At 42.6% G+C, this 118,156-nt stretch overlaps 3 protein-coding genes across 4 annotated transcripts; 2 read left to right on the top strand and 1 right to left on the bottom strand.

Annotated features, from left to right (window-relative positions):
- Positions 1-9,261: 9,261 nt before the first annotated feature.
- Positions 9,262-27,492, bottom strand: HACD1 (3-hydroxyacyl-CoA dehydratase 1). Of its 2 annotated transcripts, none has more exons than XM_077303013.1 (7): positions 26,857-27,492; positions 24,671-24,788; positions 21,673-21,691; positions 21,504-21,586; positions 15,796-15,917; positions 12,984-13,162; positions 9,262-11,808 (listed from the first exon to the last, which is right to left on the bottom strand). In XM_077303013.1, the coding sequence occupies exons 1-7, from the start codon at positions 27,093-27,095 to the stop codon at positions 11,726-11,728; spliced, it is 843 nt and encodes a 280-aa protein (XP_077159128.1). In that variant the 5' UTR covers positions 27,096-27,492; the 3' UTR covers positions 9,262-11,725. The 2 variants fall into 2 exon arrangements, with proteins under 2 accessions (XP_077159128.1, XP_077159126.1); XM_077303011.1 differs by having other exon boundaries at positions 21,504-21,592; positions 26,857-27,484.
- A 4,190-nt stretch (positions 27,493-31,682) lies between these two features.
- STAM (signal transducing adaptor molecule) lies at positions 31,683-57,209 on the top strand. Its single transcript, XM_077303500.1, has 14 exons — positions 31,683-31,876; positions 38,624-38,708; positions 43,445-43,520; positions 43,603-43,698; positions 44,309-44,455; positions 46,905-46,995; positions 47,604-47,796; positions 49,082-49,176; positions 49,536-49,624; positions 51,617-51,704; positions 52,003-52,057; positions 52,596-52,749; positions 54,117-54,292; positions 55,979-57,209. The coding sequence occupies exons 1-14, from the start codon at positions 31,837-31,839 to the stop codon at positions 56,217-56,219; spliced, it is 1,626 nt and encodes a 541-aa protein (XP_077159615.1). The 5' UTR covers positions 31,683-31,836; the 3' UTR covers positions 56,220-57,209.
- Positions 57,210-64,409: 7,200 nt separating this feature from the next.
- Positions 64,410-115,253, top strand: LOC143820537 (macrophage mannose receptor 1-like). The gene is made up of 30 exons (XM_077303497.1): positions 64,410-64,623; positions 70,366-70,767; positions 72,128-72,301; positions 74,046-74,210; positions 75,083-75,196; positions 76,991-77,137; positions 80,355-80,537; positions 83,350-83,507; positions 84,629-84,742; positions 86,282-86,397; positions 88,136-88,284; positions 90,131-90,330; positions 91,088-91,209; positions 92,796-92,883; positions 93,890-94,034; positions 95,413-95,454; positions 97,267-97,430; positions 99,078-99,145; positions 100,004-100,104; positions 100,265-100,407; positions 102,289-102,403; positions 103,097-103,251; positions 103,994-104,096; positions 104,995-105,224; positions 106,994-107,159; positions 109,044-109,193; positions 110,887-111,003; positions 113,542-113,709; positions 114,677-114,724; positions 114,954-115,253. The coding sequence occupies exons 1-30, from the start codon at positions 64,563-64,565 to the stop codon at positions 115,202-115,204; spliced, it is 4,359 nt and encodes a 1,452-aa protein (XP_077159612.1). The 5' UTR covers positions 64,410-64,562; the 3' UTR covers positions 115,205-115,253.
- Positions 115,254-118,156: the final 2,903 nt, after the last annotated feature.

The raw sequence follows: 118,156 nt of genomic DNA, 5'->3' as shown, positions 1-118,156 counted from the left end.
GATGAACAGGAAGCTTTAACAGGCCACCAGATGCTGGCTACTATCAGACAGTGCAACATCTGGAGGCATCATTGCTTATTAATCATAGATTTAACGGATCTGTAACGAGAACCTGTACGATTTCATTCAGTTCTTCATTTTTTTAAATTGGTGATATTTAAAAAAATTAAATCAATGATTAGCTAGTTGTTTGTCATATCCCACTTTCTCCCTTTTCAGAAAACAAAATGGCTCCCATCTCGGGCTATACAACTTAAACATTCCTTTCTTAGTAGTCAATATTTTCAATGATATATTTCTTCTGGAAAGTTTGTTACTGTTGAAGAGTAAGTCAAACCACAGCAGATACCACAAAGTCCCCTATCAGTTCATCTCATTCTAGGCTCAAATAAATCTTAATGGGACTATTTGATGAAGATGTGGAGGGAAAGATATTCACCTCAGGAAAGGTTTGAGGGAGAAAAACCGGGAAAAAATATATAAATAGTTTCATAACTGGGTGATCCTGTCTTATTTGGGCACAGAAACAGCAAAACCAGATAAATTTTTCTTCAGTCTTAACTCGCTATATATTTACCAAATTATTACTCATTGTAGTGGCAATAGTATATATTTATCTAGCCATGGGATCGATTCTAATGATTCAAACGCTTTCAGAACGCTTTCAGAATTTCTTTCCTAGTCATTTGTGTCAGCAAACCTAAAACTGATTAGACCTGCCTTTCACTATTTTGATGCCTGACCATTTCCTTCCATTAAAAACTGTTTGTGTTTTGTGTGACTTTTATTTATGCAGGCCAAAAAATTTAAAATGTACATAATTGTAGATCTGCAGATAGTGACACATTAAAAGCTAGGGATGACATGACTTTCCAAACCAGCAGTAAGAAGTGCCAGGCAAGTCCTCAACCCCCTACATTCCTTTACTTAGTGCGCACTATGAATGAATGCCATTAAATAAAATAATCAAAAATGTCAAAGGAGCCTGAATTATGACCCAAAGTTATGATGAGAGATATGGTGGATTTTTGTTGTTGTTTCTGAGTAGCTACTTAGCTGAGGCAGCTTCTGCTCAGTGAGGCGTTGCTGTGTTTTTATCGCCACCAAGAAGGAGAAGGCATCCACATTGGTGACAGAGATGCCCCACATGTGAGCTGTCAAAGCATTTTTCACCATCTTTGTTTCCTGACTTTCCCCTCAGATGTATGCATTGCAACAACTCGATGTTGACTTTCAGGGGCATGGTTTTTGCAGTTGCTATGGCAAACCCTTCCCTTTTTCCCCTTTAATGGAGCTATAACGGTTCGATTACATTTTGAAACAGATAAATATTAGAAGGAGAGTTGGTTCTTATATGCTGCTTTTCTCTACCCAAAGGAGTCTCAGAGCGGCTTACAGTCACCTTCCCTGTCCTCTCCCCACAACAGGCATCCTGTGAGGGAGGTGAAGCTGTGAGAGCCCTGATATTACTGCTCGGCCAGAACAACTTTATCAGTCCTGTGGCGAGCCCAAGGTCACCCAGCTGGCTGCATGTGGGGGGGCTCATGCGATTGTAGTCCATGGACTTCTGGAGAGCCACAGTATGGCCACCCCAGATCTAATCCAAAACCCTGCTTAGTGCAGGAAACCCAAAGCCTGAGCATTCCCCACAGACTAATGTCCAGAATATACTTGAAGAATTCCAGTATGAGGAATTCTCCCCCCACCCTCAACCCAGGGTAGTTGGTTCAATTGTCTGGCTGCTCTTATCAGCACTTTCTCCTGAAATCTACCCTCCTCTAATACGGTCCCATTAGATTTGGTCCTGTTCTTTGACTTTGTCTCTTCTCAATCTTTCACTCATGAGACACATGGGAGGGGGAGTAACGTGTAACTAATGTACGTTTTAGATGTGTGCTGCAGATTGATTTAAGTCACGTGTCTTTTCAGCTTGTGCCATTGATCAGTCTGCTAAATAAAACCTCTTGAGTATTTTGCAGGACAAAATTTAAAAGCCTGGTGGTGTCTCATCAGTCTATTTTAATTAGGTGCACAAATCTGTTCACATTTTCTTTTCAGTGTACAATGGCAATGCTTAAAGAATATTAAGAGCAAATGTTTGTTCCCAATATACTTTTCTCCCAAGAACTGCCACAGAGGGAACTTTGATTCTCTGCAGCATATCACATGCAATGCAGCTGTAGCAAAAAAACAAAAAACAAAACAGTAGGGGGTTGGCCTAACCAAGGAAAAGAAGACTTCCAGATGCTCTCACAACTGTTTCCCAGCCACATCCTAAAATACTATTACCCTGACATCTTGCTGTGAATGTTCAGAGTTTAGTTCCACAGTAGAGAGCTGTCGTGACATCCCAGTTCTTTAGAAATCTGCAGAGAGCTTTGGGGACTTCCCTTCTTTCTTTGCACGATAGGGGAAGGGCAGTACCGGTGCACAAAGGAGACACGGACACATATAGAGTTTTATTTTGGCATTATATAGGCCACAGCTCTTATCATTATACAAATGAGGATAGGAAAACCACAAGTGAGTGGGTGGCTCCGTATGATACTTCCTCCCATCCTGCAGCCAGCAGACCAGTCTTTTGGAGAGAAGAACCCACTGGCAGGCCTGCCTGCAGGGTCCGAGTAACACCTGTCAAGCTCCCCCTACCCATCAGGCCTGCTGGACTACCAGGAAGATGAAGCTAAGGAGAAGCCCACGGGTGTCACCCTCTATTGGGGTCCTCTTCAGCCACCCCGACATGCATGGCAGTTGTCTCCCCGACAGGGAAGACATTGCTGCATATGCACATGCGCAGCCTCATGGCTCCTGGACTAGGCCAAGCCTGGCCAAAGGCACAGGCTCTGCCTTAAAGGATTTGGCCCCACACAAAAAATACAGCTGTAACAAAGAAAGACAAATAGACAGCAACTGCGAATATAGGGAGGAAGGGTTGGAGCAGCCATCTCCGGAGGCACCGCAGCAAAGGAGCCCAGGAACTTGCTTGGCTGTCCTTTTAAGCCCGCAGCACTGCTTGACAATGGCCACACCTGGCCACGCCTGTGCCCAGCCAGCCCACCTAGCCTCCCACCCAGGCATGCCACATGGGAAGAAACTTGGGCACCCTCTTTGTTCTGCTGGCACCCTTCCCATCCCACAGTGAAAACCATGTGCCCAGGTGAGTGGCGCCACGGTCGGATTTCTCAAAAAGAGAAATAGTTAAGCAATCCAAATGCATTATTATAAAATCCATTTCTGATTGACCATCTGCTCAACTGTAATTCGGAGTATTGCCTTCAGAAGAGGCACAATGACATTGAAGTGGCTTAGGCAAAGATCAGCAAGAGAAAATCAGGGTTTGCTTTTTTTTTATTACTAACTACAGCATTCCAAGCTGGGAATTTTAAAACAAAAAATATATGATATGAGTTGCCTGCTTTTAATAGGACGTGTCACTGAACTTGTATTCGCTTTAAGGATTTCTTTTTGAGATTTTTTTCCACATAAGGGTTGTCGGGACCCTCCTGGCAACTGATAGGAGATGAGGCAACTTACCAAAAGTGGAAGGGTGGCCCAGCCAATGTTTGAGTGATATGTCAATGTTGCTTTCAATATGACCTGGAAGTGATGACATCACACTGCGATGTTGGGGAGATGTTCTTGCATTTGTTTAAAAACTCTATGGTAAATTTGGCTTCTAATGTGGAGCTTTTGCTCAAATACTAGAGCATCACCCCAATGTCACTGATGTAATGACATCATTTCTGGGTCATATAGAAAGTGATGTAGATATGTCACTGTAATGTCAACTGGGCCTCGCTTTTTCTAGGTATGTTCCCCCCTCCCGCCAGCCCTCTGATCAGTGGTGGGGCCTGGCAGCAGGGGATACCCCTCCACAAGTTGGGGGTGGTCTGGCAACCCTATTTCCACAGGGCTGTGTCATGTATTGACTTAGGGGACAGCGTTTTTTGCCATCTGTATTGTACTGTATATTGATATTGTAGTTTTAATGGGATTTTATGGGATTTTTATTGTATTGTATGGATTTGTGTGTCTCTAACCCGCCGCAAGCCGGTCTCTGAGAGGGGTGGGCTAGAAATCCAACAAATGAATGAATGAATGAAAGAATGCCAGTTTAAGAATTATTTTCCTCAAATTACTTTTTACTGAAATTGCTAGAACCCATTCATATATATCACTTGCTACTTGAATCACAGTTTGCCTTCATTTGGAAAGCTGTTGACAGGAACAGGATCCCTATCCCCATTGGGTAAGTCACTATTCAACCAATGAATTTAAAGCCATGGTTGTGTTTAAGCTGCTCTTCCATACTGGGAGTTCTGTGAACTGGAGCCCATATGAAATGAACACAAGGCTCTCTAGGCTTCACCCTCTAAGATTTCATTGTGGATAACAGCCACCCAAATTTCCTCATGGTAGGTTTCTGGGAATGTCATCTTGATTGCCACAGGAGACCTACCACCATCACCCCCCACCAGTAAGCTGGGTATCATGAGAAAATGTTGGGAGAAATGGGAAACAAGTATGATGCCACTGATTCCACACTAATGCCATAAGGTCACTTCCAGGGTGATCCAAATGTGGCATCATTGCATTGGATGACACTCTGGCATTTGCCCAGAATTCTGTAGAACCATGGAGTTTGGGCTGCATGCTACAATGTTGTTACTATGAGTGAAAAGCACACACAAAAAAAATACTTGAGAAGAACAAGTTAAATATTCATGGTCCATTAAATGCTGGCTATATCAAACATTTAAAGGTTACTACGGGAGGAAAGAATAATGCCTCAGAGACACCACAATCCATAAAAATAGAACACGCTTGTATCTAACTGGAATGGCAGTCCATTGCGGGATGAGACCTTAATGCAACCCAATGGAGAGTTGGTTAGTAATTGACTAGCAATGATATTGAGTAGCTATCTTATGTTGTTGTTGTTGTTTTAATATATCTATACCTCCAAGAAGTATTTGATTTTAAAGTATGAAAAATACCAATTCACATTAAAGCATGAAGATCCTTTTTTTTTTAAAGATCCAAGTTGCATACAATTTATTGTACTTAGGAATATCTCAAGGTGAACTTGTGCAGTCATCCTGGTTATGGAAATATATTTTCATCTAAGCAATGACGTCCTATAACATTCTGAAAACTTTAACAGCCTGAACTGACTAGGGTCACTCACCAATTCTTTGCCAAATCAGACCTGTTCACACTAGGATGGAACACAACTTTTAATTACATCCCCAAGTGAATTTGATTCAGTGATGGAAATAAAAGCATACAACTTCCAGGCATCTTTCAAAAATAACTGGATCTAGGCATCACAAGGCTGCACTATTCAAAAAAGGGTCAGTGTTTCTGGCACAGTGTCAAAAATCAGCCATACCTTTTAGAACATATATAGAAATGCAGCTTGTTGAACGTCAAGTATTTGAATGCTATTTGCGGTATAAAAGAACTTTAAAATGAAAGGGATAGGCAATACAGACTGCAAATGTTATGTGTATCAAGTAGACAAGCAGAAGGCTACAAAAATGGTTTAAAAAAAGAATTCCAGATACTAGGGTCACATACACGTTGTTTGCCTCAGCTTTGATGTTATTAGGAATGGGGGGGGGGGAGGGGACTACGTCTCCATGACCTGGCTCGGATAAGCCCAGCTTAGTCTGTTCTTGTCAGATCTCAGAAGCTATGGCTAGTATTTAGATGAGAGACCATCAAGGAATACCAGGGTCATGATGTGGTGGCAGGCAATGGCCAACTGTTTCTGAACATTGTTTGCCTTGAAAAACCTTTGTGGTCACTATAAACTGAGACTTGACAGCACTTTCCATGACCACTAATTCTCTATAATATCATGGTGTTTTCATGCTTCCCCTAGGTTTTTCCTTTAGTTCCAGTGATCTGACTCAAACCTGCTTTCCTGAGATGTTCTGGGAAGGATCAAAGCAAAGCTGAACTGGTTGTCATGTGGGCTGGAGCATTTGGATTTTGGTATCAGCGTTGCTTTCCCTGCTGAAGTCTCTATGGCAGGGGTCCATTAGCACCCATGGTGATCACTGACAACTTTCCTGATGCTGGCCAAGGGTTCTTAGAAAGTATGTGTGTATATGTCTGGGGTTTGGCCCAGCAGGGCTTTTGATTGGCCATAGAAGGGTAGATTGGATGGACAAATTAAAATGTTGTTTTGGTAACAGCTGCCAACTGTATTGCTATTCTTCTCTCTCAACACTTTTTGCCAGGATTTTTTTTTAATATTCCTTCTCCTCCACAATTAAGCTTCCTGTATGTGTGTACCTTCACCTCCTGTGATAGCCATTTTATGGCTGAGTCCACCTCCCAGAGTAATCACGGTAGCAATTTTGTGGTTGCACCCACCACCGTATGTCAGAATGCCAATGGTGTTCACAGGCTGAGAAACGTTAAGGATCCCTGCCCTACGATAAGCCTTTTCTCTACAGAGGGTGCTCTTAAAAGGTTGTTCCCCAATGGTAATTGACATGTCAGTATGATGGTACATGGATGTGTCAATTACCAATTGTAAAACTCTTGAAAAAGTCTCTTGGTAGCAGGATGGAGAGGAAGGTTGCTACTAGGGCTGGGGAAATGTGGGGAAACCTGCCATGTGTAAGCAACTGGTGTGTGGAAATATTTAGGCTGCAGAAGATATTTAACACAATCACAACCCTGTTGAAAATCTTACCAGCCACAGAATTAGGACTCCTGAATTAGAAAGACAAAAAGCAACCCAAGTGAACTTTGAGTGGTTCATTCTGAACACAAAGTTAAACATAGCGCCTCATACACAATACTTCCCAGAGCCGGATCCTAAGATGTCAATGGCGCATCCTTTAAGTTAACATTGTTCTACATGCCCCCCAGCTCTTATCAACTTTTGTCACCCTCAACTCACATTAAAATCAATTCAAGATGAGACGGCTAAACCTTCCTTACACAAGTGATTGACATCCTTCATAACAAAGCCTCATAAGTTGCCCACAAGCTAGACTAACGATACACAATATCTTACACAGAAACATAGGTGGTGTCCAACCCAAGAACAGATTGCATGGAGCCACTGTGAGGCAATGGTTGGTCTAGGGAGGCCCAGGTTCAAACACCTACTCACTTGGATGACCTTGGACCATTCACTCTTAACCTAATTTATAATAAGGTTAGAGGTTAAAATGAAGGACAACTAAAGTGTGCTCGGCTCAGTTTCTTGGAGAAAGGAAGGATAAAATGTAATTGATAGCTTGCTTGATGTACCTTAAAATCTTAAATATATAGGATAAGGCTATTAAACACATATCAGTATTCTCTAGATGTTTTCTTCCTTTCTTTTTTTAACCTAAAGCAGCTGCTCAGGCAGCATTCTCCAGATTGGCATGAGGGTGGGAGAGAACAACTCCCCCCACTAGTTTTCCAGAGAGGCCCTGCCAGTCTTCCACTGAAGGCAGTCCTCAGTGACTGCTTTGGATAAAAAGATAAAGCATTAAAGGAATGATATTTTTAGATAAAAATAGCAATCCTTAAAGCACAAGTCTTAATTTTGCACTATGATGAGCAAGCTCACATGATCCATGGAAGTACTTCAGCATATCCTTGGTTCTGTTGACAGAATGAAAGATGTGCTGTTGGTTTATCCAATCCGCAGATCCCAAAAACTACAATAACTTTATAGGGATCAGTTGATGGCAGAGTTTAAATTTTCTAAGAGGAGCATCAGTCAGTCTGTCTTTACTGCATCAGCAAATAAACCGTAGCGACATGTCCATCGAAATTAAATTAAGCAATTTCCACACATTTTTCATAGGAAAAATGGGAAAAAATGTAATGGTTATATTTAAAGTATCTCAAAATAAAACCAGCTTACAACTGAAATGGCTAATGACCCAGAGTGGAGCACTTGGTATGCAAGTCAGCTGCGCTTACATCAGTGTGCTTAATCTTTATGATGGCGGCAAGAAACCTTACAATTCGGAAAGTGATGAATTGATTCCTATCTGCCAGTAGTAGTACTAATTTATTCTGATTTGACATTCCTGGGAAATGAGATATAATTAGGGGTGCGCAAAAAATGATATTTTTCACATTCATGTACATTGAATCTAAAAATAATTCATATTCCCTGATATTCCCAAATCCCAACACTAGTATATTTGGGTTTGAGATTTTTGAACCCCTCCCCCATTTTTGCTCCATTATACCCTATGGCAGGGGTAGTCAAATTGCGGCCCTCCAGATGTCCATGGACTACAATTCCTATGAGCCCCCGCCAGCGTTCATGGGAATTGTAGTCCATGGACATCTGGAGGGCCGCAGTTTGACTACCCCTGCCCTATGGGGACCATCATAGAAAGGCAGGGTTCAAATGAAGTAAATAAATCCGTAAAGTAAGCAGATTCAAAATGGGGGACAGTCAAATAGAATCAGTCATTCAGACAGGATTTAAGATTCACAGGGACATTGGAAATGTCTGTCTTGCAAGAACAGCCAAACTGATCTAATTCCTATGGATTTTTAAATGATATAAGCACTACGTGATGAAAATTATGTACTGGCTTTTACTACATACATACAAAATGTCCAGTTACGGAAAGTACTGCTGTTTTCCCCCAGCAGTATGTTAAAAGATTTGGGAGTGCTCTCTGGTAAATATCACCAGACTGGAAGCATTAAGAGTACCATAGGATATAAATCTGTGCCATTATATGGAACACAAATTTTTAATTGTGGCTCTCTATGTTATAACAAAAAAGCAGACCCCATCAACAGAAGGCGACCGCTTACGCTATGCATTTGTACAATATTTCTGCCCTGGGATGATTACCATAAATATCTCATTACAAGCAATGCAGGTTTGGGGATCACTAATTAAATCCAAATCTCACTCTTACATGAATGAGTAGATTATGCAAGGGCTATATTTCTGTACTATTCTAGCAAAGGGAAAATAACCCCCAATGAAGAAATGAATATGAACAAAATTTAAGACAGCGGAACTTCTATATATCTCTAGTGGAAATTTATCCAAATATGACAATAACACCTTGATCCTGCATTGAAAAGGCTTTATGTTCTGTGCCTCTGTAAATTGCAGAATTTTTAAAAGGATACCCTGTTGGCTAGGAGTAAATCATTTATTTAAAGTGTATTATTGGCCCAGTATTTGTATAAATAATCTTAAACATTTCATTCTTAATATAAACTCAGGAATATCAGCATCCTGTGCAAAATCAGAAATCCTGAGCGCAAGATGTGGTATTGTTTAATATTGGATGTACAAAAATGGTAAAAAAGAATACCTACAACATTTCCTTGTTTACTGTACGACAACATCCCCAAGTTAAACATCAGCATACAAGAGAACCATCAAATATTTGTATTCAGAGCACAGTTGCAGCATGTCCAAATTAGATCAGCAAGATGGTGAGGTACATAACAAACATATGCATTCATAAATTAAAATTTTAGAAAAGCGACAAATCTATTCATCATGCACAAATAGTTTATCTTTCCATGTAGCTCTCTGTAATTCTAAAACATGTACCAAAAGCTGCCTGGATATTTTGTAAGAAACAGTTTAATTTTCTAAAAAGAAAATTGGGATTAAACAAGGATTGTAAAAACATAATTGATGCAGTTTCAGAATTTTTTAATCTAAACATAAGTGTAAAACTGAGCAACTTTATAGGTTCCTGTATCAAAGTTCCTTCAAATGTATATAGCATGAAAAAGTAGCTAGAGCACCTTTGATCACTTTATTGTAGGGAACCCTTCCCCACAAAATAAAGTTGTTATATTGCCAGAAAAACTGTTACAGTAAAAAGTGTACCTTTGATGAATTATTCAGCAAAACTCCTATAAATATACAAACTGAAGGATTTGACACAAAATGAAACACATGTGAAGAAAGAAATACATTTGAGGAAAGGTTCAGAAAGTTCCAATGTCCACATCTTGGTTTGGCTCCAAGGATCCTATTGTAAAAGGCATTTCTACTCTTGCCCATATGAGAGCCACCAATTCTCCTCTCCATCTACAAACTCCCTACTTCAAAAGGTGGTCTGAAAGGCCCCCCGAACCTCTGGAGCACGAGAGATAATGGCAGGTAGGGGGGGGGGGAAGAAACCTGGTGATCTCATTTACGCCCTCAACTTTCCCTACATCTGCTTTATTTAGCATTGTCTGTGGTATAGTGGCTGGGATTCAGTCTTGTACTATGCATCCCCAGTGACTTGAGCATGCGGGGTGCAATTTTTGACCATGGTTTGCGATGTGGCCGTACAAAACTGCCTTGAGCACATGGAACTAGTTGAGAAATGTGGGGAATACCTATTAAATATTGTACTGTCAGGATTTAAGAACAGGTTGTTAAATAATCCTTATATGAGTAAGTAAACTAATTTATACTGGACTGTTATTACAGATGAACACAGTAATCAAGCTTGGGCACACTTGTCAATGTATTTATAAAAATACATCTATTCATTTAAAACAGTGAGCAAAACTGGACAGTACTGGACAGTATAGCGTATATTAGTGAATTATTTAACTAGACAATTATTTGCAGACAGCTTTTTAAATTACGGCTGCACTCAAGTAGCCAGGTTTGCCTCTTTAATTGACAAATTCTGTGTAATCACATAATCTGACACTAGATTTAGAATGTATAAAACCGACAAATGGATTCAATAGTTGATGAATTCTCTGAAGGTTATCTTGAGGTGATACCGTTCTGTGGCCCCAGACAGACATTGAAAATAAAATGCAGGTTGAAGGAACAAAGTGCTGTTTGTGGTGTTCCTAGGTGCATATTGGGCTTTTCAGATCTACTTTTCATCACTGCTAGAGTCACTAGGAAGTGCATGACAACTGGTGGGAAGGCTAGGAAGGGCAGTGTCCCAAGAGAAAATTAAAAAGGAGGCCTTGGCTACTTAATGGAAGTTCTGACCACAGAGTTTTGAGTGATTCCTAGAGCTATACAGGAGTGACAAGGGTACCTTTAGCAGTCTTACCATAGCGACTTTGGTGACTGCTAGAGCTACAGTACCCTTGTCACTTCCAGGTGGCACTACAAATCACCAGGAAAACAGCAGAGACTTTATTTGTCTTTTAAATGTTTCTCCACAGGATGACTGCGCCCCCCTGCTTTAGCACTAGTTTCTTCTCACTGATCAGCTGAATTTCGGCAGGCGAGGGCTGCAATTACCTGGAGATCTCCCACCATAAATGGCCAAATGGGAATCATAATCTTTCCCCAGGGTCTCCTAACTCCTGCCGCAATGTACAAGGGGCTACATCTGGAAGGGGATTGATAAGGTTCTTTTTTTTCTCAAATACAAATATATGCATAGACCTCTTCGGTTCCACAGAGGCATACCTAAATTTACAATACTTTTCAGTGACTGTCCCAATGTCCTCTGGAAAATATAAAAGAAGGCTTCTTAAGCAGACTGTGCAACCGTAATATTTTGCAGTGTCCTATACTGGGAGCCACATAACTTGCCTGAAAGCAAATGTAGGGTGGGGGTGGGGACACAAAGTTGAAAATTGAAGTCTGAAAATATTACTGTTAAGAAATAGCATGATCTAGACTTGTTTTGTGCACTTGTTAGTTTTGTTCCATGATTTAAAACTCGGACTTGTGCAACACAATATAGTTTTGGTTTGTTACTCTGAAGAAAAAAAAACCCACTAGGATTACAGAGTTGTTTTAATCATCCTTTTCTACAATCACTTCTCCATGAAGCACCTTTCTTCTCTGACGTAGCATGTGGAAGTACAATTGTGGAAACACTGTCAAAGGAGAAAAGGAAAGGGCCATGTCAAAATGTACGAAGCATAATTAGCACATAAAGTTTGGAAAAAAGTCTAGTGAGAAAGAGGACAGAGGTTTGAGGGCCTGATCAATCTTGGAAATGTAGGGAGGCAAGCAAATCACTGTTAGTATATAGATATACATTCAGAAGCAATTTGCCAATGCTTTCATCCCTCCCCCCAATTTTCTCTATCTTCCTCTTACTGCTTCATGAATTTTCATACTGAAAGAAGAGTAATCGAACTGAGTTTTCCTTGGCCTGAACTTTCTTTAAATGAGCCTGTAGTGAGGACTGCAAATTAAGATAATGACCAAGCCTACACAACACAAAGTCACGTGATTTGGGGTTTGGTATGGGTGATAGAGTTGCCAGGTCCAGCCTGGCAGCTGGTGGGAGCCCAAAAAACATGTACATGAGAGGGTGGCTGCTGGCACTGTGACATTACTTATGGAGAAAACCTGGAAGGAGAGTTGATTTGTATTCTCTGCTTTTCTCTACCCTAAGGAATTTCAAAGCAGCTTACAATCTCCTTCCTTCCTCTCTCCACAAAAGGCACCTTGTGTGATCGGTGGGGCTGAGAGATCTCTGAGAGACCTGTGACTGGCCTAATAGTTCCCAGAAGGCTTCCTGTGGAGGAGTGGGGAAACAAATCCTTTTTTCCAGATTAGAGTCTGCCAGTCATAACCACTACACCACACTGCCTCTCATCATCACTTCTCTCTAGGAATCACTGGAAACTCTGTGGCAAAACTATGGAGTTTCTTGTGATTCCTAGAGAAGTGATATCATGCCTTGTTAAAATTTGCTGCTGCCACTCTGAATTGTGTGGGAAACAAGAGCGAAGAATCAGGGAATTACCTACCCCCCTGGAGGACTGGCAACTCTACTAAGTGGTTTGAAACAACCCCCAATGGAATCTATGTAAAGAAGACACCAGATGGCTAGAGGGAATTTAAATTAAATTAATACATGGCAAAATTATGCTTCATGTTATAAAGAAGCTGGAGTGGGATCACTACTGTTTAATGATTAACTGTTAAATGATTAAGTATGCCATTCTCTGCTCTTTGAAAGTAGGACACTCCACTGTTATTAAGACATATACTGTACCAACCCCTTAAAAAGTTTATATTTGTATCCACTGATACCTACATGGGACATAGGAGGCCATGACGACAAGCAGGAAGTAGTAATAGTCAAAAGAGACGTTATACTTGTTGGGAAGCCTCACTGAAAACATCCCGGATCTCTTCACGTAAGGTAAGGCAGCATAAATGGTTAGAAGCTCACCGACAACTCCCACAGGATATAAAATGATGAAAAGGTTGTACCTGAAATAAAGAAATCAATAGTTACACAGCTGCAGAGATTTTCTCTGAACAGCACACTTTTCTGCTTTGGTTATTAAACAGCACACCAACAACACTTAGCTTTTGCATTGTGCTTTCAAAGTCCACTGACTTTACTAGAAGTTGAAGGGTTAGTCCAATCTTGTCAGATCTCAGAAGCTAAGCAGGGCTGGCCCTGGTCTGTATTTGGAAGAGAGCCCAACAAAGAATGCCAGGACTGTGATGCAGGGGCCGATAATGGAAAAACCCCTCCAAACATCTCTTGCCTTGAAAACCCCACAGGGTTATCATGTGCCTGGCCTCCTGCTTGCAAACGCGGGATGGTTAACCTCGCATTTGCAGCCTTCAATACGGGAGACTCCTTCCACATTTTCGCTGTGCTCCATCACAGCTCTTTGCCTCCTGATGAGGCTGCAAGGGAAAACAAGCTGAACTTCTCCCCCCACTCCTTGGCTGGTCAATCACAACAAGCCACCAACCACAGCACAGTAGTTCTCTCATGGACTGAAACCAAGCCCCAATTTTTTAAGCCACTTCTGCATTGCTATGCAGTAATACCACAACACAGAAACGTTTTCAATAAAAATCAACACTGCCATGTTGCTATGGAGAAATGCCAGAATGATAGAGCAACCCCCGCTTTTTGGGATTTGTGCTCTTTTGGACTTTATGTCTGGGTGGATTTCTGAGATGCTGAATGTTGTAACCGGAATCCACAAAATGCTCAGACCCCTATATGATTGGGAGAAGGATGCTCGATCACCTGCCCCCCCCCCTTTCCCAGCTCATTTCCCACCTTTAGAAAATACAAACGGGACTGTTTTTGCCTGCCTAAGTTGTGTGAAGGCTGGACATGGTAACTGAAGCCCAACAAGACAGTTTTGGTAAATGGCTGGCTTAAAAACAAAGCGCTCGGACCCCTGTATAATTGGGAGAAGGATGCTCGCTCACCCATCCCCCCCCCTTTCCCAGCGCCTCACTGGTTGCTCACCGATGGGTTTGTGAGCTAAAAAGTGGCAAATCCACTTTTTGCAATTTCCCTCATCCTGAGGCAAATCTGGCAAAATGCGAGCCAGCCCCTGGACAGCCTTGGGATGGAGATGATGTCATATGGAGGGGGCTCTAAAATCCACTACAACCAGAGGCTGTCCAGAGGAAAATTACTTGTGCAGAAACGGTCATATTCACATGGAACAAAGATAAGCAAAGCTTCCCAGGCAGCAAAACCAGGAGATGATATCCAAATCTATTATACACAGTCTGACATACTTTAATGCATCTAACAAAATGGGCAAAAGCTTATACAAGGTTAAAACTTTATGGTGCTTTAAAACTGCTGTTAGTTTTGCTGCAACACACTGAAGTGGTAACTCCGCTGGATACATTTATATGATATGATCACAAAGGGTTTTAAAAGCACTTAAGCGGAAAACATCAAATTCATTCCCAGCAATCCTGAAATCTCAGTTTAGAGAAATGCAGGACAAAGTCCAGGATATAACAGGCTCATTTATTTGAACATGTTTCCACAACCCTTAAGTTTTATATAGGATTTGGGCTGGCTTTTTCCAACAATGATTTATGCATTATTTGCTGTATCTGTATCCCATCCTGTCTTCTAAAAAAGATCAGAAAGATATTGCAGCAAGTCATTAATTTAGATTACGCTCACAAAGTGATCTTCATAGCATAGTGGAGAATTGAACCAGCAGTTACAACAGCCTAGCCACTGGATCATGCCAACTCCCTTGAGTGACAGGCAGTACATTTGTTTTAAGTTCCATTCAACTCAAGCATGAGAGGGAAGAACGAGTCAACTTTTCTGGGCTTTGAAAACAGAAGTGCCTGGCGTAGGTTCAAGTATCATGATATAGTCCATTTATGTCATTTCAGAAGTAGAAGATTGTAATACTTAATCTACAATTATATAGCACAGCCTTTCTCAACTTTTTTTACTGTTGAGGAATCATTCTTCAGGCTTCGAGAAACCCCAGGAGCGATCGTGCAGAATATGGCTGGGAAGCACAGCCGTGTACATGCCCACCTGAGGCCCCTCCCCTTCCCACCCCCTCCAGAGCCATCATTGCTGTTTTTTGGGGGGGGGGCAGATCAACATGACTATATATCGTCATATCACTGATAAATGTTCAACAAATTTTAAAAATACATTCAAAATTATCTAACTCCCACCCATTCAGGAAACACTTCCAGGGCCATCATGAAACCCTAAAATAATCTAATCTTCTAACAGATAATTAAAACACAACAACCACTCATAAATGCACATTTGTTAGTATATTCTGTGTGCACTTCATAAAAGATATAGGAGAATTTCTGAAAATACGAATTTTATAGGCACCAGGCGAGTTAACTAAAGCAGTCAACAAACTCCGTTGCAATCCCATCCAGAATTCCTCCAGTTTAAGCCCACGGATTTCACTGGACTTCAACTCTGCAAAGGACTGCATTGGAATGAAACAAAATATTCCTTGTTCGAAGAGCAAACCGAGTTAGAAACCAAACACTCAGCTCTCATAGCTCTTGCAGCTAATTCTGCATGCATGAAATTAGCATGCACGGAACAACGAGAAACTAAACTGCAAAACATTCTCCACCTGGCCCATTTTATGAAGTACGGCAAGTGGTTGAGCATATTGAATGTGTAGAAGGAATATCGAGTGATCTCGGTCACAGTCCACACGACCAGAAAAAGAATAACGCTCTCCTCATTCTGGATCTGTAGGAGCATATAGAAGCAACATTTTCTACATCTTGATTTGTAATAAACACGTGAAATAGATTCTCTCAAGACAATGAACCAGCATTTCGGTCATGCTGTTCTGCATCCAACATTCATACTGAAAAACTACCTACTGAATGGAAAAAGGAAGCACAGAATTCACACATACACAAAGAGCTATTTAGTGTATTTCTTGTATTCCCAGCAACCATTTCAATTAGCATCTCAAATAATTCATATGTTGCCTAATTGCAAGGCATCATTTACATAATTGATACAACTTTCAACAGACCCCTATATTTGTTTGCATATCCTTTCTCTGCTTTCTCTCATAAAACTTCAAACTGGCCCCATTTCCATTTTGTCATCTTCTTTATTTCCCCTTTAATATGATTTGGCTGGCTTCTCCTTCTTCTGTATCAGTTTAGTTTCTAGTAAATTAAGGCTGCAGTCTCACCTCACTTCCCCTGTTGGGGTGGGAAGGGTAATTAGTTATACCACCATGTATTGTGTTTGATGTTTTAATGGGGTTTTATTGGGGTTTTATTGTTTATGGACTGATTTTGTAACCCACTACGAGCCGGCCTCCTGGGAATGGTGGGAGATAAATGGAAAAATAAATAAATCCTAAACGCATTTCCCTGAGAGTAATCCCCATAGACTAAAATGGGCCTTAGTACTGAACAGGCCTGCTCAGAATTTCTCTCTAAGGCTGCAGTCCTAAGCACGCTTACCAAGAGGTAAGTTCTACTGAACTATAGTCTCATGGACCTCTGAAGAACTTACTTTCAAGTAAACATGGGTAGACCTGGGCTGCATAAGACTTTGTTTTGTGTAATCTAAAGGAGCAGACCGAAAAAGGACAGCTGATATGAGGCTCCCAGCCAGAACAGCTGCAGGAAGATCTTGCCTTAGTCCCATTATGTTCAATGGTACCTAAGACTCGTACCAATGTTTATGCATGGTGCCAGTGGTGTCTATGTTTGTATTCTAAGAACTAAGTGTTCATTGGTACTTGTTCCCTGGTAAATGTGCATAAAATTGGACCTTTAGATAGGAACCAGGTGAGAACTCTCCATGAAGTATACTAAGAGGAAATACAATGCATGCATCCACAGTCGGTTTAATGTCTGAGTCATTGAACTGCCTCAGCAGGTAGCATATATTTACCCACTACATCAAGACATCAGGTTGTACCAAATAACAGATGTAATAAGCAACAGCAAATTAATTTCCAACTTTGGGAAGAAGGTGAGTGGGTATCTATTTATTACCTTCTGAGAAGAGGAATTACAGACAAGTAATTTTCTTTTCGTTAAAATGGAAAGAATTTTGTAATAGACTTCCATGCCTGAAGACTAATAAAAGCTCCAGGGATTCTGTGAAATAAAATAGAGCGATACAGATTGTTGTTACAAGTACAGAAGACCATAACCGCTTCTTAACAAACTAAACCAGTGACAAAACTAAAAAAAAAAAAAAAATCACAGTTTCAGACATGCCGAGCATCCTCAAAGCCAGGGAAAAGTGTTTATCCCTGCTGTAAATCAGACTGCAGGAAGGTTCGTTACCTAGATTACATTTGTTTTATTAATAGGCCATCGATTTTACATGTGGTTGTTGATTTTTTGTGGTTTGTTAGCACCAGAATACTCCGAACTTCTTGGAGCTCAGAAGCTAAGCGAGTTTGGCTGTAGTTACTACTTGGGTGGAAGACTGCCAAGAAAGGCCAGTATTGCTATGCAAAGACAGGCTATAGCAAACCACCTCTAAATGTCTCCTGCTCACGAAGGGTCATCAGAAGTTGGCTGCAACTTTACCACATTACTATTATTATCACTCATCTACCATTCTCCAGAAAGGTTAATGTATACCTTTGTGAAGGAGATACTTTTGAAATGGGCAACTGTTATATACTGCATGCTTATACAAAATTTCCATCGCCAACCTGAGCAGAGGGATAAACACATGAGATTGTTGTTATAAAATGGGAACTATGTAAGCTGCTTTGGGTCTCCATTGGGCAAGAAAAGTGGGAATGAATGAATGAATGAATGAATGAATGAATGAATGAATGAATGAATGAATGAACACACACACACACAAACAAACAAACAAACATAAGCTACTCTGGATCTCCATTAGGGAGAAAAGCAGTGTATCAATACCTATATAATTAAGTGCTTAACAGTTTAATACTCCAGTCACAATTCAAAACAGGAATGACAACAGCCAGACCAAATACTCTTCTTGTTAGCATAAGTATCCAGTGTCATCTGTCCTAAACTGGACAAAAAGGACATCTGTATATCTCAGTAATTATGATTGAGGCTATGTGTTCAGACTGCTTCTAAATTTTTCATCCTTAAGTGTGGCAACATTAAAAATATTGGATTATATTTATGATGACTAACTAATCATTTGTCCTCCCTGATTAAGGTTACAGTCAATCAAGAAGCATGCGATTTTCAGTTTTATGTGTGCAATGCGCATGATGACTTCAGAACATATAGCGCATTAACACTCTGACATAAGACAAATCCCATGCGTACATACCAGAACGCAACAACAGCCAACTATACAGCCAAATAAACAAAACAAGAAAAGAGTTAAATGCTTCTTATTTTCAACTGGAACTAAAAGGGTCTGCTTCCAAGTTACAATGATGGTTGACATTGTCTGTGGTTAGTATCTCGATGACCCACATTTGAATTCCCATCCTGCCATGGAAGCTTGCTGGGTGAACTGAGGCCAGGCATATTTTCTTTTAACCTACTTCACAGGGTTATTGTAAAGATAAAATGGAGATGAGAACCATTGAGGTCCCCATTGGAGAGAATGGCTCAGACCATACATTGCACAGCTCCAGAAGGATAGGGTGTTCTTTCCCCATACTTTTGTATAACATATGAAGCAAATGATGTGCGTCTCATCGAAGGATGCATGATCAAAGTTTCCACTTTGTGGGAAGGACAAGTCCCTTCAGTGAACAAGTCACTAAAAACTGTACCTTAAAAGAAAATTGTAAGGCAGATCCTGCATCTCATCTCCTTTGTCCCTCAGGCTCAGGAGGGACAAATGAGGCTTCCTTATCCTCTCAGTGTTCCCGGTTCCTCCGTGCAGAGCAGGGGCACCACTGCAGAATGACTGCCAGGAGAGCTGGAGCCAAACACAATTGTTGTAAGGTGGAAACAGCTGCTTCTGAATGGGTGCCCCCTGAAGACATAAAGGTTATGCTTCCTGGGTTCCTCTGAAGCACCTCCCACTCCTATGACGTGGAGGGAAAACCAGGTCTGATCATTTGCTTTGGGGCAGAGATGCCTTAGGGAAAAAGAAAACGGGCACCTGGCATAGACCCTGTTCCCAATTTAACTGGTCCTGCTTGTTGTTTGCCAGTGAACTCATTCTCTCTTTCCCTACTAACTGCTATGTTGCGCAATCTGAATGGAAATCCTAAACTAAATCCTAAACTAAACAAGCTATACAAAGATAATGCAAGTTGCAATTATCAGTTCAGCTTAGCCTTATTATGCTGCTCTGCTATGGAAAGGACTGTCCTTGAATTCAGGCATGCTACGAAGACAGGACATGGAAGACAAAACGAGATAGCCCAGCAAGCAAGCAAGAAGGAATAAGGCAGTTTCCTTGTATTTGACATAAGCAAGTAAGTTTGCACCACCTGCTGGAGAGACAGTTTAATGGCTCAGCACTTTAAAAAAACCCACAGGTGGGAAGTTAGCATTCACTCTGGCTTTAAACATCAAAAACTTTCAAACAGTGACACCGATGACTCCCCCAGGAGACAAATTATGTGGAATATTATAAGGCATTTGCTGAAAAGTGCAGTGTGCCATCCAGCTAAAGTTAAGAACTTTGTGGTTTCCAAAAAGAGACAATTCAGCATGTTTCATTTTCCGAATACATTCAATAGGACTTTAAAAAAAACCCTAAACTTTAGCCGCATAGCAGTTACTGCAGCAAGCAAGGTTTTGAACAGACATTAGTGCCTCAAGTCAAACCAGCCATTGATGAAACCTCTTTCTGAAGAAACATACAGAGAATGCACAGCTCTATTTATTTCCAGAACCCAGCAGCCAGAAGCCCAGAGATATCCTGACACACACTAAGGCTCAACACTGCATCCTAGCAAATGGTCATCCAAAAGCCACTGACCATTCTATGGACCGTTTCCCCTGTTTAGGAACATGGTAATAATAATAATAAACTGCCCTGAGTTTCCAGGGAGGGCCGTATATAAATATAATAATAAATAACTGCTTATGTTTCTGATCTGTTATCTAGCTGCTGTCTCATGAAACAGTTTCTCACTTAGTTCATACACAGATTTTGGGGTGGAATTTATTTTTAAATCCTTAATTTATGCACTCTGCTGGACTCCCTGTAGTCCCCTGAATATATAGAAATAATTCTAAACATCCCAATGAGATCTCAGAAGACTTTTTATTTAAAAAGCAAAACAAAAATCTGTTGATCTAGTTATTACCCCAATTCTGCTTGGCTTTCCTTGCAAGTGAATAATTACATACCACAATTAGCACTTTGAAGTGGCATAGCCTAATGTAACATAACCAAATGCAAAATTTTATTTTAGTAACCTCAAGGAGTTCTGTTTCTACGTTTTTCTCTGCTGGAAGATCAACCCTTAAATTACTTGAATTCTTATTTAGGGCAATGAACTTTCTAGCACAAACAGCTCTCAGATTGGTTTCCATATGGCTTGATAGGATGCTGCTGTCCAAGACAAATCAACTTAATCAAATCATTTTTATAATATGCAGTCCAGTGGCTTTTGCTACCAAAGTGGGCTCTAGTCCATAAGAACCCATGTTAGAATAGAAATATATTGTTCTTTACAGCGCTGTAAGATTTCTGTTTAGTTCTAGATTTGAGTCCAGTGGCAACAGAGTATGAGCTTTTGGGAGTCAATGTTCCCCTTTCCTTTTTTTACTTAAAAAACAATGCAAGAATGCCATCAATGCAACTAGGAAAACACCTGTGTACAATATAATTCACTTAAGGCTTTTCTACTTAGCCCATTCAACATGTGCTAATTTTAAGCTCTCTGTGGAACAGGAACAGCTGACAGCTGGGTGAATAGGTTGAAGAGACGTGTCAGTCTTTGATCTTGCTTAACAGACAGAGCAAACCAGGCAATGGGCCAAGGCAGCTCCAATATCCATCTCCAGGGGCTTTTAAGTCCTCATCTCCCAAGCACGAAGCAGACACAACTGAGAAACTTTGAAGTTGCACCTGCAGCTCTGTTCACAGTCCTTCTCATTCCTTCTGGATTTCTACTGACCTGTAGAACAGGGGTAGTCAACCTGTGGTCCTCCAGATGTCCATGGACTACAATTCCCATGAGCCCCTGCCAGCTGGCAAGGGCTCGTGGGAATTGTAGTCCATGGACATCTGGAGGACCACAGGTTGACTACCCCTGCTGTAGAAGATGTGCCTGTGATGATTTTTAAAAGACTATGACTTGCCACCAAACTAATACTGTCTAGGTCGGTCTTTGTTTAGTGGAGACAATTTTTGTTGGCGTTGTTTTGCTCTGACACTTACCTGCTTTATACTATGCGTAATGAACCACACCATGAAGATTCTGGAACTCACTTGGACCCCAGTCACAAGCACAGAGGTGTGCACTAATCCTTAAAAAGAGAAATAGGTCATCTTTGTCTCATAGGGCAGGACCGGGCTAGTTAATTGAGAAACTGAAACAAAGACTCACCAACTGCACAGTGGACTATCTGTAAATTTAAAGAGAGAGAGAGAGACAGAATTACAAGGTGATTTATTCAAAAATGTTTTGTGGCTGTATAAAGTAAGGCATTGCTGATCTTAAATTCTCATCCTGGTCTTTTCTACTTTACAAATTTTTTTTCATGGGCAGCCTAAACCAAAGCATTCATTACCTATCTTTCTCTTAAGTCGTAGGTAGATAGGTAGGTAGATAGACCCTTCATTTTTAAACAAGACGTGTACTAATAATAATCATAATGAACCAAGGAAGAACCACCAGATCCAGGGGATTGAGCCTTGTGAGTACAGGGAGTCCACCTTCCAAAGCATCCATTTTCTCCAAGGGAACTGATTGTTGTAGACTGAAGCTGTAAGACAGGGGGATCTCCAGGCCCCACCTGGAGGCTGGCATCCCTATTTGACTCTTGAAAGCTTACACCCTGGAAATCTTGTTGGTCTCTCAGGTGCTATTAATCTACCTACAGCAAACCAATACAGCTACCTACCCTCTGAAACAATGACAGAACTGGTGAAGAATAATGGCTTGAGGCCAGGGTATCTTAAGGACCATCTCCTCCCATATAATCCAATCTGACAGTTCAGATCTGCCTCTCAAGCCCTGCATTGCTCACCCAGTTTCAGAGTCAGGTTTTGGAGAGGAGAAGGGTCTCATCAGGATATAATGCCACAGTGATTACCCTACAAAGTGGTCATTCTATGCAGAGATCTCCAGAGCTCAGTTGTAAGGGCACTCCGCTTTGTGGGTATGAATTTACTGGTTGTCCTGGGCCCACGGGATGTTCGCCTGGCCACGACCCGGGCCAGAGCTTTTTCAGTCCTGGCCCCAACCTGGTGGAATGAGCTCCCAGAAGAACTAAGGGCCCTGCGGGATCTACCAGCTTTCCGCAGGGCCTGTAAGACGGAGCTCTTCCGCCAGGCATATGGTTGAGGCCAGGGCAGCTCTCCCACAAATCCATCAGAGGATCCCCTCCAATATTGAGATCTCTAACATCGAGATCATTGTTAGATCTATTGTATTGGTGCCACCCTCTTCTGAATATTATTCTCCCCATCAGGCTGAACTTGGGGGGAACTCAGGTAACTAAGATCAGAATTGTGACCACCACCGCTTATATGTTATATGTAACTTTTGTTGATGTTAATTGGGGTTTTTATGGGGATTTTATTGTGTTTTAACTATTTATGTTGTAAACCACCCTGAGACCTATTTGAAGGGTGGTCTAAAAATTAAATAATAATAATAATAATAATAATAATAATAATAATAATAATAATAATAATAATAATAATAATAATAATAATAATAATAATAATAATAATAATAATAATAATAATAATAATTCTGGGGAGTATCCAGCCATCACCTGGAGGCTGGTAGTCCTATTCAGAAGTAAAGTGGGCAGAGAGTAGATATGGCATTTTCTGTGGTGGCTCCTTGCCTTTGGCCTGCCCTCCCCAGTGAGGCTTGCATGGTGCCATCTTTACTTTCTTTTAGATGCCAGGCCAAAACATTTCTTTTGACCCAGTCTTTTAATGAGGTGTTTTCTTATAGCTTTTTGATGGTCAGCTACTGTTTTGTCGATAGCTTCACGCTGGTTATGTCTAAATGCTTTTTAATGCAGTAGATTGTTTAAAAATTGCAAGGCGCCATAGAAACATTCTGAATACATAAATAAAATCTAGCTCAGCCACAGTACTGGAACCCAGCAGCCGCTCAACATACCACACTGGCAAGTGGAAGGGGCCTCAACTATGGAAAGCTAGACTCACCAAGATAAAGGTAAAGGTATCCCCTGTATAAGCAGCGAGTCATGTCTGACCCTTGGGGTGACGCCCTCTAGCGTTTTCATGGCAGACTGAATACGGGGTGGTTTGCCAGTGCCTTCCCCAGTCATTACCGTTTACCTCCCAGCAAGCTGGATACTCATTTTACCAACCTCAGAAGGATGGAAGGCTAAGTCGACCTTGAGCGGGCTGCTGGGATCGTACTCCCAGCCTCATGGGCAGAGTTTCAGACTGCACGTCTGCTGCCTTACCATTCTGCGCCACAAGAGGCTCACCAACAGGGACCCAAATTCCAGAAGCTGACCACTGTTAAGTTTGTCACCACTCCAAAAAGTATTGCAACTTATTTCCTCATCCTAACATACCAGAGCCCTTGCATATCATCCCCTCAGTATACTGGAGACATTTAAAAATGCTGGTGGGGGAGAGGGAGCTTGAGGGAAATCATGTCTATAGTAAAAATATATATTTATGCATAGTCATGAATTCTTCTGTAGACCTCAGCAATTTGAAATTATACAAAAAGCATTTGAAGCAAAGTGGATGTTTTAAAATGTTAATATACAGATCTTAAAAGACCCAATAGTGCATCTTAAAAACAGGAATAAAGATGTTAAAATAGGCATGGACCAATAAGTAGTTTGGCACTGCAAAATCAGGCCACTGTCAAGGGTTTCCCCTCCACTCCTTCAAGGGAACCCCTTCAGGTTTTCCACACATAGTAAGAATCATTCCTGTAAAAACCAAGCGCATTCTTCTCAGCTGAAACATCCCCATAAGACAAGGGTGGCCACCCTGTGGTTCTCCAGATGTCTATGGACTACAATTACCAAAGCCAGCATGATGCTGGCAGGGGCTCATGGTAATTGCAGTCCAGAGATAACCAGAGAGCTGTTCAGCCAACTCTGCCTTAAGAGGAAAAAAATACAGGGAATGTGTATCCTCTAAACCAGAGGTAGTCAACCTGTGGTCCTCCAGATGTTCATGGACTACAATTCCCATGAGCCCCTGCCAGCAAATGCTGGCTGGGGCTCGTGGGAATTGTAGTCCATGGACATCTGGCGGACCACATGTTGACTACCCCTGCTCTAAACAACAAATTAAAAATGTTTTTATGTTTATTAGCCCTTGGTTAAACTATTCACTTAGGCAAAAAATGGTCGGTCAACTTAAAATCTTACCTCAAGCAAAGCAAAAGTCTGGAAAAATTTAAGTATCTTTTGAATGCTTTTGTACAAGCCTTTGTGTGTTCCATTCTCCAAGTAAAAACGTGCCATGGTAATGGCCAGCACCAGCCACCTGGGAGCAGGGAAGAAAATGAACATCCTCAAAGGGCACAGGGAAACGATTCATCCAGTCCATCATTCGAAACACATGCTTCACACTAGTTGTGATCCCAGCCTTGCAATTCTCAGAAGGGAGAAAGCTGACTAGCAAACTAGCAAACGCAGCAGGACTTACATTAAACCCAAATATTACTGTATCCATTTATATTATGTGGCTCACCCACAGAGGGCTTTGTGGCAGGACTATATCCCAAATCTACCCAAAATTAAAGAGTTGCTTCAAAAGATAACCAGCACTGCCACTTCTTCAATAAATCATCAAAGATGCATCTTTTCGGCAGCCCTGCAGGTGGCTCACATGCCATATGCCTTGCGGGGTTTTCCCTGACAGGTTGAGGCTCTCTGTACCAGACTGGGAAGGGCTTCATTTGAAGCTGTTGGATGGAGCATACACACAAACATCCAGCAGCAGCATCAATGTTCTCATGATGCTTTTTCGTGGGGAAGAGAGTTCCTAAGAAGTAACTCCTTTCCTTGCAGTCACGCACGTAACTGGACCCTAACCCATTCCTCTACCCAGGATGTCAGAAGGACTACTTGTGCAAACTCAAGAGTCAATGCAGCTGTCAGAAAGGACAGCTGCACATGTATTGTACATTGTGTGCAACTGTACAGTCTGATCGCTGCAGCCATTCAGTCATGCTAGCACAGGAAGCAGGTTTGGTTCTTCCTTTTCTCCTGCCGCCCTCTGAAACAGAGCCAGCAGTGGGAACTGAGCAGTCCTTCTCCATTGGAGGTCCACTCAGCCTTCAGATACCTGTAAATACTCTGAAAAGGACTGGTTCCTTTTCAGTTTCTAAAATGCATGTCTGATGAGATCCTAATATGCCAAGGGGAAGTAGAAAATCTATCCTCCTAGGAGGGGGTGGGGGATACCTGCTCAATTTTCTTCTTTATGAGATTCCTCCTGCAAATTAGAACTGTCAGTGATGGCCTTGGTCTTGTAGGGTGATTGTCACAAGTGGTGCTTTTGCACACACTGAAGGATGCCCATTTTCAGGGCGCTTTGGAAAGTTTGCAAATGAACGTTGCTGCTTCACACAGTCAAGCCCGGGTGCCAGGCGCATTGTAAACAAACTGCAAGTGCATTTATACAGCATGTGTGCGAATGCTTCGGTGTCTGTCGCTTCCCAGCCATCCCCATTTCCTAGTACATTTCCCATTCCCATGCATTCCCCTGTGGAAGGGCAAAGCGCCGTTTTAGGATCCAGGAAAAGGTCTAAATCTTCCTGCCTTCTTCACTACCCGCTGGATACCGTCCTTTGAGGGGGGGGGGGAGATCTGCCTGTGTGGATAACCAGGTGCCTTTTGCCCTGGGTGCAGCACGAGCTTTCCCCTAAAGCAGGGGTAGTCAAACTGCGGCCCTCCAGATGTTTGCTGGCAGGGACTCATGGGACTTGTAGTCCATGGACATCTGGAGGGATGCAGTTTGACTACCCCTGCAATAGGCAACAGAGCACAGCCCTCACCTGAGAGCAATACAGCCCCCCAGGTCCTGCTTCAGTCTTCTCTGGCCACCTTCCGAGGCAGTCCCCCCCCTCCTCCTCCTCACTCGGGTCCGGTGACCTGGGCCGGCCTCCCGTCCGCGGGAGAAGCAGGTGCGCCCGTGGGCCCAGCCGCCTGCCCCGAAGGCGGCTCGGGCAAGGCAGGCGAGGGAGGGAGGGGAGCCCGGGGTCGAGCGCAGGGAGCGGGCGAGAGCCTCGGGCAGCCGCCGCAGTAAATTCTGCCTAGGGAAGCAGTCTGCCCCGGTCCCCCCGGCCGGCATTCCTGCCTCGGGCTATACTTAACCTCGCTGGCGGGCGGGCGGGATGACGTCCGTGCTTCGCGGGAAGGCCTGCACCGTATTAGGCAATGCAGGCAAGCGACGGCCCGCCAGCCATCCACCCGCCCCCTTCCCCGCGGCTCGCCTCGGCCCGGCCCGGCCCGGCCCTCCCCCCGGACCCCAAGAGACGGGCAGCTCCAGCTCCAGGTCCGGGGGGCTGGGAGAAGCGGCGCCGTGCCTCGCCCCGGGACTCACTCACCCGGCGGTCATGGCTATGTTGTAGAAGATGAGCCAGGCCGTGGTCACGGCGCCGCGCCACCGCGGCGCTTTCCTGCCGGCCTCCTTCTCGTCCAGCGCGCCGCTGCCTGCGCCGTCCTCCTCGCTGGACGCCATGCGGGCCCTCGCCGAGAGCGGGCGCTGAGAGACGCCGGAGGAGGAGCAGGAGGAGGAAGGAGGCGTCGCGCTGACAGCTGGCGCTGACTCTGGCGCTCGCCCCATCTGTCTTCGCGGAGCCGGAGGGCGGCTGCCCCCGAGCAGCTGCTCATATGCTGCGCTGGCCTGGCCCGCCCCCCGCCCAGGGACGCCTCACGGCGGTTCGCCACCCCGAGCGCCCTCCTGCGAGGCGGGCCCTGCGCTGGCCGGCGCGGAGGCCGGGCGAGGGTCAGCGGCACAAGCGGCACAGCCCCCCAGGCCAGCCCCGCAAAGTGGCACGGTGGGCTGCGGACGCCGCGCCTCCTCAGCAGAAGCCCCGCTATCAGTGGACGGCTAACGCGCTGCGAAGCGCTCCCGGCAGCAGCCCGCTTTGGAGAAGCCCGGCTCGACGGCAGGAGCCGGCGGGCCTCCTCCGCGGCGCGTCTGGCGCCCCAAGTGGCCGCGGGGATCACTGGGGCGGCCGGAGGAGCCCGTGCCTCCAGGAGCCCCCATATTCTCCGCCGTCGGCCGCCACCTCTTGTCTTTCCACTTCAGACGTCGTGCTAGGGACGGGCCCTAATGCAGGGGAGGGGGGGCTCACTGCGGCCCATAAAAGGCGACGTTAAGTCACAATTAGGGAGAAGGCCGTTCGACCCCAGCCATTCCCTGTGAGTAGCAACCAAGAGCGTGTGTCCTGTGTAGGCCATCTCACCAAACATGCAAACCACACTTTAAGGTAGGGGTAGTCAAACTGCGGCCCTCCAGATGTTCATGGACTACAATTCCCATGAGGAAGTGGGAATTGTAGTCCATGGACATCTGGAGGGCCGCAGTTTGACTACATATTACATGCAATTATAACATTTTATATACTGGACTACCTCTGGGCGTGTCAGTTTGCCTGTCATCCCCACGGCTGGAAAGGAGCCCTGTATCCGGAGTGGGGGAAAGGGCTTCCTTGGGTGCCTTCAGCAAAAGGGACAGCGGATTGGGTGAGAGGCTTGCCAAGGTGCCCGGAGGAGAACCAGGCAGCTGCATCGGAAGGGGAACAACACCCTCACCATCCCATCCCTTGAGAACAGGCGTGCTCTTTTTCCTGGGTGCCTGATGTGGTTTTCACCTCTTCCCTTGAGGGATGCCAGCCTCCAACTGGGGACTGGGGATCCCCCGGAATTGCAGCTTATCTCCAGACAAGAGAGATCCATTCCCCTGGATAAAATGGCAGTTTGGGAAGGTGAACTCTATGGCATTAGACCCCATGCAAGTCCTTGCTCTTCCTAGGCTTTATCCCCATATCTCCAGGAGTTTCCCTACCTTGATCTGGCTATCCTATCCTGGCTGGTGGGCAGGAGAGTCATGGCAACCTGACTTCCCTCTGGAGTCAGCTCGCTATCCTCCCAATGCCAGACTGGGACATTCCAGGAGTTTGGAGGGGGGAGGGCTTGGTGAGGGGCAGGGACTTCAACAGGGTAAAATCCTATACCTTCCAAAGCAGATGTTTTCTCCACTTTTCAAAGCAGATGTTTTCTCCAGGTGAACTGATCTCTGTCACCTGGAGATAAGTTGCAATAGCAGATTTCCAGTCACCCGCTGGGAGTTGGCACTCCTAGTGCAGGGATGAGCATAAAAGTAGAAGACAAGGTGTATGTGTGGGGGAGTTGTTGGACAGGACAGACCCTTTGCTTCTATTCCTGAAAATGAGACCCACTGCTAACCTGTTGGCCTGTGCCTCAAACAGGTAAGACCCTCCTGACAATCATATGCTTATCTTGTCCAGCGTCCTGGAACATGGAAAAAGTGCCAAACTGGGGAAGAGCCACAGGTAACATGTCAAAGATGGAGAAAATGGCTGAAAGACTAGGGTGATCACACACTCCCCCTCCCAAAATGGGTCACAGTCAGACACACCATTTCATAACTATGTATTGTCTTCTCTTGAGAAACCCATCAAGCTATTTCTTGGGCTTCCAGCACTTAGCTTATAACCTCTGGTTACATTTTTTTTTTGTAAAAATAGCCTTTTCGTTGTGGTCAGTAATCAATACACTTGCACTGCTTGCTGACTCCTGACGTCATCCTTCCATGCTGATGGTCATGTGTCAGTCTTCTCCACATCTCTTTTGGAGTAGGTAAATATCACCCAACCCTACTCTGAATACCTTTTTTATATTTTATATTTTAGGAATTTGTATGTTTACCCTTGTGGGCTTTGAGTATGTACACCAATATTTTCCCCAAATATATCTCATTGAGTGCAAGTTAAGTTTCCTCTTTATTTAAAACGGATTTGATTCAGGAAGATTCATGGCTTCGTGACTTCATGCTAAGTCATGCCCTCATGTAAATCATAATTTTTTTACTAGAAGGAGCCTTCTAGGCCATCTAGTTAAATGATAACAATACAAACTTGAGCATGCTTGGCAGATGACTATCCAGCCTCTGCTTGCAAGGGAGAACCATGCCCTGGGAATTATAATTTCATTGTCAACCACTCTTACCATTAGGCAATTTTCCACAGCTGCTATGTAGCCTCTTGTAACACATTCCCTTAGATCTAGTCTTACCCTCCAGAGCAGCAAAGAAACCCTTTCCTAACAATTTGGGACAGACCTTCTGGAAGTAGGAGGGTGTACCTCTCCCTTTAGCATTCCTTTATCTAGTCTAAACATACCCAGTTCACTCAGTGTTTCTGGGTGGGGCTTATATTCTAGACACCCCCACCACACACACACTTTATTGCTGTTCTCTGAAACTATTCCAGTTAATTGACATCTTTCTTGTACAGGGCCAGAATTGGCCTCACTAGCTTTGGCTACTGCAGAACCCAGTGAAATATCACTTCTAAAGATTTTGAGACTGTGCTTCTATTAGCCTTTTTTGCTACTGCATCATACTGCTGATTCATGCTCAGCTTGTGACTGATGGTAATCACATAAGACAAAGCCAAGAGTCACTATGCCTTTGCTGGCCTGGGTGAGAAGGAATGTAGGCACAAAGGACTTCGTCCTTTGCCTGCATCACTGTACCCTCCTCCCCAGCCACACTGTGCAGCTTGCTGGGGTATTTCCTGTTAAACAGCCAGACTACCTGAGAGATGTAAAGCATATATAGTTGTTCTATTCTGTATGAAGTGGTCCTAGATGCAACACAGGCTTCTGATTTTTTTCTTGTCTCAAGGCCTTAGGTCAATGACCCACAACATGGTACCAATAGGCACCATGGTATCTACCCATGTGCTTGGTGTACTGGTTAAGAGCAGCTGACTCTAATCTGGAGAGCCAGGTTTGATTCCCCCTATGCAGCCAGCTGGGTGATCTTGTGCCAGTCACAGTTCTTTCAGAGCTCACTCAGCTACTCCTACAGCACAGGTCTCTGATGTAGGAAGATGAAGGGTAGGTGATTATAAGCCAGTTTGAGACTCCTTCAGGTAGTAAAAAACTGGGTACAAAAACACCAGCTCTTCTTCCTGGTACTAACTTGCTTCTGAAGAAGAGTTGGTTTTTATACCTTGCTTTTCACTAGCTGAAAGTCTCAAAGTAGCTTGCAGTAGCCTTCCTTTCCTCCACACCATGTGAGGAAGATGAGAATGCTGGGAACTCTTGAGAGAAACTGCTCTGAGAACAGCTCTAACAGGACTGTGAGTAGTCCAAGGTCACCCAGCTGTTTGCATGTGGAAGAGTGGAGAATCAAACCTGGCTCTACAGATTAGAAGCAGACGAAAACGTGAGAGCCAGAAGGTAAGGAATGGCCGGAGGCACAATGATTTTTAGCATTATGCCATTTTGCTGGCGTAACACTATTTTTTTCAATGCGCGGAAATGCCCTCACTTTCCTGTCCTATACAATTGGGAAATACATATACATGGAGATTTTAAGGCTGGGGTTTGGTGAAGGAAAGACTTCGATGGGGGTATAATGCCATAACTAATCTATTTAGATTTTTATCCCACCCTTCCATACAGCTCTGGGCGGTTTACATAGAACGTCATGGGGTATGATCCCTGTTCCATTGCCTGAGAAAGTGTGCATGCCTCGAATAAATCACCAAGTGGAGACAGCCTCTCCCTCAAACTGTGGCTCTCCAGAAACCAACGGACTACTTTTGGCAGGGGCTCATGGTCATTGTAGTCCATAGCTATCCGGAGAACCAGTTTAGCCACCCCTGACTCTACCAGAGCCACCGGGAAGCAGGTCGTGAGGGCAGCAGCGCCACCATGTTGAGCTCCCCGACACCCACTAAGACATCCGGCCGCGGAACTTCTTGCGGGAAGGGAAGAAAAACCACCCTTTTTAGAGGGACCGGTTTGTCGCGATCCTTCCAGACAAACACGCTTCGCTTGGCAGCCCGACGTCCACCGCGGGCTCTGCCAGCACCGGGCCTTCTTCCTCTTTGGGCGGCCTCTGACCAGGTGACTTCTCCGGAGAGGGCGCCCACAGCACGCCTGAGATAATTTTGGTTTTCCTTTCCTGTTAAATCGCAGCGCGCCATCACCGGGCAACGCGGGAAAGCACTGCATCTGTGGAGACTGAGATAAGACGGAGGGCTGCCTATTAAAATGCCGTTTCGCACGACACCCGTCCTCAGGCATTGCGCAGGACGCCCTCTTCCTTCCCCGGCATGCCCCGCGAGGCCGGCTCCGGCAAGGAGGCGGGGCCGGCGGAGAGCGAAGCGGAGGGGGACGGGGCGGGGCTTGAGCCGCCGAGGGGCCTCGCGCAGTTCCTGGGCTGAGCCGTTTGTTGCTGTTTGTTCCCCCAGCCCAGAGGGTCCCGGCGGGGCGGGCCAGGCCTCCCTCCCTCCCTCCCTCCGTCCGGCCGGCCGCCGGGGAAGATGCCGCTCTTCACCACCAACCCCTTCGACCAGGATGTGGGTGAGCAGTCCGCGGGGCTGGGCCGGGCCGGGCCCCACCCGGAGCCCCCCCTCCTCCCGACCGCCCCGGGTCGCCATGGCCGCCCTCCCCGGACACACACCCCGGGCAGGAATGCGCCTTTGTCCCGCCGCCCCCTCCCCTCCCCTGTGCCCGCCGGCTGGACGGAACCCGGGGAGGGGCTTTGGCTGCGAATACCGTCCTTATTGCTTGTTTTCTTTCCTCTAGAGCAGGGGTAGTCGACCTGTGGTCCTCCAGATGTTCATGGACTACAATTCCCATGGGCCCCTGCCAGCATTTGCTGGCAGGGACTCATGGGAAATGTAGTCCATGGACATCTGGAGGACCACAGGTTGACTACCCCTGCTCTAGTGTGTTTTCTGATTGTTAGTTTTCTTACTGGGTTTTCTTATTGTTCGTTTTCTTGTTGTTTGTTTCCTTGCTGGGTTTCTCTTGTTTGTTTCCTTTGACTGGGGTAAACAAATGGCAACCTTGAAGAAGTGTATAAATTGTTCTCGGTGACACTCACATTTCTCACCTTAATAGGATGCATTCATGCGCAGGCACCAAAAACAAGGTTATCTGTGAGAGTTAGTCTAAGCCAGCGTAAATTGATGAGCGGTAAACATTTTATATACCTGATGCCAAATAAAAATGTGAGCTCTGTTCATTTACTTGACTTGATCTCTCATTCCCTTCCCCTTCCGTGTCTGTTGCTCCTTGTTTATGCAGCCTTGCAAAATTCTTGTATGGAAGGCAGTACTATGAATGGAGCATACAGTTTTAATGCATATATCAGGAACTATACTTTTAAAAGTGTAGAAGTGCTGTGCAAACAGGTAAAGGACTGCCAAAGGTTAATTCTTAGCAGAGCAAGAGAGCTTTGAGTTACTGGGTGTTCCAGGGCACCAGATGTGCACTGAGCAGAGAAATCTTTCTGAACTGCTGAAGAAAATTCAGCCTGATTTCAGGTCTACCCGAGAAGAGTCAAGGACTGGCAGTTTCAGAGTTCAGCAGTGACTGAGAGCAGTTTAACAGAGAGAACTGGGAGAAAGTTGGCAAGGATATTAGGGAAGTAGGTAAAGAGCGAGAGACTAAAGAAAGTGTGCTGAAATGTTTGGAAAACAAAAGCCTCTTGACATAAAGATTTAAGTAACTGAATAACTTAGGAAGCTCTTATTTACCTGAAACCTAAGAACAAAAGTCTGGGTATATACTGGCTTTACCTCAGAAATTTCAGCCCCTGATTTCACCAGAACTCTCCTCTTTATATTGAATTAAACATTTTGTTAATTTGGAATAAAAAAACGTCTTGAGTGCCATTAAAGTTAAAAAGGTCTCCCAATCCTTCCTTCAGGTACCTGGGGTGAACAAACACCCCAAGACTCTGCAGGGTGGGACAGCCAGAGTTCTTCAGCAAAGAAGAAAATACATTACAGCCTGTGAAGGGAAAGAAAAACAGAAGGAAAATCTAACCTCTGAGGGTTGTAGTGAATTGCTACACTCAAACTATAATAATTGTATATATAATTTATAATCTCTTTCATGTGTGTAATTGTCATGTACATAGAGGTTCATTTATTCTAGTGCAGTTGGAGTTCCCAGCCTTTCATTGACTTTCAAATGTGATTATTTTTTTAAACAGCATATTAGTATATAGCAGAAAATACATTGTCATACATGTACTGTCATATGATTTGTGTAGTAGTTAGTTGCTCAGTGTGTAGTCCCTCTCAAGATGGCCCTGTTTATGTCTGGTGCTTTGTTAAGAATCCTCTTTTATTTCAATGAGAGCTAATGTCAAGGATTAGAGTCCTTACTTAATACTGTGGGTAGGACCAGTGACATTTCTATGCTGGAAGGGACTACATGTGATATGAAGGAAACTTGGTCATCGTGGCCAGCTGAAAACAGGTTTTAACAAGAAAGATCTTTATGTTATTAACAGTTATAGTTTGTTCTACCCATGACTGTATGTCTTCAGTCTTTATGTACTGTACAGTCATCTGTGATTCATACACACCATGTGGATGTTTGTCACAGGACCACACCTGTAACATGAGCTAGTTGGACAGAAATCACAACAATGTAGTAATGCAAAATGCAGCTGTTATGTATAATAATTAAGTATGAAGATCCAGGGAAAATAGCTACTTTTTTAGAACAATAGTGAAGTAATTAGAAAGAATTTCCTTGTTCAGCCAGACCAAAGGTCTTTGTAGTTCATTGGTCTGTCCCTGAGGGCCTGCTCTGATTTTCTTATTAAACTGGATTAGAAGTTAGAAGCAAAGCTCAGGCATACAAACTCTCCCCTATCCTTTATCTCTTTTCCTCAAGAAAAGAGTAATATGTTAGGGAACACTTTAAAGTACCTGGAATTTCTAGGATCAAGGGTTCCCTCCCCCCCCTTCTGCTGCAGGTTTCAGAATCTGGTTGGGTAGGTTTGGTGGGGGGGGGGGGAAAGAACAGGTTCTAGACCAGGGGTAGTCAAACTGTGGCGATCCAAATGTCCATGGACTACAATTCCCATGAGCCCCTGCCAGCATTTGCTGGCAGGGGCTCATGGGAATTGTAGTCCATAGACATCTAGAGGGCCGCAGTTTGACTTACCCCTGTTCTAGACTGATACTGGACAACACGGAAGCTGTTCATGAAAGGCACAAACCTGACTTGATGACGTCCTTATGTACCTTTTCTTGTGTTCCCACTCATCACCTGCAGAGTGTGGTTGGAAGCCTTGAGTGACATTCTGGCCCTGCCCGGTCAAATTGGAATTTATTTTACCCCTTCAAGCCAGGTGCTCACAAGTAGGCAAGATTGATTCAAGTTGCTGAAATGAAGTCTTTTGGTTGTGCTGTTTATAAGAGGAAAAGAGTAACACAGAGGCAGTGAAATAAGCTCTGTGAAGACATTAAATAAAGAATTGTGTGTGCAATGTGAAATAAATTGGATTTGGCTGTTGTGTCTGATATAATGCCAATAATTTATCTCACGCTTAACTTTACACTGAAAGTATGACAAATCTGTAACTGGTTAAAATGCTCCATTTCCAGAAAACAGGCATTTTAAACTTGTTTACTTTCAGGTGGTCCCCCCTCCCCTCCTGAATTCTTACCACCTTTTCAAAATGTATTCAGAATATATCCAGTTAGATAATGATGCCACTGTCAACATTTAGGCTCCAGTCCTATAAAAGCTTGGATTAAAATTAATTATTTCACATTAGATGAGTTCACTACTGGGTCAATACATAGGATCAGGATGCGTAATGCCTTAAATTTAGTTATAGGATTAAAAAAAACACACTACCTTTGAGAAAATTTCAGTATGTGTCAATTTAATATAACTGCACTGCTGTTTCATTAATTAAAATAACAATGTGAGGGTTGCAAAATGTTATCAAGGGCAGGGACCATCCCCTGTTGGCTTCACAGGAGCAACTGTTGCTACGAGCTTGTCTTAGATAAAATGAATGGTGCCATCTGTTCAACAATAGAATGTTAATCAGTATATCTAATTTTCAACATGAGCCCAACTGTGGATACTTAAACACAGAGTGTCACCATAAGCAGATGGTTCTTTCTACTCTGCAAAGCTGGAAAAAACCCAGTTAGCTAAATAAATAAATAAATATAAAAAGGAAGAAAAAATACATTGAGGGATTACCCTCCCCAATAGAAGCAGTATTATGTGGGGCTCGCTAAGAAACCACAACAGTATTGTCAGTCTTCAAGCCTTGGCTTCTGTCAGTATAAAAGTGTGGGTGGCACGGCCCCTTCCAGCCCTGTTTTGGCCTCTGAGGGAGGACTAATTGGTGCCAGTCCTGGTACCAGCTACTAGGCACTGGGATAAGACTTGGATGACTCACCCAGGCCCAGGTACTTGCTACTGTTAAACAGAGAATTTCACAACTGTATTCCCTTCTGGCAGTTCCCTTCGTCCTTCATCTTGTTAGACGTGAATTGCAGCCTGTTATCTTTAGTCTTCCTATTGCCAAATCATTAGATTTTTGTTGGATCTTCCCTTCAGTGAGAGCAGGGCAACAAACATGGCTCCCTACCATTTTCCTCAGGTAGCTCAGGTTCACCCGTAGTGAGTGGCTTAAGAGCAGCCCTACACAAGTTTTCTGAAATTCCCAGTCAGGTCTGTTGATTGGGACTTACTCCCAGGAGGGCTCCTTAGGATTGCACTCCCTGTGTATATTTACTCCTGAGTAGTACAATCACAAACTATTTGAATAAATTGTCATCTGTGCAGTTGACAGCTTTAGGTGCATTTGTGTAGCTGCTTGCAGAATATCAAAACACATAATGTGTGGTTGTCATAATAAGATGGCTACAACTGAGTGCAATGTTTTGTATATTGCTATAAATGGTAATGACTGGGGAAGGCACTGGCAAACCACCCCATATTGAGTCTGCCATGAAAACGCTCGAGAGCGTCACCCCAAGGGTCAGACATGACCCAGTGCTTGCACAGGGGATACCTTTACCTTTATACCTGTAGATGTGTGTTCTGCTCTGCAGCAATGTGACTTAGTACACTCTACAGATTGATGCACGTACTTCTGATTAACAGTCTCAATCAGGTAGTAAGACCACTTTCTGTCCTGTCCCCTCCTTTCTGTGCTGCTTTCTTATCCTTTAATTCTTTGCCAGCACTGAAATTATCCTGAATATTTAGTTTTTTGTCAGTGAATTATCCGAAATATTTAGTTTTTGTCAATGAATGTTCAGGTCCATTCAGCAAAGCAATTTTTTAGTCTTGTTTTCCTTACTTAGAAATCTGTTGTTGTTTTAGTACATATCTAGGAGTATGTATCTAGGTCAACAAGTAGTCCTGTCTTAATTAGCAAGCAACTATAATTTGTCGCCAAGTTACACGGCTATCCATTTGAGGCTCTTTTTCCTGATGAGATGCCCTTTCCTTCTCCCTTTGATGGCACCTTTTTGTTACCTTCCAATTTAATTAATAGTCTCTGAGATTCATTGGTGGCAAGAAACCATATGCTAATACTATTATATATTAGTTTCTTACTTGACACACTTCTCCTTTATTCCTGAGATTTGTTGTACTATAATAATTTGGAATTTTGATCTCTTACAAGTTGGCAACCAGAGCTAATATGTTGGGTCATCCCCATTTATTTATTTCCTAAACCCTAATTTTGGATGATAACCAAAACTGTACAGCAGTCATAATGTTTTTGGTAGCTGCTACTTCTTGGCATTGAAGGTTAAAATCAAAATTCTTACACGATTTAAGGTTGTCAAAAGCCTTGTGCCCATGAGCAAAAAAGGAGGAAAGAAAGAAGGTTAAGTGGGTATTGAGTCTAATATGGCTCTGAAACGGAGGATTGGCAAGGTAAACCTAAGGATTTCTCATTCTGAATGGCCCCAGTTACTTCTGTCCCTGAATTTCAGGTCTGATTTGGGAGGTATTTGGTTCAATGTTAACAACTTTTACCTTCGAAGCCCGGGTTTCCTTTCAAGCCTCAAACCCAAGTGTGGTTTCCCCTTGAAAGATAGTCTTGGGGAAAGGTGCAGAAGAGGATTGTAGCACTGAACTACTCAGGTAAGTGGGTGAGGTGATAGGGCCCAATTTTAATTGAGCCTGAGCTCAAACCAATTAATTTTGGCCAAATCAAGAGCAGGTGGAAGCTTTCGACAGAACAGCCTTCCTTTGCCCAAAATTACCATTGTGACCCATTATGCACGGGGGTTTTAGCGCACATTCGGGGTGGAATGGCGGCGACTAAAATCACCGATAACGCACGGAGCCGGCTGCAACCGGCTGCAGCTTCGGTGCATGCCGCCGAAAAAGCCGCGTCAGTGAAACGCGGAAGAAAGCGCAGCTTCCGGGTGACCGGGGCGCAACCAGAAGTGGCGCCCGGATCGCCGCGTGCATAATCGGTTACTCTGGGTTTTGCCGCCGCCGCGCCCCGCCCCGTGCATAACCGGTGTGCGTCGCGTCTTCCCCCTCCGCCTTTTCCATGTGACCCGAAATCGCCGTTTCGGCGGCCGTGCATAATGGGCCACTGTGACACAATGCCAATTCAGTGAAGTGGGGGAAATTGTGAGAATCTCAGCATGACCTGACCTAAACTGAAGAAGTGAGCAGTGATTTATGAAAGCTCATACCCTACTACAAATTTTGTTAGACTTTAAGGTGCTACTAGACTCTTACTCTTTTCTCCTGCTGCAGACAGACTCGCATAGTCACTCATCTTGATCTGTAGGCCTTAAGTTACCAGATTTTTTGTTTTTATATAATTAAGCATATTTATAGAAGGATGGTGTTTTGTTTTCAAAAGTGGGAGATTTGATGAAGCAGCGTTACAATTCTTCAAACAGTGAGGACGATTCTATAGCCGAAAGTTTGGTATGATATTCCCCAAGCCTTGAGCAATATTTCGGAGCATGTGTATGAGAGAGTGGATTGTTGATCTTGGCTTGCAGAAGTGGCTGCAGTAGAATGTGTTGACTCCATGAGCTAATGTGCAAATATCTTGAGTAATGCGACCCTATGGGAATGTATTCACAGCCTTATGTACCCCCTTTGTTTCATCCTGTTTTTTCTTTATAAAACTTATTCTTAAGGCTGCACAAGTGACGTCTAAATGCCTTTGTGTACCTAATAAGAAGTAGACTAGCTATATCTGTTTAAACCTTGGGACATTTACACTGTGCAGTATAATTAGTGAGTTTTTCCTCTCTGTTAATCTTTTGTTTTGTCTTGTTTTCATTTAAGAGAAAGCAACCAGTGAGATGAATACTGCAGAAGACTGGGGACTCATCTTAGATATTTGTGATAAAGTTGGACAGTCACGAACCGGGTAAGTATAAATGTTTGGATTTTATTTTGAAGAGGGTGAAAATAGAACTCTCCTTGCAAGCTTGGTTCATAAAATCTGTTTTGTAGGGCAGACTTGAAATTTTGAAATGCATTTATCAGAGCTACTTTTATATGATAATGCAAAGTATTCTGCTATTATATGCTGACGTAGGAATTTCATATTGTATTCTATTACAACTGCAGACTTCATGCACTATATTTTTAAAATGTTGCTTGGTGCTGTAAATGAGTCACTTGACTCTCCACTTGGATTAGAAGTGTAACTTGAAACTACTTAAATATTATTTCCTGACATTTGATTATGGTCAAGTAGTCTAGCACATCTCCCCAGTAGCTTCATATAATCACCTGAAGTGTGAGCCATTTCAGTGTGATCAGTCCTCTAATGAGTTGATTGCTCTTCTTCTTCAAAGGCCTAGGAGTTTTTAAAACATTCATTCTTCATTTGGCTATTTAATACATTCCTGTCATCAAGAAATATTGCTTAAAACACTAAAGATTCTATTATTTTTAGGTGTATGTGAATAAAACATCATGGACTGGGTGAAAAGTATTTGTGCTCAAAGAAGGTGATTCATATAATTTAATTGGGCTGTGTTAATTTCTGTATTTCTAGTCTGTGACCAGGAGCTAAAGAGCTGTGCACTGCTGATTGCTCTGGATTTGAATTTGAAGCAATTCAGCATAGTTTAGGGGTCTGCTGTCCAGTGAAGATACTTTAATTGCCATTGGCTATGCAGAAGGCCCTAGGTTTGCCTAAAGGATCTCGCTGGGCTTGCACTTATCTTTCGGGAAGTAGGAGCTACATTTGTGGCTTTGTTCTGTTTTATTTAATGGAACATATGCAGAAAACTAATTTAAACAACAGATCAGGGTAACAACTTTAATTTTCTGAATCACTGCGGTAGATTCAGGTGGCATTTTAATAGTTTTAGGTCATCACATTTCATTGTGACTTGGTTTTTTAAGTGGATTAAAAAGTAAGCGATTCTGTGGAGATGTCCTCTTTAAAATTATTCAGTTTAAGTATTCTGGAATTAGTTCAGCATGCTCTGTTAACTTTTTTTCCTGGCCTGCGCTGAAGATTCAACTATTTTTGTATCAGCCCAGTGTCTAAGTGTAATACTCAAATGGATCAAGGGAATTGTAAATCACAGAACACTGTTTTGTGTAGGATGCTACACATTACTTTTGGCTTGAATAATTTCCCTTTAGCAAGTCTTTCTAAGCATCTCTTATCCTCAGATAACTTGTGGTCTTTTCACTTTTCTTTGGGGCATACTGTAATTTCTATTTTCTGAACCACTACAGGAATGGGGGATTGCACTGAGAAACATTCTGCCTTAATTTGAGGTTGGAAAAAGTGACCTTCAGATTTTGCCCAGTCTCATGACTCTCTGGGTTTGTTTTACTTCTTAGTGTAGTGCATGTAAAATGTCAGTTGATAATTAAAACAAACAAAACCGAGCAACAATAAAGGAGACCAAAGATTGTAACATTTAATTGATCAATTTCCTGCATAAACAATGTATATTAGAGTGATACTGACTTATAAAACATTTGTTTGAAATACTCTTGTATTGCTGTAAATTCTAGCCTTTTTAATGCTGTCTTAATAAATAATAATAGTAATACTTTAAAATATTTAATTTTACTGGAAGTGCTTCCTTCTAATAATTGATATTTATTAATTCATACATAATGTATGGAAAACCTGCTTCAAACAGCATTCCTCCCAGTTACCTTTACTGAAAACTTAGTAGCAGTTTCTCTGTCAAATGAAACAACTCCAGTTTTGTACAGCGCGAGATGACTATGCGGTGTGGCAGCATTTTCTATAATTAGTGGTGCTAAGTATGACGTGGAGGTTTGTAAAACATAGACATGACCAAATATAGATTACCTAAGCTGCAGTGTAACTTAAACTAGCGCTTCCTCTCAGTTGCTGGACATCAGTGCTTTGGGTAGAATTGAAATCATGGATACACTCGGGTTTTTAAAGCACAGTTTCTTAAAAACAGCAAAGTAAATGCCAATAGCTGGGTTTTGTCACATTTAGTTACAAGTACGTGAAAACAGTCCAATACCCCACTGAAAATGAAAACATGTTCCACATACTACCTCTTTACATACTTCCATGTAACAGTTATGCTTAGCTGCATTTCTGAACCTAAAGGAATGCAGTAGCTATTTGTTACATGTGTAAAATGTCCCTTGGTGGTAATGAATCACAACCTGCGCTATGGGAATACCATCAACAATATCTGTGCCATTAAAGCCATCTGTCTTTTCTTGCACTTCTCAAATGCTGAAACTTTATAAATGGAACACTGTCTGAGATTGGCATCCAACCTTGCTCTCTGAAACTGAGACTGTTTCCCGTTCTTGATAGTCCAAAAGATTGTAAACTTCTATTTCTAAAGAAGGTGATTGAACAAATAATACTTTGGGCCATTATATAATGTAGAAGTGAGAACTGGTGAGAAACGCACAGGGAAGGTCTCCTCTGGGTTCAGTTTCTCTTTCTGCCTTGCCACCACCTCCCTTTCTTTCCACTGGTGGCCGTTTCTCACTCTTTCTCCTTCCATGCCTTCCTTGCTCCTTTATACTCAGAACTATTCTTCACCTCCTTCCCTTCCAGTGCACCATAACCCCCCTCTTTGGTGGTCTGCCTGCCCCTCCCTCACCAGTCTGCCTTCTCACCTGTCCTTTACCCAGTGTGGATAGCACAGGCAAGCCTGATACCATTAGATCTTGGAAGCCAAGCAGGGTTGACCCTGGCTAGCACTTGGAAAGGCGACCTCCAAGGAATACCAGGGTCATGACATGGAGGCAGGCAATGGCAATTCATTTCCAAATGTTTCTTGCCCAGTAGCCAGATCTTAGGATCTTCTGGCTATATTAGATGCATGCCGTACAATAAATAATAACCTGTCCCCTGCTCTGCGGCTTTCCATGTTGCTCTGGCTGTCTTCCTCTGATAGTACAGAGAGATCTGCCCACCTGCAGCTTCCGCTTCTGCACCTGCACCCATCCTCACAATTGCCAAGTCCAGACACAGTTGCATGTACTTCTCGTAAGTTGGCAGAAAAACATATTGTTTGCATATAGACCTGGTTGGCAGATGGGGCCATGCTTGCTATTAGGTGCTGAAGATGCAAGCTTATCGCACCTCCTCAGAAACGCCTCTCTAGATTCTAAACAATAAATATTTAACTTGGTTGTTCTGAGGAGCTAGCACCATTCCTCAGGGCCAGCAAAACGAAGCTCTTCTGCCAAGCATAAGGTTGAAGTCAACAAATTGACATCTGTTGGGCCCCCAGAGCCCCCTCCCATTCAGATATGCCCATTAAGCACATCATGGGACTCTACTGACTAATCTGCAGGGTTACAGTCAAAATCTGAACGGTTAAACAGTAAGCAATCAGATGTTCAATTGTAAGTGATGTTGTTATTGTTATTGATGCAGTTATTGAACTTATGTCATATGGTTTTCTGTTGCCTGCCCTAAGATGCAAGGGAGGATGGTATATAAATGTAATAAAAATAATAAAATATTGTCTATGAAGGTGACAAGAAGTCTGGACTGAGAGATACTAGATTTATACTCTTTAACCTAGTGACCCACTTGTGACCTCCCACCCTTTCTAAGGAGGTACTGGCAGTGTCATTCTCCTACACCTAAGCTTTTTCAGCCAGAGTTTCATGAAACCCTGGGGTTTCTTGACAGCTCTAGAAGGGTTTCCTGAATGGCTGAGAGTTAGTTAAATATCTAACACATTTTTTAAAAATATGTTAAAAATTGAGTGATTTAATAATAATTATTTTTATAGTCCACCCTTTCTGGTTGGCTCAGAGTCGGTAACATCATATATGGTCATGTTGACCCATCTCCCCTTCCCAAAATGGCCAGTGTTGGGCCTGGAGGGGTGATGAGAAGGGTAGGGGCCCCAGGTGGGTGTGTACACAGCTATGCTTCTCAACCATACTTGGCATCATTGTGCGACTCCTGGGGTTTCTTGACATCTGAAGAATGATTCAGGGACTTCTCAATGGTAAAAAAAACTTGAGAAAGGCTGTTCTAGACAGTTTCTGATGGACGGGAACAATTCCCTACCTCCCCTTCACATCTCCATGAAGGAAAGGAACAGTGGTTCTCCCTCCACCCTGCCACTTTCACTGGGCAAGCAAGCAAGTAGATTTATGGAGTCATTATTGTGAAATGAATAACTCTTTGGGTGCAATAGTCAATTTTAAATTATAATCTTACCTAGTACATATACTTCATGAGCCTCTTGTGGCGCAGAGTGGTAAGGCAGCCGTCTGAAAGCTTTGCCCATGAGGCTGGGAGTTCGATCCCAGCAGCCGGCTCAAGGTTGACTCAGCCTTCCATCCTTCCGAGGTCGGTAAATGAGTACCCAGCTTGCTGGGGGGTAAACGGTAATGACTGGGGAAGGCACTGGCAAACCACCCCGTATTGAGTCTGCCATGAAAACGCTGGAGGGCGTCACCCCAAGGGTCAGACATGACTCGGTGCTTGCACAGGGGATACCTTTACCTTTACATATACTTCAGAAGAGACTTTTGTTACCTCTCCTGAAACTGATACAGAGGGTTATTCTTAATTTCTTTTTATATGGGTAAAGTTTTTTTCCTTTTACTAAGCATTGTGTTTTGGAATAAAATATTTTAAATACTGCTAATCTTGTTTGTTAGGCCTAAGGACTGCCTTCGGTCTGTTATGAAGAGAGTGAACCACAAGGATCCTCATGTTGCCATGCAAGCCTTGACGGTAGGCAGCTTTCTCGGAAGGCCCAAACTTAACGTTCCGAGTCGCATTTTCAAATATTTCATTACTTTCCTCTTGTTTTTAGCTTCTAGGAGCCTGCGTTTCAAACTGTGGTAAAATATTTCATTTAGAAGTCTGTTCAAGAGATTTTGCTAGTGAAGTGAGCAACGTATTAAATAAGGTAATGTCTTTAAAATGCTTTTAGAGTTAATTAACATTTGTTTAAATGAAACATGAAGCAAAAGCCAGAAAGCAGTTGGGCTGTAAATATACATATGGATCCTATAAGTGATTACGAAGGTTGGCTTGAGAGAGAAGAATGCCAGCTAGGTTTGGGGAGAGAAGAAATGATATAGTCAGCATATCATCTGTTAATAAATGCCAGACAAGCCTGGTATTTTCATATCCTTCGGAAAGCACATGGGCTTTAGTGAATTTCTAGAGAAAAGGAGTGAACAGTTGTAAGGGCATCTGGCTTCTCTCACCTTTTGAAATTTTATGGCTCTTAATTTTCATGAAGTCATAAATGGTAGATGAAAGTATCTCTGATACACAAAGTCTAACCTGGTATGCAACTTTTAAACAGTACATAGGAAGCCGTTTCTAGAAATGGATTTGAATGTGGCCCTCCAAAACTGTCTTTCCAAAACCACACTTTAGTTGGTTCTGTAAATATTTTCTGATCATCTGAAAATGGGAGAATCTGGTTCAGGGAATTCAGTATAAAGTAACACAAGGAAGCTATTTATATATTCTTACTTGAAAATAATGTATTTCTATCTTTGTTGTAGGGTCACCCAAAGGTTTGTGAAAAACTAAAAGCCCTCATGGTAGAATGGACGGATGAATTCAAAAATGACCCTCAACTTAGTTTGATATCCGCTATGATAAAGAATCTTAAAGAGCAAGGCGTTACATTTCCAGTTATTGGTTCACAGGTAACTTGCTAATATGCAAAAACTACATAAGTTGGGAGCAGTGTAATATTTCTGAAGTTCTTTGACTGTGCTGCTTAAATATAGTCATTGTGCATTCATTCCTGTAGCACAACGCAGAGCCAGTGTTCCCAGTAAGTGTTTTATTCTCTCCGCCACTGTTCAACAGCAGTCCTTTCAGTCTGAGTCTTCTCTGTGGTGCTCCAAAATCAATGAATGGGTTACAAGTATTCTGTGTGCCAAAACAGGGGGTGCTGGATTACAGATTTAATTTATTTTCATAGGACAGCTGTGTCGGTCTGCAGTAGAACAGCTAAATTTTAGTCCAGTAGCACCTTGGGAGACCCACAAGATTTCGCGGATATAAGCTTTAGAGTGTCAGAGCTCAGATACTGATTAAGAGGGCTTTGGCTCTCAAAAGCTTAAATCCCAAAAATCCTGCTGGTCTCTAAGAGGTACTGGACTTGAGTCTAGATGTGATTTATGGAGATGATCTGAATGTTTCATGACTTGCATTAAAATAAATTGTATATCAGTAATGCAGTGTAAAGATGGTGTGTGTAGCTTCTTTCAGGCAGTGAGAATGTCAGCCCACCAATGTCTTCCATTACTCATGAGAATTGGAACTAAAATAAGATTACCATCCATCAGTTGAGTTTCCAGCCTCATGTGATAATGTCACGAGCCTGAGTTGCAATGTAAATCCAGTTCAGATGTCTGTAAATGTTTGAGTCCTGGTCCCAAAACCTTTTGGGCTATTTGGTCATTTAATGACACAAACAGCTATCTGCATTAGGATCGATTCCTCTTGCGATGGCATACTCATTACTTTGACCTGTATGTGGAAGGAACCTTTGTATCAAGCGATGCTGGGATTTTATGGGCTTTTGGCCATTCCCTGTTTGAAGACTTATCACACTCACAAGATTTTTTTCTTGCAAGTGCTATGGCACTTATTAGTCTGGAGTAACTTTACTTGTTGCAGTGGTCCCCAACCTTTTTATCACCGGGGACCAGTCAACGCTTGACAATTTTACTGAAGCCCGGGGGGGGGGGTAGTCTGTTGCCAAGGGACGTCATTGCTGCCGCCTGAACCCCTGCTCCACTTGCTTTCCCGCCGCCCGCTGGGGGTCGCTGCCATCAGCAGCTGCGCAGTGCCATGCAGAGGGGGAGCCCCAGCCATGGCAGCCAACGGAGAGCACCGAAGGTGAGCCGGTGTCAGAGTGGCAGGGCAGCCCCCGAGGCAGCAGCCAGGGAGGGGGACGAGGAGGAACTGCGGCCCGGTACCAACTGATCTACGGACCGGTACCGGTCCCCAGACTGGGGGTTGGGGACCACTGCCCTATTGTATTGTACTGCTTTGTTATGTTTTGGGGATGTTGGACCTCATAGGTGGAGTTTATTGTAAAATCCACTCCCAGTAGTCATGTTTGGAATTCCATTAAATCTTTGGGACCTATTTAGGTGATTAACTAAGTGGATATGGCAGCAAACAAAATCATGTCAGTATTGATACCTTTGTTCCAACTAGTATTAAGAAACTGTTCATCTACAGAATGTTCAAACTGCCAAGCAAATTCAGTATTATTACTTGCTGCAAACATTCTTGCTGATTACAGTTTGTTGGAAGCTTGCTTTTTCCTGTACGGACACAACAGGTCACTTCAGATATTCATTGTGCACTTACAGTGCAACTGAATTAGCCCTTAAAGCCATTGTGGTATTATTATAATAGTAGTGAATTAAAAAAAACCACCAAAGTCTGCCAGCATAAAAACTAGCAACTCTTAAAATCAAAACTAGGGTTAAAACAGTGATTCTGCTTAACAATTTTCTGGAATAAGAGAGGTGCTGGTGCTGGAAGACTTGTAGTGAGAGGTGTAAAGAGACTGGGAGAGAGTTCCATAGCAGGTTTGGCTGCGAAGAAAGCATCCATGTTTATTTACATTGTAAGCTGCCTTGTGGATCCTGCTGTGAGCCAATATGTCAGGGTCTAAAAATGTGTATGACTTTCACTCCTTGTTTGTAACAGAATGCATTAGAGTAATACTAATTACTCTAATTACAGAGCCTCTTGTGGTGCAGAGTGGTAAGGCAGCCGTCTGAAAGCTTTGCCCATGAGGCTGGGAGTTTGATCCCAGCAGCCGGCTCAAGGTTGACTCAGCCTTCCATCCTTCCGAGGTCGGTAAAATGAGTACCCAGCTTGCTGGGGGGTAAACGGTAATGACTGGGGAAGGCACTGGCAAACCACCCCGTATTGAGTCTGCCATGAAAACGCTAGAGGGCGTCACCCCAAGGGTCAGACATGACTCGATGCTTGCACAGGGGGATACCTTTACCTTTAATGCTTCTAAAGATAAATCAGAATAAGTAGCTTTCCAGCAGGCTTGTTTCCGATATGTCTCTGATTTTGTTTTGAATTTCGTAGTAACTTTCTGTGTCCCATGACTAGGCTGCAGAACAAGCAAAGGCAAGCCCAGCTCTAGTAGCCAAAGATCCTGGAGTAGTGGCAAACAAGAAAGAGGAAGAAGATCTAGCTAAAGGTAGGCTGCTTGACCAAAATGCTGAATGATTGAGGCTCACTGCTTGGGGGCTTGTAGAATTCTACGTTAAAAAACGTAATCTGATTTTGTAATTGCATTAGATCGCATAGATTTGGATACCTTATTTAAATAGGTATGTTTTATGCTTTGAGTTTGTTTTGGTGAGTCCTGATATTTTTAAAAAGATTTTATGAGAAAAGGTGGCCGGGGGGGGGGGGGAATACGATTGCAATTGAAATGTTGGTGCTGTTAGCTTCACATGTCCAGCAGGTCTTTGCAGTTCCCCTCTAGCAATCCCCATCCCATACCGTGAGAGAAAAAAATTCTGAAACATACATTCTGAGAGGAATGATTTTTGCAGGTATAGTGGCTGAATCCTCATTGACAGCTCTTACTTTCCATCTCTCTGCTTTCTGTGACTGCAGCAAAAAGTGACAGCATGTCTTCATGGTTCTCTCTGCCGTTGCATTTACTGGAATTGCAAAATTAGAATCTTTTCTGCTGTTCTTAGAGTAGCTGAAATTCAGAAAGAGGTCTTATTTACATTTTTGGGGTGTTATTTATTTTATTTTTTTTGTAAACTGAATTGGATTAATTCTCTTTTGCAGCTATTGAATTGTCACTGAAAGAACAAAGACAACAGCAAACGCCCCTTGCCGGCCTTTATCCAAGCACCTCGAGCCTCTTAACAAACCATAAACACGAGGGCCGGAAAGTTCGTGCTATTTATGACTTCGAAGCTGCTGAAGACAACGAACTAACATTTAAAGCAGGGGAACTGATCACTGTGCTGGACGACAGGTAACTGTGGCAAAGCCGGACTTTGCGAAGGCACATAATCACCTGAGGCTGCAATTCTGTGGACTGGTTATCGAATTGTTAATTGGATTTGCGCCATTGGGACTTCCATACTGTGTGAGGTTGCAGCTTACATAGTGTTGCTTGTGTTTGTCGCTTTCATTTCAGCTGGGATTGGTTTAGAAGTAAATGGATCCAGTTACGATTCCATATTAATTTTCACTTTAGCAGTCAAATTATACACTTCTCTTCTGCTTTGGAGACCTTGATACTTCCGTTGGAGGGAAGACCTAGGACTTGAATGTTCTTCCACAGTTCTCAGTACGCTTTTGTTGTAGTTGTGGGAAGAGGGGTGGGGTAGTACTGAAAAACAGTTATAAATGAACTATCGTTAAATTGTCGATTATTTACACTTGGATTCCTAGCTTATTTCTTTAGGTGGCTTGTGAAATTTTTTTTGGCAAAATATATTACACATTCTCCCAGAACAAAGTTTATCACAGTCAGTAAATCTTGCCTGGTATTTTTTATTATACCCTAGATTATTATAGGATATCTTTAGGGGAAACGCAAGTCTGTTTTTATTAAATATTCAGTGGTCTCTCAGATATGCAGGACCCGGACTGTGGATGCCATTATGGACTAATGCCAGTACCTTAAACGTGACGCAGAATTCAGCTGGCAACAAATGCAGCTTTTGGAGCACGGGACAAATATGTGCTCTCCAGGGTGTCCCTGTAAGCAGGGGTAGTCAACCTGTGGTCCTCCAGATGTTCATGGACTACAGTTCCCATGAGCTCATGAGAATTGTAGTCCATGAACATCTGGAGGGACCACAGGTTGACTACCCCTGCCTGTAAGGACCCTGACTACTTCATTCTGGACCAGTTTTAGTTTCTGGAGCAAGGATAAGGACAGGCTCATGTACAGCGAGTTACAGAAGTCCAATCTAGTGGTGACTGTCTCATGGATGACTGTGGCTAGGTGTTATGGAGCACTAGTTTGGCTAGGCACACATGGAATAACACCAGCTGTGCTATTGAAAATTGTGCCTCTATGGATAAGGAGTCAAGAATCACAGTCGGATTTCTGGCTGAGGAGGCAGAATGAGGCTGTAGAAAAATGAGAGGATATACTTGTTTAAAATACCTGCTAGAATAATTATAAATCCTATTCGCTTCAAGGCATTAGAAGCTGAATTCTGTTAAGTATTTTAGCAATATAGTCTTTACATTGTAACAAGATCCATGCACTTCTGTAATCTTTTTACTGTTTTCTTATCCTATAGTGATCCAAATTGGTGGAAAGGTGAAACTCATCAAGGGATTGGATTATTTCCTTCTAATTTTGTAACTGCTGATCTTACTGCTGAACCAGAAATGAGTGAGTAATATAATCATCCTGTAGAAAAATACAGTGGCTGGTATTTCAACAAAGCAAAATATGTCTAGTCCAGGACAACTGACTTCGGTCTTACTATTTTACTATTCCTTGGCCTTTTTTTGTGTGTTTCTGTTAGAAAATATATATCGAACTGGTTATGGTAATGAACTGCTGAAATAGAAGTTTTATAGAGATAAATATATACGGCTAGATATTTCAAATTTTGGAAAAGAAAATGTTCCTGTTCAGTATTTTGATAATTCTTTGGCGACCAAATACATGTTCTCAACATGTCTGATGGTATTTTTATTATAAAATGTTATCTCGCTGTTTAGTGTTTCTCAAATATATTTTTACAGTGAAAGCTGAGAAGAAAACGGTGCAATTTAATGATGAAGTTCAAGTTGAAACTATTGAACCGGAGCCAGAACCAGTTTATATTGATGAAGTATGTAAAAACCTCAGCCATTTACTAACTACCGTATTTGCCAGCGTATAAGGTGACCCCCCAACATTTCCACTCAAAATATAGAGCTTGTTACATTACATTACAGTACTATGGGCCACTATGGGCAGCTATGTTTATCCCAACTGAAGTGCACCCGGCGTATAGGACAACCCCCCCCTCCCCCACTTGAAGGCATGTTTTTCAGGGGGGGGAAGTAGTCTGATACGCCAGCAAATACTGTACTTAAAATCTCTTCGTTTGCTCATTGGTGACATTCTTTCAGCTGTCGCCAGTAGTGAGAAAATATAGCCTAAAATTTTGTTTTTTCTTGGTTATTACTACTAGATTTGTGTAACATGCTTTGAGTATCCATTCTTTCAACATATTTATTTTATATTTATATACCACGATCAAAGGACTAGATTCTAATGGCTTCCTTCCCAGTTTTAGTTTATGAATTTAACCTTTTCCTTCAGTAACAGCCTCCTGCATTTGTATATTTTGTTTCAGAGGTGCTTTTTTTGCTTACTATATGTCTTAAAACAGTTTTGCTTGAACAAGAAAACTTCTTTTTACTGTTTTTCACCTTTAGCTTTCTCTCGAAGCACTTCTTCCTCACATTAATTCAGACTGGTGTTGAGTTTTTCTGCACTGTTTACTTTCAAGTTTGCTCTTCTTAATACCTGATTCTTATACTGTCCTAATAGGCAGGATTTTAGTAAATTTTAAAAGAAATACTCACTACACTACGTTAATGAATTCTGTATTTAAGAGTGCATTCGACCCATGTGGGTTTGTAATATTTTTTATATAATTGTTTTAGCGCAAGCTTTCTTAGGATTTCTGTTCTTCTTTAATCCTAAACTTTTCTAGAAGATAATGTAGCTCGTACACACATCAGATTAGTCTGCAGCTCTTTTCAAATTCCTAAATTTCTATATTGATTCTATAATTCTTCTAGATATTGTCCATTGAACCACTAGATGGTAGTGGTGCTAACATAAAACAGTGTTGCAGAATAGCATACTGCTTCACTTACAAATAGTCTACACCGTTATTGGGAACATTTGCATTTATTTCGATGTGACTTATAATTGGAAACTTTGTCAGATAACCTACATTTCTCAGAACAGATGGTATTTCTGTTGCGTGTTGATAGGAACAGCAATATTTAATTAATTTTAAATGTCTCCAATTAGGATAGCTTAAAAAAAATGTTTTTAACAGAACTTACATGAAACACCATTTTACAGGCTTCACTCCATTCCTTCATAAAGGTCGTATACCAAGCTTGTTGTGGTAATATTTACCTCATATAAATTCAGGAATGCTTTCATTTTTAAAATTATTGTACTCGTAAGCAGGCTTATGCCATTTGGATTGATATTTTAGTCAACCGATTGGTGGAAATGTTAGGTTACTTTAAGAGACTTTAGATATAAAACGTACATTGATGTGCCTCTGGTAGTAAATTTTATGCTGGTATTATCACATCTGTTTATTGAGGTTACATTAAATCTGACAGTGTTCCAACCGTACAATTATACATTTTATGCGCACGGGAGTAAGATTTTGATTGGGATTTGTTGCATTATGATAATTATATGGCTAGGATCCAAAGAGCAATATGATTAATTCTGCCCACCTATCCAAATGGAGCTGTGGTTTCATTTCTCTTCCTGTATGACTTGACAAGCCATATTTGAAACAAAGGAAATGTTTAAAAATCAGTTTCTGATAGGATATTGCTGTGTTCTGTGTAAAATGAAAATGTCATGGCTTTCAGCACATCCAAACATGTATTACATCAGGGGTAGTCAACCTGTGGTCCTCCAGATGTCCATGGACTACAATTCCCATGAGCCCCTGCCAGCGTTTGCTGGCAGGGGCTCATGGGAATTGTAGTCCATGAATATATGGAGGACCACAGGTTGACTTACGCCTGTACTACATCACTTGGGACCCAAATACAGAGAGCCTCTCTCATTGTAGGATAAAATGGATCAGCTGTTGCAGATGCTTCAGAGTGCCGATCCTTCTGATGAGCAACCAGATCTCCCAGAGCTGATCCATCTTGAAGGTAACTTTTCAGATGTCTTCTTCTTCCAGTGCCACCCCCTCTCCCACCTGGTAGCCACAAAAGTTCTCTGACCTGAGACCAGACGAAACCACAGGCTTCAACAGGCCTGGCAGTGAACTATGTAATGTTTTTTACTCCCAAATCCCCAGTCCACTGGGCTGGGAAAAAAAATCTGTCAACATTTACTTTTTATTGAATTGCTTTCCATAAATTTAAAAACAAATCATCACTACTAATGCTAGTTTTATTGTAGAACTGGATGAGACTTACAGTGATCAATCTAAACTTTCATTTCTAGCAATGTGTCACCAAATGGGACCCCTTATTGATGAAAAGCTTGAAGACATTGACAGGTAAGGATGGACATTCATAGGGAAAGGCTGTCTTAAACATGACTTGTTAGTGGTAACCATTCTCAGACACTTTAGAACAAAAAGAATTAGTTCTTATATGCTGCTTTTCTCTATCTGAAGGAATCTCAAAGCAGCTCATGTTTGCCTTCCCTTTCCTCTCCCCACAACCTGTGAGGTAGGTGAGGCTGAAAGAGCCCTGATATCACTGCTCGGTCAGAACAGCTTTCTCAGTGCTGTGGCAAGCCCAAGGTCATCCAGCTTGCTGCATATAGGGGAGTGGGGAATCAAACTTGGCTATCCAGATTAGAAGTCCGTGCTCCTAACCACCCCAACAACCGAGAGGTGTTGGGGTCATTTTAATAGGAGTTTTACAGATTTTACAGTAGCCTGTGTTAGTCTTTCTAACCGATGAGACATTTGACAATTTTTGCCCTGGTGGTTGTCTGGGTATCTAGTCATAGTTCCCCAAAAGGACTATGTTTCTGAAAGCCACTAGATAATGCATAGCAGCTGAATAATAATTGTATATTTTATTCAGGAAACATTCAGAACTCTCAGAGCTCAATGTCAAAGTGATGGAGGCACTCTCACTGTATACCAAGTTGATGAACGAGGATCCAATGTATTCTATGTACTCAAAACTACAGAACCAACAGTATTATATGGCACAGTCAGGTGTTTCTGGCTCTCAGGTATGTATTTTATTTATTTTTGCATTTCTGTTCTGCTCTTCCCCAGAGGCTCAGGGCAGATTACAACATTTTAGCAACATATAAATTTAAAACTAATTTTCCCAGCGCTGCGTCTTAACAAAAGGAAGGTCCCACAGGGATCTCACTAGGCAGAGGTAACTGTTGCATGGATCACAGTGGTTAGGTCAAGTGCCAGCATGTAGGGTACTAGTGGTCACACCTTGGTAAAGTTGATAAAATGCCTTGTGTGAAATATTGGTGACCTGGCCTCCATAGATAAAGAGGCATTCACGTTCACGCCCAGATTCTTGACTGTTGCTAAAGCTGTTAATTGGACCCCGTCAAGGCTTGGGAGCTGCACTGTCTCACCTGGAGCATGCCAACCCATCCAGATGACCTCCGTCTCTGCTGGATTAAACTTCATCCAGCTCCACTTGAGCCAATCCACCACAGCCTCCAGGCATCTGGCCAGTGTCTGGGGGTTCAGATCGATGGCCATCCATCAGCAAATGCATCTGGGTGTCATCAATGTATTGATGGTATCCCAGCCTGAAAGGCTGGACCAGTTGGAATGTTTTAGAGGCCTGTGGTACATACGGTGCCAATGAGAAATTTTGCTTATAATGACTTAGCAAGGCATATTGTGCAGTAATGACTGATTTTCGACCCTAGGGAATGTTGTAGCATTCATGGACTACCCCTCCCTTTGAGCATGACATTTGTGGAGTCTCTTCTAGAATCACAGAATCAGAGTTGGAAGGAATCTCCAGGGTCATCAAGCCCCTGCAGAATGCAGGAAATTCACATCGGCTCCACCCACAGTCACCCCAATTCCATGTCCAGATGATGCCTCCCCCCCAAAAACCAGAATCCCTGGCCAGCCTGGCCTGGAAGCAATTCACCTCCTGACCCCAAAGTGGAGATTGGCATTTCCCTGGGCATTCAAGAAAGGGCCACAAGATCCAAGCATGGACACAGTCCCTTCTGCTTGGCCACTTACAGTCTGCCTCAGTTCACAGAAACAGCATTTCAATCTGCCTAAATTTTGTATAACTTTGTTCTGTTACTGTTCCCTTATACCAAGAACATACAAAGTTTATTGTGAAAAACAGTGGGGAGCTAACAGATTATGTTCTGCTTCCCAAGTGGTGATGATTGATTGATTGGTACTATTTATACACTCATTCATACTTAGGATTAATCAACCTGACTTCAAACAATGTTTGCTTGCTGTACTGAAAAAGCCTAGATGTTTCCAAGTAATGTTTCCACGGATAAATGCAAAGCAATGTAATGAACTTATCAGTTGACAAGGAAGTGGAGTATTTCTGTCTTGACCTCTGCCCTTTTCTGTGTTGTTTTTTCAGGTCTATCCAGGACAACCTCAAAGTAATGCGTATCTGGTGGCAGGAAATGCACAGATGGGCCATGTTCAAGGCTATAGTCTTCCTTCAGAGCAACTTCCATCTCTCAGTCAAGGCACGGTTCCTCCGCCGGCAAGTTCAGGGTTACCTACCCAGCCAGTTCAGACGTCTTATACAAAGTAATTGTGAAAACTAAAAAAAAACAAAAACAAAAGCAAACCGAAACTTGATCTTAATACATTTGATGTATTCATTTTCATAGTATCTGCAATATGCTCCCTTTATAGAAAGCAAGGCTTGGCTGGCAGTTGCATGACCTCGAATTTGAACTGTTACTTGAGCTGAGCATCCTTTGCTTAAGCATATCCAAGAGTTCTTTATCAGTGGTGTCATTAAATTGGAGCCTACTCAGAGGGGTACAGTCCAGTAAGACCTTGGCCTCAAGGTTTTTTTTTTTTTTTTGTATTATTTGCTTTATTTTTTGACAGCTGCTTTGAGCTGTATACAAATCACCAAATCACCTAAATTAGAACAACAAATCTCCATTTAACTAGGGGGAACTTGAAAATGGACCATTTGAAAACACGGACCCCCCCCCCCACCCCCTATTTCTCCCCAGTGTATCAAAGGCAGCTAACCGTAGATGGGCAGCAGAGCCAGAACAAAGTGTATATGTTTGTTTCCATGTGTATTTGCAGCTTTCTTGAAACAGACTTTAAATCTGGTAGCTGACTGATATTGGTAAAGTAATTTTAAATAGCGCCTTTGTGTGTGTGTGTATGCATGCACACGTATATACTGGTTGCGGAATTTTAACATTTTCCAGAATTAGATTCAGTATTCTTGTTGTACTGGATGTGTGAGGATTTAGCGTGTAGAACAGGGGTAGTCAAACTGCGTCCCTCCAGATGTCCATGGACTACAATTCCCAGGAGCCCCTGCCAGCGAATGCTGGCAGGGGCTCCTGGGAATTGTAGTCCATGGACATCTGGAGGGCTGCAGTTTGACTACCCCTGGTGTAGCAGCAAGGTCTTTTTTGGAAATGGCTGCATACGGCTGGATCCACATATTAATACCAGATATTAAAAGCCTCTCAAAATTAGTCACCTCAAGGTGTGTTGCCACCATAAAAATAGGCATACGAATCTTCTTCAGGGATGTAGCTGAAAGCATTATGCAGTCCAAGGACATGCAGTAGCCGGTTCCATGGATCTTGTTGTATAAATGGACAAACCTTCTGAACAGTTCCTCCAAGTCGTCAAACTTTATTACAGTCGTTAGGACAAAGTTATATAAGAGACCAAAGCTCATCCAGGTTTTCTCTCAAATAGGTCACATTTCATACATGAAAAAGAAACAAAGGACAGTAGAAACCGCAAAGATGTCCCACAACTAGTTAATTGGCTATAAATACACTGAATCTTTTTGATGAACAACCAAGCTAAATTTCCTACATTAACTGTTGTGAGTTGTTGGCTTGAAGCAGTTTGTCTCAAAACACCCCGTTAAATTTGACCCGCCTGCCACTCAAGGGGCAAGCCAGTTGCTGTGAAGTCCTCCTCCTTGTCACAACTCCCCTTTCCACACACCACAACTTTCCTAAAGTCCTTGTGCTTGTACAGCCCCACAAAGTCCCCCGGATAGTATAAGCAGGGGTCTGTTCACATTGTTTCCATCCCTTGGACACAAATCCCACTAGGCCATATTGATTTGGTTATGTGTTCAAAATAAGCATAGGAATTTCCCCCAGGAGAGATTCTGATCAAGTTTTGTCCCCCCCCCCCCAACCTTTCTAGAACTCTGCTGTTCTCAGTCTGTTTATGCCTTTATTTTATTTGTTTTGTCCTTTTCCATTTTACTTCTAGCACAATGGTCGGCTCTGTTCCCGGAAGCACATACTCCAGCCAAGCTTCAGTGTACAGCCCACCGCCAGCTGCTGCTGCTGACATTGCTGCCTACCCGAATTCTGGAACTATGTCCCAGGTGCCAAACTATAACGTAGTCTCCTCGGCCCTGACTCAACCCCCAGGCAGCCACCCACCACCACCACCGCAACAACCTCCATCGTCACAACAAAGCAATTATTCCCAGAAGGCACTACTATAGGATATAGGATTTTGGATTCCTAATCTGCTCTAACCTCTGCTTGAAGGCAGTTGACAATGTTATAAGTTTATTCTTTTAATAGCTCAAACATGGGTTATCCTTGGCGTAATAGGAATCTTCCTTGGTGAACAAGTTTAATGATTCTATTTGCACTGACTTTTTAGAATTTTTTTTTAATTTGCAAAGGAATTAAACTAGGGCAATTTAATTCCTTTTGAAATGCCTAAACGTTGGTACAAGGGTTTATTTATGTCTGTTGAAGCTGGCTAGTTTGTGAAGGCTCAACTTGGCAAACTGTTCTGGCATATATGTTATGTACATATAGCGTGTTTGCGTTAGTGACTGTTTTTTTGAATTACTCTGGTGATCATGTGACTATATAACAGTGTTAAATAATTTACTGTTTTATTAATCATGAAAAGGGTGGACCATGTTCACGGATTTTGTAAGGATGTCTGTTCTAACCTGCATATCATAAATACACTGACAGGTTATGGATATACTCATGGAACTGAACTGGTTAGTTCTCATTACGTTGAATGCAAGTGCGTCCTGCCTTCTGTATCGTTCCAATTTTAGTGTATGTGCTGCCAAAGCTAGCACAAGTGCATCCTGCCTTCTGTAGCCTTCGGTGCTACCAGATAATGTGATCTACCAAAGTTAGGGGCCTGGGACTTCGAACGCTCTGCATTCAAAGGAAATTCTGCTTTTATGAATAATGGTGATCTTCAAAATAATGAATTGCAAGCTGCTAAACAAATGGGACCATGAAGCAAACCTGATCCATTCATTTTATTGTTTAAATAATGTTCCTGACATTTCCATGCTGTTTGCTATGTGTGTTTACCTGAATGCAGAACTATATGCTGTGTATATTGGTGGAGTTCACACCAAAGACGGGAGACACTTTGGATGTGAATAAATGGCATTTTTAAACTGGAACAAAAAATAAGAATTACACTACAATTATTAAAGTTTTGTTGTTAAGGACTGGCCATATTGTCAGGTTGGTTGTGTGTGTTTTTTCATTAAATACCTTGTAGCCCCCTTTGCCACTTAGCATTCCCACATATGGCTTCTGTATCTGTGAAGAATATAGGGAAACTAGATCTCTTAACTATGGAAATTGTGCTTGTGCCTCTTGTTTCAAGGAGAAACTCTGAGGGACTTTGAATGTCCTAGAACGCATGGTTTGGGTTTAAATTCCCACCCCCTCCAGTTAACAGGATCGCTAGTAGAATATTGTTAGTAAGACCTCAGATCTTAGAGAGCCAGTGACACTTGACTTAGGAAATATTTGGGTAGATGGACCAATACTGAAAGGCAACTTCCTACAGCTTTCTTGTATCAATTTCTGCCCTATAGCCCAGGGGTAGTCAACCTGTGGTCCTCCAGATGTCCATGAACTACAATTCCCATGAGCCCCTGCCAGCAAATGCTGGAAGGGGCTCATGGGAATTGTAGTCCATGGACATCTAGAGGACCACAGGTTGACTACCCCTGCTATGGCCAATTATTAGTATCAAAGGATAAGTTAGGAGACCTCAGGGACCCATCAAAGAAGATTGCAAACTGCATATTCCTGAGGAGAAATTTGATTGAACTTCTATGTTAACTCCATAGACTTCTTCCTGCCAGTACTCTGGTGGAAGTAGCAGTTTCCATCTCTAGATGGTTTATTGGAAGATTAACAAGCAGTTGACTTGTGTATTCCACAAGGAAGCCAAACCAACCACTCTGTACTAGGGTTGTGCGCTTCAGCCACCGAAGTGGCCGTTCCAGCCCAAAGTAGCCTTCGGTGTGGGGAGGCGGGAAGGAGGGGTGGTGCCGGTGGCTGAAGCGCACAACCCTACTCAGTACTGTTCTCCATAATATTACTAGCAATTCCAAAGTTATGGCATGGTCTGCTTGCTGTGTCAACATACTTGACTCCCATCTGACACACTGCTCCAAGAAAAAAAAAAAGCACTCCGTTCAGAGACTCTCAGTGGCAAAAGATTTCTTAGCATCATGATCCATTTAAGTGCTTAGAAGTGCGTTCACACCCTTCTCTAATATTGAAACATTATAAGACTGGGCAGTGGTATCCCATGTCCTTGTTTCCTAGTGGTTGCCAGCTGTTCAAAGGTTTGGTTTTATGCACACTGTGCTAATTGATTCAAACCAAAGTTACTGTAAGCTACTTCAAAATCTTTCAGTCCTTCTAAAGAAAGCCTTTGAGTTTTTCCTGTCCTCCCTGCCAGGTTTGGAATGTAAGCCACCACGTGGTGACCAGTCACCTCAAGCAAACTGGGCTGCTATTACTGCATTGCTGAGCCATGCCATCAGGTTTCATTATACTGCTGCTGTGAAGATTTATGTCTGTTGCCCCTCCAACACTGGCCTTCAAAAGAGCAACTGAGCCAGTTCTGGATTCCTAGGGCCAGTTACTTGAGAGTCTATGGAGGACTTGAGAGAATCATTCTCAGTTTTTCAGGCACTCACTTCAGAAAATCCAAGCAACTCCAGATGGTATCCTCTAAGGGCATTCTGCTTGCTTTCATTTCTGGCATTCTTTCAGTTCAGTAAATCTCCAATTTTTCTGTAGCATGGCTATGCCACTAGAAAATGCTTCTTAGCCTTCAGCCTTTCAACAGGACTCTAAGGCTTTTGCAAAGTGGCAGTTTTTGCAGTATTCCTTCAGTTTGAGGCTATGGGAGGCCCTTAGGTGACTGCATTACTGGGAATGCGTGCAAAGATTGTCAGGTTGCTGTTACTCTCATGATGTCTACACAGAATTTCTTAAAAGTTACGTCGACACAATGGTTCCAGTTTTGGAAGGTAGTTCTCCATTTCATCTCTGGCTGAGCTTCTTTAGGACGGTATAGTCTCCCAGGGCTTTGCTACATAATGTTTTGACTGCTCCTCTGCATGTTCATTTGTACTGAACATCCCTATTCTTTTGCAGCATGAAAAGAGGGTGGTTTCACCTTTTTGAGGGTGTTTTCAGACTGACATTCTTTAGAAAATATACTTCTGAAATTTTGAAGTGGAGCTCTTAGTGCTGCTTTCTCCTTTCCTGTTTCTAAATTACCACACAAAATACCCTGAGTATTGCTTTGGGAAGTTGTAAGCCTCTTGTGGCGCAGAGTGGTAATGCAGCAGACATGTAGTCTGAAAGCTCTGCTCATGAGGCTGGGAGTTCAATCCCAGCAGCCGGCTCAAGGTTGACTCAGCCTTCCATCCTTCCGAGGTCGGTAAAATGAGTACCCAGCTTGCTGGGGGGTAAACGGTAATGACTGGGGAAGGCACTGGCAAACCACCCAGTATTGAGTCTGCCATGAAAACGCTGGAGGGCGTCACCCCAAGGGTCAGACATGACTCAGTGCTTGCACAGGGGATCCCTTTACCTTTATCTCATTGCTTTGGGAATTTCTATGCCACCTCTCCAGAAACCCTGCTTAGGACACTAGCCAATCTGCTTTCCCGCTATGATCGTGAAATCCTCCCCAACATTTTGCCGCTGGGGTATATACATTGGACAGTATGGCTTTTATATGGTTCTAGGTAGTCCGGGTGGTATTCCTGAAAGCCTTTTTCTATCTAGTTAATGTTTTTGTTGTTATTGTCATGTACCCATTCTCCATTTGCATTGAGAGAAGGTGATGCTTAAGCAGTCCTTGACTTGGATCTTAGCTAGGTTGTTACCTTTCTCAATGGGATAAATTTCTCACTTAGATGTATGTTGAGTTCTAGGAATTTTTTCATGTATAGGTCGAAGACTGTATCGATCCCAAGGAAGAATTATACGTCTTCTCTGTAAAAATACTTTGAGATCCCATCTTTTGCTGTGAATTGTGGAGTAACAACCTAACATAATTGCCTTGCTAGAATAATGCCAGAATTTGCTGAGTACCCATTTTTTGTGAGAAATAAATTCTATACTGTACTTTCCCAGGCGATCTCCCATGCAGGATCTAACCAGATTGAAAGTTTTGCACCTTCAAATGATAATTTGGTCTGCATGGCAAACGTACAATGTTCACTGGAATCCATTGCTTCCGCAAAAATACATTGTTCTTTGCGAACAGCAACTTTAGTACATGGTCATCTGACCTTTTGCACATTTTGGCTTCATCCAGAGTGCTTTGGCTGACAGTTTCACTTCTCTTCAATTGCTCTGAATTCTATGAACATCACAAATCTTCTGTTGAAAAACTTTTCTAAGAAAACTAATGGATGGATATACTTCAGTGCTGGGAAGTCAAATTCTCAAAAGGTGCAAGCAGAATTCCCCCAAACTAATTAATCTTATAGGCTTCAGCAGCAATGAATTCAAATTCCCCATTATGTGTTTTTATCTTGTTCTGCTGTTCTATTGCTGCTGCCCTGCCATTCATTCTCCTGAAGAACTTGCCCTTGAGTTGCGACCTACTCATGGCAAACCTCATTCACAGTATATTCCATGCAAGAGACCAGCAGAGGCAGTTTGCCATTGCTTTCCTCCGCATAGCAACCCCAGTGTTGCTTGGTGGCCTCTCATCCAAGTACCAGCCATAGCTTGAACTTCTTGGCTGCTGCTTAGTGGCAATCATGAATGTTTAGCTCGTAGACCTATTATTCACAGCGGCAGCCACACTGGTCACATGCTGGATACCCTGATGCAATGGCCCCGCCCATGCAACACAGAGCCGGAAGCGCCGGGAGCACTCTGCAGCTGCGGCAGTGGTGTCACAGGGGATTGGGGGCATGGGGCTCCCACTGCACAATGGTGGGGAGTAGCATGCTGCTCTCCCACCATGGTGGAGGTGGGGGGATGCCTCTGTCAGCACCGTGGAGCCGCAGAGCTGGGAGGGGCGAGAGGCGTCCCTGCAGGGGCACCATAGGTCGGGGGAGGAGATGGGCCCAAAAGCCCAGCTCCTCCGATTATGCACTGGGCTAGCCCTCCCTAGCCCTCCCCTGCCCCCACGGCAGACCCAGGACCGCGGAAGAATCTGCGCTTCCTTAATGCAGGTCTTCTGAGGGCCTGGGTTCGGCCAGGGCTTGGAAGGTGGTGATGTTGAGCATAATCAGGGATTTTCCCCGAAGCCCTGTCACTGCCTTCACGGCATTCCAGCCTGTGCATAATCAGTCATTGTGATTTTTAATTATTTGCAATAGTTATGATGGGCCCAGACTGCAGATGCCAGCATTGTAAAGATTTAGCTAAAATGGCAAGCCTGTACATTACAGAACAGAATCAGCTTCATTATGTGCATTTGGCCATGAATCAAATAATTTCATATTGCATTTAATTATCTAGCACTACCATTTCTTTATGAGCCTCTTGTGGCGCAGAGTGATAAAGCAGCAGACATGCAGTCTGAAAGCTCTGCCCATGAGGCTGGGATTTCAATCCCAGCAGCCGGCTCAAGGTTGACTCAGCCTTCCATCCTTCCGAGGTCGGTAAAATGAGTACCCAGCTTGCTGGGGGGCAAATGGTAATGACTGGGGAAGGCACTGGCAAACTACCCCATATTGAGTCTGCCAAGAAAATGCTAAAGGGCGTCACCCCAAGGGTCAGACATGACCCGGTGCTTGCACAGGGGATACCTTTACCTTTTTACAATTTCTTTAAATTTACTTCATTTATGAATACAGGTAAAAAAAAATGTGGGAAGAACAGTCTACTAATACATAAAACCTGAAATGTTAGATACAGGACATTGCAAACGCATCATAACACAGGAGCTAAATCAAGATGAGGGCACATTTTAGCCAATCATTTTATTATATACAATAAACAACATAATTACGGCATGTACAAGATATTACCTGCCTGACAGGAGGTTACACGCCTTTGTTCTGTTTTAAATGTTTACTCTTTTCATGAGGTTGATTTTGCAATCAAAATCTCATTTTGAAGCTGAACTGTTTCACATCATTTTATTGTTCTGCAGATGAAAGTCTCACGGGAGCTGGAAAGTGAAATCTGTTTCCTTTATTCTTGCAAAGTTGCTCATCATGCACATACAGAAATTGGCATGAATTTGTATAGCAGCACAAAACGACGGTTTTCCTGTGCTGCAAGGGACAGGATATTTTCACCAGTTTTTCTCATGTCATTTGGACATGACGGAAAGCCAATTTCGTAAGTTCTTTATGTGGCCTCCTTTCTTAAAGGTAAAGGTAAAGGTATCCCCTGTGCAAGCACCGAGTCATGTCTGACCCTTGGGGTGACGCCCTCTAGTGTTTTCATGGCAGACTCAATGCGGGGTGGTTTGCCAGTGCCTTCCCCAGTCATTACCGTTTACCCCCCAGCAAGCTGGATACTCATTTTACCAACCTCGGAAGGATGGGAGGCTGAGTCAACCTTGAGCCAGCTGCTGGGATTGAACTCCCAGCCTCATGGGCAGAGCTTCAGACTGCGTGAATGCTGCCTTACCACTCTGCGCCACAAGAGGCTCTTTTCTTAAAAATACCTAAATGTTGGCTGTAACCTGAAGGTTGTACAATCTGGTGAGGACTGCACCTCAAATAAGATGGGCAACAACCTCTCTCCACCCCGCCCCCCACACTGTTGTAGTGCCTCAATAAATATCCTTTCCAGGCACACTGTAATGGGGAATGCTTGCGTTTTTCTTGGGTGTGTTAAGCCAGTTTCCTCAATGGCTGGACAACGTCTGCTTCTGTTAAAGGTTTACAAAATAATCAAACCAAATAAAATTTCAATAAAACAAAACAATCAAAGATGATTGCAATGATTACTAGGTTCACTCTAAAGCAGATACACACAGGATTGCATCCTCCAAGTAAGGACTAGCTCTTTAATGTTCACATTCATAGTAGCAGCATGCACCTCTGTGGATGTGCTCTGTTTCCTGGCAAGGGTTGCCCATTTCTGTTTTTCCTGTTCCATGCAGGGTCAGGGTAGATAAATAGGCACATGAATGAAGGCTACTTCAGCCATGGTCCCAGTCTATCCCAGCATGGGACAGGGCTTGGACTCTTAAATTCGGTCCCCAGAGAACCAGGCTCAAATCCCCACCTTATAAGGGAATTTTTTCTCAGTTGAATGAATGGATTTTATTTGCATAAAGCCATAGGCCATTGCAAAACAATATTAAATACCACAAAAATAAAAGTTAAAAGATTACATACCACAGAATCTATAAAACAATAATACAAAGAGTAAGATTAACCTTCAGCAACACCTCCCAGACAGACCACAGACCACACTGGACCTCAGCTTCTTAGCTGCCTGAGCAAACAAAAGCTGACTTGTGCAAATGCAGTGATGCTCCTTTAGTTTTTGATGATAACGACCAACTTAAAATGGCTGTTTGCATTGACTGAAAACGTAGCAATATAAGGGCTGCTCTAAGGAGTGATTAGTAATGTTTAAACTCTGCTCTCAGCTAGATTCTAGATTAAACTCTGCTCTCAGCTAAAATTAAAGCGTGAGGAGGGCCATCTAAACTCTTTGAAAGATGGCCTGGATATTTAGTTAGTTAGCCAAATGGAACCCCCCCCCCCAAATCCCAAAAGCACATTCAATGTATTTGCTTGTTTTTAAAAGAACGGTGTAGCAAGTTGTTTTCCAGAGAGCTCTTTAAGGTTGCCGAAAGTAGTTTTCTTGGTTTTAATGCTGGGCTGTGGGTGCTGCTTGTTCTACCGAGGGTTTATTATTGTTCTTTTAGGGCAGGGGTAGCCAAACTGCGGCCCTCCAGATGCCCATGGACTACAATTCCCAGGAGCCCCCTGCCAGCGTTTGCTGGCAGGGGGCTCCTGGGAATTGTAGTCCATGGACATCTGGAGGGCCGCAGTTTTACTACCCCTGTTTTAGAGTTTTATCATTACCCCTGTTTTAGGGTTTTGGTTATACTGCTGTCTCTGCTGTACTTTAATGTTCAAGGTTGTTGGGTTTTTTTAGGTAAGCTTCTGTGGGATGGGAAAGATGTAAATATAACAAATTAAAAGATTATCAGAGAAAACATTTTAATTTTACCCCAGTCTTCTTAGAAGCAGTGCAGTTAACTGATGTGTTTCCCACATTCACTGTCTAAGAGGAAAAAAGCAAAACATGCTGAACATTCATCAACTTATCACCTGCAGTAGTGTGGAAGCTCTTCCTTCCTTTTCCCCTTTGTAGTGAAATTAGCGTAGGAAGGCAGAATTTGAACTGCGAATTCCTGTTATTTCAAAATGCCCCACTTGGCAGGGTATTTCCTTATCACTAACAGACCAGAATGCACTCCTGAACTGTCAGTTCTCAGAAATGAGCACTACTTTCCTTTGTTCGGGCCTCCAGAAGATATGAAACAAAAAAGAACGGCTTAGCCTTTATATTCTGGTGGAAGGGCAGGCAGTGGCAATACATTGATCATGACTCTTCCTTTGGTCCTGATTTTTCTTTTGCTTTGGCCAGGCGTTGTTTCACTCATGGGTAAGTCCCTGTTCAGTTGTTGCCAAGAATATGAATGCTAGCATGAAATTACAACTTCAGTTAACTTTCCATGTGCAGGAGAAGAACTTCCAGCTTGCAGTGAGGTTGTTAGTGAGCTGAATTGTGCAATGAATGTCATCAAAACGAAACTGGGATTGCAGTTTCAGTTTAAACAGGGCTCTTCTGCTGCTTGATGTTTCCCAAGGATAACTCTTATGCATGAGCGCCTTTCACCTGCATCAATATGTGCAAATTAGAAAGTATCCGATTGTAAAACCTAAAGTGACAGGTGAAATATTTAGACCCCTATCAAGGATAAGTAATAGAATGGTGTTCTGCGATAGTAGGCATGTCTGTTGTGATTGAATATGTGATTCTGGGCATCGAAGGAATGGATTTTATCCACTGATCTGTATCCCTGGTCTCTAGCTTGTGAGGCTAGGTCCCACGTCCATCACAAACTCTGCATTCCAAGGGACTTCGAAGATTGCATGGCTAACTTTTAGGATTTTCCAAAATCTGCATCAAGATAAAGATTTAATATATGAAATCTTAAAACCTGTGATTTTTCTTCTTCTGCTAAATAATATATGGTTATAAAAGTCACCGGGGACATCAAATGCATGGCTTAGATTTTTAATCATTCTTAAGAGCTATAAGTACTGAAGTCTGGATTTGTAGGTACACAAACCTACAGTTTTATAGCTGACCCTGGATGGCTGCATAGTACAGGTTCCTGGTTTCTCAGCAAGATGCCATCAAGCAGGGACCCCTGTCACCACACCAGGGTATAATGGGCATGCTGCTCCTCCCCCTCCATTGCAGGTTAAGCAGCAGTGATGGTTGCCACCACCAATTGCTCAAGGGAATTCGTGGCAATGACTACTGCTGCCCTCTGAAAGCTACTCCCGGCTCCTCCCCACTCCAGTTCATCCCTGTCTAGGATTTATTAACCAGGAAGAAAATTCCTGCATGTCTAGGACTCTCAAGAGTGAGATCAGGTCAGGGCCAGAGCTCAGGAAACAGGCAAGCATATAAATATTTTATATTTTAAATAAGTAAAATAACTTTTGGCACTGTAGCCGGGCCAGTCTGTCCGTGCAGCATATGTAGAACATGTTATGGGCCCTGCGCTTCCAGGGGTTTCCTATAGTGCCTTCTTCTCCATGGATAAAGGCCGTAGCCTGTCCTTCTCTCTTATCCCTGCCTTGCTTCTTTAAGGATACTTGGAGTAACACTGCTTTCCACTGCCCCCACTCTGGCTGCTCCTGCTACAATTGTATTCTTCTAGGGCCTCACAAATCTTTAAACTGGCTCTGGTGCTATGGGCCCTGCTAATCCTTAAACTGCTCCTGCACTGTAGAAGTAATTATCCTCTCTTGCCTGACATTGTAATAAAATTGGCAGGTTCTGGGTGGGGTCTGGAGATGTCCAAGAATGCATAAGAAGATGGGAGCATTCTTAGCACATCTAGGGTTTATCACATGCATACTGAAAACAATGTGTAGCATGTGTCAGGAAAGAAAAGGGCTGGGGGGGGGGACAATCAGAACAGCTGGTCCTTGAGGTGAGAAGGTATAAAATATGCTGAGAAACGTGGACATTTCAAATAAAACCTTATTGAAATATACACAATCCTTGCAAATACTCAGTGAAGTCTCTATGTAGACAGTTCAGGATTTGGCTCTTAATGGTCCTTATTGTCATGACATAGCAGAATAAGGATATTGTATCTTTCATTCCTGATACAATGTGACCAATGCTTTTCCTTATTACTTAGTAAGCAACTTAAAGAGAATGAATTGGGCTAGCAACAAGTCTCTTTTAATTACTTCTTTTCACAACTGGGAACATGTCTGCTATCAATCACTAACCTTAACAATTTTATTCCCCCCATGTTTTTGTGAACGACAATTGAATCCAAAGACGTGATTTGCTTTTCTAGCAAATAATTACCATACTGCATATTTGGGATGCTGTGATGCTCTTTACTAATATGTTACTAATTTACTTTCTCTTGGTATCTGTACTCTTATGATCCTTGTTTCATTGTCTGAGGAAGTGTGCATACACACGAAAGCTCACGCCTTGAATAAATCTTTGTTGGTCTTAAAGCTACCACTGGACTCAAATTTTGTTGGTAGTGTGACCAGGTATTAGGGACAGTGATTACATCAGCTGGATTGCTAGATGTGTTTTTAAATTCAAATAAACAGAAGTTGGATCCAGACTTAAATTTTCTACCCTCCCCCTATTACTTTCAACTTTTTAAAGTAGTACCTCATATATCTTCAGGACAGATATTCCCTTCCTCCTGTCTTTTCCCCAACTGTCACTTGTCAACTGCTATATACCCAACTGCAAAAATCCTCTTCCCCCCACACCCAATCTTAGCTGAGAAGAAGCTCTGATTTGCCCAGCCAACATCAAGGTCCTTTTTCAGTCATATATATGAACCAATAAAGAGCAAGTCTTCTACTCAGCCTCACCTTTAACCTTTTTTGGTTGAGAAAATATTGAACCTACCTGAATGTCCCGCATTCTGTACTCAACATTCTTTATGGTTTTATTCTATTGTGAACCGCCATGAGTTGGCTGGTCCAGGAGTTGGCAGTACAGACATTTAATAATAAATAAACAAACAAATAAACAATATGTACACCTGTTTGTAGAATGTAAGCTACTAAGTATTTCCTTTGTGATCTGGATCTTGGGTCAGATAATTAAAGCCAGCTCTAGTGCTGTGCCTGGAGGCAGGCAGTTGTGCTAAGGATGATGGCATGCACAGAGGTTTATGTGCGTATCATGTTTAATACTTAGTGTTACTCCTAGAGCAGCATGCCAAACAGCCATGCACACAGAGTTCTGTGGAAGCACAGCTTTAATGTAGCCACTATTACTGGCTGGAACACTTGTGCAAATAGTAGCCACTACCTCAGAGACTCAAGACTAGAGTTGCCAGTTTCCCCCTGGCTACTGGCAGGAGATTGGGTGGTAGGGTTACCAGTCCCAAGGTTGGGAAAGTTCTGGAGGCTTGGGGTTAGAGCCTGGGGATCTCAGAGTCCGCCCTTCAAACTATCAGTTTCTCCAGGGGTACCGGACCGAGCACCAAGCCCTGAGGTACCCCGAGCCCTGAGGTACATCTCCAAGTCTGGCCTTTTTTGCTGAGCCAAAGAGCAGGAAGTTGGACATTGGAGGGTAATTTGAAGTGGCCATAGTCCTGAAAGCAGCCCAAGTCCATGACGATAAAAAGCTTGGAAGGTGATGAGCTAGCCCTTCCCATTGCTAGATGTGATTTATTTAGTGTGTACATTGCAACAAAACCATCTGCTCCCCATGCTCCACGTCTAATATTTGTTTGTGTTGGTTTAGTCTCATCGGCTACAATGCCTGTTTGCCTGAATTATAGTAAAGTTCAGTTCTGTATGTGCAGTGCAGTTGTTTGCCTGAATCATAGACTGTGTGGGCTCCCTTATCTGATATTTTTTAGAAGAGTTGGTTCTTATATGCTGCTTTTCTCTACCCGAAGGAGTCTCAAAGCAGCTTACATTTGCCTTCCCTTTCCTCTTCCCACAACAGACACCCTGTGAGGTGGGTGAGGCTGAGAGAGCCCTGATATTTCTGCTCAGTCAGTGCTGTGGTGAGCCCAAGGTCACCCAGCTGGCTGCATGTGGAGGAGAAGCGGAGAATCAAACCCAGCTTGCCAGATTAGAAGTCCTCACTCCTAACCACTACACCAAGCAATTGATTGATTTGTTTGATTTATTCACCAGTGTTCCTGGGCCAGCTGACTTGCAGCAGTTTACAGCTAGTTCATCCTGTTCCTTTCTCCTTGCTAATACAGGGACAATGTGTGATCACACTTGTTGCTGCTGTGTGTGCCTAAGAGCTGGGACCTGACTGAGTACCCTGTTATTGTCTGGCAAGCAAAAGTAAAGCTGCCCTGATCATTGCCATTGCTTACATATAAACTGGACCATTGAGAAAACCTACTGACTTATCCCTGTTACTAGGGATGCCAATTTCCAGGTGATGCCTGGAGATCTTCCTTTATTGCAAGTGATCTCCAGATGTCCTGAATCAGTTCCCCTGGACTACTTTGGAGTGCATTATACCCTGCTGAGCTCCATCTCTCTAAACCCCTTCCTCTATCCCCCAAATCTATAGGTACTTCCAATCTACAACTGGAAACCCTACCAGTTTCCTTTTGCATCTGTCATAGATCTGCTGCTATTTGGGCTCCCTCATCTTGTCTCTCGACCTCAGTGAAAATTTCCTCCCTTCCCCTCCAAGGGCTGCTGTAGTGTGTGAAGAAAAAAGTCTCACCCCTTGGCATCCTATTTGAACTGGTATTATGAGAAAGACCTCTGATCATGCATTTCAGGCAACAGGTATACAGATGTACCATCATCAGTGTAGAGAAAAATTTCAGCCTGCACTCAATTTGACTACGTGAAACCAGTTTCTGGACTACATTAAATTTTGAAAGAAGAAAAAACAGTCTCATTCAAAAGCATGTTTTCAAGTGTTAGACTTCCTCTTCCTTCGCTGCTTAGCCATGAAGCAAATTAAGGTAGCATGAAGTTGCAGTTTTGTAGATGATGTCTGATCTTTGTCTCACCTGTCAAAGGCCTATAACGACCCAAAGGCTACCTGTAGGCTCTAAAACTGTCTGCTCTGGATTCATGTTTGGATACAATAAGGGAAGATAAGAAAGAAATGGAAGTCTTGACCTTCTTTCCAAGTAGAAATACTTGTTGTTAGGAGTTTTACTGCAGAGCTGAACTCAAAAGAATTCACTGTGCTAAGTGTTGAATTGTCTTTTTACTTCATGACGCGCTGTCTCACAAATATTTAGGAAATTTGCAAGTGCTGCATTAAACTAGTTTACAGAAACCTGGTCTAATTGTTAGCATAACAATATAATAAAAGGCCTTTATCACCATTGTTGATAATTGTACATTTCCTTGTATTGTGAGAGGGCAAACTAACAGGCAGACAGCAAGAATTTGTCTCCATGGCTCATCAGATTTCTGCTACTCACAAATGGGCTGGAAGCCAAGAGGGACTTGAGGAGGAAACCAGAGAATGGATGAGAAAAGTCTAAGTCAGCTTTTTAATTGAAACTTGAAGGACATGCATTTCCAGGTTATTCTTCTTCAGGACACTTATCCACTGGCAAGTCAACGATATAAATAAAGTGCAGGGTGGTTTGTTATAGAATCAAATATTTAGAATACAAGCTAGGGATGCCAGCTCCAGGTGGGACCTGGGGATTCCCAGAATTACAGCTGACCTCCAGACAACAGAGATAATTTCCCCTGGGGAAATTGGAGGGTGCACTCTATGGCATAGTAGCCTACTGAGTTCCCTGTCCTCCTTAGGTTCCATTCCCAAATCTCCAGGAGTTTCCAAATCTGAATAGCCCAGCAGCCACACACAGGCACAGAGCTCTGCACCTGCGTGCGGCTGCTGGCTGGCGTGCCGTCGCTGTCCCTCCTCACCAGGCCGCAGCACTGACCTCCTATGCGTTGCTTCGGGATTCAGTGATCACCAAGGCGGCCGAAACACGTCGAATCGCACAACGTATCAGCAAGCCTACCCCTGCATCCCCTGCCAGTGGACAAGGAAGACCTGGGAACCTTAATAGAAACCCAGTTTATACACTGGAAAACATTGTTTTAGTTGGCCTTGAAGGTTGGGGATGTTATCAGAGTTTTTGTTTCCCTTTTGTATCCACAGATACCAGTACATTTTTAATATTTAATGAAGACCACAGAGTTTGTGTCGATGCACACTCTTCGGACATGGTCACCACTAGCACCTGTGACCATGCAAATGAAGCACAAATGTTCAGGTGGATTTCCAGTAATCAGCTGATGAGCGTCTCTCTGAAGCTATGTGTTGGAGTGACTTCAAAGGCCAACTGGATGCCAATTATCCTGTACCCATGTGATTCAGATAGCGAGTTCCAGAAATGGGAATGCAGAAATGATACGCTTTTTGCCATCAAAGGAGCTGATCTGTATTTCAATTATGGAAACAAAAATGAAAAAAAAATAATGCTGTACAAGGGATCAGGAATCTGGAGTAGATGGAAGGTCTATGGAACAACAGATGATTTGTGCTCTCGGGGCTATGAAGGTAAGTACTTGTTTACTGTTCTTATTAGTTCTATTTTTATATGAGATAGGACAACAAAGTCTCATTCTGGAGTCTGCATTGTCTAGGTGATAAGGGAGATTTCGCTACGTATCAAATACATTTGTGTAGTAAATTTTTCTCAGAATCACCCAAAGGTACTTCCAGCAGAAGTAGCCAACTTTACTGAACAAGGGAGCAATTTTGTAATTTTGAGAAAGAGTAGTGGGGAGAAAGACACAACCAGAAAATGGTTATTATGGGATAGGGCAAATAAAATTACAAAATGGCTGTCATATAGGGATAGGATCAGCTGTTTGCTTTGGATATGCTGTTTAGTTTCAGTTTCAAAAAACTGGCAAAGCTTTATTAGCGAAGCTATTCTCTGCTTAGCTACAAGAATAGGTTTCCAAGCCCAAAAGACATCTGTGTATCTATGGCCGAGGTATGGTTTCCAGCACTGCCTCAGTAAATCTCAGAAGATACTGAAGGCAGTACCTGAGGAAAGTGTAGTTTGAGGAGGATGTGGTGACATTTTTGGGTGACAACGTAGCTGCTTCCACCATCTCTATGGTCTTTACCAAATTCACAAGCATCAGTGCATGGAGGACATTTTTATCTCACTTTTCAATTTCCCAGGGTGGGAAATTGGGGAGTGGTATTTCCTCACCCTGGGTGGTGTGCTTGAGGCTAGGCGAAGGTGCACTGCTATGTGACAAGCCTGCCAGCACTGGTTTAGCAGTCATTCTGCTGCTAAGGAATAACCTGAAGCATTCTTTTGTTCTGTTTGATTCAAGATACTTTGATTTCCCTGCCACATAGACCGTTTATGCACTGGAGGTTTCATGCCAGGCTGCAGGCTGGAGTTTTAGTCATGGCAGGTTGCCCCACCTCTTCCTGCACCCACATGGGGGAGCATTTGGCCTGGTGCACCTCATCCGCCCTCAATTTGTGCTCCTGCATGGGAGCTGGGGGAGTAAAGTTCCCAGTGCATAAACGGTCGTATACATACAAGTCAAGAAGCAAGGGGGTGCCATATTGGCAGGAGCCATGTCTCCCATATGCTCCACATTGGGATTACTGGGATAGAGCATGACTGAACACGACTTAGCTGTAACATCCATTTGTACGAGTGAAAGATCCCATAAATAGCCTCCAGTGTAAACTGAGCAACACATGGAAATGGAGAATGCTTGTAGTTCGGAGTAGAGCCCATGCTTCAATTTTCAGATACTTGATTTGTGGTTTAGGTATCCAATTTTTGAAGAGGGAGGTTTTTTAGTAATAATAATAATTATTATTATATATGGAAGATTCTGTGTTGATTTCAGCTTTTTGTTTAAAAAGTTCCTTTTTTCTACAGATGTAATTACCGTGAAAGGCAATGGCAGAGGGGCACCTTGTGTATTCCCATTCCAATTTCTTGGCAAATTGTATGCTGATTGTACAACTGATGGCCGGTCAGATGGCTTGCTCTGGTGTTCAACCACAAGAGACTTTGGTACAGACCAGCGTTATGGCTATTGTCCACAACAATGTAAGCTTGGGAAGGTGGGGGGGAAAAACAGTTTATGGAATAGATTGTCATGTAAAATTATTATGTCTTGTGTATTATGTCTTCCACTGTTACAAATTAATTACACTTTCCCCTATCGCTTCAGGCAGGGGTAGTCAAACTGCGGCCCTCCAGATGTCCATGGACTACAATTCCCAGGAGCCCCTGCCAGTGAATGCCAGCGAATGCTGGCAGGGGCTCCTGGGAATTGTAGTCCATGGACATCTGGAGGGCCGCAGTTTGACTACCCCTGGCTTCAGGTATATGCATGATAGCTGAATCATAGATAGCTTATGATATGGCAATTACCAATCATATTAATTACTAGTAATTAAGCCTGCTGTAAAAAAAAAATACAGTGGGTGCTAGCCGTTTCCAACCGCCCTGGCAGCACTGCCCAGGCGGCTGGGAAGGGCTGGGACCCCCCGAACTCCCCCCCCCAGGCTGAAGCCGTTCCCAGGCGCTCGGGAGCGCGATCGCTGCCTCTCCTAAATCTGCTAATGCCCCCTGCAGAGCCTTGTGCTCTGCAGGCATGAATTTGCTGGCTGTCCCAGCCCCCCGGGATATTTGCCTGGCCTTGACCATGGCTAGGGCCTTCTTGGCCCTGGCCCCAAACTGGTGGAATGAGCTCCTGGAAGAGCTAAGGGCCCTGACGGAACTTGCTAGGTTCTTCAGGACCTGCAAGATGGAGCTCTTCTGACAGGCCTTTGATTGAGGCCATGTGTACGATCCATCCCTGGATGGACAGGATTATAGGATCAAGAATGCTGACCTGGCTGGAAAAACTATGCTGCCACTTGCCTTTTGGCTTCTGTTTTTAGCTATTGTATGTTTAAGGGTTTTTATGGGTTTTATGCTGTGTTTTATTGGTTTTATGTTGTGAATTGCCCCGAGACGATTTCTCATGAGGGGCGGTGTAGAAATGTGAAATATAAATAAATAAATCCATGGACATAGAAGGTTGGTTGTGGATCAACCTTAACAAATAACACTTCAGTTGTTTAGATAAGGATCACAATAAATTTTCCCTGGCAGAATCAAGGAAGGAAACTGTCACTTGGTTTAAAAACTATTAATACAGCTCCAGTGCTGGGAGACTTAATGAAGGCTCACAGTGCCTTTCTTGGGTCTCACCTGGGAAATAAGCATGTATTATTGACACAGTGCACAGCAAATGCACACAAGCTGATTAAAGTATAGATATACATCTTCAGGAATGAACATATATGAAAGTAAAGATACAGATTCCTAGGCACATCCCCGAGAGAGAGAGCTGTGTTCCGTGGAACTATGCGGAAGAGGAGATTGCCTGAAGAGTGTCAGCCTGAAGACTCAAATGGGTAGCCGTGTTGGTCTGAAGTAGCACAATAGAATCAGAGTCCAGTAACACCTTTAAGACCAACAAACATTTATTCAGGGCGTGAGCTTTCGAGATCTGATGAAGGGTGCTTGCACTCGAAAGCTCACACCCTGAATAAATCTTTTGTTGGTCTTAAAAGTGCTACTGGAGTCTAAAGTTGGACATACTGGGAAAGAATGGTGTTGATCCCACTATTCCTGCAGGATTCTTCCTCTGTTCTTTTTCTGTCATTTTGTATATCTGACTACTTACTTCAACATGTATGTCATTTCAGGGTAGTGGTTTTTGGTCTGCACAATTGATCTTTCATTTTATTTTGGTCTTGTCACAATGAACACTAGAAATGTTTCTTGATTTTCCTTCCAGCTAAGGTTTTTGATCACTTGTGGGATACAGACCCTTTGTCTGGGGTACATTACCAGATAAATTCAGAATCTGCTCTTACTTGGTACCAAGCAAGGAAAAGTTGTCAGCAACAAAGTGCAGAATTGTTGTGTATCACAGAATTGCATGAGCAAATGTATCTGGCAGGTAAGTGAAAACTGTATACAGATTTTCTTGAATGTTGTATAATGAACTTCTTAGAAGCTTTTGAATATACATGGGACATACCACAGAGCTATCAGAACCAACATGAACACAATACATGGTTGTTAGAGTCCCATTGGGGTTTTGTTCCTGGTTCCCTGAGTGGGATCTCTGAACAATTTCCCAGTCCTCAAAGTTGGATGTATACAAGAACGCCAGATAGATGGCCTGTATGATCCCTTCCAATTCTATGATTCTATACATTGCACTTTATCATAATGAAGCATTACATAGCAAAGCATACTAGCATGTTATTAGCATAATCCTCTATGGCCTGTGCCCTTAGTATAGCTTTCTCAGCCTACGTCACCAGGTTGTATCTCTGGTCCAATAAGGGATCTTCCTCTTTCCGAATTACGTTGGTGTCATGTGCCGTGCCAGTCTTGGTGTTAGTATCTTGGGCAGTTAAGCCTACCTACTCCAAATTCCCTCCTCCCATCCAGACTCTCATGATTGGGCTTATTTACTACATTCCTGTGTCTGGCCTTGAAGGGGATAATAATGGTAGTTGTAGAAAGGCTCAAATCATGGGCACCTTTGAGCAGAGCCTCTTAATAGTTATGTTAACCTGGAGGGAAATTAGGATGTTTCCCCTCATGATGTTCAACTCACTTGAGAGAATCTTGTTTTGCGCACAATTTTTCACAGCATTGATGAAACCTAAACTGAAGAAATAATGCCTGGTTTTATTGGCTTTCTATGTGTGCGCTGATGTTTTTAGTTACTTAACCTTGTCTACGATTCTGTAATTGTTGCAGCTCTCTCGAGTCTATTCCTGGAAATGACTACTTGCTGTGCTTTGCATTCTTACGTAGGGTTGACATCAAAGTTGACTACTGCACTCTGGTTTGGTCTTAACAGTTTGGACTCTGATAGTGGGTGGCAATGGAGTGGTGGCCAAGCTTTCAGATACCTAAATTGGGCCGCAGGTAAGTATTACTATAGGCATTTTGTTATAGGTAGTATGCTGCTATCATGCCTTTGGGTAAATGATGATATGTTTCCTTTCGATATACACTTCTTGAAATCTCAGTTGTGCATTGATATTCTTGGCCCTCCATTGCACAAAATTATTTGGGAATTTCATTTCCTCTAAGGTGGGGCGATAGGGTGTTTGACCCACTAATCCAAGCACCTACCTTCTTGCGGCCACATGCTGTGCAGCTGCCTAAGGTACGGGCCACAGTCAGATTTTTTAGATCTAAGCCAGAAATGAGCCTGGAGTTCTGTGCTCAAAATTAAAGACTTGTAAAAGCTATAGTAGTTGGGGGGGGGGTTGCTTCTCCTAGCCTCAAGTTGATTTAAGCCCTGGTAGAGCTGAAAAACAGAACACGGGGATTTCTATTTTTCCTTCATGGTCTGCTGGAAATAGGGAGTTCCCTTTTTGGCAGCATGGAAGGGAGAATTAAGCTCCTGCCCCCCCCCTGCACCCTAGGGTCCCCATCCATGTTGTACTGTTCACCATGGCTAAAACCTCATCTGGAGTTCTAGAATTTAGCACCATTTATAGTTCTACCACTCTAATGGCAGAAAGTGAAGAGGAACTAAAGAGCCTGTTGATGCGGGTGAAGGAGGAGAGTGCAAAAGTTGGCTTGAAACTCAACATCAAGAAAACAAAGATCATGGCAGCCGGCCCTCTCAATTCCTGGCAAATAGATGGGGAAGAAATGGAGATAGTGACAGATTTTATTTTCCTCGGCTCCAAGATCACTGCAGATGGGGACTGCAGCAAAGAAATTAAAAGACGCTTGCTCCTAGGGAGGAAAGCTATGGCAAATCTAGACAGCATCCTAAAAAGCAGAGACATCACCCTACCAACAAAAGTGCGTTTAGTCAAGGCTATGGTATTCCCAGTTGCAATGTATGGCTGCGAAAGTTGGACCATAAGGAAGGCCGAGCGTCAAAGAATTGAGGCTTTTGAACTCTGGTGCTGGAGAAGACTCTTGCGAGTCCCTTGGACTGCAAGGCGAACAAACCGGTCAGTCCTAGAGGAGATCAGCCCTGACTGCTCTTTAGAAGGCCAGATCCTGAAGATGAAACTCAAATACTTTGGCCACCTCATGAGAAGGAAGGACTCCCTGGAGAAGAGCCTAATGCTGGGAGCGATCGAGGGCAAAAGAAGAAGGGGACGACAGAGAATGAGGTGGATGGATGGAGTCACTGAAGCAGTAGGTGCAAACTTAAAAGGACTCCAGGGAATGGTAGAGGACAGGAAGGCCTGGAGGATCATTGTCCATGGGGTCGCGATGGGTCGGACACGACTTCGCACATAACAACAACAATAGTTTGGATGATAATAAATCACCGGAAAGCCACTATGTGTACTTTGCAGATTGTCTTTGATTTAGCGGATTAAAAGTTATGCAGCTCTGCTTGGGTAATAGAAATATTTTAATTGTTCATCACCTTTTGTGGGAATGTCAAGAGGATACAGTTGTTTCTACATGCCAGGCGTCACTTTCAAATAAACCCATACCTAGTGCTTGTGATGACCCGCTGATCATGTGGTCCTCACAAAATCAAGAACCTGATGCCTTCCAGCAAGTGATGGTAGGTGATGTTTATTCTGCTGCTTGGGTCGTTGTGCTGGTGTGATGAATGAATTAAAATTTTATAGCAAATACCTTGAATGTGCTCATTGGCTCTAAAATAATTCTCCAGTTAAGGCAGTTCCTTAGCCATATGGACATGTAAATATTCTTATTTGTATCCATTCCTTGAAGGAAGCCCTTCCCCAGAGCCAGGAAAATCCTGTGGAACATTTACTCCTTCAAAAGGTGCCAAATGGGAAAGCCTAGAATGTAACAAGAAACTTGGTTATATTTGTAAAAAAGGAAATGCCACTCTGAATTCATTTACCATTCCTTCAGGTAAGCAAGTGAATGCAGTTTAAAAACTTGGGGGGGGGGGAGAGAATAAGAATAAACAGACTTTCTTAAGCTTAGGTTTATTTCTGAGGCCTTTCAAAACACTTGGTGCAGATATGGCACAGATCTTGGGGGGGGGGATAGAAAATCTAGTTGCCAATGGTGGCTATAGTGTGTTGAGAGTTGCTTAGCCAATGGGTGTGCAAGTAGCTAATGTCTAGAAAACGGATACAGTAGTGCCTCAAGTAGATTGTAAGCCGTGACTTCTTCAGGTAGTAAAAGTAGTGCCTCAAGTATTAGGGCTCATGGGAAATGTAGTTTTCCCAGAGGTATGTGATATTTCAGTGGGTGACCTTTGGCCAGTCATTCTTTCTCAACCTAACCTAGTTCACAGGGTTCTTGTGCCATTCACTTGATGAAAGGAAGAGCTTTGGATGCCTTTCTAACTCAATGAAGAAAGTGCACAATAAACAGTGTACCATATTATGGTGATCTAGCTCTCCTCCCTCATGCACATGGTTTTCCCTTGGGTTCTTTCTTTCTTTCTTTCTTTCTTTCTTTCTTTCTTTCTTTCTTTCTTTCTTTCTTTCTTGCTTGCTTGCTTGCTTGCTTGCTTGCTTGCTTGCCTGCCTGCCTGCCTGCCTGCCTGCCTGCCTGCCTGCTGAGCAGACCCAATATCTATTTTCTTCTTATCTGTTAGTCTATGATTGTCCCACCCTGTGATGCTAATTGTACTGTTTATTTATTCCTTTGTTCAATTTATATACCCCCTTCCTGCGAAGTTGGCTCTAGGTAGTGTACAACATCATATTCAATAACAATAATGTGGGTTAAAACAATTAAAACATTTTAAAATCACTTTAAATCAGCATCTGTATTCGACAAGAGCAACCGTTACTATTATTGTAGTGGATTTACTTGACGTTGATATTTTTGTCGGAACAGGCCATTACATGTTATGAGGTCACTAGCTCTAGTCAAAAGCTTGGCAGAAGAGTTCTGTCTTACAGGCCCTGGTGACAGTAAAGCCCTATCCTGTTTGTTGGTACAGACCCAGGGCCTTTTTGCACGGCTTCAAAATCGCACAATGGTTGCCAATTGGAAACGCTATTGATTTGGCTTAACGCACGACGTCGTAGACAATCTGCCACACACCTGAAACCAATCTGCAAAAAGCGCTTCGTTGTAGCGCTTTCAGGGGAATCCCAAAAAGTGGATTCACCCTCCGGAAAGCGATACAGTCCTGCAACCAATCTGCAACACTAGCGAAAAAGACCTGTGCGTTAACATTGTTGCGGTTTCTTCAAAGTCCCTCCCCCTGGCTCTCTCCTCTGATCTTCCGGCGAAGCGATCGCCATTTTTTTTTCTCCGAGCGAGCGGGGATAAACGCACCAGCGAGCCTCTTTCTGTTTAGAGGCTTCCCTGGCTTCAGTCCTTCACCTTTAGTCACTAAGCACAAACCACAGAAAAGCCCGTTTGCTGATGTATTTTCCCATTAATTTTTACACATTAATTCAGCCGAAAATCGGGCCCGTGAGGGGGGGGGGGGATTTTTTTTTTTCACTCGAGGCAGCGTGCCAACGATCATATGATCAAACAACAGCTCAAACACACCAGGCAGCTGTATGGGTCTCTCCGTTGCAACGAATCTACCCAGATTCGTTGCAATGGGTCTGTTTTTTTTTTTAAAAACCTTTCTTAAAGGGAAAGGGGCTGTTTGGGAGCATGCTAACGGCTGCCCATTGGCTGCTTGATGGCCAGGGGCGGGACGAGCTTGGCAATAGCGCTTCCTTTCTAGCGATTTCTGCCGAGACCGGAAGCCTGTGGGAAACGCTAAAAAACGCAACTGATTCCACTACAAAGGCAGGTATGCATAACGACGAATTCCACTATTTTAAATGGCGATTTTTCATTCAGTGACCAATTTGCAACAAAGATCCCCGTGCAAAAAGGCCCATAGTGTTGCTTCCAAGTATGGGTGTGTCTGAAAGGCCATCAAGTCACTTCCAACTGATGATGAGTATATGAATTATTTACGTCCAAAATGTCCTATCATTAACAGCCTTGCTCAGGGAATACAATCTGAGGGCCATGGTTTCATTTATTGAGCTAATTCATCGCATGTTGCATCTTCCTCTTTTCCTCCTGTCTCCAACTTTTCCTAGTGTTCTTGTATTTTCTTGTCTTCTCTCCCAATGTGACCAAAGTATAATAGCTTCCCAGTTTGGCCTTATCTTTTTCTGACGTCTGCTTCCCACATGGGGAGAAAATGTGGTTTAAAAGATCAGTGTGAGTAGCAGGAAACATCTGTCCAGCTGCAGACATACTTACTACCCTGCCAGTTAAAACATTTCAGTCAGACTGAACGGTTGCCCCTTAGGCATATTGGACTCCTCTCCAGCTTTGCCAGAAACTTTTGGTTTGGGCTCCATTGTCAGATGTGTTTGAGGCCAGTAAGGAACACTGTTTCCCCATAAGATATAATTATGTGGCTGGTGTAACATTTAGGATCTAAATGGGCACAGAATCATCATCCTTCACCTCATGTCAAGGTGCCAGTTGGAGCTGAGGAAGCCCTGCATCATCCCCCCCCCCCAATTTAGGGCATTTTAATATTACCAGTGACGCAGTGGCTTCAAGAGCTGAGATGGCAGAATGCTCCGAAAGGACATTGTTCTGCTGCTGAATGGAAAGTTGACCTGCATTCTGAAATTCTGAAATCTTTGTATGAAGAGTTGCCTGCAGGCTTCAAGGCAAGCTGCAATTACACTCCATCTGGGTGCAAATCCAGTCTGTGGGTGCGTTTTTGTGCAACCCACCTCAGCACACTGGAGGGTGAGATACAAACTTCGGCTCTAAACTGGAATCTCACCACGGATGGATATCTGGCTTGTGGTGCGGAACTTCAGCTTACTGAATTGCTTAAGTTCAGATGGGGAAATGGTGCCAAGTCAAAGTTTGAGGGGTTCGGTCATGTTCTGAGAGGCGGAGAGGAAAGAGAAACAAGGAGCAGCCCACAAGCAGAGCAACCATCTCTTTGCTCTCAAATAAATCTTAATAGAGGCTTGTTGTGAGACATGGATGTAGCAATGGTATGACAAATAAGCAAGAATAGAGAGCCACTGCCAGGAACAAGAAGTATGTATCTATGCCCATATGCATCAGTACAGCATTTTGGTTGCTCACCATTACTCAATAATCATTGTTGTCTTCCCCTCAGAACTGAATGTGCCAATTAAGTGTCCTGATGGGTGGATATCATATGCAGGCTTCTGTTATAAGATTTACAGAGAAAATAACTTTTGGAATGATGCTGTAACATTCTGTAGAAAGGAAGGTGGAGATCTGGCAAGCATCCACAATATAGAAGAGTACAGCTTTATCATTTCTCAGCTTGGCTATCGTGAGTATATGTGCAGGGTTTTTATTCATATTCATGCGTGTTCTGTTATTCACAGTTGTACATTTCATAAGCAGCACGACGATGGTGACTCTTACTATCAAAAGGCTTAAAAGAATCTACGAACAGGGGCAACAATCTGAATTTCAGCCTATTTTTTATTTAGTATTTTCAACTCTGTCCCAACGTGTCCTTTAAGATTAGAACATCAATATCTATCTAATCCTCATATGTGGATACTTAAATTCAGAGAATGGGAAGACATGAACAGGCAGGGAAGATCTTTGTGCCCAACCTGAAAAAAGACCCAAATTTACAGGGGAGGGAGAAATCTAAAAACTAAATACAAATACTCCTAAATAATTGAAGCAATACCTGTACCTTTAAGTGATGAATACACACTCAGGTAGAGCCTCTTGTGGCGCAGAGTGGTAAGGCAGCTGTCTAAAAGCTTTGCCCATGAGGCTGGGAGTTCAATCCCAGCAGCCGGCTCAAGGTTGACTCAGCCTTCCATCCTTCCGAGGTCGGTAAAATGAGTACCCAGCTTGCTGGGGGGTAAACGGTAATGACTGGGGAAGGCACTGGCAAACCACCCCGTATTGAGTCTGCCATGAAAACGCTAGAGGGCGTCACCCCAAGGGTCAGACATGACTCGGTGCTTGCACAGGGGGTACCTTTACCTTTACCTTTACACACTCAGGGGCTAATGTGAGGGTTGCTAACCTTCAAACCTTAAAGGCAGGGTGGAGTGGACAGAGCTCTGACTTTTTAGAGGGAAGAAGTAGATTGGCTGGTGGCCAGAAAGGAGAGGAAAAAAACAGGAAAACTCTTGTGAGAGTAGAATTAGTGGGGGAAGGGAAATGTCATGCTCTCTGCATGATCTTGTTAAGTCCTGTGCTTGTGGTGTTCTGTTGTGAGCAAAGGAATTATGGCATAGATTGAGAGAGACTGAGTTGCACATGGGAGGAGGATGCACATGACTAAGGATCTGAAGGAAATGTAGAAGTTGGACTGATTGAGAGCCAGTGAGGCAGAATCTCAAAAGTCTGAATGTGATCTACAAGGTGTCTGTGAAAGGTTCAGTATGGCCATGCATGCAGTGGAATTCTATAGAGGTGTAGAAGAAGCATGAGCTGCAGTAGTATGGAAATCAGCTTACCCAGAATCTCCAGTTCATTAAGATTCAACAGCAAACATATGATGGCAAAGTGTGTGAATGAGGCAGAAGTGCGTACATTAATAAAAACCTGTTCCGAAAGGTTTGTCACTAGGCCTTACAAGTTCTGGCACATGTTTCTTCATAACCATGAGGGCCAAAAAAATTGTAATGCAATCTGAGGCTCTGAGGATTTTGCGGAAGTTATAATGTTATCTGTATCTTTTCCTGTTTTCTGTAAACCTCCCTGAGCCCTTGGGGAGGGCGGTATATAAATATAATAAATAAATAAATAGAGCTCTATCCTGGAGGGCTAGGTCCGATCCTGCAGTGGATATTTATAATACGACTAAAAGGAGGGAGAAGACAAAAACATTCCTGTGAGGACAAACAGAAAAGCCCTGCCTAAGGTACAAGAATGCCAGGGGGAAGGAAAAAAACATTAAAAAGCAATATCTCTGTCATGAGGCGAATACTAGAATGACAAATAGGTGCTGGATGCCAAATGCTCGATGTGCTCTCCCTGGATTTTGAATGAGTCAGAGGAAGTGCTGAGTACAATTCTTGGCAGCAGCCTCTCATCCTTAGTGATCCTGCTCACTGGAAACACCTGCTGCCTTTGGGCATCGGTTTAGTAACTCGGCATCAATTGTCAGTCTTGCAGGAGGGGATGAGGGAATTCAGCAGAATCATAGAGTTGGAAGGGGCCATACAGGCCATCTAGTCCAACCCCCTGCTCAACGCAGGAAAGCCATCCAATGGCTGCAAAGCCATCCAATGGCACCTTTAAGACCAACCAAGATTTATTCAAGGTGTGAGCTCTTGTGTGCAGGCACACTTCCTCAGACAATGGAATAGAGATCAAAAGTTTCTCCTTATATCTGGACTCTTATAAAAACACAGTTTGGTCTTAAGGGTGCCATTGGATCCAAATGTTGTATTCAATGGCTACAGAAAAAAAGCAGGCAGTGAAAAATGTCTTGTATATATTATTTTGCACATGCATAGAATATAATTAAAAGTAAAGGTAAAGATATCCCCTGTGCAAGCACCGAGTCATGTCTGACCCTTGGGGTGACGCCCTCTAGCGTTTTCATGGCAGACTCAATACGGGGTGGTTTGCCGGTGCTTTCCCCAGTAATTACCGTTTACCCCCCAGCAAGCTGGGTACTCATTTTACCGACCTCGGAAGGATGGAAGGCTGAGTCAACCTTGAGCCGGCTGCTGGGATTGAACTCCCAGCCTCATGGGCAAAGCTTTCAGACGGCTGCCTTACCACTCCGCGCCACAAGAGGCTCTTAGAATATAATTATATTCTTTTATTTATCTAATGGCGTATTTATTTAGTTTCTATACGACCCCTTCCCAAAAGGGTCTTGGGGGCAGTTTACAGCACAAAAGAATCAATCAATAAAACATCGATTAAAAAACAAGAAACAACTGATAAAAACTAAATCAATAAATAACCCATCTCCCAACTGTCTCCATTCACCATTCTAAGTTCTTTGTTTGAGGGTGGAGATTATCTCATTGGGGGGAGCACAAGATGGAAGAATAAGGGAGAGAAGGGGAAGAGAAAAGAAAAGACAGGGGGAAGCCCGTCTGATCAGGACCACCGTGGCCTCAACCATAACCATTTTTCATCTATGTTCATGATAGAACCAAGTGACCAGTTGTGGATTGGACTAAATGACCTCAAGATTCAAATGTATTTTGAATGGAGTGATGGGACTCCTGTGATATATACCAAATGGCTGCCTGGTGAGCCAACCCACGCTAGCAACAGGCAAGAAGACTGTGTAGTTATGAAAGGAAAGGTAAAATATTCTAGTTGTTTACCTCTAACTCTGTCTCCTGGAACAGGATATATTACTCAATAGCTGTGACTACTGTTTGGAAGTAGATTTATGGTGATATTTTGAGAAAGCTGGTATCAGCAGAAAAGTTCTGCTGCTAGTGTGGTTCTCACGTTATGAGATATACTTGGGTTAGATCCAGACTAAATTTTCCAAAGGAAGAATGGAAAATGTCTCCCTCCCTATTCCAATGCAGCCCACTATGAAGTTCTGCTCCTAGAAGATAGGGGAGCCCGAGGAATGACATGGGGGAAGGTCTGCAGCAGAAAGGAGGAATCATGAGAAACTCACAATTTTGCCCTCAGTATGAAGTCTCAGACAAGCCAAATCCTTGGTCCCCACCGAAAAAATCTACTTGTACTTTTGTGATAGGTTCAGACAATATTTTTATCGTCACTCAAGAGCAATGAAACCACAAACAACATTTAAAAAACCCAGAAAAAGTAAAACCAGAATCTGAACTATATAGATATTAAAACAAACATATAAAACAGAGCAGTGGAATGAGGCGGAAAACTCAGTTACCAAAAGCTTGGACATTTCGACAGGCTTTGCCTAGTGAGTAAAAAATGACACCAGTTTGAACATGTTTTAGAAAGGAGTTCAGTGAATGACCCAGAAATGTAGGGGGGGGGGGATCTCTCTTCAGTACAATCTGCTTACTTCAGAAGAAACCAGAAACCCGAGAGAAGCTTCTAATGATGATCTCAGATATTGAGCAGATTCATATTTGAGAAGCTAGTTTTTTAGGCGATGTAGGGAGAAGATTATACATGGTGAGGTCAACAGTGAATTCAATACTTTTGAATTGTGTTTGGAAACAAACCAGAAGCCAATGGAGATCTTTGAGTACCACTGGCAAAATGTATTCTTTATGACAAATCCACCTGGTTAATAGTTTGGCTTCTGTGTTTTGGACCAGTGAAGCGTCAGGTGATGTTTCAAAGACAGCTTCAGGTAAAAGAAATCTGCTTAGAGCATTAACAGGATACAGTTTCACAAGGAAACCCATGAGTCAAGTTTCACAAGGAAACCCATGATGTAACACAACGTTGTTTGACAAAGTCTTGTGTTCTATGCAGAGTGGGTATTGGGCAGATCAACCTTGTGATGTCAAACTTGGATTCATATGCAAAAGGAAACCATTGAAAGAATCTCCAGGGAAACAAGAAATAGTTGAAGAAGGCTGCTGGAGAGTAAGTATAAAATTTGGTAAGGTCATCCATGGCCTGGGTCCAGCATATCTGAGGAACCGCTTGTCTCCTTATGCTCCCCAAAGGGCTCCGCTCTGCGGGTTTGAATCTGTTGGTAGTCCCTGGCACCTGGGAGGTATGCCTGGCCCAACTTGGTGGAATGAGTTCCCAGAAGAGCTATGGGCTCTGATGGAACTATCTCAGTTCTCCCACCAGGCATTTAGTTAAGGCCAGGCTAAGAAGATTGGGCCCTTCCTTATAGAGGCCCTATTTGCTGGTCAGCTGGCAGGAGTCACCTCCCAAGACGGTGGTTGGGGACTGTAGGTGGCTGCAGTCGGGTGTGCAAAGAAGAAAGGAGGGGATTAGATCAGTTCCATTGCGAGGATACAGGATTGTATATTTTTTCTTCTGTTTTATGTGATTTTACCATTTTACTGTAAACGGCCATAAGCCAGCACGGCCTGGAAGTGACGGTCAACAAATACAATAAATAAATAAATTAAATAAATAAAAATATGAAGATGCCAGTTCCAGCAACTGTAGCCGAAAACAGTACATGTTTACTATATTCTTTGATACCTTGGCAGTTCTACAACGCCTGCCAGCTCTTATTCATCAACAATTTTGTTTTGGATGATCATTACTAGATCTGAGCAAAATTAACCAAAGAAAGTAAGGTCTAGATTGGCCATACCTACCTCCCATTGTCAACAGGCCTTCACATTCCTATATACAACAGGGTTGTTAAATCCATGTTGACCATTTCCTGAAGATCTGGAGATGGAACCTAGGTAAGGTTGAGGTTTTCAGAGGTGTGTGTGGGGGGGTGTGACTCCAGTGGGGCACAATGCTGCTGAATCCACTCTCCATTACAGCATTCATCCAGGGGAGCTATAGTCACTAGATCTCTGGGAGATCTCTGGGCTCCACCTGGAGGTGGGCACTCTACTTAACAATCATGGAAACCTAAACAAAACTGCATTTGTTTTAACAATAGAATCCAAGCTGACAGTGAAGGAAAATGTGGTGGTAGTTGAATTGGCTGGATAAAAAAGCAGAGAAGAGGCTTTAATACATTTTGCCTTTTTAGATCCTTGAAAAATATACCTTTAAAGACTGTTTATGCACTGGAGGTTTCATGCCGGGCTGCAGGCTGGAGTTCTGGTCCTAGCAGGTTGCCCCACCTCTTCCTGGACACACAAGGGGGAGCATTTGACCTGGTGCACCTCATACGCCCCCAATTTGTGCTCCTGCATGGGAGTTGGGGCAGTGAAGTTCCCAGTGCGTAAACGGTCAAAGAAACTGATATCTCCACAGTGAAGTGCCTGTTTGCAGGTTTGGCATATCGAATATTTTCTGTCATATAGTTAGATTTCTTTCTGTGTCTGCCCATACTGTGGTCCTTCCTTTCATTGTTACTTGCCTCTTGCTTTAATTCTTTGGTTTAATTGCTGTAAAAGAATATGTGAAATTGTGTTTAATAACTTACCCAATGATGCTTGTGATTCCTTTATGTGTGGGGGGTTTGTTGTTTTTCAACAGGGTTGGAAAAGACATGGCTTTTACTGTTACATGCTTGGAAATGTATTTGCCACATTTGCTGAAGCAAATCAAACTTGCCAAAAGGATGGATCTTATCTAGCTGCAGTTGAAGATAGGTAGGAATCCTCATTCCCCAATTTTTCTTTCATGCCCAAGATAAGAACTCGTTACATTTCTTTTTCTTTTTGTCAAGACCTGGTAGAAAGAAGAAAGTATATAATTACATAATATAAAAGAAGAAAGTATACGATCAATTGGCTTTGGGCCAATTGCAGTGTTTCATTTCTGCCTTGAGACTGTGGTTTCAAAAACTTACCTAGCAACTAGTAACAAGCATTGGTGACACAAACCTTAATTATCGTTAAAGCCAATGGAGGAGGTAGAATTTATGCCTTGAAGGGAATTGGTGGGAGGAGAAGCAAGTGACTTGGGAGTATCACATGGGTCTCAGTTTCAAATAATTGTTTTAGATTGTATACAGAGCCTTCAGACATACAACTTATACAGATTTTTACTCTGTTTGCACAACACGTTATTGTGCATTTTTCAGGATACCAAATCATGTATCTTTTCCAGGGTACTAGAGCATTAGTGCTGCTGGACTTTTAAGCCCACTGACTTTAGTTATCTTAAAAGGGTGCAGCTCTGAGTAGGGCAGAAAGGCGATGTAGGGGCAATGTGATGATGTGTAGATACACCCGTGTATTGATTTTCATTGGTCTTTTACAGGTTCTCATTTTACCCCCTGGTAACTTCCCATTTCTTTGGGGGTGGGGTGTTCTTTTTCACATGTGTTTTGCTCCCTCTAGAGCCTCTTGTGGTGCAGAGTGGTAAGGCAGCAGTCTGAAAGCTCTGTCCATGAGGCTGGGAGTTCAATCCCAGCAGCCGGCTCAAGGTTGACTCAGCCTTCCATCCTTCCGAGGTCGGTAAAATGAGCACCCAGCTTGCTGGGGGGTAAACGGTAATGACTGGGGAAGGCACTGGCAAACCACCCTGTATTGAGTCTGCCATGAAAACGCTAGATGGCGTCACCCCAAGGGTCAGACATGACTCGGTGCTTGCACAGGGGATACCTTTACCTTTACCTTTTAGAGTAGTGGTCCCCAACCTTTTTCAGGCTGGGGACCAGCATCAGAATGGAGGGCAATTGCCCAGCCGCTCATGCCGCGCATGTGCGGCCTCACATGTGCCATGTGCGTGCGCAGCCCTGCTTCCCTCTCCCCCCTCCCACAGTAAGAAGCTTGCCGGGCTGCAAGCTTGTGGCCTGGTAAGTTTCTTACTGCGGGGGTGGGGGGTGGGGAGAGGGAGCCGCAGCCCGGTGCCAGGGCCTTCTCGGCCCGGCACCGGGCCACAGCCCGGTGGTTGGGGACTACTGTTTTAGAGGGTAATGCGAGATCACACAAATTTATTTCCAACATAAAATCCTACAGTTTAAATCTACAGTGAGAAATGCTTAGAAAAAGCTGTGTAATATTGAATTGAGTACTAGAGGGAGCAAAACAGGGGGGAAAAGCCCCAAAGGAACAAGAACATACCAAAGAGTAAAATGAGAATGTAGAAAAGCCCAGTTTTAAGAGCTCTGAACAGACCTTATGCTGCTATAACTTCCAAGTCTTCTAGAGCACTATATCACCATATTATTTCTGTATGAAGAATGAAGGCATACCTTGTCTAAGCAATGTCAGCTTCCTTTTACATAGAAGATGGATTTATTAACTGTTTATATTCATATACAGTTTATGAATTTATGCTGCTGTTTCAGTAGGTTTTTTAGAAATATTTTTTCTTACAAAATTAGTCCTAGCAATATACTGTGAAAATTCAGTCTTACCACCTATCCTTATTTTCCTGCAGATACGAACAAGCCTATCTGACCAGTTTGATTGGGCTTAGGCCTGAAACTCATTTCTGGATTGGTCTTTCAGACATAGAAGAAAAAGGAACATTCAAATGGACCAGTGGAGAAGCTATCAAATTCACTCACTGGAATTCTGAAATGCCCGGCACGTTCATATTCTAAAATAACTGGGATAGGAACATGACACAGGAGTAAAGTAGCCCCTTCAAGATTACAATATCTATTATCCAAAGGGGGAAGAATATGCCTAAAATTAGCTCATGCCAGAAAAAAGAAAAGCTAATTTGGGGCAGATTTTTAATGTTCAGGCAACAGATTTTCCCAAGTGTTTTTGCTCAATTATCCATTTCTATGGCTATCCATTTGCTTTCTTGGCTTTCTGGAAATGCTAGTCCTGGTACTTTTGAAAACCTGCTCATCTCTGAAGACTGCAGTGAGTAGGCATTCAAAGCACAGAACCCTAAGGCCACTGAAATAGACATTTCCCATGAAGTCATATTTTCTCTAGACACATTTAAGCACAATAACATCAAAATGGCCTTTGTGCTCTTAAATGTTTGAGAAAGGGCCAAGGTCGCCAGCAAACTTTCAGGGGAGGCTTGGGGATCTAACCTTTGGCTTCCCAGATTGTTGTCCAATTGTCTAACTAGTCCACCGTGCTCATGATATTTTGCCTGATTAGTTTTACTTCTAAATTAAATGCATTGCACAATTCTATTTAAGACTGGCAATAAATTATTTCTCTAATACTGACGGCAGCTCATACTAAATAATCTGTATCACAGATTCCACAAAACAATGAAACAAAGGACAAGACCAGTGTCTGCAGTGGTTATAGCAGGCACTTCCTGACATCCCACTGCTGTCATTTTCTGCAGGGGAGCAAATTGGCTATAATTCCAGAACGCCAGACCTTACCTAGAAGTTGGAAATGCTAGGTTTATCTGTCCTCCTCTCACTGCCTTCCGCCAGAGGGTTAAGACTTTTTTTGTTCTCTTTGGCATTCCCTTCCTGACCCTCCTTCCTGTTTATGTTTCTATTGTCTTTTAGATAGATCTGTTGCTTTTAAAGCTGGTTTTTAATATCTTTTTAACTCTTCACTGTCCTAAAGGGAGTGGAAAGGCAGAATAAGAATGTTTAAAATAAACAGACTAACATAGCTACCCATGGAAATCATAATTATTGGTAGTGACAGGGGAAAGCTATGGATTTCTTACCACATCTAATGTCTGCTTACTATGTAGCATTTGATTGATTTGAATTGGAAAATGCTTGTTTTTGACCACATAGCTGTAGTTGGACACAAATGGCAGGCATATACAGGGTGAACAAAATAAAAGAGTGGCTTTCTTGACAAAATAATACACTGGTTTTATTTTTATTTATTTTATTTATATTTTGATTTATTGACCGCCACTCTTGGACCATGCCAGCTTATGGCGGTTATTCCACCACAAATGAGGTAGATCTGGGTCAAAGTGCATGAATGACTGAGGAGTCAATCTGTAAATATAAAACCAGAGTCCAGTAGCACCTTTAAGACCAACGAAGACTTATTAAAGGCATGAGCTTTCGAGTGCAAGCACTCTTCATCAGACTAAGAACTGACCATCATAACAGTGAGCTCACGCCTTGAATAAATCTTTGTTGGTCTTAAAGGTGCCACTGGACTCTGATTTTATTGTGCTACTTCAGACTAACATGCCTACTCATTTGAATCTGTAAATATAAAGAAGTTCAGGGATCCTCCAGCTGTTTTAGGAAGAGGTACTTGTATGTTTCTGGAATTTTTAAACTGAAAGGAAATGCTACGTTGTCTTGATGGTATCATTACTTTGGGGACAGTAAAGGTGCTTTTTTCAAACAAAGTTTTTGAATCAATACATCCATGCTCAGAGATTTGCTAGCATCATTTGTGAAAAATGTGTTATTATATATTCAGAAATAATCCTGGATTCTTATTTTGTCTCTGTTTGTCATATGTTCCTAAGGAAGGAAGCCAGGCTGCGTGGCCATGAGGACTGGCATTGCAGGTGGATTGTGGGACCTTTTGAAATGTGAAACCAAGGCAAAGTTTCTCTGCAAAAAGTGGGCTGAAGGAATGACCCCTCCACCTCCTCCAGTGACGACTCCTGCTCCCAAATGCCCCGATGACTGGCATTCAGTTTATCAGAGTAACATCTGCTACAAAGTACGTCTTCTGCGCAGGTTTTGTTGATAATAAATAAAATATGACAAAGTATCCTTTCTCCCTTCAACAACCTTCTGAAAAACAAACAGAATTATGGGACTGTTGACATCTGTAGACGTTGCCATGTTATATGTGGGCAGCAGTTTGCCATGTCAATTGCTAAACCAGGAATATTTGATGGACACACTCAAGAAGAAGAAGAAGAAGAAGAAGAAGAAGAAGAAGAGTTTGTTCTTATATGCCGCTTTTCTCTGCCAGAAGGAGTCTCAAAGCAGCATTCGCCTTCCCTTTCCTCTCCCCACAACAGACACCCTGTGAGGTGGGTGAGGCTGAGAGAGCCCTGATATCACTGCTTGGTCAGAACAGCCTTATCAGTGCTGTGGTGAGCCCAAGGTCAGCCAGCAAGCTGGATGCGGAGAAGAAGCAGGGAATCAAACCCAGGTCACCTGATTAGAAGTCGGCACTCCTAACCACTACACCAAACTGGTTCTACTAAAGGGATGTCTTTAATGCTATTGTTCAACCTGACTCTTTGCTTTTGAGTTTCAAAGGGAGCCTGCTTGGCTTCTGTCTACCCTTTTCTCCATTTATATATCCCCTGTCTTCCTCTCTCTATTTCAGGTTTTGCTGTTGCCTTCTCCCAATGCTTCTGCAAGTGGGTCCTTCATCGCTGGCTCTGCTCCTTTGTTGTACTTTATTGTTTACAGCTGTCTGTGTACAGTTTATGTCTAACTGTAAAACTCTGTATTGTCATTAGGCTTATGCAAGGCGAGGTGAGAAATCATGGGCAGAAGCCCATAGTTTCTGCAAAGCCGTTGGAGGTGATTTGGCCACCATTGGTAGTTCAAGAGAACAGACTTCGCTGTATACCTACTTGTCGTGAGTACATGGGGCTATCCTAAATCTTTCATCCTAAGCCTCCAAAGGAAAAGAAACTTGCTATTTACCATCATAGGGAGAGTTCGGCGTTGTTGAAGTTGCTTGACTTTTTGGCCAGGCAGGGGCAAAATGTCCAGGAGAAAACAAAAGCCAAACCTTAGTAATTTCACTAGGGGCTCAGGGGACACTTGGATCCTTCACCTACCATGAAGATGTATCAGCTCATTGAGTACCTCTTCCTGTGCTGTTGCTATTTTGGGGGGAGAATGCTATGGATGGGTTAATGGCCATTGCTGGTTCTGTTGAGCCAGGCAGCTCTGCAATTCTAGCTTGTAGTATCACAAGGGCCAATCAGGTTGGCTTACTCCAAGGCTGTATGAACATCTTGCTTTATGCCTGTGCCCCAGGGAAATGGTGGGGAGCATGTGACATTGTTGGAAGCTAAGCAGGTTTATTTCTGGTCAGTGCTTGGAAAGGAGACTTACTGAGAATCCTAAGCTTTTTTGGGCTCCATGATGAATGAAGGGGCAGATCAAAGTAGAAGTGTTGCCTTAGAGGGTCAGACCGGAACCAATGGGTTGATATTAATTCAAAATAATTTCTGCTAAACATCCAGAAGTTCTTGACAGAACAGTTCCTCAGTGGAATGGGCTTCCTTGGGTGGTGGTGGGTTCTCCTTCTTTGGAAGTTTTAAAGCAAAGGCTAGATAGGTATCTGACAGAAATGCTGATTCTATGAATTTAGACAGATTGTGAGTGGGTGGGCAGGAGTGTCAGTGCTTGGCTGCTGTGGCCCTTGGCTGTTGTGGCCCTTGCATGCCCAGGGAAATGCTAATCACCACTTTGGGGTCGGGAGCAAATTTCCTCCAGGTCAGACTGGCCAGGGATTCTGTTTTCTTTTTCTGGGCGGGGGCATCATCTGGACATGGAATTGGGGTGACTGGGTGGGCAGGTAGTTGTGATTTTCCTGCAATCTGCAGGGGGTTGCACTAGATGACCCTGGAGGTCCCTTCCAACTCTATGATTCTATGTATAGTGCACTGATTCACACGTCACTGGTTGATGCCAGGAACTGAGATATGAAATAAGTCTAAAAGACAAACTAAATACTGGTGAGAAGTCATACAGTTCTTGGGCTTTGAGGAAATGACTACGGGGAGGGATATAAGTTCTCAGGCTTATCAGGCTTATATCAAAGACAATAGCAGTATGAGAGCAAGGTTTGAGACTGGTGGCACCTTTGAGACCAAGATTTCTAGGGCATAAACCTTTTGAGAGTCAAAGCTCTCCTGGCTGACCAAGGGAGTTTTGGCTCCTGAAATCTGATCCCCTGGAAATCTTGTTGCTCTTTAAGGTGCTCCTAGACATGAATCTAGCTCTTCTCCTACAGACTAACCTGGCTGTCCACCTGAGACTAAAGGCAATGTGAGCTTATGTATCATTCATATCGCTACCAACTTTTATCATTCAAATAAAAGTATCTAAAGGCTGTTTACTAATACGGAGGTTTAAAGTTGAGCGGTGTAACCTAACTTCATACGGAAACTTGTGTCGTTTATCTGCTGTTTGGTTTACGTGATATTTTAGGAGCAGCGGACAGACCGGGGCACATTTCTGGATAGGCTTAAATTATCTCAACCCAGATGATGGATTTGCATGGAGCGATGGATCTCCAGTAAGTGCAGACACTCCCCCCCCCCCAAAAAAAATCTTGTTCTGTTATCTTGGTCACTTGCATGTCTGGGTCTAGTGGGTGAGGCAGCCAAAAAGAAAAATGAGGAGTCTCCACAGAGTCTTACCTGTTGAGAAAGACCATATGCATTGTTCAATCCTAAACCAGCAGCATCAGGATAATGTTAAAAAAGATGAACATGTCAGACCTTCCGTTTTGTGACTGGAAAAGTTTTATCAGTTCGTCTACTCTGTTGTGATGCCTGTGGGATATTACTATCTACCAGGAAAGTATCCTCTTGGAGCCCCCTTAAAATATATGAGAGCTGCTTAGAAACACAGTAGTAACTGATAAGAGTTACTTTCATGACTATTTTTGTTCTGGACGTGCTCAGCAGCCATTCCCACCCGTAGCAGCGAGTGCCACGCTGCGTGTGGGGGGGGAAGACATGGGTGGCGGCGTGATGGGAGGTGCACTCACGCAGGCACGGAGCTCCGTGCCTGTGTGAGCGTGCCCGCCATCGCACCACCGCCCGTGCCTCCCCCCCCTCGCAGTGAGGCACTGGCTGCTACGGGTGGGAATGGATGCTTTGGAGGCCGAATTGCACCTGTCACACTGTACAATTGTCTTGGTTATTTAGCCTAGCTTCTACTGTTTTATGTTGCAAAAATGGTCCCCCTGGGCTAAGTGCTTTTACTTAGTGCAATCATGCCAGTAAGCTTCGATGAGCCCCAAACATCTGTTGCTGGACCATCTCCACAAAGGGCAAAGAGAAGAGAAGAAGGCACAGGATCCACCAGTGTTAGGGTCTTTGTGTCCAATTGTTTGTTTTGTGCAGTGGCTCACAGGACTGGGTTACAAGATTGCTTTCGCTGTGGATTTTTACAGGCTATTTTATATTTCACATTATTATGCTTGTTTTAATTTCTCCAAAGGATTGGATTGTGTGCAACACAAGCAATGCTTTTCTTTAGAAGTAAATGATTTGCTGACTTTATTTCTACATTAGCTCGGGTATGTAAACTGGGGATACGGAGAGCCCAATAATCATAATGGAATAGAACACTGTGGAGAGTTATCTACAGGCTACCATATGTACTGGAATGACATGCATTGTGAAGAACGATTTCCCTGGATCTGCCAGATTAAGAAAGGTAAGATTTCTTGTTATAGCAAATGAAAACATAATTGCTTGTAAGCAGCGAGTCAAGCCAAACCTGAATCCTATCACAAAACCCAGAGTTGAATATGAACCCACCAGGTTAGATTCAAACTCTACTCCCTCCCTTTTGAAACAGGCCTGGAAAAGACCCATAATTTCCTGGACAGCCATACTACTAAGAGTCCGGCTGTACTGCGGTCTAACTCCGCAGAAGGCATTGTTATATGTTCAAATTAGGTAATTAATATATTTGACAGGTAATCTGAAATTTCAGTTTATAGGCTATTTATTTGCATGGCCTATATACTGAGGTTTACTCAACTGAGTCAGCCAAGATTTTGTTCCTGTAATCCTATTGATTTTGACAGGGAAACGGAATCTTGCATTTTAAACCAAAGAAATTCAACACTGAATTGGAATTCTTTTAGGTTTTAGCAAAACTTCACTATAGCACTTGTGTTTTTTTTCTTTTTTAAAAAATCACGCAACCCTTAAAAGTTGCTTTTATTATAATTTGTTTTTAATTGTGTATTGAATCCCTGCCTGACTATTGGTCCAGCCAGCTCAGTAACTGTCTTCTTGATTGGCCACAGCTATCCAAGGTTTGCAATGGCCTAAAGCTATAAGCAATAACATTAATGACTGACTGACCAAGGTTCTAAGAACCTTTTCTCCAGGTACTTGTTCCCTGAGATTATTTAACTGGCAATGCCAGAGATTAAACCTGGGCCCTTCTGCATGTAAACCATATGCTTGCCTCTTAGACTGCTTCTTGGAATAGGCTGCCTAAGGAGGTGGTGAGCTCCCCCTCACTGGCAGTCTTCAAGCAAAGGCTGGATACACACATTTCTTGGATGCGTTAGGATGCTTTGGGCTGATCTTGCATTGAGCAGGGGGTTGGACTAGATGGCCTGTGTGGCCCCTTCCAACTCTATGATTCTATGATTCTTCAGAATCCATCCATATAAAAAACATAAATTCAAATGGATAGCTATGTTGGACTGAAGTAGCACAACACAATTTCAGTCCAATGGTGCCTTTAAGACCAACAAAGGCATGAGCTTTCATGGGCATGTTGGTCTTAAAGGTGCCATTGAACTTTGTCATAAGCAAATATGTCATTCTGGAAAACTGGCAGAAGCCATGTGTCGGTAAAGCAGATCTGAGTCATTAAAAAAAACACAATGACAGAAATCTCTATGGTTTCCACAATGCAAATATAAATTACACTTCAATTGTCTATAATATTTCTGCAAAATAGAGGAGTTTCAGGCATTTTGCGGTATGAGTACAATCAGCTTGGTGCTTTCTTTTTTTCTAATAGTACGAACATGTAAACTGCCTTTCTCTTTTGGTTTTTTCCCTCCTAGGCTTACAAACGAAGCCTGAACCAACAGATCCGCCTCCCCCAAGTAAGCCTCTATGGCCTCATTTGAGGATATATTAAAATGAGGAGAAATGTGTGGACCCATTGGCCAACAAGCTCTTGTTTTGTTTAAAAAACTATGCTGCGCTGATCATGTCAGAGCAAAAGTCATTTAGTGGCCCTTTCATGGGAGATGGCATCTGAGGAAGGGGGCTGCAATCACAAAAGCTTATGCCGTATTCCATATATTGATCTTAAGGCGTCACTTGACCAGGGCAGGCAGCCTCGGGGGCCAAATGAACATCCACAGGCATGCAGCCTCTACCTGTGGAAATTTGTTGTGCAGGCAGATAAAGAGAAATGGTTAAGGCTGGCAATTTCAGACTTGTTGGGGGCCAACTGAGCACTGGCAGTGTTGATAGCACCTCAAGAGCTTGCTTCAATTACTCAGGCAGAGAACCAGCCCTGCGTGTCAGCCAAAAAGTTTGGGAGTGCCACTGTTTGGGAGTTCTTTACTCCTGTATTATACTTTGTTGTTTTGGTTGCAGGAGTAAGTTTGTTAACAAATGGCCTGGCCACTGTGATGCGTGCCCTGGTTCCAGCTAGATCAGATTACCTCCAGACACTACACTGGGATTTGCCCTTGAAAATACTTTGGAAACTTCAATTGGTGCAGAATACCTCAGCCAAGATGATGACTGGAGTCAGTCATAGGGACCACAATACTCCAGTTTTTGTCCATCTACACAGGCTTTTAATCTGTTTCCAAGCACCAGCCAAAATGCTGGTGGTGACCTTTAAAGTCCTACAGCTTAGGATCAACATATCTGAAGGACTACTTATGTTCTTAGGAATCTGCCCAACCAAGGCAGGTGTCCCTCCTTCTGAGATTAGGCAGGTGGCAACCAGGGACAGGATCTTCTTGGTCATGTAACCAAACTCTGGAGTGATGTCCCCAGAAAGACTCAGCTATTACCATTTACTGCCTAGAAGGTGAAGAATTTCTGCCCTCTGTTTTCATTATTGTTGCACTGCTTTGCATGTGCGTTTTTTGCTTGGTTTTAATGCTGTGTTTTCATTTTGTTTTAATGAGTTTTAAAATGTGCTTTTTATCATTAATGGTTTTAATTGGTTAGATGTTTTGCTGACTTTCATAAGACTAGAAATGCAGGGTGTGTGTGTGTGTGTATTTGTAATGAATAAATTAATCTTTTCTAGACCTGGCTCATCACGTAGCACCTGTTTGCATTCTACACTAGGGGGGACTAGGCAGGGGACCCAAATAGATAGTAAGGTGCAACCTGTGGCCGTAACCAGATTACCAAATTATGGGTTTTAACAGTTGAAGAAGAAGAAGAGTTAGTTTTTATATGCCACTTTTCTCTGCCTGAAGGAGGCTCAAAGTGGCTTACAGTCGCTTTCCCTTTCCTCTCCCCACAACAGACACCCTGTGAGGTGAGTGAGTGAGGCTGAGAGAGCCCTGATATCCCTGCTCGGTCAGAACAGTTTTATCAGTGCTGTGGCGTGCCCAAGGTCATCCAGCTGGCTGCATGTGGGGGACTGCAGAATTGAACCTTGCATGCCAGATTAGAAGTCTGCACTCTTAACCACTATATATATGGCAGGAAAAATGAAATCTGTGTTGCTAAATAGTTTTTTGCTGTTTTTTAAAGCAGTTTGGCTGATACAGATAGTAACAATGTTTGCCGATTTGTACAATGTTTGCAAATTTGTACCATGTGGTCAGATAATTTAGACTGGCTTGGATGAATATACTGCTAAATTTGTTATGATCCAGATGCGTACTGCTAATCCTGTCGATAGGCCTTTAACTATCGATCTGTACTGCTGCTTCTAGAATTTCAGATGACCAGTGATGGGTGGATCATCCTTAAAGACAAACAGTATTATGTTGCCACTGATAAAGCTCCTATGGAAAATGCTCGTGAGTTTTGCAAGAAGAACTTTGGAGATCTGGCTGTCATTGATAGCAACACTGAAAGAAAATTCCTATTAAGTTATGTAAGGCACTCATTTGTTATCTTTGACATATATAATTCAGAAGATTGAAAATACTTTTACAATAAGGAACTGTATATCTTTGAAGTCTGGAAGTTGTTGATAGCAACTAGTTTTACCCAGTGGAATCAACGAAATAACGGTTGAAAACTCTGATAGCAATATGACTTCATCGTAATGAAAGCCAGTGTAGTATAAAAGATGACTTTGGCTGTGTGTGGGTTTTTTTTTTTTTTGCCTTCAAGATGCAACCAACTTTTCAAGGGTTTTCAAGGCAAGAGACATGCAGAAGTGTTTTGCCATTGTCTGCCTCTATGTAGCGGACCTGGACATCTTTGGTAGTCTCCCATCCAAGTATCAACCAGGATCAATCTGCTTAACTTCTGAAATCTAATGAAATAGGACCATCCTGGGTTGTCCAGGCTTTGGACTAAGGAGACTCAGATTCAAGTCCTTGTTCGGCCAGGAAGTTAACCAAATGATGTTGATGCCTGTTATGCATGGGTGTTTTCCCCCTGTCTCTCTCTGTGCAAGGACATTGGGTTTTCTTAGTCATTTCCTCCCTTCAGCATTCCATTCATTTATGGTTACTGTTTTTTGGGGTATTCTGAGAGTGCTTTTGTGCTAATTTTCCTGTCATTTTGCTCCCAAGCCATGGGTAATTAAAAAGCATACAGGTTCCCTTGGGTCTTTCCTTCACCCTTTTGTTGTATCGTGAAGGTCACTCCGCTTCCCATATAGAGGTCATTCTGCCCACTCTGCACTTTTTTGTCATGCTTCCCCCATCATTGGTGTACAAGCACCATTTCCCCCTAATTTTTAATTTTATAAGCATTATAATATTAAGTAACAAAGTAGTCCTATATACAATTAAATTAGTTAAAATTCTACATTTTAACTATACATTTGCCTGATTAGATTTAAGTCTCTGAAGGGGCCTTCATCTTGCTGATGTTTCCTCTGGGAGGCCAGTCAATTTGGTTCAGTTGGTCACTGAATGAAAAGGAACATAAGGGAGCACTGGCAAAGGGGGGAAACTTGATGTTGAAACTGAACATTTTGGTTTTTTGAAACTGACAAGCAGCTGCAAAGCCCTGTTTCCGTATGACCAAAGACTCAGGGTTTCTCTGCCATGTTACCAGCTACTGTGAAAACTGGGAAAGAGTCACATGATCTCATCATATGGGAAAACATGTTGAGTGTACAGAATGCATGGTAGAACCTCCTGACACTGGCACTGCAAGCTGTGATACAATTTGGCAAGGACTATCCCTTGGGTAACAATTACAGTATCTGAGAATTTTATTATTTGTGGAGGAGGAGGAGGAGAGAGTAAGACCCAGAAATGTGTTTCCTATCTAAACCCATGGAAACAAATACCAAATTGATTCGTCAATGGCCTTTATCCTGCTTTTTTAAAAATCAAATGCTTTTTTAAAGAAAGAAAGAACCAAATCTAAAATATTTTTCACTATTCTCTATGTAAATCTACTGAACCATCTATCTTATTAATTTGATGTTAAAATATTTATTAGAAGAATGGACATTAGTAAGATTTTTAAATTTAAATACCCTTCTGAATTCATTTCTCAGACATCATTTCCAGAATGTGCCAAAGTATGTGAATGTATTTCCATTTTCATGTTCTAGATCAATCAAAATGAAGAGCAGAATGCTTATTTCATTGGTTTATTACTGAGTCTTGATAAACAGGTTAGGTAAGTAACAGTATTATCGATTTGTTAAAACATTTATTTCTTGTATTTCCATGTGGTTCAAGGGTGGCTTATAATAATAAATAAAAACAGTATCTTCTAAAGCCAAAAATAGCATAGCCTACTCCAAATCTGCCCCCTTCCAATATGCCTGGCATTCAAACTCTATTGCTATTACTGGCAAACAGGCAGGTCTTGCAGCACTCTGAAGATTGCCAAGGATGGTCTATAACAATCAGCAACTTCTGTTAATTCATTGCTAGATTTAACCCAGTGGGTTGGCTTTTCTTAATTAGTTGAATTATCTGATTCCCCTTCATGAGTTCTTTCTCCAGCAGTGAAAATCTTCCTGCGATGGAAGAACATTTTCATTGGAGCTTTTTCATTGGAGCTTGAAGCAAGGATTGCCAACTGTAGGTCAGGAACTTCCTGGAGAGTTGGGGAGGAGCCTGTGAAGGGCAGACTTGGGGGAAAAAGAAGAAACTCAGTGGTTATAATGCCATATAATTCACCCTCCAAATCAGCCATATCCTGAAATAAACTGATCTCCATAGTCTGGAGATTAGTTGTAAATAATTTTGTGAGATCTTCAGGTCACACCTGGAGGCTAGCAACCACAAGGATGAAGCCCAGGAAACAACAAATGCATGTGCCCTGGCAGAATATTATGCTCTTGCATATGCTTCATAATGAGAAGACTAGAATTGTCTCCGGATGATGTGAATGGTAGTGAGGGGAATCACTAATTTAAAGAGGGTATTTTATCTTGTATTTGTCTGAAAAAGTACTCTTTTCCCACCTTGAATAATATTAACCGTGTTGAAAGAAACAATATAAGTGACTATCTAATTTGTCTTCTAGTTGGATGGATGGAAGCCTCGTGAACTATCTAGCTTGGGCACCCCATGAACCAAACTTTGCAAACAATGATGAAAACTGTGTGGTCATGTACAGAAAAACAGGTAGGCTACTTGACAATCACCAATGCTTCCTGCATTGCCATTTGGTTAAAATAGGGTGCATCATTCCTGAATGCAGTGCTTAGAGTAACCATTTTAATATGCAGCAGCATTCTTTCAAGGCCAGTGACTCACTTTGTCTGCCTTGTATTCTCCTGTTCAGGACTTTGGAATGATATAAACTGTGGTTATCCACAGCCTTACATATGTGAGAGACACAACAGTTCAATCAATGCAACAGCTATTCCCACAACACCTTCCATTCCAGGAGGATGTCCAGAATCATGGCTTTTGTTTGAAAACCAGGTATAGTGGCCATTTTCTTTTTTTTCCCTAGGCAGCTCTACAAAATCAAGGCTGCAATTTAAAACTCACTTGCTAAAAGGTCAGTCAGTGGAGCTTACTGCATGTTTTGAATTGCATTACAAGAATCTTAAACATAGTTGTGATGCGATTCTAGTCTTCCGTTTGCCAGCGTGGTGCAGTGGTTAAGAGTGGCGGCCTCTAATCTGGAGAACCAGGTTTGATTCCCCTTTCCTCCACATGCAGCCAGCTGGGTGACCTTGGGCTACTCACCGTTCTCTTAGGGCTGTTCTGACAGAACAGTTCTGTTAGAGTTTTCTCAGCCCCACCTTCCTCACGGGATGTCTGTTTTGGGGAAAGGAAGTTTTGTAAACCAACCCTCCCCTCCCAGAAACACCAACATATATACAGAGTAGAACAAAAGCAATTTCCTGCCAGTGCACGCTATTGATCAATTTCAGTTCAAACTGGATCCAGCTTTCGGAATTCAGCTGCACTTTGGTCAATTGCTATAGCAGGATTACGATCCTGCCTCAGGCCGGGGCAGATCTAAATACACAACATAGTATATCTGCAATCATATTCAAATTGCAAGATGAGAAGGCTAACAACAGGCTTTGTTTAACAACTCCGTCTTTCAGTGCACCGTCTTTTTATATCCTCCTGCTGCCTGCAATTTATCAGTATCTTCTCAGAGCAGCACATTGAAATAAAATAATTTGTCTAGTCTTTCTCTCTCCCCAGAGATAATTTTTTAGTTCCTAAACTTTTGCAAAAAAATAGCCTGGTGGATTTATAATCTGTATTTCTAATGCTGTGAATAGCATAATAATCACCATTTCCTGCTGTTTTCAGGCACATTGTATAATACCAATTCACGTGCACAAAGGGAGCATATTTTTCACAAAATCCGTCATTCCCTTCTTGCCTAGGATAGAACACCAAAGTGTCAGTTGTACAACAGCATGATATAGTGTCTGGACCAGGTTCAAATTCCCACTTGGCCTTTGAAGGTTGCTGGGTAATCCTGGGCGAGTTACACACTCTTTGTGAGGGTAACAGAGAGGTGAGGAGAAAGTTGTAAGTTTCTTTGGGTCCCAATAAGAAGAAATTTGGGGTATGAACAAACATTTTCAAATTGTCATACTAATTGCCAATGTTAAACCCAACAATGTTACTTAATATCATGCCTGAGAATTTAGTACATGGCCTAGAGGTTTAAACCACTTTTAGACAAAACTTTATATGATTATGGGAAGGAAAACTTCTTTTCCTCTACTCACATCTTTTCCAAGTGAGGAAATTGTTTCCATATTCTCCCTTGTCTCAGACTGGAGGGAAGAAGATACCTTTGAACCTGCAGATTTGGGAGAAGAATGATATATTTATGACTTCCAACTGTTTCAAAGTTTGTAACTTGGTTATGATATTATTCTTTGCTAAATCTATTATCCACTCAACCCACTCTCCTCCCATATTTTAACTTGAACTGAGGTTGGGAATTTAGTTCTCAATTTCCTTACCTCTGGAGCTGCTGGTGGTGGTGGAGGTCAGGAATGCTTACCAGAAATTCTGTCCTAAATATCCCTCCAAAGCTCAACCACCAGATTACGAAGAGTATAAACATGTCCTTTTTATCCCTTTCAGCCACACCCATACCCACAAACTGGCATGGTTTTTTAATTGATGAGCTGAGGTCTGATCTGTTTCTTGATTAAGCCAGTTCATTAAGCAAGATAAAAGAGCATCTAAGTAATAATGATGTAGGCTGGGAATTCCTAAGCCACTATTAATTCTCTCTCTCTCTCTCTCTCTCTCTCTCTCTCTCTCTCTCTCTCTCTCTCTCTCTCTCTCTCTCTCTCTCTCTCTCTCTCTCTCTCTCAGTGCTACAAAATATTTGGATATGAGGAGAAAGACCAAAATGATTGGCATCGTGCACGAAAAGTTTGTATTAACTTTGGAGGGAACTTGGCTACCATCCTTAATGAACGTGTACAAGGTGTGCTATGGTTATGGTGGTAGATAAAACTTCGGAAATACCACCTTGCTTATTTTGTGATTTTCTTTGGAGGGTTGTTAATAATAAATCTTTCATGTGTTTACCACTATACTTCGGTATACTTCCACAATATGGTGGAGGATTGGAGAATGAGGTAGGCGACTTGGTTCCCTGTTGGGGAGAGAAGTATGGTACAAATGAAGTAAAGAGCTGGAATTCACAATTTTAGATACCAGGTTGTAGCATTGGTACTTTGGCCTATTTTGCATACCTTCCATTCATTACATGTATTTTTTGATAAAATAAATGTGAATTATGCATATAGGTAAGATAAAGCCTATAGAGCATGTTACTATCCAGAGGAACTCTAGGGAATACTCAGGATTCTTTTAATAAAATAACAAATAACTAAGCTAATTCAGTTTATTGATTGGCCATAGGCCATTTCAGTCAAATGTAAAATGTACACAATCAAGATTTGATGATCAAACATATGGAACCTGTAACAAATAGCAAATCTAATCATACTTTTGCAGTTTTTATAACGTTTTCATTTCTGACTGCCCAATTCTTGTTCAAGTGTTAATGAATTAACGTTTAAGACCATTCTAGACTTCTTGAGCTTGTTTGGACAAATCGTATTCCAAAATGTTAGTCATGTCCGTGGTTTCCTCCCCCCTCTTCCTTTTTTAGCCTTCCTCACTTTCCATTTAAACAATTTCACGAGTGATGCTTGGATTGGATTAAATGATTTCAATGAAGAGCAGATGTACCTCTGGACCAGTGGAAGGGCAGTCCAGTACACCAACTGGGCCACAGAAAAGACAACATCTGCATATGGCATGACAGTGGGTATTTGATTATATGTTGTTGCTAATCCTACAGTATATTTGGACTATGACTCTGCTGCTACTTCAGTTTTTACTCATCTCTTTTGTGACATTCTTCAATATACAGGCCTAAAATTAGAGCTACGTGCCTAAAAGGCAACATGGATGGACAAAATTATTTTAAAGGAATAGCACATTACGAGAGGATGATGATGATGTTTGTGTATGTGTGTATTGTTCTCAGAATCACAAAGGATCTTCAGACTACAGAGATCAGTTCTGTTGAAGAGAACAGCAGCTTTGTAGGGTGGACTCTATGGTATTATATCCTACTGAGTTCCCTCCACTCTTCAAACTCCACCGTCCCCAAGGTCTATCTCCATATCTCCAGGAATTTCCTAACAGTTAACAATCTTATTTGCAGATCCAGGTCTGAGCATAGCTGGTGTCATGATTCTGGGCACTGAGCACAATAGGGTAGGGAACAAGAAACATGAGCTGATTGTAGCACATGCAAAGGCCAAATCTGTTTTGGAAGCTTGTTTTTTATTGTCTTATTGTGTTAGGAAAACTGTGTGCCTCATTGAACAGAGTCATCTTTGAGTGTATAGACACAAATCTCTTCAGTCTGTAGCCACAACACAAGATCTGAAGTTTCTGCTTCTATCTCTGGCAGCTCTGGGGTTATTCCTGTTTAAGAAAAAGATAAATGGGTGGTCTTCCATAACTATATTTGGTTATTGTTTTTCTTTCTTTATAGGAAGATTGTATTGCAATGAGAATTAAGCCTCTTAAAGCAGTGGGGACATGGGATGATTTTTACTGTGGGACTAAGAAAGGCTTCATATGTCAAACAAGCACAGGTGAGTACTCCTGCCCATTGGCCGACCATTTTCTGATCATCAAAAGAAAATTAATTTATCCAAAACTTGATTAAATTTCCATAATCTCCTACATTCTTCAATTAAAACAAGTGGTTTATGGGCTTATAGAATATATTTAGAGCAGTGGTTTTCCAGGTTTGCCAGAGTAGGTTTACATTTTAAAAACTTTTCCCAAAGTGCCATTTCCATTCAGCCCGTATTATGTTGTAGAATAAAAAAGGCAAATTTTGCTCTAGGGATCATCATAATGGCAAAATGACTGTCCACTCAGCATTGAAATCGCCATAGTCACTCTTCCAATGACTAATTAATTTGATAGAACCTTTATACGCCTACAATCTTGCATCTTCTAATTCTGTTTTGCAATTTATGAAATGAAGAAGAGTTGATTCTTATATGCAGCTTTTCTCTGCGAGAAGGAAGCCTCTTACAATTGCCTTCCTTTTCCCATCCCCACAACAGACACCCTGTGAGGTAGGTGAGGCTGAGAGAGCCCTGATATCACTGCTTGGTCAGAACAGTTTTATCAGTGCCGTAGCAAGCCCAAGGTCACCCAGCTGGCTGCATGTGGGGGAGTGCAGAATCGAACCTGGCATGCCAGATTAGAAGTCTGCACTCCTAACCACTACACCAAACTGGTTCTCATACATAAACATACGTAGCAGAAATCCATCAGCAGGACTGCACAAAACCACAAAGATGTTCAAGGCAGTGATATTCTTTTTTCTTGGTGCTTGGGGGACCACAGGTTTCTAGAGTTCTGTCCCCACTGGTGAAGTTCCTGATGACACCTCAATTTTGGCCACTGTGTGACCCAGTATGGAAAGGCTATTGGCCCAGTTCAAAATGGCTTCTCTTATGTTCTTGTGTTTTGCAGATCCCAAATCCTCTGTTGATCCCTCAGCCACACCAGTACATTTATTCCGTTTTCGTAATGGTAGCTACTTCTTCAGTGAAACCAAAATGACATGGAATGATGCCCAGAAAAACTGTGAACGACAAGACTATGATCTTGCCAGTATTCTAGATCCTTTCATCAACTCAGTCCTGTGGTTGCGAATGTTGAAATATAATGGGCCTATATGGATTGGTCTGAACAGCAATAGGGTAAGTTGAGTACATATCTGCCCATAAAGTGGCATATACCAAATTTTCTACTTGGGTTTACTCAAATGTTCTTATATTCTTCACAAATCTCAGACATTGGGGATGATGCAACTCAATTCGCACAATGCATTTTATGTTTAATTGCATTTAGGTACATGGTTAAAAGCAGCGGTCCGCAAGCTTACACTCGCTGCGGACCGCTGCTCCGGCAGGGGCGCAAACACGCATGCGCGGCAGTCCGCACAGGCGCGTTTGCGCCGCCACCATGCCGGTGGCCGCGGCTCCGCCTCCCGGCCCCTCCGGGCCACGAGCAAATCGGCCGCTAAAGTGGCCGATTAGCTTGCGGCTCGGCAAGCTTCTCTTCCCTCCCCTCCCGAAGAGAGAAGCTTGCCGGGCCGCGAGCTAATCGGCTGCTATGGCAGCCGATTTGCTCACAGCCTGGCGAGCTTCTCGCTTTGAGGGGGAGGGAAGAAGGAGCCGTGGCCCGGCACCAAGGCCTTCGCGGCCCGGCACCGGGCTGCGGCCCGCGGGTTGGGGACCACTGGTTAAAAGGATGCCAGTAATAAGGGAATGGTGCTGTTGAACAGCTGACAGTATCCAGGAAGGTTGCCTTATTTCTTGCTGCCATGAAAATGTTCACAAGGTATTTTAACTGTGATCTGCTACCTCCTAGTGGTCAGCAGCAAAATCAGAATGAACTCCACTCATAGGAGCCACTGGACTCGGATTATGTTTTGTTGTGCTGCTTCAGACCAACACAGCTACCCACTTGAATCCCACTCATAGAGTTAGTGGCAAATTCCAGGGATATTACTGCAGAAAACATCCCTCAAATGATGACCTATCTCGTGAAAGTTCTGTGTACATTTCAAATTTTTGAACGATTCATTCTTGTACTGTTTAAATAAACCTATATTTATTTATTAAGTTTGTGATACTTGTGTTCTTTAAGAAGGTCGGTGAAATGACACAAACATGGGCTGAGTTCGGACATGGCACTCAGGGAGAAAGTCACATTTTATTTAGAAAATTTCTATGCTGCCTCTACAGAGAAATCTGCCCAATACAGCTTGCAAAATAGATCATAATGAATATGAAAAATACAATGAAAGTTTTAAATGGTTAAAAACCCAACCGGAGCTTATTAACAGTACAAAACATTGAACAGTTTAAAATTAGTCTCCCAAAACAGTTCTTGGGCTAAAAGCTGGCTATTAAAATGTTAAAGCATAACCCTTTACTTGAAAGCCTCAGGAAAAGGAATTCTCTTTGCTCTGGCATCAGTGGCCTACCTAGCCTCTTTGATGCCCAGGGTGGGCCATTGTTTAACACTGTTGTTTCTTCCCGTCAGGTCACAACAATTATTCGGGACTCTCCTACTTTCTACTCATTTCTAAACAAAACTATTATATTCTTTTAAACAGTTTTGTGCTCGACTTGCTTGCCTATTCAAACTCTGCCAACGTTATTTAAGTTGGGTTGAGCCTTAGTTTGTATTTTAAAGGTTTGATTTCTTTGTATTGTTTAGCTGTTGTACAGTTTAATTCACTTAGCTGATTGCAAGCTATGACTTCTTCGAGTAGTCAAAAGTCCTAAAATTCAATTCATTTTAATGTAAATATTTTTTAAAAACTTACTATAAGCTGCTCTAAAGGCATTTTTTAGGTGAGGGATAAATCTGATTAATGAATAAAAAGCTTTTCTGCCTAATGTTTCTTGATAATAACGTAATCACTAGTGCCTCTTACCATGTGAGTATTAATTTTTAGACCTCTGGGCAATATACATGGATTGATAAGTTCCCAATGAAGTACACTAAGTGGGCCCCAGGAGAACCAAAACGGAAATTTGGCTGTGTTTATTTGGATCTTGCTGGAACGTGGAAAACCGCATCATGCAATGAAAATTATTTTTCGCTGTGTAAATCATCTGATGGTAAGTAATGCACGATTTGAACTATCTGTCGCTTGGGTAACTTTAACATCTAACGAAATACCTGCTCAAATCCTTTTGTAATTAACTGTCATTACTTTCATAGTTCAGAAAATTTTAAAAAGCAAACAATGTTTTGGAAGTTCTACAAGGAGCTAGTGTTGCCGGATACCCAGTTCTCCACAGGCACAACCAGTTTTCCCCCTTTCCAGAAAGGGGTGGGGTGGGAAGATACCAAATGAAGTTTGTTTCCTTCTATAATGGAACAGGCTGATTTTTAACTGACTTAGGGCCAAACTACTTGTGATCAGTCTTCTAACCTCTAAGAGAAGTGGAAAAGGGGAAAATACCCATTTCTGCCAAAAAGAATTGTAGATGGGCACAATCAAGTAAAATTGTAGCATTCAACGAAATACAGCTTTCTAAAAATGCCGTGTATAGTGTTTTCAGTATTGAAAGTATTTCAGACACATGATCACAGTGAATTTTAGTTTGTCCTATAAAAAGATCCCTGATGGTTGAGCCCAGACATTTGTCTGCTACAGCATCCTGTGGCAAATATTGGGCAACCAGTTGTCTTGGAGAGCCAACAAACAGGGCATATAGAGGCCAAGACTCTCTCTGATATTCAGTGCAATCCTATGCAGTGTAGTATTTATACCAATAAAGATGCCCTGACTGACTGACTACAGAGTAGGAAGACCACTCATTTCCGTTGGCTTAGATTAGAACTACTCTGCATAGGCTTGCATTCATCTCCTACCACTGAGTTTCAGAGATTCACAGCCTCTGAATATGGAGGTTCCATTCAGTCACTATGGCTACTAGCCATTGATGGAGCTCTCCTCAATGATTTCCCTGAAAATTCTATTATCATTATTATTCCCCTATGATGTATCTGATTAGGCGAGTAGCTTGTCTACAGCCACTAAATAGTGAGTTTAAGGCTGAAATTTGAATCAGCAATTTTCATTCTTTTGGCCACAATGCTACAGCATTGTAATGCATGGCCACAATGCTACAGCATTGTAATGCAGGGGAGTTCTTCATTATGTGGAGTACTGAGTCTCAGAGAGAAATGAAGATGTACCCAGTTAATAAAGGAAATATTTAATGAGTATCACTTCAGAAATAAGGCCAGCTAATTCTGTGGTCCATGTCTAGGGACAAAAATAGGTATGGAAAATCACATCTAGTTTGACCCTTAATGTAGGGACACAATCAAGATGAGGTACAAATTGCTTCAGCTGTTCTGAGCATGACAAGGCATCTCTCCTAAAGAATGATGAATGCACACATGCCTTTATGGCTTCTTCTATCCTTGCTCAAGATTTCAGTATGTAAAATCATAGAATCATAGAATCATAGAGTTGGAAGGGGCCATACAGGCCATCTAGTCCAACCCCCTGCTCAACGCAGGATCAGCCCTAAGCATCCTAAAGCATCCTAAAGCATATACATGATTTCCATAAAATAAAGCTTTCCATAAAATAAATGTACTGTCCTTTATTGAGTATAAACTTAGATACACATTTTGCTGATTCACATATATTGTGAGTTGCTGAGTCATTGCCCATTCTCTGGTGTGGGTGTGCTAAGAGAATATTAGGTTTACATGTATTTGCCTGTATCTTGCCATTCAGCTTGGAAAACTTTGAAGTCTTCTTCCAGTCTAGGCAGTTTCCTCCATCTTAAGTAGCTCTTTTTCCAACAGAAAAGGGACGTCAGTTAGAACAGGGCTCCTTAGACTGGAGGAAAGCTTTGAAAGCTTCATGGAGAGTGCCGAGATACAAGCAAATAGGATACAACCTCACCTGTGGTTGCATGAAAATCTAGGCAGCACTGTCAAGTTTGTTAATGCTTTCCATGGAACTTCTTTTTGTACAGTGAAGGCACCTACAGAAGTTCCTCAACTTCCAGGAAAGTGTCCAGAATCAGAAGATAAATCCTGGATTCCTTTCCGTGGCCACTGCTACTACTTTGAATCCTCATCTAAAAAGCCTTGGTCCAGAGCATCGCTGGAGTGTTTAAAATTAGGCAAGTAGCACCACTCATTAGACGAAAAATGCAAATAAATATGTCTTATATTTACATTTTTTGTTCATATTCCAGTATTCAGCCCCAAATGGTTTCTGAAGTAGGTTGCAAGTAAAACTTGCTATCACAATATATAGTACTGATAATGAGGCAATTAACTGGGATTTGGTGTGTGAGAAATCTCAAGGGTCTATTTTATTCCAAGTGCTCTTTGATCTCAATGTGAAACTACTGGCATCAGGAGATTTAGACTGAGTTGCTGCCAATACGTTGATGACCCTCAGCTTTGCATCTCCTAATGTGAACCTACAGAGGTTGCTGTGAAGACCATGGGCCAGTTTCTTGAGGCTGTGGCTGAACAGGTGTAAGTAAACAAACTGAAGCTTAACCCAGACAAGATGCAAGTGATCCTGGTTGGGAAGGCAGCTTATCTGGCTGATGTTTATCTACCTGATTTAGGTAAGGTGAAGCTTTCCATAGGGTACTCCTGGAGCCAGGCTTAGGTAGTCATTATCTCACATTGCATAAAGGTGTTAAATAGATGACATTTCTGGATTTCCCTTGGGGCCACTGTGGAGATAAGAAAGAACAGAACAGTTGGTTGGATCTAGGCCTATTCTGCACACAATAGATGATGCACTTTAGACATAGATTTTCCTGTTCTGCACAATGGGCCCTAGACTAATTTTTTCCGCTCATTTAAGGCACCTGTCAGTAGAACAGAATATATCTGCAACCCCCCCCCTCCCCATCTCTCTAATATGCTGCTCCTGGAGGACAGGGGACCCTCAGCAATAGCATGAGAGGCAAATCAAGGGTCTACATCAATAAATAGGAATTGGTGGAAGTCGTTAGTGGTTTCATTAGTGGTTAATTTACTCTGGATCTAATTAAAAATCTTGCAGTTAATTCTTCCAGTATGTGTATGTATATGTGTGTATACATGGTCTTTCCAACTTTAGCCACCCTCTTAAGCATCCAGGCACTTGGGGTTATATCTTAGTTCATGGAATTACAAATGGTTGAACCAAAAAAGAAAGAAAATACTTTGCTTCTGTGCCTTTGCTGTGATGATAATACATTGAGTCAGCCATAAAGAATTCAACACAATATTAGGCTCAAATTCAGCATCCATATACTCAGCTGGATTGGAACCACAATAAAAAGCATTTCACCCGATTTCGCGCAGTGTTTCTTTAAAAATTTAACTATTGTTATGTGCACCATTGTTCAGTACCAGTTTAGAAAAGAGAGAAAGAGCTATTTGCCAAAGCAATCAATAAGGCTTTTTGTCCCTGTCAGTTTCACTGGAGAATAGATTGGAGGGGAGTAAGGAAAGGAAAGGAAATGACTGTGCTGTAGATTCTGCCTTTGGTCATGGAGAAGGCAGAAGAACGTGGCAAGGGAACCGTGCCTGTTAATAGTAGCTAGACATATATATTCCCATTAAGATTTCAAAGTGTGGACCAGAAACCTTCTCAAATGCATATAGCTCCATGGCTAATCCAAGGAGTGAAAAACTAAAAACGTCATGGAGTGGTCCTGTGTGAAAGCCCATAAACTTCCCATCGAGGCATAATAATGCTTGAACTAATACACAACCTCAGTGAAAAAGGAAATAGGAAGACCACTGCTTTTGGTTTAGCAGTTCACTTAAGTAATTTTCATTTGTTTTCTCACTGATATTTTTCAGATGCTTTTCTAGTTTCAGTAGCTGACGCAGCAGAAGCAAGCTTTTTAGCAGAAAACACAGAAGAACTTGAAAATAAGGCACGGACGTTTTGGATAGCAATGTTCAAGAATGTGAAAGGTACTGTTTAAAAAATATTTTAGCATTTTCTTATATAAACAATCAATGTTTCTTAAAAATTTTCTAACAAGCTAAGTACTGGCAAATACAAATGAAGGTTTCAACTATACCTTCTGGTCTTCAACTATACCTTCTGGTCATCATTTTTCACCCATAACGAAAATAAATTTGAGATTAAATATTTATTGTGATTGTGATTGTGATTGAGTTTGTGATTATTAATTGGATTTGTTACCCACCATCTGTGGACCATCTCATGGCAGATTACAGAATAAAACCCCACATAAAACAATTATATAACCTATTAAAACATAACAAACCCTAGTGGCAAACCCCTCCCCCTACCTTCCCACCCCACAATTAATTCCCTCCTGGTGCATCATGGGGTGATCAACAGAATGCCATGGTTCATTCCGGCAATGATCTGGCCTAATGTGGACTCACCTGGATTCTCTCCAGGCTCCAATGGGTCAAAAAGGAGCTCTGCAGTTAAAAGCTGGGAATATAGCCTAGGGTGGTGATGGTGGGAGTTAATTGCTATCCCCTTGTACAATGTTCCTTGCAATTCAGAACTCTGCACAGCTGCTGTTTAGGAAGAAAAACTGCTGGGGGACATCAGTCATAGACCTGCAAGCTTTGCTGACTGGCATAGGAAAAAATACCTGTTCTTTTGGGTGATGGAAAGTGCAACCAAGTGGCAACTGATTTCAGGTGACCTCATGGGGTTTTCAAGGCAAAGAGATAGTATTCCCATTGTTTGCCTATGCGTAGCACCCTTGATATTTCTTGGTGGTCTCCCATCCAAATGGTGACCCACTCTGACCCTGGGAGGATCTGACAAGGTCAGGCTAGCCTGGGCCATCCAAGTCAAGGCCCCCTGTTCTTTTAATGAGTGGATGTAGGGAACTGAATCTTTTAATGGGCTGAAGGTAAATACTATTACCTGATAAGTGTCACAGATCATACTTATATTAAAAGACAACTCAAGGGACCAGTTAAAAAGTTGGCAACCCTCTTGGGAGCTCACCTAAACTGATCTTTATCCTTGAAGAAACAAAGCAAAATATTGATCAGAATTTATTTCTTTATTTCAACAAAGGATATTCTACTCTCTCAATAAATTATTTGTGAGGTGGCTAGAGTGAAATATATAATCGGCTTGTATGCTCTGTAAAACGAGTCTTGGAAAATGAAGCAGCTGAATTTGCTCCAGACATTAAAATGTGCCAACTTTGTCTGCAAGTTTTGTCACATCTGATACTAGGATGGATCTCACCAGCTTTAGAGCTGGTAAAAAAAGTATGGCTGGGACTCAAGGAACCTACATGGACAAAAGCCACATGGGGCTGTAGTAAGGAGGAGTGGAATTGAGTCAAATTGTATTAGAAAGCTGATTGAAGCCCACTTATTCTTTAAGCAAAAGTGTACACATTAGAAAAGCACACATCCTGGAGTTGAAAATTAGCCATGTTTATATGGAATGCATTAAGAAGCTGGAATTTAAATCTGGTTCTCAATCCACACATGGTTCTTATCACATAGGAAGAGGGTGTCCAACAGATTCCTGGAAGTGTGGTTTGCTCTACTGGGGCAAACATACTGTCAAAAGAGTGGGTTGTATCCTGTCACTTTGCTGAGCAGGGGAGTCTTAGGCTGTCCCAGAATGTTTTCTGCTGTAGACAGGGCTCTTATGTCAAGAGTCGGATTGTCAACTCTGGCTTGAGAAATTCCTGGAGATTTGGGGCAATGTCCTGGAAGGAGAGAATTTGCAGGTGGGAAGGAGTTCTAAAGCTCCTGTGTCCTCCAAGATATCCGAATTTGTAGTTTGGAGATGATTTGTGATTGTAGGAGAACTCCAGGCTCTCCTTTGAGGAAATAACTCAACAACAATTTACTGAGCAGAGTGGTAGGCTAAAGCAGCTGTCCCCAACCCCCGGTTCGGGGACCGGGACTGGTCTGTGGATCAGTCGGTACTGGGCCACGGCTCCTCCTCATTTTCCTCCCCGACTGTTGCCTTGGGGGCTGCCCTGCCACTCTGCCACTGGCTCACCTTTGGTGTTCTCCGGTGGCCGCCATGGCTGGGCCTGCCCCTTGGCGTGGCACTGCACAGTTGCTGCTGGCAGCACCCCCCAGTGGGCGATGGGAAATCAGGGGTGCCAGCGGGAAAGCAAGTGGAGCAGGGGCTCAGGTGGTGGCAGCAACATCCCTCGGCAAAAGACTACCCCCCCAGGCCTCAGTAAAATTGTCAAGCGTTGACCAGTCCCCAGTGATAAAAAGGTTGGGAGCCACTGGGCTAAAGTGAGGTATGTTTACCTCACGAAAGAAAATAGTTGCCAGGCAAGTTGCTGAGTGGAAAAGAAATATTGCCTTAAATATTGCATTGTTGAAAACATTATACACATGGCAGGGATAATTAAATGGCTGGAACCCATATGTTCAGGCAATTAACCATTGAACAGTTGTGCTTATTCCAAGCCAGAAATGAGCAAGAGTCCTACTACAACCTCCCTCTTAATCTGTGATCTAATTTAATATTAGGCAATTGGTTATGGCTGGACAACAGCGTGGTGGATTTTGTCAACTGGAATACAGGAGAGCCTTCAACTCATCGAGAGGAGGACTGTGTGGAAATGTATGCCTCATCCGGGACCTGGAATAATGCTTATTGCACTTCCTACGCTGGCTATGTTTGTAAAAAACCCAAAGGTAAGTGAGAGCATTAATGTTTACCATGTTTGACAATTTCCGTGTGGCATTTACTCGGTTGGGATATCCATGCTTACTATGGTTTAAAAAGTGGGGTGTGCCGTTTAGCATTCAAAAATCCTTCCCTGCAGGGTCTTTCAGAGAAGCATTGAATCTAATGGAAGAGAGTTACAGCAAATAACCAAGCCGAGGAGAGAAAGACCTCCTCTGCCATCTCTTGCCAGCTGACTTGTTAGAGAGGAATGGATCCAAACCTGGGTTGGGTTCACCAAGCACTATTTAAAGACATTTTTTACAACGGGACATGGCTCTAATGCAAAGTTGGAATGATGACAGAAGTAGGAATTCAGCAGAATAGTCAGGCAAGGTTTATTGAGAGAAATCAAGATACATCTATACAATCAGTGTAATATTCAGGTACTGGCCTCTGTGCAGCAATAAGAGCCCATGGATATTTCTCCTAGTTCCAGCATCTGCACAATATTTATCCACTGGGGCAATGTGGCTGTCAGGGAGGAAAAGATCAAGGGGTGGTGGTGGAATAATGTACAGCAAGAAGTGTGGAGGGAGATATTGCATCTCTTTTTCTTTGGCACTTATTTATTTAATTCATTTATACCCTGCTTTTCTTCCCAATGGGGATCGAAATCAACTTACATCACACTCCTCTCTCCCATTTTATCCTTGCAACAATCCTGTGAAGTTGATTAGGTTGAGAGAGTGGGGCTGGCCCAAGGTCACCCAGAGAGCTTCCATGGCATGAAATAGGGGGTTGATCCTTGGTCTTCCAGATCCTAGTCCAACACTCTTAACTACTACACTACACTGGCTGTGGGTTGGGATGTTGTCTGGGTAGCTCATAGCATCCTGGGATCTAAAGATTCAAACCATCTAATTTAGAAATATTACCATATAGCAACACATTTTTGAACACTTGTTAATGTTTGTCTTCCATTTTGTTTTGCAGTTGTAGAACCTGTGCCTACTACTACTGTGAAACTTCCAGAATATAATGGTAAGAGTTTTATAATCAAATAAGATGATCATATATTGGAAATTGATTTTCCACAAACAGTGGGGTCTTCTTTGGAGCAAGTCATGTCATTACTTACACAAAGCAAAAGCTCTTTGATGCTTAAAGGGCAAAATTTCATTAATGAGAAGCATGACATTGGGAGAACCCAGATGTTTTCAGGGTCTGACTTCCATTGATATCAATCCTTTACTGTTACATTAATTTACAGAACCAAGAAAGACAGAGGAGATTCCTACACCATCCCACAGCAAAGCTACAGTGGTGGTTATAGTGGTGATCCTCATCCTATCTGGAGCTGCTCTTGCAGTTTACTACTTCTATAAGAAGAGGAATCAGAGAGCACTGCCAGATGAAAATTTTGAGAACTCTCTCTATTTCAATAGCGATGAAGCTCCTGGAACTAGTGATACAAAGGACCTTGTGTTGAATATGGAACATAATGAACATGCTGCCATTTAGTCCGATGAAATATAAACTGTGCCCTGTTTAAATAAACGGAATTCTTGAAGCACTGTGCCAGAATTAATTTTTCATATACAAAATGAGAATAGTTGACGCCCTTTTATTTCAGTGACTACGTACAGCAGTAACTGCCTTTTGTTCTCCTTGCAGTTCTGTCATTGAAGCCATTATTTCTCAATGACCAAAGAAAACTGATTGGTTGGATAATAGGGGGTAGCTGACTTATTCATTCTAAAATTCAGGGTTCTAAAATTAGGGGTCAGCATCATTGGGAATGATACCAAGGTGCATCCTCCATGAAGCTGTCCATTCTCAACTCCTGGATCTCTCTGCCCTAATACATGTTCTTTGTGCTGTTACTGGTTGGAAGGATTAGTTCAGCAGTGGAATAGGCTGTCTAAGGAGGTGGTGAACTCCACCTTACTAACAGTATTTAAGCAGAGGCTGGACAGATGCTTATCATGGATGCTTTAGGTTGATCCTGCATTCAGCAGGGGGTTGGACGAGATGTCCTGTGTGGTCCCTTCCAACTCTATGCATGTTTTCAGCAGGCCACACTTTACCTAAGTGCCCCCATTCTCCACCAGTTCTCAAATAAGTAGGGGGAGAAAGTCATTGATGATTTGACATCACTTCTAGCTAAAATTTAATAATGATGATAATGGTGTTCCAAGACTTTGCTGAACTACTATTGCACTTCCTGGATTTAGCAGGAAGTCTCATTACCTCCCCCTCTCCCTGCAAAGTCTCCAGGTGGTTCCAGGCATTCATCTGTCAATCTAAGGATGTAGATATGCTAATACTGGCATCTACAGGCAAACAAGTATTTCAGAACTGACATGTTCCCTGCAGCCCTGGTTGTTTATCAAGTTGCTTGGCCTAGTTCTTCAAGCAACCACAAAGCCATAGCATGTCCATTCCAACTGCTCCATCTTGCTGCAGCAACACCTTTTTATGCAAACTGCTCAGCTAAGTATTACCATGCCAAAGCCCAGTGATAGTGCATGTGCAGAAGATCTCAAGTTCATTCAATGGCATCACCAGGAAAAAAGGAAACTGGTCTGGGGAAAAAAACTGTATGTGAAAAGACTACAGATTTAGACTAGCTGGAACAACGGAACTGATTCAATATAAAACAGCTTTATGTGTTTGCATGCTAATCCCAGATATGTGAAAGAGGGGTTTCTGAAGACTGTATTTGCTTTGTACATTTTGCTATGTTTCCTTTTCCATAATTGTTGCTGACTGCTTATTAACTGTGCTTTCATGTCTTCTTTTAGGGCCAGGGAATGCTTCTGCATAAAGAACATTTTATATAGTGTAACAGTTCACAAATGTTCATCATTTGTACTTTTAAATGTTCTACAATATCAGTCATGGGAATATAATAGATCCCCCCCCCCCAATCTGATTCAAATGCCCCTCAATCACAGTGGTTTTATTGCTGTCACTGTATTTTCTATATAATATAATAATAGGCAATTCATGCATAAATCCTGAAGAGCTTTACAGTCAAAAATTAAAATGTCACCCAAAGTGGATGCAAATGGAGCAAATCCATTTCAGCCTGGAGAAAAGGAGGTTGAGAGGGGACATGATAGCCCTCTTTAAGTATTTGAAAGGTTGTCACTTGGAGGAGGGCAGGATGCTGTTTCTGCTGGCTGCAGAGGAGAGGACACGCAGTAATGGGTTTAAACTTCAAGTACAACGATATAGGCTAGATATCAGGAAAAAGTTTTTCACAGTCAGAGTAGTTCAGCAGTGGAATAGGCTGCCTAAGGAGGTGGTGTTCTCCCCCTCACTGGCAGTCTTCAAGCAAAGGTTGGATACACACTTTTCTTGGATGCTTTAGGATGATTAGGGCTGATCCTGCGTTGAGCAGGGGGTTGGACTAGATGGCCTGTATGGCCCCTTCCAACTCTATGATTCTATGATTCTATGAAATCTCAATAAGTTGCTATTGTGTTGAAATACTTAAACTTTTTTTTGTTAAGACGGTCACCATTTGACTCTGATCTAGGTTCAGATCTATACATTCAGATTATACATTCATGGGTGCCTTGACACCCCTGTTCCTAGCACTGCTTCGCTTGTTATAGATTCATCCCCACTACTTCAGTAGACTACATAGAAAGCTCCTCTGACATGATTTCCAAGTCCTTTCTTGCCATGATTTAACATACTTGCTACAGTAGTTTGCCATTGTTTCTGCATTAGTAAAGGATGCCTTTGTCCTTCAAATTTATTCTTCTCAGATCCCAGCGCCTATGAGTCTGATATTGCACAACCTATAATATCATGGGTAGAATCATAGGAGCTAGGGAAAAGTAGACTCATCTTTGTCTTTTTCGTTGCTACTTCTGGATCTACCTATGATGCAGAGGCCATGCCATCGTGTTGCAGGATTTAGAGACAAAAGTAGGAAACGAGAGCTGCACTATTTATGGTTCAAATAATTCCTCATGGATGGAATCCCAGAGTTGCCAATGAAGACTAGTTGTCATCAATTTGTGCCTTCTCTCCGTGGGGTTCCACAGAGCACAGTTCTATTTACCCCTACTATTCAGTGTCTGAATTGAGGCTTTTGAACTCTGGTGCTGGAGAAGACTCTTGCGAGTCCCTTGGACTGCAAGGCGAACAAACCGGTCAGTCCTAGAGGAGATCATCCCTGACTGCTCCTTAGAAGGCCAGATCCTGAAGATGAAACTCAAATACTTTGGCCACCTCATGAGAAGGAAGGACTCCCTGGAAGAGACTAAAGCTGGGAGCGATCGAGGGCAAAAGAAGAAGGGGACGACAGAGAATGAGGTGGCTGAAGCATTACTATTATTTTATGTAGTGGTTAGGAATGCGGACTTCTAATCTGGCGAGCCAGGTTTGATTATGCACTCCCCGACATGCAGCCATGGGTGACCTTGGGCTCACAAGTGCACATCACTGCCGCGTCTG

The sequence above is a fragment of the Paroedura picta genome, chromosome 11 (genome assembly GCF_049243985.1).
Source record: "Paroedura picta isolate Pp20150507F chromosome 11, Ppicta_v3.0, whole genome shotgun sequence".
NCBI lineage: Eukaryota > Metazoa > Chordata > Lepidosauria > Squamata > Gekkonidae > Paroedura > Paroedura picta.
Note: the sequence above shows the minus strand (reverse complement) of the source record. Positions and strands in the feature narration are given on the sequence as shown.

Excerpts from the sequence above, each read along its gene's own strand:
- LOC143820537 (XM_077303497.1), top strand. The coding sequence starts at position 64,563 with ATGACTCTTCCTTTGGTCCTGATTTTTCTTTTGCTTTGGCCAGGCGTT. Across the intron at positions 88,285-90,130 it reads CTGGAATTCTGAAATGCCCG|GAAGGAAGCCAGGCTGCGTG; the intron begins GCACGTTCATAT and ends TATGTTCCTAAG. Across the intron at positions 104,097-104,994 it reads CATATGTCAAACAAGCACAG|ATCCCAAATCCTCTGTTGAT; the intron begins GTGAGTACTCCT and ends TGTGTTTTGCAG.
- HACD1 (XM_077303011.1), bottom strand. The coding sequence starts at position 27,095 with ATGGGGCGAGCGCCAGAGTCAGCGCCAGCTGTCAGCGCGACGCCTCCT. Across the intron at positions 24,789-26,856 it reads AACATAGCCATGACCGCCGG|GTGGCTGGTGCTGGCCATTA; the intron begins GTGAGTGAGTCC and ends CCCTGCTCCCAG. Across the intron at positions 13,163-15,795 it reads TACTTCATAAAATGGGCCAG|GTACAACCTTTTCATCATTT; the intron begins GTGGAGAATGTT and ends TCTTTATTTCAG.
- STAM (XM_077303500.1), top strand. The coding sequence starts at position 31,837 with ATGCCGCTCTTCACCACCAACCCCTTCGACCAGGATGTGG. Across the intron at positions 43,521-43,602 it reads TTGCCATGCAAGCCTTGACG|CTTCTAGGAGCCTGCGTTTC; the intron begins GTAGGCAGCTTT and ends TCTTGTTTTTAG. Across the intron at positions 54,293-55,978 it reads GTTCAGACGTCTTATACAAA|CACAATGGTCGGCTCTGTTC; the intron begins GTAATTGTGAAA and ends TTTTACTTCTAG.